Below are 144,179 nucleotides of genomic sequence, written 5' to 3' on the forward strand. Positions count from 1 at the left end.
TTTAATACTGCAGGTACTCTTTATGTTCTAGTCTATGACACAGGTAGGTGGCGGCCCCTCCTCCCGGGCTGTGTTAGGCTCAGTTCCAAATTCCAGGCCAAGGCTCATCTATTAGATAACAAGGTTAATTTAATGTATGTAAAGTTTATTTAGGCTAATCATGCTGCAAGCAACTTTACTAGTCCTTCTGTTTTGGGGATGTAAAGTACAGCGTTGCCCAATGCCCACATCATGGTTGTGTAATTCCTAAACTGGCTATTTTATTTTTAAATTAATTACACTGTGCCATATTTTCTCAAATCCTTTATTTAGGTTTCATTTGTCAAATGATGTTGTGAAAATTCAGTTCTTTTTTTGTTTTGTAAAAGTCTTTCACTCGTTGGTTTTTTCTTTACTTTTCTGAAGCGCTGCAAAAAAGAAGAGATGTTTGAGAAAGTTAAAATAATTCAATACATTTATCTTTAAGCCCTATAACTTACACATTTTTTTTTTATCTGGTATTGGCAACTGCCTTTAGCTGCAGTTCTGGGGTGGTTATATAAGGGCTGTGGAGTTGGTACAAAAATCATCCGACTCCAACTTCAACCCCTCAGTTTATGAAACCACCGGCTCCAGGTACCAAAAATTGCTCCGTCTGCTCGACTCCGACTCCACAGCCTTTGCAGGTTGAACCTCATTACTCCTTAATCCAGAGGCCCTTACAGGGCTATGGAGTGGGTACCAAAATCATCCTACTCCAACTCTTCAGTGTCAGAAAGCGCGGAAGAGCCGCAGCTATGAGTCAGCGGCAGGCGGCTCTTTCCGCGCATAGAGTACCCGCACACGGAGAGGCAGCCGCCTCCTTTCATTATGAGGCGGCTGTCTCCATGCAGGATATTGCGGAGCACGGAGAAACCGCCGCGTTGGACGCGGCGGTTAGCGCGCATGTCCCCGCTGCGGAGACACCGCAGAGCGGGGCTGCTGTGGCTGGGACTCGTAGTCCCTCGAGTCTTAGAGTGACGCGCGCGCGCGCACTCAGGAAGTAATATATGACAGACTAAAGGGAGTCAGCTGACCTGGCTGGTCAGCTGACTCTGGTTCCACTTCTCATTGGTCCAGCACTTGGGGTGGAGCTGGAGAGAGAGTGGTCTGTGTATATATACTGCTGGCTGGTCATTCCTCCGGTGTCTGGCGTTGCGATCACACATGTGGGAGCACCCAGATCCGTAGTCAGATCCTTAAGTGTGCCGGGACCAGCTGGAGCTGTAATCCTACACTTCTAGATTCTGTTGATAGCTAAAGTACTAATTTGATTGTGATTATCTGTTATGACGTTTTGCCTGCCTGACTATCCTCCTGAACTCTGACCTTGTACCTCGATATTTCGGATACTCTGTTGCCGAACCTCGGCTCGTCCTTAGACTCTGTTTCTGCCTCCTGATCTTGTACCTCGATATTTCTGATACCCTGTTGCCGAACCCTGCCTGTACTTTAGACTCCGCCTCCGCCTACTGAAATTGTACCTTATTTGTCCGTGTGTTAACGACTTGGCTTGTCCGACCTCGAGAGCCGACCTCACTGTTGGAGGCGGTTCCCCGTCCTGTTAGTGACACTTCCTCCAGTGTGTCACTTTCAGACAATCCTTCCTACTGTCAGCCTGACTCCTCCCGCCTTGGAGAGTTCAGGTCCGCGGAAGGAATCTGTGCAGTACTCCTTGCTGCACTGAGGCCTAGTCCTCTAAAGTGTTACTGTTACACCAAACACTACACTCTACTCAGGTGAACAGAGGTTAGCTAGCATATCGGATTATCGGTGATACTGCAGATCACTTATAATCTGGTATACATCTGTATTCCCAGTGATACTGCAGATCACGGTAATCAGATCCTCTCTGTGCTTCACCGATCGTTACATTCAGCTTATAAAACCACCAACTCCCACTCCAGGTACCCAAGCATTGCTCCGACTCCTTGACTCCACAGCCCTGAGTTATATACTGTAGTACTGTTCTTGAGCAGTGGGAAAGTGTATTTCCACCTATTAAGCTCAATTCCTATTCGTGACAGGTCCTTCTCAACACATTTGCAGCAGATGCTTTTGCAGGTTGCTATGGAAAACACATCCAGATCTGTTTTTGTTCACAGGTGGAATTGAATCCTATTTTAACAATATGATCCGCTTTCTGTATTACTCAGAGCTGCAGAAAACCTACCAAATGTGAACGCGTGTATTTTCACAGCAAGTGGAACTGAGCCTAACACATTTGACCTGATTCACAAAAGGCCTGTAAAATGAGTTTTACCAGTGTTTATGCAAGCAATCTGGGTTGTGCAAATGGTGACACTTACATTATGTACACAAGTGAGCACGTTGCCTAAATAATGCACATTATATGAATAGCATAACCCACATTATACTAGTAAAGCAGGTTGTGTGTATAAGTATAACGCAAGGTGCGCTATATACAACACACATGTGGCCTCCATAAACGCTGATAACATTTCTGCATCCAGAATCAGGGCTATTGAATGCACTGTAAACAAGTTGGAAAGGCTATAGTGCAAAGGGGTGGACCTACCTTGAAACCACTTGAATCAGGAGATTCAGGCGGCAAAACCTAGGGAGTGGCATTGGATTAACAGTTTTTCTCTCTGCTCTACCGCACGCCTTCCTGGCAGACACACTACCCTCCTCATTCACACATCCCCGAATCCCCATCCTCATTCGACCAGTAGCACCTGCCGCCCTTCCCTATGACATCATAAGCAGGTGAGGTGTCGATATATGCCTCTTATTGAGGCATGCTACAGTAAAACCCAATCACCGATGAGAGATCAACATGGCCAGTCAAATGGGGAAGTTTTGGCACGTGACCAATCAGGCGGGGGTGCTGGCACCAGACAGGCCAATCTCAACCACCTGACTTTCCTTTTGTTGACTGGTGCCAATGGTCTCGTGGGCGGCACCACGGCCCCATTATTGCGACAATCACTGCACTCGATCAGTAGCAGTGACACCTGATAGGTCACTGCTACTGATCAAGTAAAGTGATTGGCCCAATGATGGTGCTGTGGTCCTGCTCACAAGACCATCGGCACCAGTTAGTAAAAGGGGCAGTGGGCATCTGTGATTGGCCAGTCTAGTGCCAACACCCCACCTGACTTGTCATGTGCCAAAGCTTCCCCTCTGACTGGCCATGGTGATCTCTCACCACCAGTGGGGCGGAGCATCCTTTAAAGTTTCTGCTGCTCTAGGCAGCAGCAAGTCTAGAACCAGCCTGTGCTAGAGTGATTAGGACAAGGGTACCTGGAGTTTTGCTCCATAGTGATTGTCATGTCTAGGAGAACTCATGGAGAAGCATGTGATCAGTTTTGTCAGGTGATATGTTAGTCTCTGATTTGCTAGTCAGGATCATGTGCTAAAGCAGGATGTGAGCACAGCAAATCAGAGATTTGCAAATCTATCAGCTGATCAAACAAATCACATTCTTCTCCATGAGTTCTCCTAGACATGGTCATCACTATAACTCCAGTGTTGGACAATTACTTGATGCCTCGTTGACTGAATTAGGCTAGAATCTGTATACAGTGGTTTCATTTGCAATATATTTACTTCAGGTGAGAGGTTAGGAGGGTCAGTAAGGACTCCTTCACATGGAAAATGGTACTGAGCTGTGTACAACTCTTGGTAATACCCTTACACTGCTACTGGCACAATTTGCAGTTAAAATCAATTGTGTCCAATTATAGTTACACCATTATCTAGCTTGAAAAAAGGCATGCATTTATCAAGTTTATTGTTCCTTAATCCAGAGGAAAGAAAACCCAAAAAGGTGTAAACTATCTCCTTGACTGAATCAGGAATAAGCTTCCCTCACCTGGCAATCATAGCTGTAAGTGGTCTTCAAGGTAAGAAACGTATCCAAGCCAAGTATAGAATCTGCCATAACTACTGCATGTGGAAAGTCAGGGGCGTTGCTAGGGACCTAGGAGATCTAGGGCACCCATGGGCACCAGGTGGGGGTAGGCAAAAATGGGCGTGGTCACACTGGGAGTGGGCGTGGTCGTGGGTAGGACCAAATGTTCATGAACTTAGCAGCGGTGTAACCTATAGATAATGGGTCTTCCTAGCAAAATGTTGGATGAAGCCCCCCAAGCCTTTTATTCAGGGCTGTGGAGTCAAGTCGAGGAGTCAGAGCCATTTTGGATGCCTGGAGTCGGTGGTTTCATAAACTGAGGAGACAGAGTCAGATGATTTTTGTACCAAATCCACAGCCCTGGTAAGACTAAGGAGTTGGAGTTGAGGAGCCATTTTGGATACCTGGACCCATAAACTGAGGAGTTGGAGTTGGATGATTTTTGTACCAACTCCACAACCCTGCTTTAACTAGATAGATTACTATCAGTATAGGCATAGAATAAAGATGCATACACACATTCAATTTTGATTGGTCAATCACTGACCATTTTTGCCTCCTTCATGTAGTATGAGGGCCAACAGACTTTGAATACTATGAACAGAGCTGAACTCTCATAATACCTAGTAGTAAACTTGGCTAATCAAAATTATACTGTATTGTATGTGTGTATTAAGCCGCATCTACACGCCTCTTCTGCGTCCCCGCGCGTGCCCCCGCGTCCCCGCTCGTCGCGCGTGCGCCGGATTCGATTCCCCGCTCATCTCCGCCGGCGCCGCTTATCTTCCGCTCGATTCCCTGCCATTGTCCTCTCGCGGGGAGCGAGCAGGGAATCGGCGGTGGGGAGATCCGTCCTGTCGGATCTTATCAATCGAGCGGCATCAACGGCTCGATTGATAAGGAACATCTACGCCGCATCTACGCGTGTAGATGCGGCTTTAGGCTTATAGCTAATACTGTACCTACAATACAGCTGGTTTACAATCAGTAAAGGCACAGAGCAATAAATTATACTGTATTTACTTGAGGTAACAGATCAGCACACACTGCAGCTAGTTTACTATCAGTACAAGCACAGAGCAACAGCTTATACTGTACATACTGAGGGTAGGAATGAATGACACACTGGCGGTAGAAATGAATGGCACACACACACTACAACAAGTTTGCATTCAGTATAGGTACAGAGTAACAGCTAATACTGTACATACTTGAGTTAGCAGGGATCAGCACACACTTCAGTGAGTTTACTATCAGCATAGTCACACAGCAACAGCTTATACTTTACATACTGGAGGTAGCAGAGATCAGCACACACTGCAGCTAGTTTACTATCAATACAGTCATGGAATAACAGCTTACACTGTACATACTGGAGATAGCAGGGATCAGCCCACACTTCAGTTAGTTTACTATCAGTACAGGCAGAGTAACAGCTTATACGGTACATACTGGAGGTAGCAGAGATCAGCCCACACTTAAAGTGTACCAGAGACCAATTAAAAAAAAAAGTTTTATACATACCTAGGACTTCCTCCAGCCCCATGTGGTCACCGTAGAGATACGTAGAGGGTGCACTTCTTTTCCGCAGACAGGCCGTGACTGGCAGAACTAATAGGACCCAATACCAGAGCTGCAGGCAGTGGAGGACGGTGGCGTGGGGGCGATCCGTGCGCATGTGGCTAGAGGAAGCCCCAGGTATGTATACAATGTTTTTTTTAACTGGTCTCTGGTTTCCTTTAAAGTGTACCAGATACGAGGGGGCAAAAGAGATTTATACGTACCTGGGGCTTCCTCCAGCACTCTCTGCGCAGATCGCTCCCTCACTGCAGTCTAAATTCTCCTAGATTGTCCAGTAGAAGCTCCGTTCCTCGCGGCCAGTTGGGCATACTGTGCTTGCGCGGCCTGGCTGTGCACCCGTCCCACTCCCATCACCAAGAGCGTTCTGCGCCTGCGCTGTACTTCTGCACAGGCGCAGAATGCTTTCAAGCTCTGGAGTGAGACATGGAGCGTGCTTAGCTGCTCTGTGCCGACTGGCCCTGACTTACCACAGAGATTAGGGTTGTTATGGAACAATCTAGGAGGATTTATACCATGGTGAGGGAAGGATATGTGTGGAGGGGGCTGGAAGAACCCCCAGGTATGTATAAAGCTTTTATGCCCCCTAGTCTCTGGTACACTTTAAGTGATTTTACTATCAGTACCGGGCTGCAGGCAAAGAGTAAAAGCTTTAGCAGGGGCATTACTTGCTCTATCACTCCTCCTAGTTCGCAGCATGCTCCTGCTCCCCATCAGCACCGGCCATACCGTGCTCCATTTAAGCATTGCTGAGAGGCAGAGCTACAGCGTGGCCGCATGATTATTGAGGTGACAGGACGAAGGGGTGGAGAAGCTTATCACACCCACATCCTGGCCAGTGCACTATGAGGAGGGGGAGCAGAGAGCGGTGGCGTCATAGCAACAGATGCCACCGCTGCTTCGTTTCAGGCTTATGGGCACAAGGGCACTATGTGCCCTGAGGTTCGGGGCACAGTGGGCGGAGATTCAGAGCACGTGCTTCAGATCTTAAGCCCTAATGACGCCGCTGTGGAAAGTTATTCCACATCATATTGGGGTCCAGCACGCAGCACACATAATACCTCCTCCCCAGCAAGCATCCCCACTAGCCAGGCCAGCATCACCACCAGCCAGGCTACAGCATCACCGCCAGCCAAACCAGCAGACCCCAGCATCCCCACTAGCCAGGCCAGCATCACCACCAGCCAGGCCGCAGCATCACCGCCAGCCAACCCAGCAGAGCCTCATAAGTTTGCTTCAGGCAGTAAAAGGTCTAGAACCGGCCCAATTCAAAACAGTGACACTAATACTGAAAATTAGTTCCTTGCTTTGTACTTTATTAATCATTTCTAAAGCAATATGTGCTAAAATAGTAGCTGCCTCTAAATGGCTTTAATATGTCACAGTATAACCATACCACTGTCTAGGAAACAATATTACAATCAATATAACTTATTCCTTCATTTTCCTACCTTCTCTTGTGCCTCTTGACAGATATCACTATTGTAGTAATAACAAATACTAAAAACAGAAATCCCACAACAGCTGTCAATCCAATCGTTGCCTGAAAAATGACATCAGGAACACCATCTTTTGTAGATTCTGAAAAGATATGGGATAAATAAATCAACATATGTATTGCAGTTTGTTTTCTTTGTTGAATACATGTTAGTGTAGGCGTATAGGTTTCCTCAGAGAGGAGACACGTATAAACTCAATACATGAAATCAGGTAAATCCATTGTGGTCATCACAGTTGTATGTGGTCCAGTGTAAGTCATGGAGAGAATCCGAAGACATAGCAACAAACTTTTTTAGGTGATACTTTTAATGACCAACTGTACACGATTTATTTGCAAGCTTTCGGAATTGTAAAGTGTACCAGAGATCTAAAAAGAAGAAAAAAATATACATACCTGGGGCTTCCTCCAGCCCCTTTCAGGCTCATTGGTCCCTCGGCCCTCGCTGCTCAGGACTCTGCATAGAGAAGGAGGGAGGCACTAGGGGAAGGGAGTGAGCCGCCCCTCCATCATCAGGCGCCTGTAGGCGTGTGCCTACAGTGCCTAATGGTAAACCCGGCCCTGGGTTAAGGGCTCTCCCTTTTTCTGTTCAGTAAGCCAGCACCTACTAAGTAAGGAGGGGTACCTATTACCTCAGTGCCGGGCAGTTGGGCGCAGGGTGAGCCAAATGACGACCGCTGCAGCTTAACTCCAAGGCGGTGTTAAATACTATTCCACCTCTGAGTTGTAGCAACTTGGAGTTGTAGCAACTCGAAGGGAGATGTTATTTGTGCAGCTCTGGCACTTTGAGTCCAACAGGAGAAAAGCACATATATAAATGTTATCTGTGTTTTGTCTTGTTTGTCTTATGGGTATTTAACCTATTTTGGTTCCTGGACGTAGAAACTACGTCCAGGAACCATGCGCGCTGCCGCGCGCTCCCGCGGCCGATCGCGCGCGTGCACGCGCTCTCCCGGCCCGCGGTTCATCAGCCAGGCAATCAGTGAATCGGGCTATGGCGCCCGATCACTGATTCCTCTCCCCCGCTGAAAAAGCGACAGCTTCTCTCGGAAGCTGCGCCTTTTCTGGTTGTTACCTCCCCCATGCGTCGCTCTAAGCGTGTGTTACGCTTAGAGTGACGTCATGTAAACAAACTCATGGCCGCCATCTTGTGGCCAAAAAGTAATACTACAACTAAAAGTAAAAAAAAAATGAAAATCAACACACATTTACATTATAAAACTACTGTTTACCTCCCACCCTCCCAAAACTACCCAAATAAAATGTTTAACCCATTCGCGTTCCGTCATTTTCACTTGAGAAATGTTCACCTCCCATTCATTAGCCTATAACTTTATCACTACTTATCACAATGAACTGATCTATATCTTGTTTTTTCCGCCACCAATTAGGCTTTCTTTGGGGGGTACATTTTGCTAAGAGCCACTTTACTGTAAATGCATTTTAACAGGAAGAATAAGAAAAAAACGGAAAAAATCATTATTTCTCAGTTTTCAGCCATTATAGTTTTAAAATAATACATGCCTCCATAATTAAAACTCACGTATTGTATTTGCCCATATGTCCCGGTTATTACACCGTTAAAATTATGTCCCTATCACAATGTATGGCGACAATATTTTATTTGGAAATAAAGGTGCATTTTTTCCGTTTCGCATCTATCACTATTTACAAGTTTAAAATAAAAAAAAATAGAAATATTTCATCTTTACATCGATATTTAAAAAGTTTAGACCCTTGGGTAAATATTTACATTTTTTATATTAAACATTTTATTTGGGTATTTGTGGAAGGGTGGGATGTAAACTATAGTTTTATAATGTAATTGTGTGCTGTTTTAAAAAATTTTTACTTTTAGTTGTAATTTTACTTTTTGGCCACAAGATGGCGGCCATGAGTTTGTTTACATGACGTCACTCTAAGCGTAACACATGCTTAGAGTGATGCAGAGGGGAGGAAACGACCAGAAAAAGCACAGCTTCAGAAAGAAGCTGTCGCTTTTTCGGCGGGGGAGAGGAATCAGTGATCGGGCACCATAGCCCGATACATTGATTCCGTGGCTACCGAATCCGCGGCCGGGAGTGCGCGTGCACGCATGCGATCGGCCGCGGGAGCACGCGGCAGCGCGCATGGTTCCTGGACGTAGTTTCTACGTCCAGGAACCAAAATAGGTTAATATAAAAAAAAAAACATTACAATAAAAAAAAAAACATGTAAATATTTACCTAAGGGTCTAAACTTTTTAAATATCAATGTAAAGATGAAATATTTCTATATTTTTTTTATTTTAAACTTGTAAATAGTGATGGATGCAAAACGGAAAAAATGCACCTTTATTTCCAAATAAAATATTGTCGCCATACATTGTGATAGGGACATAATTTTAATGGTGTAATAACCGGGACATATGGGCAAATACAATACGTGAGTTTTAATTATGGAGGCATGTAATATTTTAAAACTATAATGGCTGAAAACTGAGAAATAATCAATTTTTTCCGTTTTTTTCTTATTCTTCCTGTTAAAATGCATTTACAGTGAAGTGGCTTTTAGCAAAATGTACCACCCAAAGAAAGCCTAATTGGTGGCGGAAAAAACAAGATATAGATCAGTTCATTGTGATAAGTAGTGATAAAGTTATAGGCTAATGAATAAGAGGTGAACATTTCTCAAGTGAAAACGACGGAACGAGAATGGGTTAAAGAAAGACTGAAGTCTCTCAAAATTCAGGTTTTTATTTTAAAAATCTCTTTAATATCAATGCCCTAATTAAAACGCCACATCCCGGCAGCTGCACACTAACTAAATCCCCCCAAACTCCCCAGGGCATATTGCAGGGAGTGCTTCCGTGAAGAGGCCGAGCTTTGGGCTGTAGCTCTGCCTCTACACGCGTCCATCAGTGCGGATCGCCGCCTCTCCCCGCCCCCTTTAGGTACCTTGCCCTTTATAGGTAGCTACAGGTGCCCCCCCCCCCTTAGTATTAGGTATCCAGAGCTATCCTTAGTGTTAAAGGCAACATGAACTGAGTAAAATTAATTAAAATAAGCACATGAGGTAACTTCAAATAAACATTACAAAGTTACCTTGCCATCAGTTCCTCTCAGAAGCGCAGCATTTTCTGCAGACAATGATCCCTTTCAGTTCTGACAACATTTTGTCAGAACTGAAATATATCAGTTGCTGTCAGTTATATATCAGTTGCTGTCAGTTATAGCTGAGAGGACAACTGATGTGCCAGTGAATGTCCATGTTTCCCTATGGCTCAAGTGGGCGATGTTACAGTTTAAAAGTGTGCTGACCAGAAAGCTGTTATGGGGTAATGGCCATTTTCAAAATGGAGGACAGAGAATTCCCTTGATCATAGTGGACAAACAGGACGTGGGACAGGGGAAAGAGATTGAGGAGTAGACTACACAGGAGGTAAGTTTGACTTGTGTATGTTTATTTTGACTTTTCATTTTCAGTTTACCTTTTCTTTAGGTAGCTAGAGGTGCCTCAACTGAAGGGAGATCTTGTCAGTGGAATGCTAAGGGACTCTGCATAGGTAAGGTGGATGGGAGGCATTTTGGAATGGGGAAGGGAGTGAGTTGCCTTCTCATCATCAGGTGCCTGTAGGCATAAGCCTACAGTGCCTTGTGGTAAATCCAGCCCTGCTGTAGAATAACTGATATATTTTGTCTACAGTAATGTGTTAACCTAGTAGTGCATATGCATTCCATGCTTATATCAGAAAGCAAACAAATATTTGCTCCTTGTAGACCATTAATCATAGTAATAAGGCAGTAAAGCCAACTGCTTCCTTTAATTGTACTGTCAATTAAAGCTGTTGTATTTTTTCACTAGCTGCAGAATTGTTTCTGTGGCGTAGTTTGACTATTGGTCTCTTTTGAGGGATGCATGCTAGTGTTGGGCGAACAGTGTTCGCCACTGTTCGGGGTTCTGCAGAACATCACCCTGTTCGGGTGATGTTCGAGTTCGGCCGAACACCTAGTGGTGTTCGGCCGAACTGTTCGCGTTCGGCCGAACACCTAGTGGTGTTCGGCCGAACTGTTCGCGTTCGTCCGAACGGCTCAATTCCTGGCCGAACCTGGCCGAACAGGGCCCCTGTTCGGCCGAACAGGGCCCTGTTCGGCCGAATACGGCCCCCCTATGGGGTCGCAGGCATAAGGGGGGAGCATGCCCCGATCGCGGGGGGGGGGTCGGAAATTCCCCCCACCCCCTCCGCTAGCGCTCCCCCCTCTGCCCGCTTCCCCATACAAAAGTTTAAGCAAAGTACCTGTAATAGTGGATGGCCTGGCAGTGGCACTGTGGAGTGAGGAGGAGGAGTCCGGAGAGTGACGCGTTGAGGGAGGCCGGGCAGCGAGCGTGAGGTCAGAGAAAGGGCGGAAGTACCACAAGGGTACTACCGCTGAACCGCCCGCTGCCCGGCCTCCCTCAACGCGTCACTCTCCGGACTCCTCCTCCTCACTCCACAGTGCCACTGCCTGGCCATCCACTATTACAGGTACTTTGCTTAAACTTTTGTATGGGGAAGCGGGCAGAGGGGGGAGCGCTAGCGGAGGGGGTGGGGGGAATTTCCGACCCCCCCACCCCCGCGATCGGGGCATGCTCCCCCCTTATGCCTGCGACCCCATAGGGCCCCCAAAAGCAGGATGTTCGGGAAGTTCGGGGTTTGGCCCGAACATGCCGAACATCTCGGCCATGTTCGGCGAACTTTCCCGAACCCGAACATCCAGGTGTTCGCCCATCACTAATGCATGCAAGATAAAAAGAGCTTAGAATAGGACGGTTCATATATATATAGATTTGAAAAGCACAGTTTCCTGCCAAAAACCTTCAATATGTCCTTAGCTAAAGATCCTGGATCAATTAGCCTACTAATAGCAAGGCCAACAAGACTGCTGGTAACAGAGAAACCTTGATACAGAACGTCTGGCTTCCAGCAGATCTGCAAAATGTACAACTGATATCTCAACAAAGATAGCTGGAAATAGTGGTAATCGGATACCTCATTATCCTATTCGAGTTTGGTCGAATTCGGATAGTAAACTATCCGAATTCACTCGAAGTTTGATATTCGAGTTAATCGAATATCCAGTTCGACCTCGGACATCCGACGTCACTATCCAAGTCTGTATTTGAGTAAAATATTCGAGCTGGCCTTAAAGTGAACCAGAGACGAAGCACCCTTGTGTATTTTACCATAGAAATCAGTGGGAACATTAGAGAAAACATTTACCATGCTCTCTGTTCCATCCTCACTGCTAAAAGTGTCTGTTATCTAGCTGAGATAAGAATCCCGGACTGAGCATTGATTCTGGCTTTGCTATAATGACTCAGCTATAATGATTCCTGAGCAAAGCCAGCAGGGGGCAGGCTTGGACTTGAAGACAGCAAAGAACACAGTCTCAGCTATAATTATTCTGTAGCAAAGCCAGACCGACTGCTTAGTCGGGATTCTTATCTTAGAGGTGATAACAGGCAAATTAAACAGAGAACAATGAAACAAAGGGCAGATTAGGTGTTTACTGTCATGTTCCCACTGATTTATAAGGTAAAATACATGAGGTTGCTTCATCTCTGGTTCTCTTTAAATAGCTTTTAAAACTTGTATTGGAGGTCAATGATGCATGAAACCACCTTTTTTATGAAGAAAAACATCAAGTGATTATGTGGTGCTGTAGTAGTTATAAAAAAGGTATCAAAAATAGTAAATTAACTTCATGAAAAGTGTTTGCATGAGAAGGTGTGTCCAAAATGGTTGTAATTTGGAAGTCTTCATTTACGTCGTCTTCATCTTCTTCTTCTATATCTTCTTCTTTTTCTTCTTCTTCTATATCTTCTTCTACTCAAATCTTCTTCATCTTCTACTTCTTGTATCTTCTTCAATTATCTTTTTCTTCTTCTATATCTTCTTCTTCTATATCTTCTTCTTCTTCTATATCTTCTTCTTCTTCTTCTTCTGTATCTTCTTCTTCTATATCTTCCTCTTCTTCTTCTTCTTCTTCTTCTGTATCTTCTTCTTCTATATCTTCTTCTTCTTCATCTTCTTCTTCTATATCATCTTCTTCTTCTTCTTCTTCTTCTATATCTTCTTCTTCTTCGTCTTCTTCTTCTATATCATCATCTTCTTCTTCTTCTTCTATATCTTCTTCTTCTTCTTCTATATCTTCTTCTTCTTCGTCTTCTTCTTCTATATCTTCTTCTTCTTCTTCTTCTTCTATGTCTTCTTCTTCTTCTTCTTCTATATCTTCTTCTATATCTTCTTCTATATCTTCTTCTTCTATATCTTCTTCTTCTTCTATATCTTCTTCTTCTATATCTTCTTCTCCTTTCTTCTTCTTCCTCCTCTTCTTCTCTATCATTATATTATGTGTCTTGGTTTTCCTTTCTTTTGTTATATGTTTTTTTTACTTCATTTGTGGAAATATTTTATTTTAATAACACCATAGTTATATTTGTGTTGATGGCATAATAGGTAGGTAGTGGCACATTGCAAGCCACAGCACCTTTTTCTGTGTACCCTGGCGGTGGTAAAACACAGACATCAGCAGGAGGAGGAAGTAGTTGCAGCTATTGTAGTGTGGTAATAGCTGGTAGGAAAGTGGGTGGCAGCAGAAAATAGTTCTTCTTCTGTTCTCCCTGGCAGTGGTAGCAGCACACAGACAGCAGAAGCTCAATGCAGCTACAGGAGGAGGAGTAGTGTGTGTCAGGCAGTGTGATGTGAATGACATAATAGGCCCTGGTTCCTAGCGGTGGTACCAGGGCCGTAAATGAACATCATGAGGTTCCAGACAGCGGTCGTGAAGCCCACATTGTGTCCAATACACAATTCGGACAGCACAGTTTTCAACCCGGACACCTCTAAAATAATTTAATTATTTTTTTTTTCAAAATAATGCAGCTATTTGTGAGCATAAATAGCTGGTGGCACATGGGCAGCAGCACCTTGTAATGTGTTCCCTGACAGTGGAAACATACAGACAGCAGGAGGAAATACAGCATCAGGCAGCGTGAGGAGGTTGAGTGTGTGGCAGACTGGCAGCAGGCAGCAGGCAGGAGGGCAGGCAGCGAGACATAATAGGCCCTGGGTCCTAGCGGAGATTCCAGGGCCGTAAATAAACCGCATGAGGTTCCAGAAAGCATTTGTGAAGCCCACATTGTGTCCAATACACAATTGGGACAGCACAGTTTTCAACCCGGACACCTCTAAATTAATTACAATTTATTTTATTTTTTTCAAATTTATGCAGCTATTTTGGAGCGTAATAGCTGGTGGCGCATGGGCAGCAGCACCTTGTAATGTGTTCCCTGGCAGTGGAGACACAGACAGCAGGAGGAAATACAGCAGCAGGCAGCGTGAGGAGGTTGAGTGTGTGGCAGACTGGCAGCAGGCAGGAGGGCAAGCAGCGAGACATAATAGGCCCTGGGTCCTAGTGGTGGTTCCAGGGCCATAAATAAACACCATGAGGTTCCAGACAGCGGTCGTGAAGCCCACATTGTGTCCAATACACAATTGGGACAGCACAGTTTTCAACCCAGACACCTCTAAATTAATTACAATTTTTTTTTTCAAATTTATGCAGCTATTTTTGAACGTAATAGCTGGTGGTGGCTTGGCGCATGGGCAGCAGCACCTTGTAATGTGTTCCCTGGCAGTGGAGACCCAGACAACAGGAAGAAATACAGCAGCAGCAGGTGTAATGAAATGTGTGTGCGCCACTTCATGTCCCCCTCTCGCCGACAACAGGGGCCAGGAATTCGCCCTCCACCCAAGCCTGGTTCATTTTGAGAAACGTCAGTCTGTCCACAGACTTGTGAGACAGACGAGATCACTTCTCAGTGACGACTCCACCGGCTGCACTTAAGCAACACTCTGACATTACGCCGGAAGGGGGGCAGGAGAGCACTTCCAGGGCGTACTGCGCAAGCTCGCTCCAGATCGGCAGATGCTTGACCCAATACTCCATGGGATGAACAGGGGCAACGCTGTCAAGCCCGCTGAAGGACCCCATGTAGTCAGCCACCATGCGGGTCAAGCGCTGTCTGTGACTGGAGGAGAAGGATGCTGCTGCAGGCACCTCCTCTCTAGTCCCTGGCAGCTCTACACTCATGTAGAGCTCGTTGGTCAGAGACAGCAGGTCTGTAGTGCGCGTGCGCTTGCTGCTGGTGGATGCAGGCACCTGCTGCTGCCTCTGTGCTGGCTGGATAGTGGGGGTGGATGGCTGAGGGAAGGCTTCCTCCAAGCGCTCAACAAGGGACAGCTGCAAATCCCTCATTTGTTGCGCACAGTCTCCTCCTGCAGGCAGGAACTGGCTGAGCTTCCCCTTCAGACGTGGGTCCAGCATCATGCAGATCCAGATGTCCTCCCTCTTCTTCAACTGGATGACCCTTGGGTCCTTGCGCAGGCACCTCAGCATGTGCGCTGCCATTGGGAAGAGTCTGGCCACGTCTGCTGGCACATCATCGGCAGCCCCAGAGCTGACAGTGCTGTCCTCCTCTTCCTCTGCCCCCTCCACCTCATCCTCTCTCCACCCCCGCACCAGTCCAGCTGCGCTCTGCTGCTCCCCCTCATCAGCATCAAGGTCAGGGAACTCCACCAACTCCAAGCCCTCCTCCTCAGAGGTGGCCTGTGAAGCTGCCTTCAGCTCCTGCTGGTCCAAGGCTGCCGCTCCCTCTTCCACCAGTGCATACAGGGCCCTGTCCAGCTCACACACCATGGGGACCCACTCGCACACCATTGCATGGTTCCTGCTCACCATGTTGGTGGCCTGCAGGAACGGTGCACACCTGCTGCATGTGCCCCCAGTCCTCCGTGGAGATGATAGACGGGAGGTTGGTGGCGGCACGCCCAGTTGCAGTGAGGAAGGCAACTGTTGCACGTGCAACGTACTGGCTGACAGCCTGCCTCTGTTCAACCAGACGCTCCAACATTGCCAGGGTGGAGTTCCAGCGAGTTGGAACATCGAGCATGAGCCGGTGCTGTGGCAGGTGCAGCTCCTTCTGCACCTCTTCCAGGCTCGCTACGGCTGCAGGCGAGTGCCGGAAATGACGCACAACCTTCCTTGCCGCCTCAAGGAGTCGGTCCATCCCCTGGTAGGTCCGCAGGAACTTTTGGACTACCAGGTTCAGGACGTGCACCAGGCAGGGGATGTGGGTCAGGTCTCCCCTGCTGATTGCAGCAACCAGGTTTGCCCCATTGTCGGACACCACCTCTCCGACTCTGAGGCCTCTGGGGGTCAGCCAATTCCTCTCCTGCTCTCGAAGTTTGGCCAGGACATGGTTCGCCGTCAGTTTGGTCTTCCCCAGGATGACCAATTCCAGCAGCGCTTGGCAGTGGCGGGGCTTCACGCTGCTGCTGAGGCGGAGGGTTTGGGCTGGTGTACCGGAGGATGGAAGCGGATCAGAGGAACCTGCTGCAATTCCGCTGACCCTGCATGGTGGCACCACCCACTGCGTTGTTGCTGCTGCTGCTCTGACAGTGCCCGATGCTGCTCCCCCCTCCTCACCCCCTTCCACCAAGCTGACCCAATGCGCGGTGAAGGACAGAAAGCGGCCTGTCCCAAACCGGCTGCTCCACGAGTCCATGGTGACGTGGACCCGTTGACCCACCGCGTGATCCAGCCCTCTCCCGACATTGGCCATCACAGAGCAGTGAAGTGCAGGGATGGCCGTGCGTGCAAAACAATGTCGGCTGGGGATTGGCCAATCGGGGGCTGCACACATCAGGAGCGCACGCATGTCGCTCCCCTCCTGCACAAGGGAATAAGGCAGGAGTTGGGAGCACATGGCCCGTGCCAGCAAGCCGTTCATCTGACGCACGCGACGGCTGCTGGGAGGCAGAACCCTGACCACCCCCTGGAAGGTGTCGCTGAGCAGGGTCTGGCGACGCCTTTTGCTGGCACGGGAATCACTGGAGGGAGCAGAGGAGGCCACTGAGGACTGGCTGCCAGAACAGGCCTCAGTGTCGGCGGCAGGAGTTGCAGAGGGAGGAGGAGCAGTGAGTTTCTGATGCACTCCTGCTGGTGCTGCTGGAGGAGGTGGAGGGGGGCGGGTGGCTGCTGCCGACGACTTCGCAGTGGTGGCGGGTCTGCCACTGCCAGCTGCCTTCAACTTCATGAACTCCTCATGCTCATGAAAGTGTTTCCCTGCCAGATGGGTCACCAGAGAGGTGGTGCCGTACGCAGAGGGCTCCTTCCCTCTGCTGAGCTGCTGTCGGCACTGGTTGCAGGTGGCATACTTGCACTCCACATATGGCAGGTTGAAAAAATGCCAAATTGGGGAGGTGAAGTTTCCCCTCCGGCTGGAAGGTGCTGCTGCCGCTGGTCTCCCTGTGGTGGTTGGGGGGGTTCTTGGAGTGGCTGGTGGTGGCACTGGCAGAACTCGTCTCCGGATCAGCACGCTGTGTGGCCTGCATACCACGCCCACTTGTGATCCTGCCCATGCCTGCGATGCTGATCCTTCTAGCAAGGCCCACAGACGCATCCTCCTCCTCCTCCTCGGAGCTGATGACATCCCCACTCCCAGGATCTGGCACCCAGCCTCTGTCCTTCACCTTGTCATCATCATCCTCCCCCTCTGCAAACATGTCCTGCTGGGATCCCACAAACTCCCCTTCTGCATGCATGGGCGGATGGACAGTCACCACTGTCTGACTGTCCAAAGCATCATCCCTCAAAGTGCCCATCAGCATTCCTTCCTCCTCCAATTCTGCCGCAACAGCACTCCATAACCCCGCTGTGCTTGGAAGGTGCTGAGTGACAGGGTGCTGGTGTCGCCCGCTGGGGCTGGAGAACTGCACTCCTCCTCCCTAGGCAGTGCTGGTCGGCTGCTGCTGCACTTGCGAACAGGAGTGGTGGCGGGGGTGGAGGACTCGGTTCCAGAGCTAATGGTGGGCTGCTCATCCACCATCAGTTCCACCACAGAGTCTGCGTCCTTCTCCTCAATAGGACGGCTACGACCTGCTGTCACGGACGATTGCGGGGACGCAGGCGCGCCCTGGAACCGCCCGTGAAGAAAAGAACGATCGCACTCGATTCCTGCATCGATTGCGCTTCAGATCAATAGAACCAAGATTTGATGTGTAGTATTCCTATGCCTAGGAACAGCTGGGGGATCTGTCTTAGCTGAAGTGACAGCCTGGGGGGAAGGTGTTAATTAGCTTGGACATATTCCCTGTGGAAGGCACAATTTCCCTTTTGGTTCTGGGAACCAGGTGACACTTAGCTGATCTCATGGAGATGTTAATTAACCAAAGGATGCCAAGGTGCAGCCAAGCAGGCTACGAATCCACGGGAGGTCTTGACACTTTGCTCCCTAGTAAAGATCAAAGGAAAGTCAGCTGTTAGCAGCTAGAACACACCCTGAATAAACCTGAAGTCTCATGGCATAATCCATAACTTCCCAGATCTGTAATATTTCTGGGGTTCCTGAGATGGCAGCTTCACCAAACGTGGGGGAAGTGTAGCATGAGCCCCGGTGCTGGTTCTGAGGAAGTTTCAGAACATTCTGAGGTAAGGACTGCCAGTTAGGCAGTTTGAAAATGCCCTGATGATACCACAGGGGTCCCACCCCTCATGTCTGGTATCAGGGCGCTGGGTAAATCGAGACAGACCTGAAAATGTTAATAAATCTGCCCTGACCTGTACGGTTCTGTGAGATAGAGCCCATATATGGGTAGATATGATTTCTAGCCCCCAGGATAAGGGGAGGGCTCATCTCATCTTCTAAGGGGGTGTATGGCTCCCCGCCCTCACTCCCTCCTACTGAAGCAGGGGCATAAGAATGGCTGAGGACCCAAACTCAGTGTCCTCCACACTGAACCATCTTGCACTCATCAGATGCCAGCTTGAGGATATGCTGGCATCCACCTGGTCTGAACTCTGAACTCTGAACTCTGGACTTTGAAACCAAGAACTTTATGATTCTTCCCACAATAAGGACATCTTTCCAGGAACTAAGTATTTTTCTCCCTTCTTTTATTTTTCATACTGGCTATTACTGTTTTAATAATTGTTGATTTTAATAATTGTCTGTATATATTAATTATTTATATTGCTGTGAATAAAAGACTTCCTCCAAGTCATTCACTGTTTCGCTACCCTGCTTATCAGCACACACAGAAATGATCCCGGGTCTCTGAAGATACGCTACTGTTTGTTTGTTGTTGGCTAGACAGAATATCGTGTGTTTAACCGTTTTATTCGCAGGATTAGTCAGTCAGTTAGTGGGCCCCACGGTCCCATGATAACCGCGGTGGTGGCAGTTTACTCTGAACCAGTGGGTGAAGTGGTAATCACCCGTGTCTCACAGGCTTCCTTCTGAGTTGTCTGCGGCTAATTCTTAACGGTTCCTGCGCATTGACTGCGACCAGAGTTCGCACGATCTGTGCGCTGGCACCGTTTAGAAGGCTAAGCGCGGTCAGCCACTAGGGCTCTTGTGACACCTGGCGGTGGGAGGAACATCTGCGCCACACGCTGCTGCTGCTGCCGTGTCTCTGCAGCGTGACTCCCAGCTGTTGGCGTCCACGGCCAGTGGCTAATGGCGGAATAGTCACTGGTGCAGACGCAGAACTGCGCATGGTGGTGGCGCGGCTGCCACGCCCACGACCTCCTCTCTTGGCGATGCCCTTGCTGCCCTTGCTGCCCCTGCCCAAACCGCGGCTGCCAGTGCCAGACATCGTATATTTTTATTATTATACAAATGAAAAGAAAAACTTATGTATGTAAAGGCGGGTGGGACAAGAGGGGTACTTTAATGGGGTGGAACTGGTGGTGGTGGGTGTGTGAGGTGACGGACAGGTGTACTCTACAGCAGAGATCGGTGTAGCGCTAACGAGAGAGTGCGCAGTGCGCACACAAAGACCCTAGCTGGCGCTGACTGACGGTGTCCCTATACACAGACTACAGTACAATTCAGAGAATACACAATACAAGTAATATAAACAATAGGACTGGTGTAGCACTAACGAGAGGGTGCGGACATCGCAGACGTGCACTGTGCACACAAAGACCCTAGGTAACGTGGTGACGGACGGTCCCTATACACAGACTAGAGTACACTACAGTAACTAACTACTAAACAATAGAAGAATCTAGCTAAACAATAGAACAGGTGTGATTAGATTACAGAGAGCAGATACAGGACAGGTGTAGCAATAAAGCTGGGCCTTGCTAACTACAAAATAGTACAATAATAATCTATCTAACACAGAAGTACAGTAGAGTAGGACAGGTGAGAGCACAGGTAACTAGAGACTAGAGCACAGAGCAGGGCAGGCTGCCTTGCCTAGGCACAGGGCCTAGCTGCTGGCTGCAGCTGCAGCAGCACCAGTGACAGTCTCCCTCCCTAGTCCCTAATCACACAAACTAAACTGCCTAAAATACAATCTATCTACAATACAAAGCAATACAGTTGAATATCAAGTGTTGGAGTGTAAAAACGCTTGGTTTAGAACAATATAAATGCACTACTTGCACACAGACAAAAAGCACTGTCGCAGTCTCTCAGTACAGTCAGTCAGTAAGTCACAAGCAGGACGAGTGAGGCAACATGGCGTCCGCTATTTATAGAGGGGGGCTTGGCCAGGCTCCCCCTCTGTGATCGGCTGCAGTCAGAGGGCTTGGAGCCCCCTGATTCGCTTGTGAGGACTCGAGGTGACGTGACGTGATGCTATCTGAGCGGATGACGCTATCTGAGCTAGGATAGCTCGGATATCTCCGGATAGCTGATTGCTATCCGAGTGCTCTCAGATAGCACAGCCCGGATAGCTAATACTATTCGAGCTCGGTATTCGAGCTCGAATAGTGAAAAAAGAGCTAGGATAAAAATCCGAGTATCTCGGATATCCTAGCTCGGATGAGCACCACTGGCTGGAATCATAACACATCGGTCTGTTGTTTTATGCAAAAATAAAATGTACAAAATACAATTCCACTCCATTTTAAAGTGGACCTGAACTCAGAACTTCCTCTTTGCTCTAAAAGATATGCAACAGCATAATAACCTTTAAAGAAAATGCTTTCTTTGTTACAGCTGATATAAATTCTGTAATACATCTGCTGTGTTTCTACTTCCTGGTTTCATGGAAGCAGACATATTGTTTATATCCTGTGCTCTCAAATCGGCCCCTCTGCCGTGGCAGTCATCTGTCACAGCTGAGAGATCAAGTAACAACTTGTGATTAGTCACAGATGAGGTGGAATTAGACAGGCTAAACTCTATAAATACATACAGGGTGCATTACTCTATGTTATCCTTCTGTCCTGTGTAAGAGTTCAGCTCCACTTTAAGCACATCAACTGATTTTTTTCAAAGTTTACGTTGATGCTGCTATAAAAGACTATATAGTGCTACAAGTAAAAACACACCTTTATCCTCTTCACTTGTTGTCAGTAGCATATTTCGCATGACTTCCAGTGATCCATCATTTGGCTCTGGTTTGATTCCCAACAGTTCACACATTAATGAATAAACGTGAATACTTTCAAAAGGCTCCACCACTAGGTCCTTTCTGAATGATGGACCCACAGCTCGGAATATGGTTTTCATGTCCATGACCTCATTGTCAAATCCATGTTCACCTTTATTTTGTTGGAACTTGGCATACTATGAGACAACAAGAAAGATTTACTTAGTGTGAGACAGTAGGATACTAAGAGATCCGGGGCACTTTTGGGCACTCCAGCTGGAAAATGGGTGTGGCCGCACACCAGAATGTGTCATGGGTGGGGTCAAATTTACATGAACTTAACAGCGGTCTAAGTAGGCCTGCCCAGTAAAATGTTGGATGAAACCTCCTCTCCATTAATGCAAGGTTATCTGGCAGTTCCCCCATAACATTCCCTGACCATCTAGTGGACCCCCTGCCATGTTCCCACCGGCCTTCCATTAAGGCACCACAACTCCCAGCATGCCCCCATAGAAGAACCACAGCTCCCTACATGCCCCCATAAAGGCACCACAGTGCCCAGCATACCCCTGATTGATGCACCACAGCTCCCAGCATACCCACCACTAAGGCACAATGGGAAAGAGAAGTACAAAGGGTGGCACTAGATGCCCTGATTGGCAGCTCCAAGGGGGTAGCAAGGCTTGAAGGCTGTGCCACCAGATCAATAGAGTTATATTTATGGTGAATGGAAGAGCAAATAGAAATCCGGGCACCAGCCAGCAGGATATGCTGCAAACAACACCTTTTATTCCATCCCCAAGATCCCTGACAGAGTATTGTAGAGGCCTCTACAATACTCTGTCAGGGATCTTGGGGATGGAATAAAAGGTGTTGTTTGCAGCATATCCTGCTGGCTGGTGCCCGGATTTCTATTTGCTCTTCCATTCACCACCACTAAGGCACCACAGCTGACTCTGCCTGGGGAACATCTGGAGCACCTCAGAAAAGATCCGGGGCAGGTGCCACTGATCTTTGGTGCTAGCAACGCCCCTGGTGTGGGACCTACTGTTCTTTCATTTATCTTAAATTAATGATGTTAAACAGCGAGGAGAATGCCAGCGCATACCACTAAGGCTGCATCTGAAATGACCACCAGCTCAGTGTGAAGCACCTAAATAGATTTTCTGCACACTTCACATTCAATTCAGATGCAAATCATATGCAAATCTGCTACTACTTATCATGCAAACAGGAAACTCAGGAGGAGGGGCTGGGAGCAGCTAACCTGACATGTTACATAGTTACAAAGCTAAGGGAAGGTGGGGGGAAAGGCTGCGCATCCCTAAACACATGTTGCATTGAATGGTTAATCGCACAGGCATACACCGCCTCTGCCAGACTGAAAAATGCATGCCCTGCATCCAAGACAAGTGCTAACATTTATTAAGCTAGGAGGAACTTTAGCTTCCAATATGGTTTGCATGCAAAGTATATTATACTAGACACTTGCGCAACGGTGAGGCAAACCTCCGGGCAAGTGACCTAACCTAAATTTAAAATCTTGGGAGCAGCTAAGCAAAAAAATGTGTAACTTATATTTGGTTGAACAGTGAGGAGAACGCCAGCACATACCACTATGGCTGCATCTGAAATGACCACCAGCTCAGTGTGAAGCACTTAAATAGATTTTCTGCACACTTCACAATCAATTCAGATGCAAATCATATGCAAATCTGCTACTACTTATCATGCAAACAGGAAACTCAGGAGGCGGGGCTGGGAGCAGCTAACCTGACATGTTACATAGTTACAAAGTTAAGGGAAGGTGGGGGGAAAGGCTGCGCATCCCTAAACACATGTTGCAATTGAATGGTTAATCGCACAGGTATACACCGCCTCTGCCAGACTGAAAAATGCATGCCCTGCATCCAAGACAAATGCTAACATTTATTAAGCTAGGAGGAACTTTAGCTTCCAATATGGTTTGCATGCAAAGTATATTATACTAGACACTTGCGCCACGGTGAGGCAAACCTCCGGGCAAGTGACCTAACCTAAATTTAAAACCTTGGGAGCAGCTAAGCAAAAAAATGTGTAACTTACATTTGGTTGAACAGCGAGGAGAACGCCAGCGCATACCACTAAGGCTGCATCTGAAATGACCACCAGCTCAGTGTGAAGCACCTAAATAGATTTTCTGCACACTTCGCATTCAATTCAGATGCAAATCATATGCAAATCTGCTACTACTTATCATGCAAACAGGAAACTCAGGAGGAGGGGCTGGGAGCAGCTAACCTGACATGTTACATAGTTACAACTGCAGAAAATCTATTTAGGTGCTTCACACTGAGCTGGTGGTCATTTCAGATGCAGCCTTAGTGGTATGCGCTGGCGTTCTCCTCGCTGTTCAACCAAATGTAAGTTACACATTTTTTTGCTTAGCTGCTCCCAAGGTTTTAAATTTAGGTTAGGTCACTTGCCCGGAGGTTTGCCTCACCGTGGCGCAAGTGTCTAGTATAATATACTTTGCATGCAAACCATATTGGAAGCTAAAGTTCCTCCTAGCTTAATAAATGTTAGCATTTGTCTTGGATTCAGGGCATGCATTTTTCAGTCTGGCAGAGGCGGTGTATGCCTGTGCGATTAACCATTCAATTGCAATATGTGTTTAGGGATGTGCAGCCTTTCCCCCCACCTTCCCTTAATGATTTTAAACATCTGTTTTCAAAAGTGTCACAGTAATGATTACTGAATCTTATAGTCATCTGAAAAAGTTTGAATACCCTATTAATATTATTTTTTTTACATTGTAGGTATAGATATTTAATCTCAATTTTAACATTACTGGGGGATTCAAGTAATATACTTAAACAATTAAAACTAAAGAATAGAATAAAAATCTTCTGCAGAATGCTATTCCACAATAATGTTATTTCTGGAGAGGAGTAAAACAGAACACTTCCACAACTATTCCCACTTAAAATTGTCCAAATGACACACAGTTGTATCATATCAGGTGCACATTTAGATTAGATTAGAGTATTATTACACTGCAATTATAAAGTAAACCTTTAACAGTTATCACAAGGGGTTTCCTCCAGCTCCTTGTAGTTCATTTGTTCCTTCCATGTTTGTTTGGTCCCCTCTGTTTTGCCGCAGTGGAGTCCGCAATACAGCCGGGTTGTGGGCCATTGCTTGTGCACGGTTACGATCCTGCGCCCTCCCCCGGTCATGCTCCCATGGCCGGGAGCGTTCTTCACAAGCATAGTCACAGTGTTGCATGTGCCCGGGACTGTGCTTGCGCAATGGTTCCCAACTGGCTCAGGTAGATTTTTGAACGAAGGTGACAGTGGATGGACTATGGGTGGCTAGAGGAAGCCCCAGTTACATGTAAATCCTTGTAATAGCAATATCTGAGGTAAACTCTGATGAAGTTTCCCTATTTAAACCTCAGATGTTTTACTTGGCATTGTACTCACTGTTGAGGTGAGAGTAAACACCATGGTGAGATCCAAAGAGCTGTCTGAAGCCTTCAAAAAGAAGATTGTAGTTGTTTTGTGTAATGATCGCTGCTGCAGCAGCTATTACTGGAAGTAGTAGTGCTGCAGCTCAGGCAGTTCTGATCTATTTCCATGCAAGTTGCATAGCTTTGTCTGTCTTTCCCTGCTGTCAGCTTGTGACTGATTATCATTCACCTGTGTGGGAATCTGCATGTCTGCTCCCATTGGATGACCTCAGTATAAAGATCTGCTTCCTGCAGGGTTTCCTTGGGTTTTCATAGCTTCAGCTTAAGCCTGCCTTGCTGTCGCTTTAGCCCCCGATCGTGTTTCTTGTTATAAAGATACTTTGCTGGTCTTTGCATCATATATTGGTTCATTGCCAATATATATGCATACCAGCACGTTTATTATTTTCCTTGTATTTGTGTTACGTTAATACATCAGTGTCGCTGATGTATACGTACACTAACTGTTTATATCCTGTGTGCAGTTAGTCAGCTTCCAGCACGTTTTGGTAGGTTGCGCGTACCGTGACCACCCGTGCTGAGGTAGTTACCCTGCTCCTGGTTCTGCTTGTGGATTGCGTTCATCTCTGCGAAGAGATAACGAATCCTTCTGAATCCTGTTCTGTTACCGTTTGTGGATTGCGTTCATCTCTGCGAAGAGATAGCGAATCCTTCTGAGTCCTGTTCCCTGTATTGCTCCAGTCTAAGTCAGTGTTCCAGCTTATGTCATATATCGGTTCATTGCCGATATATACATATGTTAGTCAGACGTTACAAATAGTTTCATTGATAGCTGTAATTGTAATGCGCTAGGAAAACATACTTATTGTATATTTATCTGTGTTACGTTCATCTATCTTAATCCTGCTATTTTCTGACTATCCTGTCCTGTCTTTGTGAGGCACGCCATCGCCGCATCGCATTGGCTGCCTCATTCCAGTCTGTCTGGTTTTGGACGCTTGCTGTCGCTAAGTAGCCGCTAGCTAGCAAGCGTTCATTCTGTCTACCTGTCCTGATCTCCTCAGTTCTGGTTTATGCGCTCAGCGCTACTTTGCGCTGAGACGTTATAACGAAAGCATTGTTTGTGGCTGTCAGATCTGCACCGGCTCTGTGCGCCACAATCTCCTATTGGAGTCAGTCCTCCCCTCCACTATACTAGGGATAGCCTGTTTCCTGGTGCTAGTGTGTGTACCTCCTCCACGCCAGCTCATGCGTTGCATGCTGACTGTGGAGAATACACCACCAAGCCTTACATTTTGTTTGTTTTTTTTTGTTTGTTTTTTAAAGAATTACAAAGCCGCCATGTCACTGTTTGTCTACAAGTGGAGGACTTTCAAAATAACTGCTAGTGTTAACATGCCCAAGTCTGGTCATCCAAATAATTTCATCCCAAGAGTGGAACCAGAAGATGCTAAAACGTAGGATGTTATGGATAGGCCCTTGGGGCTTATGTTGGAATCTGGGAGCCCACTTTAATAAGGGTACCTCAGATTTCCATCCTCTTCCAGCCAGGTAAATTGATATAGAGAGTCACTTTTGACCCCTTGCTTATTTAGTAAAAAAAAAAAAAGGCAAACTTAAAATGTATTAAAAAAAGGAAAAAAATACTTCTGTATTTTAATCTTTTTCGTCTGTCACTTCTTTCTTTATTATAACACATTTAATACTTTGTGAACACTTCTTCTTTATTATAATATTTTATATTATGAATCAAAGTTTTAACTGAGTGACTGTGCATTCCATAACGTTATGATTTTAGGCCCGCTTACCCCTGCTGTTAGTGCCCTTCTGTGCACTCTCCCCATGCCATTCAGTGGCTGTTATGGTAAACATTTTAACAATGCTGGTTGAGCAGACCTCATATTTTATTTGACTTGCACTTGTGCAACCCCTTCCCCCTTTTTACACATGCAGTCAGGGACAGTTCTCTCATGAAGCAGGGTGAAACACTTGCATCAGGCACAGAGATTACAAGGGCAGCATGTTTGCACTGTGTTTACACTAACGGCATGCAGTCAGAGTAGGAGGAGGAGCAAGAGGAGAGCGAGCGAGGTCGAGAGGTCATCATTGGGGAAAAGCAGCTTGCTGTGCTGTGTGAGGAGTCTGACCGTGAGTGAGGAGGTAGGAGGCAGGAAAGCAGCAGTGTTTCATTTGATTTGCCCAGCAGAAGGGAGGAGGTGACACTGCTGCCCTGACTGAGGAGGAATGGGGTGGCTGAGGGTGAACAGTTTGTTTGTCTCAGACTCACAGCCAGCCAGTATGCTATTGTGTTGAGCTGCATCATGTCATGTGAGAACATTAAATGAAGCAGACTAAATTGTTGGGTGCTGTGTGATCATTCCAAATGGGGGGGGGGGGGGGGGGGGTTCCTCAAAAATTTGCCTTAGGCAGCAAAAAGTCTAGAACCGGCCCTGCATGCTACCAGCTGTGTTAATGGCTTTACCTGGGGGCCACATGGTACTATGGCTGCATTTGGGGACTTAAGCCTTTAATGGCACACTTTTCTTAATGTACTTATACTTGAGTCATCCAAAAATGTCACCTAAACAAGATCGAATATTTGGGTTTACATATACACTCATCATCTATCTCATCATGTCACATGTCACCTCGGGTATCCTTTAAGTGCCCCAAGCCTCCCAACCACACTGCAGAGCATATTATGGGGTGCTAGAATGCTGCGGAACTGCCAGCAGGTGACATGTGACATGATGAGATAGCCATGTGTATGTACAGTGCGAAGCATACAAATATCTGCTGTGTTCCTTTTTTTCTTTCTCTGCCTAAAAGAGTTAAACATCAGGTATGTAAGTGGCAGTGCCTGTCAGGACTGGGTCAGACTACAGCGTGACCCTCACTGATATGAAATTACAACTATAAAACATTTTCCTAGCAGAAAATGGTTTCTGAGAGCAGGGAAGACACAAAAAGGGTCAATAGGTCATAGATTTTAGCTCTGGCATGCCTCAATGAATGCGTCATTGAGCAAAAATATTGAAACAGTAAAAACTTAAAAAGTAGATTTCAATATAAAATACAACTGTGGAATATCTTAAAAAGTCATTTTTAGGAGAATTATTACCCCCAAGGGCAGAAACTCACATTTACTGAATCAACAATCATAGCTGTGGATGCCCTTCAAATTAAGGAAAGCAAGTAAGCATCTTTTAAATGCAAATATAGAATTTTGCCATCACTCCTTCCAGTAGTAAAATATTCCACATCCTAATCACTGTTACTGTGAAATAACCTCTTCTAATCCAAACGAAAATTCCCCTTTACACAGTTCATGTCCTCTTGCCCTTTGTACATGCTTAGGAATAAATGAGTAATTTGTTCAACTTTTATAATGCCCTAGTATGTATTTATACATATTAATTTGATTACCTCTCAGTCATTTTTTTCCAAGCTGAATAAGTTCAGTTTGTTTAACTTTTCTTGCTAACTGAAAATGTTCATCCCTTTGATGAATTTACTTGGCATTTACTAAGATATTATTTTGTTCTTGGACATAGTCATACATGTTTATTAGGTCACCTTTAATTTGTCTCTTTTTGAGCTAGATAAACTCAGTTTGTGTAACCTTTCTTGGTGAGTGAGACCTTCTATCCAACTTTATTCCTCTCTCTTATTTTCTTTCTTTTCATTTTCTCTTTTTCCTTCTAAATAGCTACTTATTACAACTGGTTCAAAGCCAATATAACTGGTGTGGTAATGTTGTGGGCCTGTTATTTCTTTTTGAAAATGTAGTTACCCTTTAGGATTTTTCTCATTACACAACCCATGCACTAGCGATTTCCTGCATGTGCGTCACAGTGCTTTGTAGCATGGGCGTCAGCAATTGCAACACAATATAACCCAACAGAGGCGTTACACTGTAAACACGGAGACACAGATGTACTATAAATGGTAACATTAAAATCTATGGACTTTCACCTATGTCTATGGAAAATCTATGGAATTTCACCAATGTCTATGGAACCTTTATGGACTTTCACCTATGTCTATGATAAGTCTATGGACTTTCATGTTACTATGTGGATTGCACACTATGAGCAGGGTGTCATGACTGGCAGTAGCACAGACAGGGCTTGTTTCACTAAACTGTGATAAATCATATCACGGCTGCGCTAGCGTTTTCACGTGCGTTTGCGAATTTCACAAATTTTTGTGGGTGAAAATTTGCGAATGGTGCGTGAAAATTCGCGTTTGTGCGCGAAAACGCTACTGCGCCCATGATATGAGTTATCACGGTTTAGTGAATCAACCCCACTGGCCTCAAAAACACTTTATCAAACGTTTGATAATTTACCACATGGGTAAAATCTCATTTTGAATTCACTAATGTGTTATATATTTGTTGAACGTTTTATCGGTAAAACATTCGATAAATATATAACACCTTAGTGAATTTAAAATGAGATTTTACCCATAAGGTAAATTATCAAACGTTTGATAAAGTGTTTGATAAACGTTTGATAATGCTCCGTGAATTGAGGCCACAGTATGAATGAGCCATTAAAAGAGATTCATAGTCTCCTTTGTTGCCGTATAAAGCAAAATGTAAACGTAGTTCAAATGCAGGTAATACAACTTTATTGAATCCAAGTAGTGTAGCAACACATAACATTCCTGTGCAGAGCCTCAGAAGATGCTCAAGTGAGCGAAACGGTCGTCAGGCCACCCTCCGTTCCCACTTCACTCCACAGCACTACAGGACTGGATAGGATTGATCTGTATCATGGAATATTATGTGTTGCTACACTACTTGGATTCAATAAAGTTGTTTTATACTTGCAAAGCCGCATGTGCCAACCTATTTCTACCTTATGTACCTATACTTGAAGATGTGTTTCTCTATAGGTTTGAGCACGCCCTAATTGCAGTATACTACACAGTCCAACTTCCTTGCAAGCATCAATTGCAAAATCTTCTGAGCAGTGCACTAGCAATTGTAGTGGCTGTTTTCTGTTTCTACTTCATTGCTACAGTTCAAATGCATAAATGCTTATTTTCTAGAATGGAATAACTGGTAGATAATTTTACAAAGTCCTGTGGAATGAGGGCCCTCGTTTAGCCTAGCCTGGCAGCTATGTGTCTCTGAATAGCCAGGTGAAGACTCCGGTGACTGAGATGGAGGTGAGGCTGTTTTGGTAGTGCTAGAAGCGGACATATGATGGACACTCGCGGTCACTGAATGCGACTCCCTGCCCTTGCGTCTGTGTCTACGGTTACTAACAACTCAAGGCATCCTGCACGCTTGCTTGCTTCCTTTAACACTCTTCCACCTGCAAGTTCCTGGGACTTGTGGTTCATCTCTAACAGGTGGAGTTAATGATAAAAGTTACATTTTTACGCCTTCTTGAAAGTTTCCTGACACCTACATCCCCTATGGTAGATAATAAAAAAACACGACATCTTACCCCATGAATTACGTAACCAGGATCTCCGTATAAAACTAAAGGAAGGATTCTGTCATTTTTTGAGTAATGCAGTCTCTCTGGCAATTCCTCCTTTTTGTAGACATTTAGTTTAGGATGTGCACCTTTTAAGATTTGATATGCTTTTTCTAGCCTTCCTTCCTTAGGCAGTAAAAGTCCTGAGGGCCCATAATCCACTAGGTGGAACTGATAATCAGAAAAGGCAAAGTCAGGGAGTGATGTCAGGACAATTTCATCTGTTCCTTTATGTACTGTCGTCATTCCATGATCTGCTGTTATTATAATATTGAGCTTCGACTGGAGGCCATAGTGTTGTACCCGACTTCGAATGTGACCAACCATACGGTCCACTTGACTGACCATGTCCTTGCGCTCCTGTGACTCCGGCCCATACTTGTGTCCCACGCCGTCTGGTTCCCCAAAATAAAGAGACACAAAATCCAAGTCTTCTTCAGTCAACCACTTCATCACTGTTTCTACATTTTCTACCCACTCTGTTTCATTGCCATAATTGTGGCCACTTGTCTCCACTCTCTTCCTGTACACATTTTCCCCTCTGTAAGTCGCGTTGCCTCCCGGAAAAAAAAGGGATCCAGTTTTTAGGCCCTGCCAAAAAAAAAAAAAAAGTATTACATAATCGCTGTGGTACAGTGCTAATGTAGATATGGTTTCAAGGGTATTATGTTGTTATATGTTATATTTACTTTATCGCCCTCCATTTACACTATCCCCATAATAGTGCCTCCAATTATGGTGTTCTTTATTACATTACCCCTTTTTGAAGTACAGGCACAAGCCATCCACCGCCAGAATGCTGTGTCTCTCCCCTCAATACAGTTCCACTCACTCCCATGCACGACTACAGAACTTCAGTAGACCTGCCCCTATCCTGTGGAATTCTCTCTCACTGCCCATCAGGTTTGCCCCCTCCTTCAATACCTTCAAACAAGCTTTCAAAACTCACTTCTTCAAGCAGGCCTACCCCACTTCAAAGCTGCCCTAACTCTCTTTTCCGAGAACCTCTTGATCGTAAGCATTTGGCTTATGTATAATAATTTATTGTGCACTCTACCCAGAATAATGTGAACTTTTATTATTGGGAGTGGGACTACCACTCCAGTGTATGATCTGGCATTGTATTACTACCAGTATTGTGTTGTTTATCTTATTGGTTATTACCTACACTGTGTTGTCTATCACCCCTGTTACCATCGGCTGTAATCTTATATATTGTACAGCACTGCTTAATATGCTGGCGCTATATAAATCCAATTATTAATAATAATACAAAGCGTGACATGTGAAGGATTGTGCTGGGAAAGTCTAGATACCTCACCTCTCCTGAAGTCCTGGGTTGGACGAAAGGTGTCTGTCATGTTGTGTTTAATATAGCAGCCATTTGAATGTGCTTCTCGTGGAAGTCATATTTTTTTCATTTTATGTCTGCTGTGTACTATGTCATATGTGTAGGTCTGTGAGAGACAGCCTGGCTGCTGAGGTTGAAAGAATGGTCACCTGGAAATTAGAAGTTTACACCCCTCAAAAAGTAGTGTAAATCTGATTTGCATAGACCAGCTACGTTGAATAGCCTAAAGAAACCAGGACATTTAATTAGGAAATATCTACCTAGCCTCTAGCAAGGAATCTCTTAATTAGGCAATTATCCAACCAGTTGGGCTGGAGGTATTTGCCTCACTCTGTATATATGTAAACGGCCCTGTTGTACCAAAAGATAATCAGGACTGACTGAGTCTGGCGGAACAGGAAACCTCTGGAATTTGCATATCACAGCCAGCAAGGATATTACAAGAGATCTGTGCAAACCTTCTGAGGAAATTAAATTATATCTGGACTTGTGCTCTTGGGATACACTGCTCGCTATAAAAATTGGCTTGAGAGACTCAGGACTCGTACTTTCTGAGGAGCTAGCAACACGCTAGAAGTGCCCCGGCTACCGTTCGGAACCGCGGGCTTCTCACAAAGAACGCTCTGATATGTATGCTGGTAACGTTTTATTCCCGTTTTTATTTTGTTTATGAGCAAACTGTCTTGTCGTGTGTCTTTGTAATTTTTACTTGTTTTTTGTAAATCTTTTGTATATATTCCTTTCTGCACTGTTCCACTTTTTTGGAATATTAAATATTTATGTAGTAAGCCTGACTTCTGAAGTACTAACGGAACTCATAGTCTTGGAGAGACTGCAGTGTAATTTGTGTTACAAGTTAAGTGCCTGATTGTACTGCTGTGATAGTGCCTTGTTACCGTGTGATTGCATTGTGTGTGTGGCGTTCCCGTATTTTGGCCTAAGCGCGCAGCTGACCCAAATACAAAAATGCTGGACTGAGTGCGGGCCACTCGACAGCAGAGTGGAAATTGTTGAAGTGTCTAGCAGGAACTAGTGGTGGCAGTGAGAAGTGTTCTTGAGGGGTGACAGCCTTGTGTTGGCTTAAATAAGGCTGCTTCCCCTCTCGATGTGGTCAAAACAGTCAACCCCCAGTCGGGAACCGTCTCTGCAGGCTCGCCGGGGGGGGCGGTCCTTGACAGTGTCCATACACCTATTGATTTTTACCATTGATTTATGGCAGATTCGATCAATCTGCTAGAAATCAATGTTCCAAAATGCTGGCCCAGTCAATTATTACACTGATTTTCATCTGAAATTTATTGAATTGATTGATCGTGTAGCAGGAAAAATTGATCATGAGAGGTGGTGGATCAATGGCCAGTAGTTTTGAGCAATGCAATGCTATGGTTCATAGATATTTAATAGTTTTCATGCTGACATCTTATGTGCAGTATGTGGAAGAGTTTGATCAGATGTATGACTGTTGGATCAGATTCTGATCTGAGAGGGATCAATCTTTTAATCACCTTGAGTGGCCATCTATAAGGCTTTGTTTACATCTAAAATCAAAATTTCTTTTTTTATCCTCCCGGCGCTTAGCTGCACGCTGTGATTTTGTATAAAGCGCTTTTCAAAGCACTTTTGCAGAGTAATTTGTTTTTTCACTTCCTGACGCAAGTCAGAAAGTGAACTTTTTGACCCGGAAAAGAATAAATACAATGTATTTATTCTTAAAAGCGCTGGGCAAATCACTATACCAAGCGCTTTTTCAAGCTCTTTGCGATTTCCCTATAACTTCTATTGAGCAAAAACGCTTAGAAAATGGTATAGGCAGAGCTTTGCTGAGCAGATCGGAATCAAACCGCTCAGATGTGAACACTCTCATATGGAATCATTGCACAAGCACTTTTAGGGCGATTTTGAAAATCGCCGGCACTTAAAAAAACGCAAAACGCTCTAGGTGTTAATGAGCCCTTAGTGTATGGATACCCTTAGAGGGATCCATCGTCACAGTATTGATATGCGTTCTTGTCATTTTGTGTCTCTAATGATCACAATTTAATCCCAACCATTGTAGAACGCAGGGGACAGGAGAAGATGTCACTATGTTTTTTTCTCTGGTGACACTGTTTCAGCAATATTCTCTTTCACTTCTGTGGGCTCTCACTGGCATACCTGGCTTCACAATTCACCTTGAGGCTTTAGTCACATGGATTTTTTTCACTTTGGGGATACTCATAACATATGGTCACTAGCTTATAATAAATTATGCTGGTAACTATCAATTAATTATATATTGCTGCACTTTATTTATGTCTTTGGACTGTTGTATATACATTTATACTATGCACAATGTTTGTTTCCATGATGGTTTATCTGTTATGTATTTGCACTCTTGCACTTTTTGATATGGTCTATCTTTCTAATGGACTTATATTCCTGTTTTTTGCATTTTGTACCTTATTTGCATTTATGCCGATACTTTCAACTTACGCTATTGCACTTTTCTATATTAAAGATAAATGTGGTATATGCGCTCCTCTCACAAGCTATACACAGATAAAAACCTAACTATTGCCACGTGGATCGCCGTACAACTGGGTGGGTATGACCACCCTGAATACAAATGATAAAGACAATATGTGCGGCGCTCTACACCTGTCAATTTAAAGTATCAGTACAAAACTAGCAGCTAGAACATAAGTCCCAGTTTGCACGGATGTCCATATATCATTGCTCTGTGACAATCGCTGACATTTCCAAAAGTTCTCTTTTCCGCTTCAACAATGACATGCAGTTAGCACATTGATAAGTATCACTCTCACCAGATCCAAAGGCTGATTAGTTATAGTCAGCAAACTCGCGTTACAAGGTGGATGTGGCCCACGTGCCCAATTTCTTCCTCCTAGTTGCACTCAGATGAAAGAAACAATAGATAGCGTAATACTGTTGGGGCCATACATTAAAAGTCCCCCACCAAAGATAACAGCACCAGCCCGTGCTATAAGTATAGAAACCACCGCCACTCTGTGCATCCGCAAACAGTAAAACTCAAAGCTTACCAGAGGTAATGGCTGACCATGACAGTCCAGCTAAAGCATTTTATCAGACCTCTGAATTCTTAATCCGCAGCCTTCTCCCTTAACCCATTCAGGTTCCGTTGTTTTCACTTGAGAAATGTTCACCTCCCATTCATTAGCCTATAACTTTATCACTACTTATCACAATGAACTGATCTCTATCTTGTTTTTTCCACCACCAATTAGGCTTTCTTTGGGGGGTACATTTTGCTAAGAGCCACTTTACTGTAAATGCATTTTAACAGGAAGAATAAGAAAAAAACGGAAAAAATCATTATTTCTCAGTTTTCAGCCATTATAGTTTTAAAATAATACATGCCTCCATAATTAAAACTCACGTATTGTATTTGCCCATATGTCCCGGGTATTACACCGTTAAAATTATGTCCCTATCACAATGTATGGCGACAATATTTTATTTGGAAATAAAGGTGCATTTTTTCCGTTTTGCATCTATCACTATTTACAAGTTTAAAATAAAAAAAATATAGAAATATTTCATCTTTACATTGATATTTAAAAAGTTTAGACCCTTAGGTAAATATTTACATGTTTTTTTTTTTTTTATTGTAATGTTTTTTTTTTTTTATATTAAACATTTTATTTGGGTATTTTTGGGAGGGTGGGATGTAAAGTATAGTTTTATAATGTAATTGTGTGTTATTTTTAATTTTTTTTAATTTTAGTTGTAGTTTTACTTTTTGGCCACAAGATGGCGGCCATGAGTTTGTTTACATGACGTCACTCTAAGCGTAACACGCGCTTAGAGTGACTCATCGGGGAGGGAACGGCCAGAAAAAGCACAGCTTCCGAGAGAAGCTGTCGCTTTTTCAGCGGTGGAGAGGAATCAGTGATCGGGCACCATAGCCCGATACATTGATTCCTTGGCTACCGAATCCGCGGCCGGGAGTGCGCGTTTACGCGCGCGATCGGCCGCGGGAGCGCGCGGTAGCGCGCATGGTTCCTGGACGTAGTTTCTTCGTCCAGGAACCAAAATAGGTTAATGAAGCTCAGAGGAGAGGTAACATAGCGTAACTCCGTTTATTTAAAACATTAAAAAAGTGGTAAGACACTCACATTTAGTATTAAGATCATGCGCATGTAATTAAAATAGCTTCAGGACGTCCTCACCACCGCCGCTCACGCGTCTCCGCTCTCGCCACGTGGCCTCGTGGCGAGAGCGGAGACACGTGAGCGGCGGTGGTGAGGACGTCCTGAAGCTATTTTATTTACATGCGCATGATCTTAATACTAAATGTGAGTGTCTTACCACTTTTTAATGTTTTAAATAAACGGAGTTACGCTATGTTACCTCTCCTCTGAGCTTCATTAAGGGAGAAGGCTGCGGATTAAGAATTCAGAGGTCTGATGAAATGCTTTAGCTGGACTGTCATGGTCAGCCATTACCTCTGGTAAGCTTTGAGTTTTACTGTTTGCGGATGCACAGAGTGGCGGTGGTTTCTATACTTATAGCACGGGCTGGTGCTGTTATCTTTGGTGGAGGACTTTTAATGTATGGCCCCAACAGTATTACGCTATCTATTGTTTCTTTCATCTGAGTGCAACTAGGAGGAAGAAATTGGGCACGTGGGCCACATCCACCTTGTAACGCGAGTTTGCTGACTATAACTAATCAGCCTTTGGATCTGGTGAGAGTGATACTTATCAATGTGCTAACTGCATGTCATTGTTGAAGCGGAAAAGAGAACTTTTGGAAATGTCAGCGATTGTCACAGAGCAATGATATATGGACATCCATGCAAACTGGGACTTATGTTCTAGCTGCTAGTTTTGTACTGATACTTTAAATTGACAGGTGTAGAGCGCCGCATATATTGTCTTTATCACTTTTCTATATTGCTGCTTTAATTATTGTTAAAATTGTATATGCATTTCTGATTCCGTTCTGGAGCTGGATCAACATCACAACGTTATATCTATATGTTATTAAATACCTTGTGGTTGTGGTGAGACAGTATTGATCCAGCCCGTTTGGAATTTAGTAACAGCAGGTAGCTCCATTTTTGCATTGTTTAGACACTTTACTTGTGGGATCTGAGGACCTAGACGGTCTCTTCCATGGTTTTTATTGTTTTTAATTTGTTGTCTAATAAACTTTGGTATATTGGTATTAGCTGCGTTACTGAATATACATTATATCATATACCTTTAAAGGTCAAGTCCTTTTTTGTTTTTGATTATAATATATGGTTTGGGTCAGCGACTCCAGTCTCCCCTTGTGACCAAGGGTGTAGCAATAGCCATAGCAGCCAAAGCAACTGCTATGGGGCCTTGAGGCAGAGGGGGCCCAAGTGGTAATTGAGGTCCCTGTGTAACTCCCCCCTCTGACTTCATCTCTGTCCCTACAGACTGTTTGCAGTATACAATGCAAAGCAATGTACTGTACATTGCCAGTCACCTCATATACCATAGGGTAGGGGCAGGTGACATTGCTCAACACTACCTAGGTCAGATTACCCCATCAAAAGTCTGCTACGGGGCCCCATAATCTTTAGCTATGCCTCTGCTTGTGACACTATCTTTTTCCCCAATATGGGATAACCTATGGATTATTAATCTATTGGTTTCTTCTTAGCTCACTCAGTAGACTTTGTCACTATGGTAAAGCGTCAATGCAGCCACAAGAAAAGAGGGCTTATTAGTGGCTCCGGATGATGGTTCACTATGACTATTGTGGTGGGCTCTTCACCACTGTTGTTGACCATCTATGGGCATAATTGTAAATTGTAGAGTCCTGTACTGAAGAACCCCTCTGTTCCCATGAAAAGGAAGAAGGTTTTTACTACTATTAACAATGTCAACGGCCACTGTACTTTTAAAATATGGATGAGGCAATTATCTGTTTGTTCCAATAATGGTTTAGGCAGATAGTATATGTCACCCCCCCGCTCCATCCTTGTTACCAATGCCTTCTACAGTCATAGACAAATAAAAAGCCCCTTGCCAACCAGTAATCAGAACCAACAGTTGTATTAAGCCACATATACCTGCTAAACAGTTTTCTGTCAAGACGTACATTCAGTGCTGTTTCTTACAAAAATCTAGAGTCAGGGCCGAGTCTACCACAGAGGCAAAGGGTAAAATTGCCCCAGGGCCCCCCGAGTACTCTTGAGCCCTTCCCCCAGGTCTCCCTGACTCGTGCTCAGCGTAGCCCCTGCAGTTTTGTCAGCATAGAAATTCACCTGTCTGGGTGCACTGCTCTGTCTGTGCTACCCCTCTTCATCCCCTGGAGGGTGAATTTGTAGCAGGTGGGAGGGGTACAAAGCAGGGGGAACCCCAAGGTTAGTTTTGTCCCAGGGCCGCATTGTGGCTTGAACCGGCCCTGTCTAAAGTCTATACAGCTGTCCCTACCTGACATGGTTTAGTGATCTATCCCATTGGCTTCCTAAACAATGAACAAACACACTGTGTAAGAACGGAACAGAGGCGCCAACAGAATAAAAATAGTAACCAATTAAAACCAATTAAAATGTTGGTGGCGAGGGTGGACTCGTCTCCCCAACAAAAAACACAACCGCTGTGTATGTTACCACAATTTTAATCAATTTAGTAGGTACTCCAAAAATAACTGCAACGCGTTTCTCGGGTCTCAAGCCCGCTTCATCAGGCAAAATGTAAACAGGAGTAACAGCGCAGTAGTGTGTGCTCGTGTAGCGTCTCTTTTCTTTCTTTTTCAACAAACACACTGTTCAGCTACTTACCTGACACCGCTAGTGCACCGTCCATTGTCCCTCTATTCCTTTTGCTATGAAAGAGTTATAGATGAGCAGCGTGATTGTGCAGTGCTCATGCTCTGAATGTTCCCCTAAGAATAGGTCTATGACTGTTTAGGGCAGCATTAATGACCATAAGGGTGCATATCTGCCCTATATTTAGCCCTGCAAATTGAAGTTAGGTTACATCATGTGACCTTGTGCTGACAAAATAATCCCTAGAACTTGTTTTTGTATAAAGTTGCTCAAAAATATGTATAAAAAAATTGGAAAAAGAGAGTAAAAACCTGAAAAATAGTTGCCTGTCTTTTATTGCCTTGAAACAATTTGTAAGAAAGAACCCTTTTGCCATTTTTACAACATGAAAAAAAGTTATTTCATGCATATTACCCTCATATGTATCTACTTAGCTGGAGTTTAAGAATATATTGATTAATACAGCGGAACCTCAGTTTGCGAGCATAATTTGTTCTGGAAACAAGCTTGTAATCCGAAGCACTCTTATACTGTATCAATGTGGATTTTTCCATAAGTATTAATGGAAACGCAGATGATTTGTTACATGATCCAGAAACATTTATAGAAAAATATTTAATACAAAGTACTGTGCTGGATAAAGTAAAAATGTAAAAACGTCTTTTACTATAACTAAAAGCCCCAACCACATTCTCCAGGGAAAGGTGTGAAGAATTCTCTGCCTTCTTCACAAACAAGGTGTCTGCCATCCATGCCAGCATTACACCAACAACATCAATTGACCACTGGACTTTGCATCTGCCTACTACTACCGTACCACCATGGCAAGTCTTTGACACTTTGAGTGAATAAGATTTTGGAATTCTCATTCAAACTCTCCGCCCCACTACCTGTGACCTAGATCCTTGCCCAACTGGATCCTTAATGCAGTACCCAGAGCTGATCAGGCCAGCACTTCACAAAATAACTCAGTGCTCCTTGCAAAGTGGACTTTTCCAAGAAGAACTAAAAAAAGCAATCATAAAACCCCTCTTGAAGAAACCACCACTATATCCTAATTCTGTGACCAACTACAGACCTGTGGCAGACTTACCATTCCTATCAAAAGTTATCGAGAAAGCAGTCGCCAACCAGCTAGAAGCCAGGCTTACAGATAACATTTTTTATACTTTTCAGTTCGGATTCAGGAAAATGCACAGCACTGAAACGGCATTAGTCCGAGTAATGAATGATCTACTTACTGCAAGGGACAAATGTGATTGCTCAATTCTGATTCTTCTTGACTTGTCTGCAGCATTTGATACTGTGGATCATGAGATACTAATCCAGCGACTGAAGAATTACTGTGGCCTAAGGGATACTGTTCTTAGCTGGTTTCAGACCTTCCTATCTGGCAGGACACAGCAAGTATGTCTGGGCACACACTTCTCTAATCCAGTGCCACTTGCCTATGGAGTTCCACAGGGTTCTGTACTATCACCATTACTCTTTGCAGTCTACATGCTCCCACTGGGCAAAATAATCCAGAACTATGGCCCAGGATACCATTGTTATGCAGATGACACACAACTGTATCTGTCTTTCAAGCCTGACACCCAAGCCCCATCAGCATCCATAAATGCGTGTCTAGTGGATTTACAAAATTGGATGAACACCAGCTGGTTGAGGCTGAACTCTGACAAAACAGAGGTGTTGGTGGTAGGTGCTCCACACATGATGGACAAAGTTCAAAACGCTCACCACCTCAAACTAGCAATTAGGGGAGATACCATACAGTATAAAGACTCTGTGCAAAACCTTGGGGTGATCCTGGATGGAAATCTAAAACTCAGACAGCAGATATCAGCTGTCGTCAAGTCTTCCTTCTTCCATCTAAGAAATATAGCGAAAATCAAACACCTTATCCCAGCTGAAGACCTACCTGCCCTGGTTCACGCATTTGTACCCTCTCGTCTAGACTACTACAACGCCGTTCACCGGATCTACAGATAAGGTTCTGTGCCCCTTACAACTAGTACAGAATGCTGCAGCCAGACTCCTAGCCAATGCCCCCCCCCCCCCCCCCCCCCCACAGCTCACACATCTCCCCAGTACTGCAAACTCTTCACTGGTTGGTTGCCAGTAAAATTGATAATCCATTTTAAGATCTGCCTGCTGACATTCAAGGCTCTACACCACATGGGACCCAAATACATAGCGGATCTATTGGAACTTTATGCCCCTCCACACACCCTCCACTTTGCCAACAAGATGAAGCTGGTTATTCCCAGGATACACTTAACATTTGGTGCTCGGGCCTTTTCCTATGCAGCCCCTACTCTATGGAACTCACTTCCACAATCAGTCGCTCCTTCTCTAGACAGCTTTAAAAAAAGGCTAAAAACACACCTCTTTTCCCGAGCCTTTGAGACTGCATAATGCAAGGTCACAGCGCTTTGAGTACCCATGGAGAAAAGCGCTATAATAATATTATTTTTATTGTTAACTAGCTCATCCAAACTTTTTTTGTGTGGCTTTAACAAGGGACTTCTACGATAACAGTTGATTTTGCCTCCTTTTGAGGATTTCATGGAAATGTGATATTATACAGCCACTGCACTCGGATTAAGTACAATGAAAGAGTAAAAAAATAATAAGATTTATATCGCACTTTTCTCCACCCGGACTTAAAGCGCCAGAGCTGCTGCCACTAGGAAGCCTCTATAAGCAGTTGCAACGTTAGGGAGTCCTGCCCAAGGTCTCCTAGTCTCCTACTGACTAAGGTGCTGGTTTACTGTACAGGAAGAGCCCTTAACCCATACACTATCCAGCCACAATTAAGTGCAATCCTGTAGCGTCAAAGGGAGAAGAACCATCTGCTCAGTTGTGATGACATGACGCACGTACTGTATATGCAGACTCGTACTGAGCCGGCGGGAGCTCGGGATTTTGCCTTGTAGGACCTTTAAATAGTCGTCCCTGGGGGCCCCGAACACTGTAGGAAGGGTCACAGGCTATTTTCGCCCATCTCCGTGCGAAGAGCCGCAACAGCGGCCCCGCTGGAGCCAGGAAAGGTAAATAAATCAGTGCTTGTCAGGCTTGTCAAGGGAGGATTCCGGGACACTTCGGGGGAGCCAGCTACAGGAGTGGGGGAAGCCTCATTGGGACCCTGAGGCTTCCCCCCTCCCGAGATGAGTACCCCCAGGGGAACTTTTTTTTATTACAGGCTATCTTTAATATTCTTATTTAGCGGCATTTGACTTAATGAATTATTATGAGGCATGTAACTACTTGATTATTTTATCTAAAGTTTATCTGGTCAAACCCACTCTCTGTCAATAGCACCGCTACTTATTTTGTGTATGCTGCGCGCACCGCATGTGTCCGTCTCCCTGTTATGGACTGTCCTCAGAAGTGCTCACAATGTACTCCCTACCATAATCTAATGAATCTTAACAACTGATGTATTTATATAGTGCAAAACTTCTGTAGTACATGCGTGAGTGAGCTCAAAATGGAGGGGGGCCATCCCGCATGTGTGTGTGTGTGTGTGTGTGTGTGTGTGTGTGTGTGTGTGTGTGTGTGTGTGTGTGTGTGTGTGTGTGTGTGTGTGTGTGTGTGTGTGTGTGTGTGTGTGTGTGTGTGTGTGTGTGTGTGTGTGTGTGTGTGTGTGTGTGTGTGTGAGACTGTGTGTGTCCGTAATGTGTGTGTGTAATGTGTGTGTGTGTGTGTGTGTGTGTGTGTGCGTGCGTGTGTGTGTGCGTGTGTGTGTGTGTGTGTGTGTGGAGGGGGGCGGCGGGCCCTAGGATGAAACTTTCCTGGTGGGCCCTTAGTGTCCCAGTCCGACCCTGCTACGTTCTATGCTTGTATATCAAGACGTTGCTTGTTTATCAAGTCAAAAATTTCATAAACATTTTTGCTCATCTTACAACGTGCTCTTAAACCAAGTTACTTGCAAACCAAGGTTTTACTGTATATTCCCTCCAACGATATTTACCTGTCTCTGAGCTGTTATCCAGATGGGGAGGCTCCCATTGTCCCACCATTCAGATATACCCTGAGTTCCAAGATAAGGCACCTTTTGCAAAGAGGTAGTATTGAAAAACATGTTATGGATAACTCCATGATTCTCAATGTATTTTCCTGTAATAAGAAAAATATTAATGGTGTTAAGGGAAGTTCTCCAAAATCCTCTCTCTCTCTCTCTCTCTCTCTCTCTCTCTCTCTCTCTCTCTCTCTCTCTCTCTCTCTCTCTCCATGTATATATCTTTTATTTATTTGTAACTGCTTGAATTTGACAATGTGACAATATCATTGTGGGATATATTACTGTACTTCTGCATGGTCAAAACTTTGACGGAGTCCCACAATGTTCACACCCTTTACTTTGTGACAAGGGTCATAAAACAAGGGTAGACATCTTAAACGTCACACCCTGAGCAAGTGTAGCCACACAAACACCTGATCTGAAGCAGGGCTGGATTTACCATAAGGCACTGTAGCCACATGCCTAATGATGGAAAGACAGCTCAATCCCCTCCCCGACTGCCCTCCTTCCCTATCAGGGCCAGATTTGTACTTTTTACTGCCCAAGGCCACTGTCACCAGCTGCCCCCCTTCAGTATAGGTAGCCAGATGACCCCTCTCCCTTTCCCTCTAGTGTAGGTAGCCTGATGACCCCTCCCCCTCAAGTATAGGTAGCTAGATGACTCCCTTAATCCCTCCCTTTCCCACTCCCACCTTTCAGTATAGGTAGCCAGTGTCACCTCTCCACTCATCTCCAGCGCAGAAGCTTCCTCTTCCCCTCCCCCTCCATCTGCCGCTGCTGTACATCTGTCCCTCCAACCAGCATCTCTCACTTGTGACTTGCTGGCATGTTACTATCGAGTCATATGGCCACCGGCCACAACACCAACGTGCAGAGAGAGCAGGGTGGCCGCTGCACAGGCGGCTGGCAGCAGAGTACCGTGATCAGGCACTTGCCTGGTTTCCCTGCACTGCAGCATTTGCAAGCTTGTAAATGCTGCACCAGTTTAGCCTGTTGCTTTGGTGCCCTTGCTCCTGTGGTGCCCTAGGCCATGGCCTAGACGGCCTTGGCCTAAATACGGCCCTGTTTCCTATTCAGAGTCCTGATGAAAGTATAAATAAGAGTTTACTCACCCGGGTCTCTGCATACCACTGACAAGATCTCCCTTCATTCAGGGGCACCTCAAGTTACTTAAAGAGACACTTAAGCAAAAATACAATTATGATATAATGATTTGTATGTGTAGTGCAGCTCAGAAATAAAACATTAGGAGCAGAGACATACGTCTAATGTTGTTTCCAGTACAGGGAGAGTTAAGAGACTCCAGATGTTATCTATGCAAAAAAGCCATTGAGCTCTACGACTTTCAAGAGAGAGCTCTGAGTTCTGAAGGTTGTAATCTGAGCTTTCAGTCAAGGATTTTCTTTTTCTCTGCCAGAGGACAGGTCAATAGTTCATAGCCTGCTCTGTAAAAAACATTTAGAATGCTGAGTGTTGTGCAAACTGCACATATTAGAGAATGATGCAATGTTAGAAAAAACACTATATAGCTGAAAATAAAAATATGAGAATATTTCTCTGCTACTAATCTTCTAGTAATTATCCGTACTACACAACCAATTCATTATATCATATTTCTTTCACTTCAGTGTCTCTTTAATACTAGGGTTCTTCTAGCTACTTAACGTATATACTCGGGTATAAGTCGCAAAATTTAGGACTGATTCAAAATACAAAAGTGGGGGGGGTCGACTTATAGTCGCATAGTCCTAAATTTTGCGACTTACAGCCTGAGTGGGGTGAGGGTGTGTGTTATGGATGTGGTGTGTGTGTGTGTGTGGAGGGGTTACTCACCATCCATCGCTGGGCGCAGTGTCCTCTCTTTTCCTCTCTTCTCCCTCACTCGCGCGTCTACCCCCTTAAGAAGAGATGGTCCGGCTCCCGATGTCACATGACGTCGGGAGCGGAAGTTGCCGCGCGAGTGGAGGAGAAGCGAGCAGAAGAGAGGAGACTGCGCCCAGCGGTGGATGGTGAGAGGAGACTGCTGCAGCGGCGGGGAGAGCGGGCATGGAGGCAAACATCCCACCTTCCGCAGCCTCTATCCTCCATCTACTTCCTCTCCCACGCATCCCCTTGTGCTGATACCAGCGTCTCCTGTGATGATGTCATCACAGGAAACGCTGGTATCAACGCATGGGATGCCTGGGAGAGGAAGTAGATGGAGGATAGAAGGTGAGATGTTTGCCTCCATGCCCGCTCTCCCCACCGCTGCAGCCTATACATGGGGGCAACTGTACTGGCTACCTACCGATGCTAGGAGCAACTATACTGGCTACCTTCCTATACTGGGGGCAACTATACTGGCTACCTACCTATGCTACTGGCAACTATACTGGCTACCTACCTATGCTACTGGCAACTATACTGGCTACCTACCTATGCTGCTGGCAACTATACTGGCTACCTACCTATGCTACTGGCAACTATACTGGCTACCTACCTATGCTACTGGCAACTATACTGGCTACCTACCTATGCTAATGGCAACTATACTGGCTACCTACCTATGCTACTGGCAACTAAACTGGCTACCTACCTATGCTACTGGCAACTATACTGGCTACCTACCTATGCTACTGGCAACTATACTGGCTACCTACCTATGCTGATGGCAACTATACTGGCTACCTACCTATGCTACTGGCAACTATACTGGCTACCTACCTATGCTAATGGCAACTATACTGGCTACCTACCTATGCTATTGGCAACTATACTGGCTACCTACCTATGCTAATGGCAACTATACTGGCTACCTACCTATGCTACTGGCAACTATACTGCTACCTACCTATGCTACTGGCAACTATACTGGCTACCTACCTATGCTAATGGCAACTATACTGGCTACCTACCTATGCTACTGGCAACTATACTGGCTACCTACCTATGCTACTGGCAACTATACTGGCTACCTTCCTATACTGGGGGCAACTATACCTGGCTGCCTACCTATGCTGGCTACCTATACTGGAGGCAGATACCTATAGACTTATCTATAGACTTATACTTGAATACTTGGAAAAATCCACCTTGTGTGTGAGGGTCAAATTTTGGGGGTCGACTTATACACGGGGTCGACTTGTATCCGAGTATATACGGTAATACTTGGGGGCACCACTAACTACTTAATATTGAGGAAACTCCTGGCTACCAAATGACAGGCAAAAGAAGTAAGGGAGAAGTGACTGTTGCCAGCCAGCACACTTGTGGTGTGGTTTGGCAGGGTTTTATATGTTCATTGAAGTCTAGGGTGCCAGGATGACATCTGTGCCTATAGACTCCTGAGAGGTAAATCAGGGGCTGATGAGGTAAATCAGGGGCTGAAGGATAGACCCCTTTATCAGAGGTAGTGAATAAGTTGTTGCGGCCCTCCACAACTCTGAGCCCACCTGTGGTCACAGGGGCTCCCTGTAGTCCCCTGGCTGTGTATGAATGCATCCTCGGCAGGACATACCTTTGCATGCCCAGTGTAGATACACTCCATGGCTGCACTCCCAGACAGAATAGAAAGAGGGACACAGCACTGGTACAGTGAGCTAGAGAAGGATCCACTACAGAAGTATCTAAATTTTTTTTTGTTGGTGACTTCAAATTACACATGCTAACGTGTGTAGTATGGTGTCCCTTAAAGGGAATCTGAAGTGAAAATGAACTTATGAAATATTGCATTGTATGTGTAGTACAGCTAAGAAATAGAATATTAGTAACAAAGAAATATGTCTCACATCGTTTTTAGTACAGGAAGAGTTAAGAAACTTCAGTTGTTATCTATGCAAAAGAGCTTCTCTGTGACCTCCGACCCAACTTGGGTGAGCTACAGTGCTGTTTTCTTAAAGAGAAATTCCGCCCAAGAATTGAACTTTATCCCAATCAGTAGCTGATATCCCCTTTTACGTGAGAAGTCTATTCCCTTTCACAAACAGACCATCAGGGGGTGCTGTATGACTGATATTGTGGTAAAACCCCTCCCACAAGAAACTCTGATTACAGTGGTACTCCTGGCAGTTTCCTGTCTGTGAACCTTGTTGCATTGTGGGAAATAGCTGTTTACATCTGTATCCAACTGCCGAAAAAGCATGCAGCAGCTACATCACCTGCCAACAGTAAAAATGTCACCATGTAATAAATGTCAGAATGTAAATCAGGGATTTAAAAGATTTTACAATGAGAAAACACCGACTAAACCATTTATACATAATTATTGTAAAAATGAAGCACTTTTTTATTACATTATTTTCACTGGAGTTCCTCCTTAACTATTTGACATTCCTGGACGTGAAACTCACGTCCAGGAAGCCATGTGCGCTCCTGCGCGTTCCCGCGGCCGATCGCGCGCGTGCACGCGCGCTCCCGGCCCGTGGTTCATTAGCCAATGAATCAGTGCATCGGGCCATGGTGCCCGATCACTGATTCCTCTCCCCCGCAGAAAAAGCGACAGCTTCTCTCAGAAGCTGCGCTTTTTCTGCTTCCTACGTCGCTCTAAGCGTACGTGTTACGCTTAGAGTGACGTCACTGTAAACAAACCCATGGCTGCCATCTTGTGGCCAAAAAGTAAACTACATCTAAATGTTAAATGAAAATAAAAATACACATATAGTTACAAAAAAAATACAATTTCAATCCCACCCTCCCAAAAATACCCACATAAAATGTTTAATTAAAAAAAAACAAAAAAAACATTACAATAATAAAAAAAAAAACACACATATTTACCTAAGGGTCTAAACTTCTTAAATATCTATGTAAAGATGAAATATTTCTATTTTTGTTTTTATCATAAGCTTGTAAATAGTGATGAATGCAAAACGGAAAAAATGCACTTTTATTTCCAAATAAAATATTGTCGCCATACATTGTGATAGGGACATAATTTAAACGGTGTAATAACCGGGACAAATGGGCATATACAATACGTGGGTTTTAATTATGGAGGCATGTATTATTTTAAAACTATAATTGCCGAAAAGTGAGAAATAATGGTTTTTTTCCGTTTTTTTCTTATTCTTCCTTTTAAAATGCATTTACAGTAAAGTGGCTCTTAGTAAAATGTACCCCCCAAAGGAAGCCCAATTGGTGGCGGAAAAAACAAGATATAGATCAGTTCATTGTGATAAGTAGTAATAAAGTTATAGGCTAATGAATGGGAGGTGAACATAGCTCGGATGCATAAAGTGAAGAACGGCTGAATGCGAACTGGTTAAGCACTTTTACATCAATGAAACAGTGAGATACAGCTTCAGTTAAGGTTTTACTGCAGGGGAATTTAAAGGGACATTAGCTCTGCTCTGTTTCATAGTTTAAACTACAGAGTGTGGTTTTTAATTGCATATATGACAGAATGAGCTAATGTTATAAAACAAAAAGCTATATAACTGAAAATAAAAATATGAGAGTCTTTTTTTATTGGTACTAATGTTCTATTTATTATCCGTACTACACAACCAATGCATTATACCATACTTTTTTTCACTTCAGTGTCTCTTACTTACAGCTCCCCTTGTTTGGATGCTTTCCTCTCCATTGGATTCCAGATCAAAACGGGGATCTGCAGGTATGTGGACCCCATACTATGCACATACGCATGAATAGATTTAAGTCCAGATGTGCTTTAAAGTATATTTTAAGTTAACTTGTGCAGCAGGAATAAGGCATGCCCCACCATAAATCCCCCTGAATTAAATGATTCAGGCAAAAAAATCTAGAGGGCGGCACTGGCAACCAGCCCAATCTACATGGCAGAGTGCCCAAAGTGGAGCACAATCGTCTAGTCCAGCTCTGGGTCCTCTGCTCCTGTTCACTGCAGTGTATCACCATGCTGCAGCATCTCCTCCAGGCTCCTGATGTCACATGATATGCATTGTGAGTTTATGGAGGGATGCTTCTGCACAGTGATAGGGTGCAGTGAAGAAGAGATGATGACCCAATACTGGAGTAGGTGATTGTGCTCTGCAGCATGATCTGCTATTAAGATGGGGGTGGAGAGAGGCAGATCCACTTAGCTACGGTGACCATACGTCCCGCTTTACCTGGGACAGGTCCCGGATTCGGGGTCCCCTGTCCCAGGCTGCATGAGGTCCCGGGAAACATCCCACTTTTAGCCGTGGGACGTCCTGGCCTCGGGACTCTGGCCACCGTACTCGGACTGCATGAACTGGCAGCAGCGTCTAATAGCTCGCAGCCCCGCTCCAGTCTGCATAGACTCTTCAGGCAGGCAGAGCAGGGCTACGGGAAGATGGCGTCCAAAGCCCTGTACTGGAGACTATTTGTGTCTCCAGTACAGGGCTTTGGGCGCCATCTTCCTGTAGCCGTGCTGTGCCTGTCAATGCGGGAGACTGCAGGAGGATTGTCCGAGGAGCTGCCTGCCGGGAGAGAAGAGTTCTGTCAGGTGAGTAAATTCTTTTTTTTTTTTTAGGTGAAATGTGGCCCAAATTGCGTTTGCTTCCTGCTGAAATGTGGCCTAAATTGTGCTTATTTCCTGCTGAAATGCGGCCCAAATTGAGTTTATTTACTGCTGAAATGTGGCCAAAATTGCATTTATTTCCTGCTGAAATATGGCCCAAATTGCGTTTCTTTTCTACTGAAATGTGGCCCAAATTGCATTTGTTTTCTGCTGAAATGTGGCCCAAATTGCATTTGTTTTCTGCTGAAATGTGGCCCAAATTGCATTTATTTTCTGCTGAAATGTGGCCCAAATTGCATTTATTTTCTGCTGAAATGTGGCCCAAATTGCCTTTGTTTTCTGCTGAAATGTTGCCCAAATTGTGTTTGTTTTCTGCTGAAATGTTGCCCACTTTGCGTTTATTTTCTGGTGTCTGGGGTAACTGTTGCTGCATTTATTATTTAATGGTCATAGTTGGCTATATTTGCTGCTTTGGGGTTATGGTTACGCTCCGCCCATACAATGTCACGACCATGCCCATTTTCTGGCCCCCCGATCCACCCCACGCCCATTTTTCACCCCCCCCCCCCCATCCCGTCCCAGGTTGGACCCAGAAAAATCTGGTCACTGTAACTTAGCCCCAGCCATTTCCTAATAAAACCCCATGCACATGCTCATGCATCGCCAGACGGGGATCAAGATCAGATCCCTTGGGCTACATTGCAAGGCCGAGGCTGTGTAGACGCCTTGCTCACTTGCTAGTGAGTGATGTGTTCTGTTCTACACATAGCCGAGCGGCAAGGAGTGACATTATGCGGTAGGCGGGGTGAGTGGGGAGAACAAAGTTTTTAGCTGCCACTCAGCTACCAGTCTGTCTTGATGGATGACTTTGGCTGAGGGGTTGGGGCTGCCGTACACACACTGGATTCTCAGCAGAGATGGCTGTTATCAAGCTTGATGCGGGGGATGGGGTGCAGATGCTGACCGTATTGCTTACTGGGAATAGGAGGGGTTGCTTTGGAGTGTATAATCTATCCAGATCATGAAAGAAGAGGGTAAGCGTGCAGCCCTGCCAAGTAAAGGAAGGGGAGCATTGGATTAGCATCACTAGTGAAGCTGACAATAAGTCTGCCACTCCCCCTACTTCCACCCCAGACCTCAGTACTGCAGCGGCTGGACAGCAGCATGCAGTGCACAGTGAGTCACACACTGTGCATTCAGACGAGCCCATGCTGTTCTACCTGAGCTGCTGATGCTCCCTCCCCAACAGCTCTCCTGCAACTGCTTACCTTACACAAGTTCAGACTTCTCCTCTCCTCTGAGTGATACTGCCAGTCACCTTCTCCCACAAACCACTCTTCAATGAACTCCCTGCAGCACACACACTGCATTCAAGCAGGCGGTGACAAGAACAGGTAAGCTGCTGTCAGAGTGCACCTGTGGGAGCAGGATTCCGGGGGTAGAGTCATATTGCAGCCAGCCTGTGATGGGATGGGAGAGGTGAGGGGATGCAGGAAGCCCAGGGAGACTATCAGCTGCAGGTTGATAGTAGTCTTACTGATCACAATTCGCTAGCGCTGCAGCAGCACCCTCAAGGCGAAGGCCTGCAATGTCTTTGGTTAAAAATGGTCCTGAAAATAACTGACACAAAGCCATATGCTAATCCAGTTGATAAGTAGATTGCTGCGTGCGAGTTACTATCACCTGTCTTTCCGTCATGTGAGAGTTGAATTGCTGGTTTCACCTCTGGGATGGCTGAGCAAAAAGAGACTTGCTCAGGTGTATAATGATCATTCCCTTGCACATTGATCTTACCTGCCTAGAGTTGCTGGAGTATGGTTTGTGCTGTGGAGCTATTTTTTAGCACCATGGCACTGCTACCTCACTCCTGTGTAATCCTGCAGCAACGGCCACTATATGCAAGGCTCCTTGACTCAGTCTCGACCTCCACCACTTGCTGCTCTCACGGGACTGATAAAACAGAGCAGTGGTGCTGAGACAGCTTCACAGCAGTGCCTGCACAAACCTTGCATCTCCTTGCAGCGCGTACGAGAGGTATTGACACGGGAGACTTAAGCACAGGATACAGCCGGTATATGGCTGGTACTGTTGCTGGAAGCCAAATGATTGTGTTTTAAAAGTAACTTCAACTCCGTCTTCTGACGGCGCCGAAGTTACTCCCTGTGCGCCCAAGTCTCCTGGGCTGGATTCCCTGTGTTCGCTTGCAGCTAGGGGGAACTCTCAGGTAAATGACTGTTATTCGCTTGAGCAAGGCTCCTCTCACTCAGACATCACTCAGGTGATTGGATTTTTAAACCAATGGCGTTATTTAGGGACAAAACCAAGAAGGCTGGCTATATGGACATTAAAGAGTAGAGAATCAAGTTAGTTATGCTGGACTATAAGGCCTCTTGTTCACGGAAGGCTGTACTGTGTGCTTGCTGGGCAGTTCAGCATCATGGCTGCTGGTCACAAGTGTCTTTCAGCTTTAATTACATGCAGCCAAAGTGGCGACATGCCGCAGCGTTACCCAGCCAACAAAACCCGTCTCATGTCACATCCGAGGACACGCTTAGATGCAACTTCATTGGCAGGCCACTTGTCCACTGCCCGTGCCGAGAGCTTACAAGCACCCAGGCTGGTAAATACACCACCTCGAGTTGCTCATGAAAAATAGGAAGAGAGGTAGGAGGCACCTTTATGGTATTCCAGCAATGTATTGTGCGCCAGCGAGAAGCTCTTTTTGATGCACATTATTGGCACGCAATACATTACTCTTCCTGTGAACTTCCCCTGGCCAGAGGTCACCATCAAGCAAGGTGGCTGTTTTCTATGAGCTGGGACCATCTCTTGCTATATAACAAGGCTGAGTGGGGACGGTATTTTCCCACATGCCATTTGGAGTTGTTGTCTCATGTGCAACCTAGCCTTGTGAGTATATTTCTTCACTTTATACATACAACTTACATATGATGATACTGCACCAGATTAGGCTCCCTGTCGCCCCCCCCCCCGCCCCCCCCATCCCTTTTTCTATCCCTCCCACCCTCGCTCATGGAAAATAGGCCTAATTCAACTTTACGGAGAACCCGAGGCAGTGCAGCAGGGGCAGGATTTGTACTCTTTACCGCCCAAGGCCACTGTCAGTAGCCACCCTTCAATATAGATATCCAGATGACCCTTCCCCTAGTATAGGCAGCCATATGACCCTACCCTTTAACCTCCAGTATAGGTAGCCAGATAACCCTCCCCCCTCCTCCAGTTTAGATAGCCTGATGACACCTCCCTTCCTTTCCTCTAGTATGAGAAGCCAGATGACCCGGTATAGCCTGCTGCCCATCCGCCCCTGATCCTGTGGTGCCCTAGGCCATGGCCTTTGTGGCCTTGGCTTGAATCCAGCCCTGGGCAGGGGGGCAGATGGGACACAGAGGCATGTTCCTTGCCTCATGACATGCCTCTGTGTCACCCCAAGCTGCTTTCTGTCCCCCCCCCCCGTCACGTTATAACCCCCCGGAATGAGCGACAATGATTGTTGCTATTCCGGAGGGTAATGGGAGGAGAGGGATTCTCTGCTCAAAATGCCCACTAGGGTCATTCCTGCAGGCTTTCCCCAGCTGCCATTGGGCAGTCGTCTCTCCCTGGCCACATCCTCTGCCACTCCCCCGCCTTTCTGCACATGAAAATTAAGCAATGCAGGCCAACGGAGTGAAGGAGTGCGGTGGGGATGGCAGCGACCTTATCCGCCCAGCCCCCTCGATCAGGTAGCATAGTTTTTTTTTATGCACCCACCTCTGGCACTCTTTAAGTTTGAAGCCAGCAACTGGTCACAAGGAGTTGGCAAGAGAAAGGGTGTGAACATTGGGTGGCCCCATCAAAGTTTCGCTGGGGGCCCAATGATTTACAGTTACACTGCTGTATGTGTGCTCATTTAGAAAAGCCTGGGGTGAAAAGTGGCCATTTTTTTCATTAAAGGACAACCGAGGTAGTGTTGGGCGAACAGTGTTCGCCACTGTTCGGGTTCTGCAGAACATCACCCTGTTCGGGTGATGTTCGAGTTCGGCCGAACACCTGACGGTGCTCGGCCAAACCGTTCGGCCACATGGCCGAACTAAGAGCGCATGGCCGAACGTTCCCCGAACGTTCGGCTAGCGCTGTGATTGGCCGAACGGGTCACGTGGTTCGGGCCCGAACGCGCTCTGATTGGCCGAACGGTCACGTGGTTCGGGTAAATAAATACCCGAACCACGTCATATCTCCGCCATTTGTCTGTGGGTTTAGCTTTGGGTAGGCAGGCAGGGTAGTTCGCTCTCCAGCCACGCTAGCCAGGGTCCCCCCCAGTCATTGTGTGTCGCTGCTGGGAACAGTAGTACACCGCTCGCTCAGCCACACTATATATAGCATTGTTTACTGCCACTGTGTACCTCGCTCAGCCACGCTATATATATAGCATTGTGTTTTCTGACACTCTGTGTACACGGCTTAGCCTGACTAATATAGCATTGTGTGTACTGCCACTGTGCACCTCGCTCAGCCACGCTATATATAGCATTGTGTGTACTGCCACTGTGCACCTCGCTCAGCCACGCTATATATAGCATTGTGTGTACTGCCACTGTGCACCTCGCTCAGCCACGCTATATATATAGCATTGTGTTTTCTGACACTCTGTGTACACGGCTTAGCCTGACTAATATAGCATTGTGTGTACTGCCACTGTGCACCTCGCTCAGCCACGCTATATATAGCATTGTGTGTACTGCCACTGTGCACCTCGCTCAGCCACGCTATATATAGCATTGTGTGTACTGCCACTGTGCACCTCGCTCAGCCACGCTATATATAGCATTGTGTGTACTGCCACTGTGCACCTCGCTCAGCCACGCTATATATATAGCATTGTGTTTTCTGACACTCTGTGTACACGGCTTAGCCTGACTAATATAGCATTGTGTGTACTGCCACTGTGCACCTCGCTCAGCCACGCTATATATAGCATTGTGTGTACTGCCACTGTGCACCTCGCTCAGCCACGCTATATATAGCATTGTGTGTACTGCCACTGTGCACCTCGCTCAGCCACGCTATATATATAGCATTGTGTTTTCTGACACTCTGTGTACACGGCTTAGCCTGACTAATATAGCATTGTGTGTACTGCCACTGTGCACCTCGCTCAGCCACGCTATATATAGCATTGTGTGTACTGCCACTGTGCACCTCGCTCAGCCACGCTATATATAGCATTGTGTGTACTGCCACTGTGCACCTCGCTCAGCCACGCTATATATATAGCATTGTGTTTTCTGACACTCTGTGTACACGGCTTAGCCTGACTAATATAGCATTGTGTGTACTGCCACTGTGCACCTCGCTCAGCCACGCTATATATAGCATTGTGTGTACTGCCACTGTGCACCTCGCTCAGCCACGCTATATATAGCATTGTGTGTACTGCCACTGTGCACCTCGCTCAGCCACGCTATATATAGCATTGTGTGTACTGCCACTGTGCACCTCGCTCAGCCACGCTATATATATAGCATTGTGTTTTCTGACACTCTGTGTACACGGCTTAGCCTGACTAATATAGCATTGTGTGTACTGCCACTGTGCACCTCGCTCAGCCACGCTATATATAGCATTGTGTGTACTGCCACTGTGCACCTCGCTCAGCCACGCTATATATAGCATTGTGTGTACTGCCACTGTGCACCTCGCTCAGCCACGCTATATATATAGCATTGTGTTTTCTGACACTCTGTGTACACGGCTTAGCCTGACTAATATAGCATTGTGTGTACTGCCACTGTGCACCTCGCTCAGCCACGCTATATATAGCATTGTGTGTACTGCCACTGTGCACCTCGCTCAGCCACGCTATATATAGCATTGTGTGTACTGCCACTGTGCACCTCGCTCAGCCACGCTATATATATAGCATTGTGTTTTCTGACACTCTGTGTACACGGCTTAGCCTGACTAATATAGCATTGTGTGTACTGCCACTGTGCACCTCGCTCAGCCACGCTATATATAGCATTGTGTGTACTGCCACTGTGCACCTCGCTCAGCCACGCTATATATAGCATTGTGTGTACTGCCACTGTGCACCTCGCTCAGCCACGCTATATATAGCATTGTGTGTACTGCCACTGTGCACCTCGCTCAGCCACGCTATATATATAGCATTGTGTTTTCTGACACTCTGTGTACACGGCTTAGCCTGACTAATATAGCATTGTGTGTACTGCCACTGTGCACCTCGCTCAGCCACGCTATATATAGCATTGTGTGTACTGCCACTGTGCACCTCGCTCAGCCACGCTATATATAGCATTGTGTGTACTGCCACTGTGCACCTCGCTCAGCCACGCTATATATAGCATTGTGTGTACTGCCACTGTGCACCTCGCTCAGCCACGCTATATATAGCATTGTGTGTACTGCCACTGTGCACCTCGCTCAGCCACGCTATATATAGCATTGTGTTTTCTGACACTCTGTGTACACGGCTTAGCCTGACTAATATAGCATTGTGTGTACTGCCACTGTGCACCTCGCTCAGCCACGCTATATATAGCATTGTGTTTTCTGACACTCTGTGTACACGGCTTAGCCAGACTATATAGCATTGTGTGTACTGCCACTCTGTGTACACCGCTCAGCCAGACTATATAGCATTGTGTTTACTTCCACTCTGTGTCTGCTGGGCCTGGGAACAGTAGTACACCGCTCACCCGCCACTGTATAGCATTGTGCTCTGTGTCGCTGCTGGGAATAGTGGTACTGTATAGCATTTCTGTACTGCCACTGTACTGCTGCCAGTCAGCGTGTACTGTAAGGATAAGTGAAATGAGGAAGAAATCCGGTGAAAGAGGAAGGGGCAAGGGAAGAGGTGTTTCCCCTGACGGTTCACGTACAGGCCACAGCGGAGCACCCAAGAAAACCCACTCAATACCGCCCATGTTGTCCAGGACAACAACCCTCACAAATCCAAAAGAACAGGACCAGATAATTACTTGGATGACCTCTCAAGCGTCCAGCAGTGGGTTAAGCAGCACCAGCACATCACGCACGAGGTCCGAGTCCTCAGCCAGTTACAAGGAGCCAGTGGGCACAAAGCTGACACAACCGGCAGCGACACCACGCACACAACTGCCAGATAACCAGTCCTATGAATTACCTCAGGACACAATGGGGTATTCGCAGGAGCTATTCCCAGCCCAACAAACTTCCACCTATGAAAGGTCAATGGAGGAACAGCCAGAAATGTTGTGCCCGGATTCACAACCATTAACTGTGGGAAATGCACCGCGCACTGAAATACAAGGCGAGTCCGAGGAGGACTCGGAAACCCAAATCCCAGAGCAAGTTGGGCAGGAGGGGTTGCAATTGCAGGAGGTCGGCCGACAAGATCTGGAAGACGACGTTGGAGTGAGCTGCGCAGAGGTTGTTCTGGGGAGCTCTACTCCACGGCGGCGGCCCCCCACAATGACATATGACGAGTTTGAGGAGATGGAAGAGGAGGGTATGGACAATGTGGACAGAGACCCAGATTTTATTTGTGAACGAGAACATCGCCGTCGTAGCAGCAGCACAGATGAGTCTGTTGAAGAACCCACTGCTGCACAAGTTCGCCTTGTGCCACAAGGTAGGCGGCGCGCAATTTCAGGCACCACAAGCGTGGAAGTTAGAGTGAGAGGCAAAAGAGGAGGAAACAGAAATCGCCAGCAAGGAGGCAGGTGCTCCAAAGTCTGGGCTTTCTTTGAAGACTGCACTGAGGATGTTACCATGGCGATTTGCAAGGTGTGCAAGACTCGCCTGAGCAGGGGGAAAAGTATTAACAACCTCTCCACCACCAGCATGAGCCGCCACATGCTATCCAAACATCCCACTCTGTGGGCAAACGCGGCAGGACAGGGTACCAGCAACACTGCCTCCCTTGGGTTCACCAGACTTACCACCAGACCCGCCTCAGCAGCAGCAGTAGCCCAGCCATTGCGTGGTTCACAACATTCACAAACATCAGATGACGCTGACACTGTCACTTTCCGGAGTAGTGCTCTTGAGGTCTCCCAGTGTTCATCAAACACAACAACCAACAGCCCTTCCGTGTGCAGCGCTACGGTTCAGTTGTCTGTGTCGGAGATGTTTGAGCGCAAGAGGAAATTGCCAGCAAATGACCCCCGGGCCGTGGCAGTAACAGCCAGCATAGCCAAGCTTCTGGCCTGCGAAATGCTGCCATATCGAGTGGTGGAGACAAACAGCTTCAAGGGCATGATGTCAGTGGCCATCCCACGTTACGTGGTTCCCAGCCGCTACCACTTTGCGCGCTCTGCAGTGCCTGAGTTGCATGAGCACGTGGTCAGCAAAATAACCCGAAGCTTGAAGAATGCCGTTGCCTGCAAGGTTCACCTCACCACTGACACTTGGACTAGTGCGTTCGGCCAGGGTCGATACATCTCCCTTACCGCGCACTGGGTGAACCTTGTGGAGCCTGGCAGCGATTCCTCACCTGCTACGGCGCGGGTGTTGCCCACGCCGCAAACAGCTGCACCGCCGTCCCTCCCACTGGATAACAACAGCAGCACCTACCTCTCTGACTCCTTCTCCTCCAACGCATCTCAAAGCTGTACCTCATCCGGAAACGCTAACCCAGCAGCAGTAGGATCGTGGAAGCAGTGCAGCACAGCTGTTGGCATGCGTCAGCAAGCGTTGCTGAAGCTGATCTGCCTTGGGGATAAGCAGCACACAGGGGAGGAAATTTGGAAGGGAATAAAGGAACAGACGGATTTGTGGCTGGCACCGCTGGACTTGAAACCGGGCATGGTTGTGTGTGATAATGGGAGTAATCTCATTCGCGCTTTAAGGTTGGCTAAGCTGACACACATCCCTTGCCTGGCGCACGTGATGAACCTAGTAGTTCAGCGGTTCCTGAGGACATACCCAGGCGTGGCCGATCTTCTGTTGAAGGTGCGTCGAGTGGCCAAACATTGTAGAAATTCCAGTACTGCTTCGGGGGCACTCGCCAAGATGCAGGAGCGCTTCAATCTCCCCCACCATCGCTTGCTGTGTGATGTCCCTACGCGCTGGAATTCTACGCTGCACATGCTAGCACGCTTTTGTGAGCAGAAGAGTGCAGTGGTCCAGTACATGACGGCGCAGTACCGAGGCGCATCCGGACAGCTGCCAAGCTTCTGTGGATCCGATTGGGCCAACATGTTGGACCTCTGCCAAGTCCTCCAAAATTTTGAGCAATCCACGTTGCTTGTGAGCAGTGACAACTCTTCAGTCAGCATTACCATACCACTGCTGTGTTTACTGAAGAGGTCAATGTTGAAAATCAAGGAAACAGCTGTCATGATGCAACTGGGGGAATCTGAAGGAGAAAACGATCAGCGTGATGGTACCAACATCAGGCCATCCGCCTCAGGGAACGCTGGCCCCAGCAGCTATGACGAAGAAGAGGAGGAGGAACAGCTGGAGTTGGAGCAGGAATTTCATGCCACCACTGACGAGGGCCAGAGCGGTGCACGTTGGACTTCCACAATTCAGCGCGAATGGTCAGCAGAAGCAGACCAGGAGGAAGGTGACGACTATGATGCATCACAACAACTATCACAACGCTCACAAGAGGATGATGAGGATTCTGGTAGGACTCTTGCACACATGGCTCAATTCATGCTAGACTGCATTGAACGCGACCCACGCATTGTGCGCATTCTGGACAACACCAATTACTGGGTTTATACCCTTCTGGATCCACGGTACAAACACAATGTTCCAAAACTGCTTGAAGAAAGAGTCAGACAGGTCAAAATGGAAGAATACCAGCAGGCCCTTGTGGAGACTTTAGAGAGGAGATTGACATCCTCCCCCTCCTCTAGCCAGTTGTACGCCGACAGACTGACTTCCGCAAACCCAGGACGACCAGGAGGGCAGCAAACAACGCAAGCCGCAGCTAGTGCCCAAAAGGGAACGGTATCGGCAGTGTCCTTGGAGTGGGAAAATTTTCTGACACCCATGCAGCAGCAGCCCACTGAACAGGAAGCGTGCAGATCCACCTCCAACACCGATCGCCTGGAGAAGATGGTCAAGGACTACATGTCAGATGACGTAGCTGTGTCGAACAATCCATCTGCACCCTTCAACTATTGGGTATCGAAGCTAGACACCTGGCACGAACTGGCAATGTACGCAATAGAGGTGCTGGCTTGCCCGGCAGCCAGCGTTATGTCGGAACGCTGTTTCAGTGCTGCCGGAGGCATCGTCACAGATCGGCGTATCCGCCTCTCCACAGAAAATGCAGACCGTCTGACTCAAATTAAAATGAATCAATCCTGGATTGGAAACGACTACGCAACACTCCAGGACCCCAACCAAGTAACATGACCAATGAACATCTGGGATGGTGTAGCGTTACCGGTCCCTGTTTATTGAACCTCTCATCTGTATTACATTTATGACTGCATGGCGGCAAAAAGCATTGCTGCTATATCCGCACGCTTTTTGTCCTCATGCAAGGCCTGGGTTGTTGTGTCTCAAAAAGCATGGCCTTCTCCTCCTGCGCCTGCTCCTGTTCCATCACGTGTGCTGCTGCTGCTGCTGGGTTAGCGTTGCCGGTCCCTGTTTATTGAACCACTTATCTTTATTACATTTATGACTGCATGGCGGTACAAAGCATGCTATCCGCACGCTTCTTGTCCTCATGCAAGGCCTGGGTTGTTGTGTCTCACAAAGCGTGGCCTTCTCCTCCTGCGCCTCCTCCTGTTCCATCACGTCTGCTGCTGCTGGGTTAGCGTTGCCGCGTGGTCCCTGTTTATTGAACCACTTATCTTTATTACATTTATGACTGCATGGCGGTACAAAGCATGCTATCCGCACGCTTCTTGTCCTCATGCAAGGCCTGGGTTGTTGTGTCTCACAAAGCGTGGCCTTCTCCTCCTGCGCCTCCTCCTGTTCCATCACGTCTGCTGCTGCTGGGTTAGCGTTGCCGCGTGGTCCCTGTTTATTGAACCACTTATCTTTATTACATTTATGACTGCATGGCGGTACAAAGCATGCTATCCGCACCCTTCTTGTCCTCATGCAAGGCCTGGGTTGTTGTGTCTCACAAAGCGTGGCCTTCTCCTCCTGCGCCTCCTCCTGTTCCATCACGTCTGCTGCTGCTGGGTTAGCGTTGCCGCGTGGTCCCTGTTTATTGAACCACTTATCTTTATTACATTTATGACTGCATGGCGGTACCTCATGCAAGGCCTGGGTTGTTGTGTCTCACAAAGCGTGGCCTTCTCCTCCTGCGCCTCCTCCTGTTCCATCACGTCTGCTGCTGCTGGGTTAGCGTTGCCGCGTGGTCCCTGTTTATTGAACCACTTATCTTTATTACATTTATGACTGCATGGCGGTACCTCATGCAAGGCCTGGGTTGTTGTGTCTCACAAAGCGTGGCTTTCTCCTCCTGCGCCTCCTCCTGTTCCATCACGTCTGCTGCTGCTGGGTTAGCGTTGCCGCGTGGTCCCTGTTTATTGAACCACTTATCTTTATTACATTTATGACTGCATGGCGGTACCTCATGCAAGGCCTGGGTTGTTGTGTCTCACAAAGCGTGGCCTTCTCCTCCTGCGCCTGCTCCTGTTCCATCACGTGTGCTGCTGCTGCTGCTGGGTTAGCGTTGCCGGTCCCTGTTTATGGAACCTCTTATCTTTATTACATTTATGACTGCATGGCGGTACAAAGCATGCTATCCGCACGCTTCTTGTCCTCATGCAAGGCCTGGGTTGTTGTGTCTCACAAAGCGTGGCCTTCTCCTCCTGCGCCACCCTCCTCCTGTTCCATCACGTGTGCTGCTGCTGGGTTAGCGTTACCGGTCCTTTTTCCTGGAACCTCTTATATGTATTACATTTATGACTGCATGCCGACAAAAAGCATGTTACCTGTGCAAAGAAAACAGACATTTCCCGCATTTAAAAGACAGTTTTCCCTTTGAAACTTTAAAATCGATTTTCTCAAAAACTATAACCTCTTTTTGCTAAAAAAAAATTTCCTCTTGTACCCACTCCCAAGGTGCACATACCCTGTAAATTTGGGGTATGTAGCATGTAAGGAGGCTTTACAAAGCACAAAAGTTCGGGTCCCCATTGACTTCCATTATGTTCGGAGTTCGGGTCGAACACCCGAACATCGCGGCCATGTTCAGACTATAGCATGACTCTCACTGATAAGTAATTACAGCCATAAATCACTTCCCTGTCAGTAAATGGCTTCTGTGAACAGGAAAAAGATAAAAAGGATCAATAGTTCATAGATGTGAGCTCTGGCATACTTCAATGCATGTGTCATTGAGCAGAGGCAATGAAGCAGTAAAAACTTGAAAACTAAATTTAAATATTTTTTTTTTAAATAGATTTTTTTAAAAAGTCATTTTTGGAGAAGGAGGATAGATACTAATGTTTATCTCATCAATTTATTTTCACCTCAGATGTCCTTTAAGAATATATAGTACTGTACAGACAGACACAATGCCGTAGAATTCATTTGACATCAAGTCATAGTGTCTTCAGTTTGCATATGTTGTAAACAAAAATTGTCATATTAATCATAAATCCCACATCAACTGAAATTTATCACACTTATGCATTTGTATCTACTAAAAAGATAAATAATGTACCATTTACTAGCAATATATTAGACAAGATACAGAACATTTTTATCACGCTTTTCTCCTGGCAGACTCATAGCGCTTTAGGGCTGCTGCCACTTAAGGCACACTCAATGGGTGACCAGGAGGATTAGGGAGCCTTGCCCAAATACTACTTACTACTTTAAAGAGACTCCGTAACAAAAATTGCATCCTGTTTTTTATCATCCTACAAGTTCAAAAAGCTATTCTAATGTGTTCTGGCTAACTGCAGCACTTTATACTATCACAGTCTCTGTAATAAATCAACTTATCTCTCTCTTGTCAGACTTGTCGGCCTGTGTCTGGAAGGCTGCCAAGTTCTTCAGTGTTGTGGTTCTGTGATGCATCTCCCCCCTCGAGGCCCCTCTCTGCACACTGTCTGTGTATTATTTAGATTAGGGCAGCTTCTCTCTTATCTTTTACAAGCTGGATAAATCGTCCTCTGAGCTGGCTGGGCTTTCACATACTGAAGAATTATAAACAAGGGCAAAGCTGTTTGCAGGAAGAAACGAGCAGCCTGACACTTCAGTGCATGACAACAGAGTGAAAGAAACACACAAATGATCTCTTGAGATTCAAAAGGAAGGGTGTATACAGCCTGCTTGTGTATGGATGTATTTTCTATGTGTGGACATACTGTACATCAACCCACTTCCTGTTTTGGTGGCCATTTTGTTTGTTTATAAACAAACTTTTTAAAACTGTTTTTAACCACTTTTAATGCGGCGGGGAGCGGCGAAATTGTGTCAGAGGGTAATAGGAGATGTCCCCTAACGCACTGGTATGTTTACTTTTGTGCGATTTTAACAATACAGATTCTCTTTAAGCCAATATTCAAACCTTGGTTATGGGTTTAAATCCTACATCAAAGGCAACAGCCTCACCAGCTTGCCATCCAGGGCCCTTCCTCACTGCATGCGCTTTAATAAGATTTTTGAAGATAATTGGTTTTGTCCCAAGGGCACTGTAATTAACATAGTAAACATGATGCCCTGTACAGAGTGGTGTTAGCCGTTTTTAACTTAATTGCAAACGCAGTGCATGCTGCAGTTTGCCTGCATTTTTCTTATTAGGTTAAATGAATGGGAGCACATGCAAAGAGCGCTATGTGATTTGCTATGCAATCAGTCAATCAAAAGAGGGATCTGTACACAGACTTATCTGGAACAATGTAGCTTTATTGTTCCAATGCACACATAAACGACATCTCATCGTGCAAGCCGACAAGTTTTTTGGGGCCTAACCCCTTTATCAAGGCATAAGCAAACAAAAATGTTCAGACACCAATGTGCAAACCTTATATACTAGCTGATGGCCTGGCGTTTCCCGGGTATGTATTAGGCTGGTTTTGGCTCTGCCCACTTTTTTCTAACCCTAACACACAATTACTCAATGACTACGTGTTTGGGCTTTGCGTTCTTTGGCATCAATCATTTGCATTGAAATAAAACAAATCTGATTGGCTGTTTGTGGCTCCATCCCCTTTTCTGAATTTGAACCCCAGTCACCCAAAGTTTGAGAACCTTACCATTAACAGTGTAAGAATGGCTGCAGTTTACATTTTCCCAGTGAAATTTGTATTTGTCTCCACCCACTTTTTGGTTATGGGGATAAAAAGTATCCTATATGTTACTTCAGGAAATGTACTATGTGTGTGCCAAATTTCATTCAAATACATTCAGGTATTATTGCGTGATTGAGTAGCAAACATCAAAACATCCAAACTTTTGCGAGATGCAAATCAAGTGAGATGCAAATCAAATGGAAATTGCAAATCAAATCAAATGCAAATCAAATCAAACTTAGTGAGATGCAAATCAAATGGACCAACACGATTGTCGGCTTGGGCGATCAAATGTAGTTTATGTGTGCATTGGAAGAATAAAGCTACATTGTTCCAGATAAGTCTGTGTGCGGATCCTTCTTTCAATTTTTACAGGACTTTGTGGCTACGGTATCCTTGCACCAGCCTCACTCCACTGCAGATGTGCAGTTATTTCGACTGAATTGCTTTGCAATCAGACACGTTATCGCTAATATATTGCTTGAAACAAAAATTGCAATCTCTAGACACTGGAAAGAAGTCCCAGTCCCTAAGATTGGAGAAATTGTTCAGATAATTAATACCAATTATGAATACAAACACATGATTGCAAACATGCATAGTAAATTGGATACATTCTTCCAACAGGATCTGTGGGATAAGGATATACTTTAGACATTTGGATATCCTTAACCACTTCCCGACCGCCTAACGCACAGGGGCGGCCGGGAAGTGGAGCCCTTAAGGACCGGCTCACCCACAGAGGCGGCGGTCCATTTAAGGGCATGGGCGGAGCGATCGCGTCATCCGTGACGCGATCCTCCGCCGGCGCCTGTCACCGCTCGCCCGCCGCAACATCCCGCCGGCTATACGGGAGCGCCGGCGGGATGTTAACACCGCGATCGCCGCATACAAAGTGTATAATACACTTTGTAATGTTTACAAAGTGTATTATACAGGCTGCCTCCTGCCCTGGTGGTCCCAGTGTCCGAGGGACCACCAGGGCAGGCTGCAGCCTCCCTAGTCTGCACCCAAGCACACTGATTTCTCCCCCCCTGCCCCAGATCGCCCACAGCACCCCTCAGACCCCCCCCCCCTGCCCACCCCCCAGACCCCTGTTTGCACCCAATCACCCCCCTAATCACCCATCAATCACTCCCTTTCACTATCTGTCAACGCTATTTTTTTTTTTTATCTCCCCCCCTGCCCACTGCCCCCTCCTGATCACCCCCCCACCCCTCAGATTCTCCCCAGACCCCCCCCCCAGACCCCCCCCCCCCCCTGTGTACTGTATGCATCTATCCCCCCTGATCATCTGTCAATCACCTGTCAATCACCCGTCAGTCACCTGTCAATCACCCATCAATCACCCCCTGTCACTGCCGCCCATCAATCAGCCCCTAACCTGCCCCTTGCGGGCAATCTGATCACCCACCCACACCAATAGATCGCCCGCAGATCCGACATCAGATCACCACCCAAACGCAGTGTTTACATCTATTCTCTCCTCTAAACACCCACTAATTACCCATCAATCACCCATCAATCACCCCCTATCACCACCCGTCACTGTTACCCATCAGGTCAGACCCTAATCTGCCCCTTGAAGGCACCCAATCACCCGCCTACACGCTCAGATTGCCCTCAGACCCCCCCTTATCATTTCGCCAGGGCATTATTTACATCTGTCCTTCCCTGTAATAACCCACTGATCACCTGTCAATCACCTGTCAATCACCCATCAATCACCCCCTGTCACTGCCACCCATCAATCACCCCCTGTCACTGCCACCCATCAATCAGCCCCTAACCTGCCCCTTGCGGGCAATCTGATCACCCACCCACACCAATAGATCGCCCGCAAGGTCCGACATCAGATCACCACCCAAACGCAGTGTTTATATCTATTCTCTCCTCTAAACACCCACTAATTACCCATCAATCACCCATCAATCACCCCCTATCACCACCCGTCACTGTTACCCATCAGATCAGACCCTAATCTGCCCCTTGCGGGCACCCAATCACCCGCCTACACGCTCAGATTGCCCTCAGACCCCCCCTTATCAATTCGCCAGGGCATTATTTACATCTGTCCTTCCCTGTAATAACCCACTGATCACCTCTCAATCACCTGTCAATCACCCATCAATCACCCCCTGTCACTGCCACCCATCAATCACCCCCTGGCACTGCCACCCATCAATCACCCCCTGTCACTGCCACTCATCAATCAGCCCCTAACCTGCCCTTGCGGGCAATCTGATCACCCACCCACACCAATAGTTCGCCCGCAGATCCGACATGACATCAGATCACCTCCCAAGGGCAGTGTTTATATCTGTTCTCTACCCTAAACACCCACTAATTACCCATCAATCACCCCCTGTCACTGCCACCTATCAGATTAGACCCCTATCTGCCCCTAGGGCACTCAATCACCCGCCCACACCCTCAGAATGCCCTGAGGCCCCAGCCCTGATCACCTCGCCAGTGCATTGCTTGCATCTATTCCCCCCTCTAATCACACCTTGGGACACCCATCAATCACCTCCTGTCACCCCCTAGCACACCTACCCATCAGATCAGGCCCTAATTTGCCCCGTGTGGGCTCCTGATCACTCGGCCAAACCCTCAGATCCCCCTCAGACCCCCTTCCGATCACCTCCCCAGTGCATTGATTGCATCTATTTTCCCCTCTAACCACCCCCTGAGACACCCATCAATCACCTCCTGTCACCCCCCTAGCACTCCTATCCATCAGATCAGGCCCAATACAACCTGTCATCTAAAAGACCACCCTGCATATGACCGGTTCCACAAAATTCGCCCCCTCATAGACCACCTGTCATCAAAATTTGCAGATGCTTATACCCCTGAACAGTCATTTTGAGACATTTGGTTTCCAGACTACTCACGGTTTTGAATATATCCACTGCTTCACTTGGAGATACTCACGGTTTTGGGCCCGTAAAATGCCAGGGCGGTATAGGAACCCCAGAAACGGACCCCATTTTAGAAAAAAGACACCCCAATGTATTCTGTTAGGTGTATGACGAGTTCATAGAAGATTTTATTTTTTGTCAAAAGTTAGCGGAAATTTATTTATTTTTTTTGTTCACAAAGTGTCATTTTTCACTAACTTGTGACAAAAAATAAAATCTTCTATGATCTCGCCATACACCTAACGGAATACTTCTTTCTAAAATGGGGTCACTTGTGGCGTTCCTATACTGCCCTGGCATTTTAGGGGCCCTAAACCGTGAGGAGTAGTCTAGAAAACAAATGCCTCAAAATGACCTGTGATTAGGACGTTGGGCCCCTTAGCGCACCTAGGCTGCAAAAAAGTGTCACACATGTGGTATCGCCGTACTCAGGAGAAGTAGTATAATGTGTTTTGGGGTGTATTTTTACACATACCCATGCTGGGTGGGAGAAATCTCTCTGTAAATGGACAATTGTGTGTAAAAAAAATCAATCAATTGTCATTTACAGAGGTATTTCTCCCACCCAGCATGGGTATGTGTAAAAATACACCCCAAAACACATTATACTACATCTCCCGAGTACGGCGATACCACATGATTGGCACTTTTTTGCAGCCTAACTGCGCTAAGGGGCCCAAAGTCCAATGAGTACCTTTAGGATTTCACAGGTCATTTTTGTTTCAAGACTACTCCTCACGGTTTAGGGCCCATAAAATGCCAGGGCAGTATAGGAACCCCACAAATGACCCCATTCTAGAAAGAAGACACCCAAATGTATTCCGTTAGGAGTATGGTGAGTTCATAGAAGATTTTATTTTTTGTCACAAGTTAGCGGAAAATGACACTTTGTGAAAAAAAAACAATTAAAATCAATTTCCGCTAACTTGTGACAAAAAAAATAAAAACATCTATGAACTCACCATACTCCTAACGGAATACCTTGGGGTGTCTTCTTTCTAAAATGGGGTCATTAGTGGGGTTCCTATACTGCCCTGGCATTTTAGGGGCCCTAAACCGTGAGGAGTAGTCTTGAAACAAAAATGACCTGTGAAATCCTAAAGGTACTCATTGGACTTTGGGCCCCTTAGCGCAGTTAGGGTGCAAAAAAGTGCCACACATGTGGTATCGCCGTACTCGGGAGAAGTAGTACAATGTGTTTTAGGGTGTATTTTTACACATACCCATGCTGGGTGGGAGAAATACCGCTGTAAATGGACAATTGTGTGTAAAAAAATCAAAAGATTGTCATTTACAGAGGTATTTCTCCCACCCAGCATGGGTATGTGTAAACATACACCCCAAAACACATTGTACTACTTCTCCCGAGTACGGCGATACCACATGTGTGGCACTTTTTTGCACCCTAACTGCGCTAAAGGGCCCAAAGTCCAATGAGTACCTTTAGGATTTCACAGGTCATTTTGAGAAATTTCGTTTCAAGACTACTCCTCACGGTTTAGGGCCCCTAAAATGCCAGGGCAGTATAGAAACCCCACAAATGACCCCATTTTAGAAAGAAGACACCCCAAGGTATTCCGTTAGTAGTATGGCGAGTTCATAGAAGATTTTATTTTTTGTCACAAGTTAGCGGAAATTGATTTTAATTGTGTTTTTTCACAAAGTGTCATTTACCGCTAACTTGTGACAAAAAATAAAATCTTCTATGAACTCACCATACTCCTAACGGAATACCTTGGGGTGTCTTCTTTCTAAAATGGGGTCATTTGTGGGGTTCCTATACTGCCCTGGCATTTTAGGGGCCCTAAATAGTGAGGAGTAGTCTTGAAACGAAATTTCTCAAAATGACCTGTGAAATCCTAAAGGTACTCATTGGACTTTGGGCCCTTTAGCGCAGTTAGGCTGCAAAAAAGTGCCACACATGTGGTATCGCCGTACTCAGGAGAAGTAGTATAATGTGTTTTGGGGTGTATTTTTACACATACCCATGCTTAGTGGGAGAAAGATCTCTGTAAATGGACAATTGTGTGTAAAAAAAATTAACAATTTGTCATTTACAGAGATATTTCTCCCACCCAGCATGGGTATGTGTAAAAATACACCCCAAAACACATTATACTACTTCTCCTGAGTACGGCAATACCACATGTGTGGCACTTTTTTGCAGCCTAACTGCGCTAAGGGGTCCAAAGTCCAATGAGCACCTTTAGGCTTTACAGGGGTGCTTACAATTTAGCACCCCCCAAAATGTCAGGACAGTAAACACACCCTACAAATGACCCCATTTTGGAAAGTAGACCCTTCAAGGTATTCAGAGAGGGGCATGGTGAGTCCGTGGCAGATTTCATTTTTTTTTGTCGCAAGTTAGAAGAAATGGAAACTTTTTTTTTTTTTTTTTTGTGACAAAGTGTCATTTTCCGCTTACTTGTGACAAACAATAATATCTTCTATGAACTCACTATGCCTCTGAGTGAATAATTTGGGATGTCTTCTTTCCAAAATGGGGTCATTTGGGGGGTATTTATACTATCCTGGAATTCTAGCCCCTCATGAAACATGACAGGGGGTCAGAAAAGTCATAGATGCTTGAAAATGGGAAAATTCACTTTTTGCACCATAGTTTGTAAACGCTATAACTTTTACCCAAACCAATAAATATACACTGAATGGTTTTTTTTTTATCAAAAACATGTTTGTCCACATTTTTCGCGCTGCATGTATACAGAAATTTTACTTTATTTGAAAAATGTCAGCACAGAAAGTTAAAAAAATCATTTTTTTGCAAAAATTCATGTCTTTTTTGATGAATATAATAAAAAGTAAAAATCGCAAGAGCAATCAAATAGCACCAAAAGAAAGCTGTATTAGTGACAAGAAAAGGAGCCAAAATTCATTTAGGTGGTAGGTTGTATGAGCGAGCAATAAACCGTGAAAGCTGCAGTGGTCTGAATGGAAAAAAAGTGGCCGGTCCTTAAGGGGTAGAAAGCCCTAGGTCCTCAAGTGGTTAAAGTGGACCCAAACCAAACATTTTTTTTTATTCAAAATATTTTGTTGCACCACTCTGACACTTACAGAGATAAATAAACACTCCTTCAAGCCTATGAGCATTTCAGTGCATGCTTTTCACCCTTCCCTTTTCATAACTAGGGTTATACAGGTGGCAGCCATTAGCAATTCCTCCTTTGCCGGACACCACCTACTCCACCAGTTTGCCGGATTCTGTCCCGGCAATATGAAGTGAAGGAAGGGGTTCCTACAATAAATGTAAAATATTTTATATTTGTCATCATGCAGCTGAAAAAGAACTGCTATTTATTATTATAATTTAGAAAATAGATTTTATTTTCAAAATTTTGTATTTTTAATTTGGGTCCACTTTAAGGAACATGAAAATATAGAAAATACCTATTCTTAACTAGTTACATACAAGTTTATAACAAAAAATTTGTTGATGTAATTTCTTCTTTTTAAATATCCTTTGTGCTGTTGTTAAATAAATGAAATATACAGTATAAGGATGGCAGTAGTAATTGTTAATTATGTATAGAGCCTTATTGTACAAAATTGTACACATTTTCTTTACTTTTTTTTTCTGAAAAACCAGTGGTATGTTCAGCGTATTGTGTCCAATGACTATATGCAAACCAACTTTACCACTCAATGAAATGTTTTCAAAACAAAAATTAAATGGCACCTGTCATTACCTATATACTGGTATTTTACCATGATGTGAAAAGCAATACAAAGGTAGTCACTATACTCATGAGGTCTCACAATTCTGCAATAATACATTAATAGACAGCAATGGAGAGGGCATCCTACAACAGGTCGCATTTGAAATGACTAACAGCTCACATGTGCAGCACCTCTAATAGGCTAACCGCACACACTACATTCAAAACAGCTGCAAGCCATATGCATAATAACTACTAATTGAACCATAAACTTACCATGCAAACTGGAAACACAAGAACACAGGCTAGGAGCAGCTAGCCTAGTAGTTACATAGCATAGCAAAGACAAGAAGGGGGGGCTAAATGTTAAATGCTCACCCTGCATCCAAACAAATGCTGCATGTATTACAATATGAAGATTTTTAGCTTCCATATAGTTTGCATGCAAAGTATCATGTACTAGACTCTTGTACATGGGGAGGTTATCCCCCTGGCTATATGACTAAATATGTTGCTGTTGCTCATATATGGTATTTCAGATGCTATCTGTTGTAGGATGCGCTGGCCCTTTTCATTGATGTCTACCAAATGCAAGTTACACATTAATGCCTGGTTGCTCCCAGGTTTATGCATATATTGTTTTAACTATAGGTTAGGGTCTCTTTCCAGGGGAATAACCTCTTCGTGGTGCAAGAGTCCAGTACATGATATCTTGCATGCAAACTATATGGAAGCTAAAATCTTCCATAGTTTAATAAATGCAGTATTTGTTTGGATGCAGGGTGTGCATTTAGTCTGGTAGAAGGGGTGCACGCCTGAGCGATTAACCAATCAAATGCATCATGTCCAATGATTTTTTGGGATGTGTAGCCCCACCCCCCTCTCTTCTTGCATTCATATTTTGCAGTTGTGTTTCACTGTAAATCTTTCTCCTGTGATGATCAATGTATATAGTCCACATTTTCTCTCGTTTTTCTTCCTTGCTGAAGCTTAAAGATATTGCTCTGATTACTCACCAGTTACCAGGGTGAAATGGCAAGGACTTGTGATGGTCAGAAATGCTGGAGTCATGTACCTGGCTTTAACTCCATCCACACTCATCATATCCAGATTAGGGGTATCTACATCCTGGTCATAATTCCAGCGGAAACCATCAAAAGAAACGAGAAGGAGCTTGTGCCGGGCTTCCTTCTGCATATCAATGGGGACAGATGAACCGAGTAAAAGTAGAGCTGAAAGCACCGTACACAAAGCTAACGTCTTCATGATGGCTGAAGCAATGAAGGTAATGAACGAACAGCTTTCAGCTCTCATGTATTTATTATGTCTGGGAACAAAGTTTGCCCCGATATCTAATCTGTGAGAATATTTACAGTTGAGATGAATCAATAGCTATCTGGAACAAAGATTTCTTCATGCAGGAAATAAGGATGTTACTGCTCTTGTGTATAAAGTGTAACAAATATAACAGGAATAGAGATGGCTCAAAACTCCGATTTTCGGTTCGCGAACCTCAAACTCGAACTTCTGAAAAAGTTCGAGAACCTACAAATTTTTCGAACCGCAATAGACTTCAATAGGCGTGTAAGCTTGAAAAACTACAAACACTGTTTCTCGCCACAAAAGTGATGGAAAAGATGTTTCAAGGGGTCTAACACCTGGAGGGGGGCATGGAGGAGTGGGATACATGCCAAAGGTCCCGGGGAAAAATACGGATTTGACGCACAGTAGGGTTATAATCCCTAAAAGGCAGAAATCACATTGCATTGCTAAACTGGAGGCCTAAAGTGCCTGAAAACATCTTGCATGTGTATACATGGATCAGCAGGTAGTGTAAGTAGTGTACTGCTTCACACTGACAGACCAAACTCACTGCGTAACGCACCGCAAACAGCTGTTTGTGTAGTGATGGCTGTGCTGGACTGGTGCGCACGATGGCGAGAGTGCAGGTGATGGCAGTTTTCAAGCCCAGGCCATATGGTCGGGCTGAGGTAGCTCAATGACAGAACAACAGTGACTGTCCAGCTGATCGAATTTGGTCTGTCCACAATGAAGCAACGACCTTATTATCTTGAGTGTGCCCCCCCTAACACACTCATGTAGGTCAATGCTTCATTGTGATACGCAAGCCCATTCACTGTGGCAAGGTAACGTGCATGAAGGGGAATTGACACATGTACATGCCTTTTGTTTTCACAAAATCACAACACTGCTGTGGGAACACTGTCATAGGGCAACATTAGCCAATCGCTGTTGATTTGAAAAACGCTCAGAAGCCCTCTTTGTGTGCGCCAGCCCTCCCTCATTCACTTTTGTTTCCCTCTTCCCCTAGTGCTGGGTGTCTGTGTCTTCTTGCGTCATACAAGAAAGCTAAATAAAAGTGCAATCCTGGTGAGGCAAATATCTTCTTCCCTCTCTTTCAGCTTTTCTCTCCTCACCATTTCTCTCCTTCTCTGCATAAGGGCTCAGACACACTATATGCACTTTTCTGAGAGATTTTACCGTGATCGCGATTTTACCATGATTTTAATGTAAGTCAATTTGAGCATTTTTTAAAAAGCTATCAGAAAGCGCTGATTGCTAAAAGCACTCAGAAAATCGCTTATAGTGTCTATGCCCTTAGTATTTGTACGCTGCGGGTGAGTTGGGCGCCGGGAGCGCTGAATGACAGCTCTTTTGCTGCCACTAAACTCCCCGGCGGCGTTAAATAAAATATTCTTCCTCCGAGTCATTGCAACTCTGAGGGAGGTGTCATTTGGGGTACAGCGATCACCGGAGCCTCGAATTAACCTTTAAAGCCCCATACAGCATATTATTGCTTCTATGGGGCTCCTGGTTTGGGTAACCGGTGCTGAGCACCGTGCACCAAAACCACCTGCTTTGCCTTCTCTCTCCTCTCTCCAATATTCTTATTAGAAACCATAATCTAAAGCTGGCCATACATGCATCAATTGTTACAGGCAGATTCTTTTACTATGATCCAATCGTAATGGCTTTTCCGCCTGTCACTACTGAGCATGGATGTGGCCTATAGGGTTTCATAATATAGTAAAGTGGGTTGTGTGCAGGCAGTGATGCACAGCCACTGACCACCAAAAAGGCATGGATGTGTGGGGGGGGGGGGTATGAAAACAGTGATGGAAGGAGGGGTACCGAAACTTCAGAAATTAAGCATTAGCAAGGGAGGGATCATAGTGCCACGAGGGAGGTCAGTAAAGATGTGGCACCTGACTGAGGGAGATGGTGGTCTGGTAAAGGGGGAGGGGATATTTAAGATGGTAGAGGGGCCTATTTGAGGGATTAGTCGAGATGGTGGCGAAGGGGGAGAGGACATACGAGGAGGGGGGGAGGAGTAATCCTTGGGGAATTAAAGTGGCCATACATCTGTTGACATCTAGCTACCTATACTGGGGGGTGACAGCTGGCTATATATATACTGGGGGGACATCTGGCTACTACCTATACTGCAGGGACATCCGGCCACCTATACTGTGGGGACATCCTTTCAACAGGGCGGCTGAGGAGGGGGGCCCCAAATATATTGTTCTGCTTGGGGCCCTGTGTGGTCTTAATCCGGCTCTGCTTGGCATCAATCAGGGGCGTAGGAATAGACCCTGCAGCCCCTGCAGTTGCAGGGGGCCCCTAGCAAGTCAGGGGCCCGGAGGAGGAAAGGCTGTCACCACCGGCGTACCTACCGGGGATGCGACTCTCTCAGCCGCAGGGGGGCCCGGCCGCCCGGGGCTGCTCTGGGGCCCGCTCACTGTGCGTGGGGGGAGCGCTGCTCTGGACCACCCAGCAAGGTGCTCAACTGGCCGCAGCGTCTAATAGACGCTGCGCCAGTTCATTCCCCGCAGCCCCGCTCCACCAGCAGCCTGCATAGTCTCCGGCAGGCAGAGCAGGGCTACGGCAAGATGGCCACCGAAGAAGCCCTACACTGGAGACTATTTGTGTCTCTAGTACAGGGCTTCGGCAGCCATCTTGCCGTAGCCCTGCACTCTGCCTGTCAGCGCGGGAGATGTGCTGCAGGAGGACTCGGGGAGCTGCGAGCCAGATGCCGGGAGAGGAGAAGACTTCTGTCAGGTAAGTGAATTGTTTTTTTTTCACAGGTGCATTTTTTTTTCTAGTGTCTGCTGCCTACATTGTGATTTTCAGGTGTCTGCTGCCCACATTACGATTTTCTAGTGTCTGCTGCCTACATTGTGATTTTCTGGTCACTGCTGCCCACATTGTGATTTTTAGGTGTCTGCTGCCCACATTATGATTTTCTGGTCACTGCTGCCCACATTGTGATTTTCAGGTGTCTGCTGCCCACATTGCGATTTTCTGGTGTCTGCTGCCCACATTATGATTTTCTGGTGTCTGCTGCCCACATTATGATTTTCTGGTCACTGCTGCCCACATTGTGATTTTCAGGTGTCTGCTGCCCACATTGCGATTTTCTGGTGTCTGCTGCCCACATTATGATTTTCTGGTGTCTGCTGCCCACATTACGATTTTCTGGTCACTGCTGCCCACATTGCGATTTTCTGGTGTCTGCTGCCCACATTGCGATTTTCTGGTGTCTGCTGCCCACATTACGATTTTCTGGTCACTGCTGCCCACATTGCGATTTTCTGGTCACTGCTGCCCACATTGCGATTTTCTGGTGTCTGCTGCCCACATTGCGATTTTCTGGTGTCTGCTGCCCACATTACGATTTTCTGGTCACTGCTGCCCACATTGCGATTTTCTGGTCACTGCTGCCCACATTGCGATTTTCTGGTGTCTGCTGCCCACATTATGATTTTCTGGTGTCTGCTGCCCACATTACGATTTTCAGGTGTCTGCTGCCCACATTACGATTTTCAGGTGTCTGCTGCCCACATTACGATTTTCAGGTGTCTGCTGCCCACATTAGGATTTTCTGGTGTCTGCTGCCCACATTGCGATTTTCTGGTGTCTGCTGCCCACATTGCGATTTTCTGGTGTCTGCTGCCCACATTACGATTTTCAGGTGTCTGCTGCCCACATTGTGATTTTCAGGTGTCTGCTGCCCACATTACGATTTTCTGGTCACTGCTGCCCACATTGCGATTTTCTGGTCACTGCTGCCCACATTGCGATTTTCAGGTGTCTGCTGCCCTCATTACGATTTTCAGGTGTCTGCTGCCCACATTACGATTTTCAGGTGTCTGCTGCCCACATTACGATTTTCAGGTGTCTGCTGCCCACATTGCGATTTTCAGGTGTCTGCTGCCCACATTGCGATTTTCAGGTGTCTGCTGCCCACATTGCGATTTTCTGGTGTCTGCTGCCCACATTACGATTTTCTGGTGTATGCTGCCCACATTAGGATTTTCTGGTGACTGCTGCCCACATTGCGATTTTCTGGTGACTGCTGCCCACATTGCGATTTTTCTGGTGACTGCTGCCCACATAAGGATTTTCTGGTGACTGCTGCCCACATTAGGATTTTCTGGTGTCTGCTGCCCACATTACGACATTCTGGTGACTGACTGCTGCCCACATTAGGATTTTCTGGTGACTGCTGCCCACATTACGATATTCTGGTGACTGCTGCCCACATTAGGATTTTCTGGTGACTGATGCCCACATTGCAATTTTCTGGTGACTGCTGCCCACATGGCGATTTTCTGGTGACTGCTGCCCACATTGCGATTTTCTGGTGAACTCTGCCCACATTACGATTTTCTGGCCCACATTACGATTTTCTGGTGAACACTGCCCACGTTACGATTGTCTGCTGAATGCTGTCCACGTTACGATTTTCTGGTGAACGCTGCCCACATTACGATTTTCTGGCCCACATTACGATTTTCTGGTGAACACTGCCCAAGTTACGATTGTCTGGTGAATGCTGTCCATGTTACAATTTTCTGGTGAACTCTGCCCACATTACGATTTTCTGTCCCACATTACGATATTCAGGTGAACGCTGCCCACATTACGATTGTCTGGTGAATGCTGCCCACGTTACAATTTTCTGGTGACTGCTGCTCACATTACTATTTTCTGGTGACTGGTGCCCACATTACGATTTTCTGGTGAACTCTGCCCACATTATGATTTTCTAAAGGCCCACATTACGATTTTCTGGTGAACTCTGCCCACATTACGATTTTCTGGCCCACATTACGATTGTCTGGTAAAATGCTGCCCACTTTACAATTAATTTACAGCGAAACGCTGCCCCATTACGATTATTTGGCACCTATGGGGGGGGGGGGGCCCATCCAAATATTCGCAGGGGGGCCCAGTGATTTCTAGTTACGCCCCTGGCATCAATAATTTGTATATTCCCATAGAAGTTAAACAAATCAGATTGGCTGTTTGTGGCTTCACCCCTTCTCCAGCATTTGAACCCCAGTCACCCAATGACCAACTGTAGCAGGTTTGAGGCATCTGCTATTAACAGTGTAAAAATGGCAGCAATTTAAATATTCCCCTTGAAAATCAACAGGTGAATTTTGATAGGCTATTATAGGCTCCAACCACTTCCCTGAATATTAATCTCAGTCACCCAGTGACCATCTGGGCAAAGTTTGGGAACCCTGCCATAAACAGTGTAAGAAAGTGCTGCAGTTTACATTTTCCCAGTGAAATTTGTTTTTGGCTCCGCCCACTTTTTGTAACCTGGACTTACAGTCACTCAATGACCATGAGCTTTGGGGTCCTTGGAATCAATAATTTGTATTTTCCCATGAAATGAAACAAATCTGATTCACTGTTTGTGGCTCTGTCCCCTTTTCTGAATTTGAACCCCAGTGACCCAATTACCAACTGTACCAGGTTTGAGGCTTGTGCCATTAACAGTGCAAGAATGGCAGCAATTTTAATATTCTCCTTGAAAAGTGACATGTGATTTTTTTATTGGAATTTTAGGCTCCACCCACTTTCCTGAATATTAAGCCCAGTCACCCAGTAACCAGCTGTGCAAAGTTTGAGAACCCTGCCATTAACAGTGAAGAAAGGCTGCAGTTTACAATTTCCCAGAAAAATCTGTTTTTAACTCCACCCACTTTTTGTAACCTTGACACACAGTCACTCAAGTTTGTTAGCTTTTGGATTCCTGGCATCAAAATTGTGCTAATGGAAGCAGTTTATCCAGCAAAGAAATATGAGTGTGTTTGGCTCCGCCCCTTTACTGAATTTGAACCCCAGGCACTTAACGACCGACTGTAGCAGGTTTGAGGCCTCTGCCATCAACAGTGTAAGAATGGCTGCAGTTTCAATATTCCCCTTAAAAAACAATAGATGAATTTTGATTGGCTCTTGTAGGCTCCACCTACTTTTCCGATTATTAATCCTAGTCACCCAGTGACCAACTGTGTCACGTTTGAGAACCCTACCATTAACAGTGTAAGAATAGCTGCAGTTTATATTTTCCTATGTAAAAAGTTAGTTGTTTTTGGCTCCGCCCACTATTTCTAACCTTGACATACAGTCACTCAATGGGATAAAAGGAAGCTAAATGAGCTTAAAAACCAAACTCTTGGTAAATAGAGGAGGTAGTGGTGGACTTACCTCCTCCAAGTAGACACACAACGACTGTAGTAAAGACAGTCAATATATTTTATTTATGAACTCCAAATATGCAACGCGTTTCGCAGGATTGATGCCGCTTCATCAGGCAATAACAACGGAACAATAGCATATGTGGTCAGTAGAAGAGCCAGGCACCTCTGTATTAATAAGTATTAATATTAAGTATTAAGTATTAATATTTACTCTATTTAATAACCATTTACCAGTACATATTACACTATTGGGGCTCTTGGTGTTCCTTGTTTTCATACAGTCACTCAATGACCAAGTTTATAAGTTGTGGGGTCTTTGGCATCAATAAGTTGCAATTTACCATTGAAATTAAACAAATCTGATTGGCTGCATTTGGCCTGCCCCCTTCAGAATTTAAACCCCAGTCTCCCAGTGACTGACTGTACCAGATTTAAGGACTCTGCCATTAAGAGTGCATGAATGGCAGCAATGTAAATATTCCCCTTGAATATAAACAGGTGAATTTTGATTGGCTGCTGTAGGCTCCACCCACTTTCCTGAATATTAGTCCCAGTCAGCCAGTGGTCAACTGTGTCACGTTTGAGAACCCTGCCAATAACAGAATGGCTGAAATCAATCTAACCACTTTTTATAACCTTGACATACAGTCACTCAATTATCAAGTTTATCAGCTTTGGGGTCCTTGGTATCAATGCTTTGTATATTCCCATTGAAAAATAAACAAATCTGGCTGTATGTGGCTCCCCCCCTTTCAGAATTTAAACCCTTGTCACCCAGTGACCAACTGTACCAGGATTAAGGCATCTGCTATTAACAGTATAAGAAAATGGTAGCAGCTTAAATATTCCCTTTGAAAATCAAAAGGTGAATTTTATTGGCTGTTGTAGGCTCCACCCACCTACTAAAATCTTAATCTCATTCACTCAGTGACCAACTGTGCAAAGTTTGAGAACTCTGCCATTAACGGTGTAAGAATGGCAGTTTATTTTTTCCCAGTAAAATTTGTTTTTTGCTCCGCCCACTTTTTGTTACCTTGACACACAGTCACTCAATGGCCAAGTGTGTGAGCTTTCAGGTTCCTAGCATCAAAAATATGTGAATGGAAGCAGTTTATCCACCAAGGAAATTTGATTGGCTGTATGTGGCCTCGCCCCTTTAGAGAATTTGGACCCCAGTCACCCAATGGCCAGCTATAGCAAGTTTGAAGCCTCCGCCATTAACTTCCCTGGCGGTATGATTCCCGCGGCTGCGGGAGGGTTTTTTTTAACCTTTTTTTTTAAGCATGTAGCTAGCCTAGCGCCAGCTACATGCTTCCCCCCTCCCTGCGCTGTCCCCCGTATGCGCCGATCGCTGCCGGCGCATATGCCCATCCGGAAATCCCGTTCTGAACGGGATTTCCATGAGGGCTTCCCCCGTCGCCATGGCGACAGGCACAATGACGTCACTGACGTCATCGATGTCGTGACTTCAGAGGGAGTCCCGACCCACCCCTCAGCGCTGCCTGGCACTGATTGGCCAGGCAGCACACGGGTCTCAGGGGGGCACCCTCTGATGCGGCGGGTAGCGGCGAATCGGCGCGGAGCGGCGGCGATCGTGAGTAACACGCAGCTAGCAAAGTGCTAGCTGCATGTATAAAGAAAAACATTATGCAGATCGGCCCAGCGGGGCCTGAGAAATCCTCCTGCGCGGCTTACCCCATGTCCAGCACGGGGTTACCGCTAAGGAGGTTAACAGTGTAAGAAGAACAGCAGTTTAAATATTCCCCTTGAAAATTAATAGGTGAATTTTTATTGGCTGTTGTAGGCTCCACCCACTTTCTTGAATCTTAATCGCATTCACCCAGTGACCAACTGTGTCAAGTTTGAGACCCTTGCGATTAACAGTCTACGAATGGCTGCAGTTTACATTTTCTCATTTAAAATGAATGGCTGAAATTTGATTGGCTGTTTTATGCTCCGGCCACTTTTTTGGGATTTTCAACCTCGGTCACCAAGTGACCAACTGTGCCAAGTGTGGGGACTCTGGCTTGATTACTGTGAGAATGGCAGCCTTTTACAGTTTTTCCATTGATATGAATGGGTGAAATCTGATTTGCTGTTTGTAGCTCCGCCCAGGTGTGCAGGGGGGCCGCGAGACCCCCAGAACCTATCATCCCAGGTAGTAAGGGATCTGCATACCAAGTTTCTTACAAATCGGTCAAGCCACTTGAGTGATCGCTGCACATATACGCACGCACACACACACACATCCGATTTTATATATATATAGATGTAGCCAACCGCATCTATAAGTAATACATTTTGTGTGTGTGGGGGCTGTAAGAAAGCCTCAGGGGGCCACATTAAGCCCACGGGCCTTAGTTTGAGGACCACTGCTCTAGAGCTTAGTTCTCTTAGGCCCAAATTCCAGGCCAAGGCTCATCTATTATATAACTAGGTTAATTTATTGTATGTAAAGTTTATTCAGGCTTAGGCCCCGTTCACACTTGCGTTTTGGCATGCAAATGGATCGGATCTGGATCGGATCAGGACCTGATCCGGATCCGGTCCGTTTGCATTAGGCATGCATCAGGCTGCCATCCGGATCCGTGGGGTAAAAAATAAACAAAATTTCCATAAAATTGTTAGGGTCTGCAGAAGGTGCACCTGGTGTAGGCCTCACCTCCACCTCCGACATACTGCCAAACAGCTCCAGCACGTGTGTCACTGCTGCTCCACTCCAGATATGCTGGGCCCATGTGTCCCCATCCGAAATGGCCGCTATAAATACGCATAGGAAGTGGGGTAGAACGTCCGGTGTTTGTCTCCAGTGTGTTCTGTGCTTTCCGTTCCCCATTGGTTTCTATATCCGGATGGTGCAGTCAGGATCCGGTCCGGGTGTGTGGGTCGGATGATCCGGACCCAAAAAATAGCGCATGTTGGAAAAGCCTCCAGAGTCTGGATCTGATCCGGATCCGATCCGGCTCCATTCTGTACGGAACGTACGCATGTGAACGTCCGCATAGACTTTGCATTGCTATGCGGAACGTACGTTCCGTTTGTACAGTATACGGTCCGGATCCGATCAGGCGGATCCGGACAGGGAACGCTAATGTGAACCAGGCCTAATCATGCTACAAGCAACTTTACTAGTCCTTCTGTTTTGGGGATGTAGAGTACAGTGTTGCCCAATGCCTACATCATGGTTGTGTAATTCCTAAACTGGCTATTTTATTTGTAAATTACACTGTGCCATATTTTCTCAAATCCTTTATTTAGGTTTCATTTGTCAAATGGTGTTGTAAAAGGTCAGTTCTTTTTTGTTTTGTAAAAGTCTTTCATTCATAGCCGTTGTTTTTTTTTCCTTTACTTTTCTGAAGCGCTGCAAAAAAGAAGAGATGTTTGAGAAAGTCAATAATAATTCAATACACTTATTTTTAAGCCCTATAACTTACAAATTTTTTTTAAATCTGGTATTGGCAACTGCCATTAGTTGTACTCATAAATAGTGAACCAAGGGAGCTCTGAGCAAAAATGGGTATAAATGTATTAATACATATAGCAATCAGTACAAAAATGTATTAATACATTTATACCCATTTTTGCTCAGAGCTCCCTTGGTTCACTATTTATGATTTATATAATTTAAGGTGAGACGAGCACTACTTATATTATGTAGGTATACAGGTTGATATCCCGTGTTTGATGGTTTTGGTTTCAGGTGCCTTTAGTTGCAGTTCTGGGGTAGTTATATAAGGGCTGTGGAGTTGGTACAAAAATCATCCGACTCCAACTTCAACCCCTCAGTTTATGAAACCACCGGCTCCAGGTACCCAAAATTGCTCCGACTGCTCGACTCCGACTCCACAGCCTTTGCAGGTTGAACCTCATCACTCCTTAATCCAGAGGCCCTTACAGGGCTATGGAGTGGGTACAAAAATTATCCGACTCCAACTCTTTAGCTTATAAAACCACCAACTCCCACTCCAGGTACCCAAGCATTGCTCCGACTCCTTGACTCCACAGCCCTGAGTTATATACTGTAGTACTGTTCTTGAGCAGTGGGAAAGTGTATTTCCACCTATTAAGCTCAATTCCCACTCGTGACAGGTCCTTTCGGCACAGAGCAAAGCGGACAGATTAGGGTCCCCTCTGTTTTCTCAACACGTTTGCAGCAGATGCTTTTGCAGGTTGCTATGGAAAACACATTCAGATCTGGTTTTGTTCACATCTGGAATTGAATCCTATTTTAACAATATGATCCGCTTTCTGTATTACTCAGAGCTGCAGAAAACCTACCAAATGTGAACGCGTGTTATTTTCACAGCAAGTGGAACTGAGCCTAACACATTTGACCTGATTCACAAAAGGCCTGTAAAATGAGTTTTACCAGTGATTATGCAAGCAATCTGGGTTGTGCAAATGGTGCACAAGTGAGAGCACGTTGCCTAAATAATGCACATTATATGAATAGCATAACCCACATTATACTAGTAAAGCAGGTTGTGTGTATAAGTATAACGCAAAGTGCGCTATATACAACACACATGTGGCCTCCATAAATGCTGATAACCTTTTTGCATCCAGAATCAGGGCTATTGAATGCACTGTAAACAAGTTGGAAAGGCTACAGAAAATCTTCAGCTATAGTGCAGGGGCGGACCTACCTTGAAACCACTTAAATCAGGTGAAACCTAGGGAGTGGCATTGGATTAACAGTTTTTCTCTCTGCTCTACCGCTCGCCTTCCTGGCAGACACACTACCCTCCTCATTCACACATCCCCGAATCCCCATCCTCATTCGACCAGAAGCACCTGCCGCCCTTCCCTATGACATCATAAGCAGGTGAGGTGTCAATATATGCCTCTTATTGAGGCATGCTACAGTAAAACTCCATCACCGATGAGAGATCAACATGGCCAGTCAAATGAGGAAGCATTGGCACGTGACCAATCAGGCGGGGGTGCTGGCACCAGACAGGCCAATCACAGCCAGTCAGCCAACTGATTTTCCTTTTGTTGACTGGTGTCAATGGTCTCGTGGGTGGTACCACGACCCCATTATTAGGCCAATCACTGCACTCGATCAGTAGCAGTGACATCTGATAGGTCACTGCTACTGATCAAGTAAAGTGATTGGCCTAATGATGGTGCTGTGGTCCTGCCCACAAGACCATCGGCACCAGTTAGCAAAAGGGGCAGTGGGGAGCTGTGATTGGCCAGTCTAGTGCCAACACCCCACCTGACTTGTCATGTGCCAAAGCTTCCCCTCTGACTGGCCATGGTGATCTCTCACCACCAGTGGGGTGGAGCATCCTTTACAGTTTCTGCTGCTCTAGGCAGCAGCAAGTCTAGAACCAGCCTGTGCTAGAGTGATTAGGACAAGGGTACCTGGAGTTTTACTCCATAGTGATTGTCATGTCTAGGAGAACTCATGGAGAAGCATGTGATCAGTTTGGTCAGGTGATATGTTAGTCTCTGATTTGCTAGTCAGGATCATGTGCTAAAGCAGGATGTGACCACAGCAAATCAGAGCTTTGCAAATCTATCAGCTGATCAAACAAATCACATTCTTCTCCATGAGTTCTCCTAGACATGGTCATCACTATAACTCCAGTGTTGGACAATTACATCTGCCTTGTTACAAGTCTTGATGCCACGTTAACTGAATTAGGCTGAATCTGTATACAGTGGTTTCATTTGCAATGGCCAGTTGGGCATACTGTTCTTGCACGGCCTGGCCGTGCACCCGTCCCACTCCCGTCACCAAGAGCATTCTGCGCCTGCGCAGTACTTCTGCGCAGGCGCAGAATGCTTCCAAGCTCTGAAGTGAGCGGGGAGCGTGCTTGGCCGCACTGCACTGACTGGCCCTGACTTACCACAGAGATTAGGGTTGTTATGGAACAATCTAGGAGGATTTATACCATGGCGAGGGAAGGATATGTGTGGAGGGGGCTGGAAGAAGCCCCAGGTATGTATGAAGCTTTTATGCCCCCTCGTCTCTGGTACACTTTAAGTGATTTTACTATCAGTACCGGGCTACAGGCAAAAAGTAAAAGCTTTAGCAGGGGCGCTACTTGCTCTATCACTCCTCCTAGTTCGCAGCATGCTCCTGCTCCCCATCAGCACCGGCCATACCGTGCTCCATTTAAACATTGCTGAGAGGTGGAGCTACAGCGTGGCCGCATGATTATTGAGGTGACAGGGCGGAGGGGTGGAGAAGCTTGTCACACCCACATCCTGGCCAGTGCACTATGAGGAGGGGGAGCAGAGAGCGGTGGCGTCATAGCAACAGATGCCACCGCTGCTTCGTTTCAGGCTTATGGGCACAAGGGCACTATGTGCCCTGAGGTTCGGAGCACAGTGGGCGGAGATTCATAGCAAGTTGCTACAGATCTTCAGCCCTAATGACGCCGCTGTAGAAAGTTATTCCACATCATATGGGGGTCTCGCATGCAGCACACATAATACCTCCTCCCCAGCAAGCATCCCCACTAGCCAGGCCAGCATCACCACCAGCCAGGCTACAGCATCACCGCCAGCCAAACCAGCAGTCCCCAGCATTCCCACTAGCCAGGCCAGCATCACCACCAGCCAGGCTACAGCATCACCGCCAGCCAACCCAGCAGAGCCTCATAAGTTTGCCTCAGGCAGTAAAAAGTCTAGAACCGACCCAATTCAAAACAGTGACACTAATACTGAAAATTAGTTCCTTGCTTTGTACTTTATTAATCATTTCTAAAGCAATATGTGCTAAAATAGTAGCTGCCTCTAAATGGCTTTAATATGTCACAGTATAACCATACCACTGTCTAGGAAACAATATTACAATCAATATAACTTATTCCTTCATTTTCCTACCTTCTCTTGTGCCTCTTGACAGATATCACTATTGTAGTAATAACAAATACTAAAAACAGAAATCCCACAACAGCTGTCAATCCAATCGTTGCCTGAAAAATGACATCAGGAACACCATCTTTTGTAGATTCTGAAAAGATATGGGATAAATAAATCAACATATGTATTGCAGTTTGTTTTCTTTGTTGAATACATGTCAGTGTAGGCTTATAGGTTTCCCCAGAGAGGAGACACGTATAAACTCAATACATGAAATCAGGTAAATCCATTGTGGTCATCACAGTTGTATGTGGTCCAGTGTAAGTGATGGAGAGAATCTGAAGACATAGCAACAAACTTTTTTAGGTGATACTTTTAATGACCAACTATACACGAATTCTTTGCAAGCTTTCGGAACTGTAAAGTGTACCAGAGATCTAAAAAGAAGAAAAGAAATATACATACCTAGGGCTTCCTCCAGCCCCTTTCAGGCTCATTGGTCCCCCGCTGCTCAGGACTCTGCATAGAGAAGGAGGGAGGCACTAGGGGAAGGGAGTGAGCCGCCCCTCCATCATCAGGCGCCTGTAGGCGCGTGCCTACAGGGCCTTATGGTAAATCCGTCCCTTGGTTAAGGGCTCTCCCTTTTTCTGTTCAGTGAGCCAGCACCTACTAAGTAAGGAGGGGTACAGATTACCTCAGTGCCGGGCAGTTGGGCGCAGGGTGAGCCAAATGACGACCGCTGCCGCTTAACTCCAAGGCGGTGTTAAATACTATTCCACCTCTGAGTTGTAGCAACTTGGAGTTGTAGCAACTCGAAGGGAGATGTTATTTGTGCAGCTCTGGCACTTTGAGTCCAGCAGGAGAAAAGCGCATATATAAATTCTATGTGTCTTTTGTCTTGTTTGTATTATGGGTATTTAAAGAAAGACTGAAGTCTCTCAAAATTCAGGTTTTTATTTTAAAAATCTCTTTAATATCAATGCCCTAATTAAAACGCCACATTCCCGCAGCTGCACACTAACTAAATTCCCCCAAACTCCCAGGGGCACATTGCGGGGAGCGCTTCTGTGAAGAGGCAGAGCTTTGGGCTGTAGCTCTGCCTCTACACGCGTCCATCAGCGCAGATCGCTGCCTCTCCCCGCCCCACTCAGTCTTCTTTCACTGAGAGGGGCGGGGAGAGGTGGAGATACGCGAGCATTGACGCGCATGGAGGCAGAGCTGCAGCTCAAAGCTCTGCCTCCCGGGGCAGCATAATCCACGACCAAGTAAGGCAAATTTGGGGTAATTTAGTTAGTGTTCAGCTGTGGGGATGCTGCATTTTAGTTAGGGCATTGATATTAAAGAGATTTTTAAAATAAAAACCTGAATTTTATGAGACTTCAGAGTCTCTTTTAGGGTGGCCATACATGGTACAATTTCATTTTTTTTTGGATTAAATAATTTAGTTTGATTATTCCGTTAGATCGAATATAAAGATTTTTCCAGCATGTCCGATCTAATTTTTCTCAAAAAAAAACGGGATAATCATTTGAATTTCTTGATCGGAAAAAAAAAATATTTTCAACTTTCATTCGATTCGATAATTTGGATCGAATAATCGAACGTTTTTTTGTACCATGTATGGCCATCATAAGACAGCTATTTAGCCACACAATGATCAACTGTTTCAACTACCTCCGCTCCACCTACAGTAGCTGCCACCCCTGATATATATCACCCCCATTCTCCCCCTGCTGGCTGTAAAGCAGGCCTGGATTTACATCACAGGAGCCTATAGGCACAGATGTCCTGGCACCCTAAATTCACCCTCCGTGGATCTACAAGCACCTGCTGAACTGCACCGTGTGTGCAAGTGTACTTGCTGGCCCAGCAGTCACTTCTCCTTTAGGTACCTTGCCCATTATAGGTAGCTACAGGTGCCCCTTAATATTAGGTAGCCAGAGCCATCCTCAGTGTTAAAGGCAACCTGAACTGAGTAAAATTATTTAAAATAAGCACATGAGGTAACTTCAAATGAACATTACAAAGTTACCTTGCCATCAGTTCCTCTCAGAAGCTCACCATTTTCTGCAGACAATATTCCCTTCCAGTTCTGACAACATCTTGTCAGAACTGAAATATATCAGTTGCTGTCAGTTATATATCAGTTGCTGTCAGGTATAGCTGAGAGGACAACTGATGTGCCAGTGAATGTCCATGTTTCCCTATGGCTCAAGTGGGCGATGTTACAGTTTAAAAGTGTGCTGACCAGAAAGCTGTTATGGGGTAATGGCCATTTTTCAAAATGGAGCACGGAGAATTCCATTGATCACAGTGGACAAACAGGACATGTTACAGGAGAAATAGATTGAGGAGTAGACTACATGGGAGGTAAGTTTGACTTGTGTATGTTTATTTTGATTTTTAATTTTCAGTTTAGGTTTTCTTTAGGTAGCTAGAGGTGCCTCAACTGAAGGGAGATCTTGTCAGTGGAATGCTGAGACCCGGGTGAGTAACCTCTCATTTACACACCGCTCGGGACTCTGCATAGGTAAGGTGGTTGGGAGGCATTTTGGAATGGGGAAGGGAGTGAGTTGCCTTCTCATCATCAGGTGCCTGTAGGCATAAGCCTACGTTGCCTTGTGGGAAATCCTGCCCTTCTGTAGAATAACTGATATATTTTGTCTACTGTAATGTGTTAACCTAGTAGTGCATATGCATTCCATGCTTATATCAGACAGCAAACAAATATTTGCTCCTTGTAGACCATTAATAATAGTAATAAGGCAGTAAAGCCAACTGCTTCCTCTAATTGTACTGTCTGTTAAAGCTGTTGTATTTTTTCACTAGCTTCAGAATTGTTTCTGTGGTGTAGTTTGACTTTATGGGTCTCTTTTGATGGATGCATGCTTAAAATAGGACGGTCCTTATATACAGATTTAGAAAACACGGTTTCCTATCAGCAACCTTCAATATGTCCTTAGCTAAAGATCCTGGATCAATTAGCCTACTAATAGCAAGGCCAACAAGACTGCTGGTAACAGAGAAACCTTCATACAGAACGTCTGGCTTCCAGCAGATCTGCAAAATGTACAGCTGATATCTCAACAAAGATAGCTGGAAACATAACACATAGGTCTGTTGTTTTATGCAAAAATAAGATGTACAAAATACAATTCCACTCCATTTTAAAGTGGACCTGAACTCAGAACTTCCTCTTTGCTCTAAAAGATATGCAACAGCATAATAACCTTTAAAGAAAATAATTCCTTTGTTACAGCTGATATAAATCCTGCAATACATCTGCTGTGTTTCTACTTCCTGGTTTCATGGAAGCAGACATATTGTTTATATCCTGTGCTCTCAAATCGGCCCCTCTGCCGTGGCAGTCATCTGTCACAGCTGAGAGATCAAAAAACGACTTGTGATTAGTCACAGATGAGGGGGAATTAGACCGGCTAAACTCTCTAATTACATACAGGGTACATTTCTCTATGTTTTCCTTCTGTCCTGTGTAAGAGTTCAGCTCCACTTTAAGCATGATACATTTGCTACTTCAACTGATTTACGTTGATGCTGCTATAAAAGACTATATAGTGCTACAAGTAAAAACACACCTTTATCCTCTTCACTTGTTGTCAGCAGCATATTTCGCATGACTTCCAGTGATCCATCATTTAGCTCTGGTTTGATTCCCAACAGTTCACACATTAATGAATAAACGTGAATACTTTCAAAAGGCTCCACCACTAGGTCCTTTCTGAATGATGGACCCACAGCTCGGAATATGGTTTTCATGTCCATGACCTCATTGTCAAATCCATGTTCACCTTTATTTTGTTGGAACTTGGCATACTATGAGACAACAAGAAAGATTTACTTAGTGTGAGGAGACCTACTGTTATTTCATCCGAGATGAACTTTTACACATTGCATAATTGTGTTCCTTTCCTATAGTTTATAGGGTATTCCTTAAGACAAATACTTTTTTGTTTTTATTTTAATACTCTAATTCCCTATAAACTAATTAAGCCCTACCCAAAGTTTTCAGAGAGCCTTGGCAGTAGGGCAGTAGCAAGGGCTCATGGGAGCTCAGTCTGGGCAGGAGGAGGGGGAGGTATTACTAGCCAGATATTTCAGAGGCAGAGGGGAGGAGGGAGGAGGGTGGGGGGATTAGTTTTTTTTCAGTCTGAGTGCTGATGGTGCAAATAAGCCTGCCTCTGTGGAATGTTTACAAACAACATGGCTGCTGTCATTGTATCACAGGAAGAAATAATCATATTCTATTAAAGCAGTATGCACTATGCAGACAGATTTGCTGTTTAAACCATCTAAACTGTACATAAGATATATAGACAAGTTACTTGTTATAGTTAGTTTTTCATCTCGGATCCGCTTTAAACTAATGATTTTAAAAATCTGTTTTCAAAAGTGTCACAGTAATGATTACTGAATCTTATAGTCATCTGAAAAAGTTTGAATACCCTATTAATATTTTTTTTTTACATTGTAGGTATGGATATTTAATCTCAATTTTAACATTACTGGGGGATTCAAGTAATATACTTAAACAATTAAAACTAAAGAAAATACCTTTCAAAATCTTCTGCAGAATGCTATTCCACAATAATGTTATTTCTGGAGAGGAGTAAAACAGGACACTTCCACAAGTATTCCCACTTAAAATTGTCCAAATGACACACAGTTGTATCATATCAGGTGCACATTTAGATTACAAGCAAGTAAGAAGAGCAGGAAAGCTGGCATGGCTGCAAGTGTTCAATTTATTGTAGCATACATAAAGTGCAGGCGTGCAACATCTTGCAAAATGGCATAAAAAGTCATCGACATACCCTTGTGAGAGGAGGCGTGGGTGGTGGTGGGTGCTGGGCAATGATGCCTGACGGCCGTTTCGCGCTGGGATAGCGCTTCTACGGAGGCTGCAGCAGCTTCCGTGGAAGCGCTATCCCAGCGCGAAACGGCCGTCAGGCATCATTGCCCAGCACCCACCACCACCCACGCCTCCTCTCACAAGGGTATGTCGATGACTTTTTATGCCATTTTGCAAGATGTTGCACGCCTGCACTTTATGTATGCAACAATAAATTGAACACTTGCAGCAGTGCCAACTTTCCTGCTCTTCTTACTTGCTTGGTGTTTGATGTTCTTAGCTTGAGCACGCTGAAGAGGTTCTAGAGAAGGTGTAAAAAAGCCTCCAGTGCACACTGCATGTCCTTTTAACTGAGTAGTCTTTGTCGCAATCGCTGTAGTGCCAACCGCCTGCTTATTTCTGTTTTGGTGCACATTTAGATTAGATTAGAGTATTATTACACTGCAATTATAAAGTAAACCTTTAACAGTTATCACAAGGGGTTTCCTACAGCCCTTTGTAGTTCATTTGTTCCTTCCATGCCTGTTTGGTCCCCTCCGTTTCGCAGCAGTGGAGTCCGCAATACAGCCAGGTTGTAGGCCAGTGCATGTGCACGGTTCCGACTCTGCGCCCTCCCCCGGTCATGCTCCCATGGCCGGGAGCATTCTGAACAAGCATAGTCACAGTATTGCATGTGCCCGGGACTGTGCTTGTGCAGTGGTTCCCAACTGGCTCAGTTAGATTTTTGAACGTAGGTGACAGTGGTGCAACAGGAAGGACCAGGAGGACACCAAGGGAGCAGATGGACTATGGGTGGCTAGAGGAAGCCCCAGTTACGTGTAAATCCTTGTAATAGCAATATCTGAGGTAAACTCTGAGGAAGTTTCCCTAATTTAAACCTCAGATGTTTTACTTGGCATTGTCCTCACTGTTGAGGTGAGAGTAAACACCGTGGTGAGATCCAAAGAGCTGTCTGAAGCCTTTAAAAAGAAGATTGTAGTTGTTTTTTAACTTTTTTTTTTATATAGAATTAGAAAGCTGCCATGCCACTGTTTGTCTACAAGTGGAGGACTTTCAAAATAACTGCTGTTGTTAACATGCTCAGGTCTGGTCATCCAAATAATTTCATCCCAATAGCGGAACCAGAAGATGCTAAAAAGTATGATGTTATGGATAGGTCCTTGGGGCTTATGATGGAATCTGGGAGCCCCCTTTAATAAGGGTACCCCATATTTCCATCCTCTTCCAGGTAAATAGGTATAGAGAGTCACTTTTGACCCCTTGCTTATTTAGTAAAAAGGAAACTTAAAATGTATTAAAAAAATGAAAAAAATACTTCTGTATTATTTTATTTTTTTCGTCTGTCATTTCTTTTTTTATTATAAAACATGTAATACTTTGTGGACACTTCTTCTTTATTATACTACTTTATATTGCGTATATTATACTGTAACTATACCTAACCCTCCCTGTACCTATCCCTAACCCCTAGACCCCCCTGGTAATGCCTAAACCTAACTATCCCCACCGCACAAGCACTCTAAACCCATATAAACAATAATATATTTAATCCTTAAAATACTTCTCTACAAATAACATGAATAAAATAATTTATCTTCGCTACAAATAACTTGAATAAAATAATTTATATATTTGTAATAGAATAAATAGCCTTAAAATAGCCTTAAAATCATGTATACATTATTATTATAGAGAAAAGTATATATAAATATATACAATACAATAGATAGCCTTACAATCATGTACGCATTAGAAATCTTAAAATAACAGTAATATTAAAAGCGATATTTTAGTAACTATAATCAACGCATTATAAGAGTAAAAACAAAGTTAATACCAAAAGCGATGTATTTCTAATACAATAAGGTTGAAAACGGTATTTAAGCATTATACATATGAAAACAAAATTTTAAATGCTCAAAGAAGTGTAAACGAAAATTTAGTTGTTATACTTTTGTAAGCCAAATTTTAAAACTAAAAAATAAGTTAAAACTGATATAAGCGAAATTTAAAAACGAAAAAATAAGAACTTGTAAACGGTATTTGTTATAAACCTTATTTTGTAAACGAAAACTTTTGTTAAAACGATCCCTGTAAACGCTATATCTCGGGCGCCCTTTTTTCCTGTCGGGCGCTGAATAGACGATATTTTGCATTGCAGTCTATGGCGGCGCCCTTTTTGTCCACTATTCCTGTGTGCCCTTTTTTACTAGCCCGGAGATAGACATGGGTATGTACAGTGCCTAGCACACAAATAACTATGCTGTGTTCCCTTTTTTCTTTCTCTGCCTGAAAAACGTATACATCAGGTATGTAAGTGGCAGTGCCTGTCTGAGTCAGGACTAGGTCAGACTACAGTGTGACCCTCACTGATAAGAAATTACAACTATAAAACACTTTCCTAGCAGATAATGGCTTCTGAGAGCAGGGAACACATAAAAAGGGTCAATAGGTCATAGATTTTAGCTCTGGCATGCTTCAATGAATGTGTCATTGAGCAAAAATATTAAAACAGTAAAAACTTAAAAAGTAGATTTAAATATAAAATAAAACTGTGGAATGTCATTTTTAAGAGAAGTATTACCCCCCAGGACAGGAACTCGCAGTCGCATTTACTGTATCAACAATCATAGTTGTGGATGCCCTTCAAATTAAGGAAAGCAAGTAAGCATCTTTTAAATGCAAATATAGAATTTTGCCATCACTACTTCCTGTAGTAAAATATTCCACATCCTAATCACTGTTACTGTGAAATAACCTCTTCTAAACAGATGGAAATTTCCCCTTTACTCCATACACAGTTCATGTCCTCTTGCTCTTTGTACATGCTTAGTTAGGAATAAATTAGTAATTTGTTCAACTTTTATAATGCCCTAGTATGTATTTATACATATTAACCCTCTTAGCGGTAACCCGAGCTGAGCTCGGGGTAAGCCGCCGCAGAGGATATCTCAGCCCCTGGTGGGGCGATTTGCTTCATTTAAAGTACTGTACGCGCAGCTAGCACTTTGCTAGCCGAGCGTCCAGCTTGATCGCCGCCTGCGCTGCCCGGACCAATGACTTCCAGGCTGGATGGGGGGCGTCTGACCTCAGGACCTATGGGCTGGATCGGAGGCGTCTGACGTCAGGACATCGGCTGACGTCCATGACGTCATTCCGATCGTCGCCATGGCGACAAGAAAAGCCAAACAGGGGAACACGTTATATACGCATTCCCCTGTTTGCTATTGATGCTGGCAACGATCGCACTAGAGGGTCACATGCGCCCTCTAGTGGTGTTTCATGTAGCTACCACTCTGGTAGCTTTACATGAAACAAAAAAAAATGTAAAAAAAAATGTATTTCTGCCTATTTGGCAGAATTAAAGAACTGCCAGGAAGGTTAATTTGATTTCCTCTCAGTCATTTTTTTTCCAAAGCTGAATAGTTCAATTTGTTTAACTTTTCTTAGTAAATGAAACCGTCCATCCCTTTGATTAATTTACTTGGCATTTACCAAGATTTTATTTTGTTCTTGGACATAGTCATACATGTTTATTAGGTCAACTTTAAGTTGTCTCGTTCTGAGCTAGATAGATCCAGTTTGTGTAACCTTTCTTAGTGAGTGAGACCTTCTATCCAACTTTATTCCTCTCTTTAATTTAGTTTCTTTTCATTTTCTCCTTTTTCCCTCTAAATAGCTACTTATTACAACTGGGTCAAAGCCAATATAGCTGGTGTGGTAATGTTGTGGGCCTGTTATTTCTTTTTGAGAATGTAGTTACCCTTTAGGATTTTTCACATTACGCAACCCATGCACTAGCGATTTCCTGCATGTGCGTCACAGTGCTTTGTAGCATGGGCGTCAGCAAATTGCAACACAATATAACCCAACAGAGGCGTTACACTGTAAACACGGAGACACACAGCTGTACTGTAAACGGTAACATTAAACTCTATGGACTTTCATCTATGTCTACGGAAACTCTTTGGAATTTCACCAATGTCTATGGAACCTATGCTTATGATAAGTCTATGGACTTTCATGTTATTACCAAGTGGATTGCACACTATGGCCTCAATTCACTAAGCTTTATCAAACACTTTATCAAATGTTTGATAATTTACCTCATGGGTAAAATCTAATTTTGAATTAACTAAGATGTTATATATTTATTGAATGTGTTATCGATAAAACGTTCAATAAATCTATAACATCTTGGTGAATTCAAAATTAGATTTTACCCATGAGGTAAATTATCAAACGTTCGATAAAGTGTTTGATAAAGCTTAGTGAATTGAGGCCTATGTGCAGGGTATCATGACTGACAGTAGCACACAGGGTATGATTCACTAAACCGTGATGACTCATATCACGGCAGTGCTAGTGTCTTTCGCATGCGTTCGCGAATTTCACAAATTTTCGTGGGTGAAAATTTGCGATTGCGCACAAAAAATTCACGATTGTGCACGAAAAAGCATGCAAAAACGCTAATGCGGCCGTGATATGAGTTATCACAGTTTAGTAAATCAAGCCCACAGTGTGAATGAGACATTAACCACTTGCCGACTGCGCACTCATACCGCGCGTCGGCAAAGTGGCAGCTGCAGGACCAGCGACGCAGTATTGCGTCGCCAGCTGCAGGCTGATTAATCAGGAAGCAGCCGCTCGCGCGAGCGGCTGCTTCCTGTCAATTCACGGCAGGGGGCTCCGATCGCGGCTCGCAGGCTAAATGTGAACACAAGCGGAAATAATCCGCTTTGTTTACATTGTACGGCGCTGCTGCGCAGCAGCGCCGTAAGGCAGATCGGCGATCCCCGGGCAATCAGCGGCCGGGGATCGCCGCCATGTGACAGGGGACAGCCTGTCACTGGCTGCACAGGACGGATAGCGTCCTGTGCAGCCCCGATCACCGGGGATGAGCAAATAGGAGAGGGAGGGGGGAATTTCGCCGCGGAGGGGGGCTTTGAGGTGCCCCCCCCCGCAACATGCCAGACAGGAGGAGCGATCAGACCCCCCCTGTACATCATCCCCATAGGGGGGAAAAAAGGGGGGCGATCTGATCGCTCTGTGTGCCAGCTGATCTGTGCTGGGGGCTGCAGAGCCCACCCAGAACAGATCACAAAAAATAACGCTGGTCCTTAAGGGGGGGGTAAAGGGTGGGTCCTCAAGTGGTTAAAAGAGATCCATAGTCTCCTCTGAGCTGTATAAAGCAAAATGCAAACATATTTCAAATGCATTAAGGTTTCTTTTCTTGAATGGAATAATTGGTAGATAATTTTACAAAGTTCTGTGGAATGGGGGCCCTCGTTTAGCCTAGCCTGGCAGCTATGTGTCTCTGAATAGCCAGGTGAAGACTCCGGTGACTGAAATGGAGGTGAGGCTGTTTTGGTAGTGCTACAAGCGGACACATGATGGACAGTCGCGGTCCTTGTGAGTAGTACTCTGTACGTGGGGCGGTCACTGAATGCGACTCCCTGCCCTTGCGTCTGTGTCTACGGTTACTAACATCGCAAGGCATCCTGCACGCTTGCTTGCTTTAACACTCTTCCACCTGAAAGTTCCTGGGACTTGTGGTTCATCTCTAACAGGTGGAGTTAATGATAAAAGTTACATTTTTACGCCTTCTTGAAACTTTCCTGATACTTACATCCCCTATGGTTGATAATAAAAAAAACACAACATCTTACCCCATGAATTACGTAACCAGGATCTCCGTATAAAACTAAAGGAAGGATTCTGTCATTTTTTGAGAAATGCAGTCTCTCTGGCAATTCCTCCTTTTTGTAGACATTTAGTTTAGGATGTGCACCTTTTAAGATTTGATATGCTTTTTCTAGCCTTCCTTCCTTAGGCAGTAAAAGTCCCGAGGGCCCATAATCCACTAGGTGGAACTGATAATCAGAAAAGGCAAAGTCAGGGAGTGATGTCAGGACAATTTCATCTGTTCCTTTATGTACTGTCGTCATTCCATGATCTGCTGTTATTATAATATTGAGCTTCGACTGGAGGCCATAGTGTTGTACCCGACTTCGAATGTGACCAACCATACGGTCCACTTGACTGACCATGTCCTTGCGCTCCTGTGACTCCGGTCCATACTTGTGTCCCACACCATCTGGTTCTCCAAAATAAAGAGACACAAAATCCAAGTCTTCTTCAGTCAACCACTTCATCACTGTTTCTACATTTTCTACCCACTCTGTTTCATTGCCATAATTGTGGCCAAGTGTCTCCACCCTCTTCCTGTACACATTTTCCCCTCTGTAAGTCGCGTTGCCTCCCGGAAAAAAAAGGGATCCAGTTTTTAGGCCCTGACAAAAAAAAGTACTAGTTTAAAATAATATAATTTTTATAATACAATGTCATATAATGTATGTATGTATATATATATATATATAGCCAGTATGTATCGGTAATCACTATTTATATATATATATATATATATATATATATATATATATATATATATATAAATAGTGATTACCGATACATACTGGCTGTGGTACAGTGCTAATGTGTACTAATACTACAGTACTGTACTGTAATGTGTAATGGTTTCGAAGGTATTATGTTGTTATCTATTATATTGCCCCTATCCAAACTTCTACTGCCGCAACCGATTCCAGCCCCCCCCACCAACCACACCTTCTTGCCTCGATATGTATGCAGAATAGCGCAGGGACCAGAGTAATATTAACCTGCTCCAGTGCTATGGGTCTCTTCCGTGCATCTCAGCTGCACACTCTCAGCTGCTATTCGTCAGTTCCAGGATCATGTGACTCACATTGGTTATGTGATTGGGAGCCAGCGAATGGCAGCAGAAAGTGTGTGGCTGCGTGGAGAAGACACACAGTGCTGGAGCAGGTAAACATTACACCACTACCTGTGCTACTCTGTATGTGGGTAAGGAGAGAGGTAAGGAGTGGGCCCCCACAGCCCCTGGGCCCCCAGCAGTTGCAGGAGTTTCAGGGGCTATTGTTACGCCCCTGGCGTCAGTGCAGCCACAAGTAGGGATTACTCATTAGAGGGGTCACTATGATTGCTGTGGCAGGCTTTGCACCACTGTTGTTGACCGTCTATGGACATAATTGTTAACCGTAGAGTCCTGTACTGAAGAACCCCTCTGTTCCCATGAAAAGGAAGAAGGTTTTTACCACTGTTAGCAAAGGTAACTAGAGATGTCCCAAACGGTTCGCCGGCGAACAGTTCCTGGCGAACTTCGGTGGTTTGCGTTCGCCTGCCAAAGGCGAACTTTCCCGGAAGTTCGATTCACCCCATAATGCTCTATTGAGCAAAACTTTGACCCTCTACATCACAGTCAGCAGGCACATTGTTACCAATCAGACTGCACTCACTCTTGGAGCCCCCCCCCCCCCTTATACAAGGCAAGGTCCTTGTGCCATTTAACTCACTTGTCTGCCTACACTAATTAGTTAAGGGACAGCTGCTACACACTCTGCTAGGGAGAGTTTAATCTCCCTCCTACCTCCTACCGGAGGGAGGAGGGTCTCATCTGCCAGGGAATTACAGTATTTCAAAAGCCAGCTTACATACCGTGGCTGGGAATTGAACCCAGGTCTCAGTAGGTAACTAACATATCCATTATACCACCAACACTACTAGCTGAAGCTAGCCTAGCATGTACCATTTATGCTCAATCCAAGAGAAAAATTAGACAAGACAAATAACATTTATATCACACTTTTCTCCTGGCGGACTCACTGCTACGCTCTATAGGCAGTAGCAGTGTTAGGGAGACTTGCCTAAGGTCTCCTACTGAATAGGTGCTGGCTTACTGAACAGACAGAGCCGAGATTCAAACCCTGGTCTCCTGTGTCAGAGGCAGAGCCCTTAACCATTACACCATCCAGCCACTGCTTAAGGATTTGTAGCCAGGCATGGCCTTGCCTTTTGTGTTCAACAGTTGTCCAAAGAGAACCCCAGATAACCAAGTAGATTCATCTCTCTCTCTCTCTCTCTAGTAGGGATGGTCACCGCTTTCCGCGGAATTGTATTTTTGAGCATAAATGGATTGAGCATAAATGGTACATGCTAGGCTGGCTTCAGCATGTAGTGTTGGTGGTAACGGCCTTTGTACTTTTAAAATATGGATTAGGTAATTATCTGTTTGTTCCAATACTGGTTCAGGCAGATAGTATATAAGTCACCTCTGCCCTATCCTTGTTGCCAATGCCTTCTACAGTCATAGACAAGCAAAAAGCCCCTTGCCAACCTATAATCAGAACCAACAGTTGTATTAAGTCTAAATATATATATATATATATATATATATATATATATATATATATATAACTATATACCTGCTAAACAGTCTTCGGCCAAGATGGTCATTCTGTATTTTTTTTACGAGAATCTACAGTCTGGGCCAGCGCTAACATAGAGGCAAAGGGGGCAATTGCCCCAGGGCCCCCGAGTACTGTTAAGCCCCCCCAGGTCTCCCTGAGTTGTTCTCACTGTAGCCCCTGCAAAGTTTTGTCAGCATAGAAACTCAACTGTCTGGGTGTACTGCTCTGCCTGTGCTACCCGTCTTCAGCCCCTGGGGAGTGAATTTGTAGCAGAGGGGGGGGGGGCTCCCAAACATTAGTTTTGCCCTAGGGCCCCATTGTGTCTTGAACAGGCCCTGTCTAGAGTTTATACAGCTGTCACCTGACATGGTTTAATGATCTATCCCATTGCCTTCCTAAACTGTGAAAAAACACATTGTTCAGCTACTTACCTGACCAGACACCACTAGTGCACAGTCCATTGTCCATTGTCCGTCTATTCCTTTCGCAGTGAAAGTGTCATAGATGAGCAGCGTGATTGCGCAGTGCTCATGCTCTGAATGTTCCCCTAAGTATAGGTCCATGCCTGTTTAGGGCAGCATTAATTACCGTAAGTGTGCATATCTACCCTATATTTAACCCTGAAAATTGCAGTTTATGTACATCCTGTGACCTTGTGCTGGCAAAATAATCTCTATAACTTGTTTTTGTATATAGTTGCTCAAAATTATGAATAAAAAAATTGAAAAAAGACTGAAAACATGAAAAACAGTTGCCTGTCTTTTATTGCCTTGAAACAATTTGTAAGCAAGAAGTCAAGTTTAGAAGAAGTCAAGTCAAAATTTTATAAGCATTTTTGCTTGTCTTTCAAAGCGCATTTAAACCAAGTTACTGGCAAACCAACGTTTTACTGTATGTTTCAATGATTTTTACCTGTCTCTGGGCTGTTATCCAGATGGGGAGGGTCCCATTGTCCCACCATTCAGATATACCCTGAGTTCCAAGATATTGCACCTTTTGCAGAGTGGTAGTATTAAAAAACATGTTGTGGATTACTCCATGATTCTCAATGTATTTTCCTGTAATAAGAAAAATATTAATGGTGTTAAAGAAGGAAGGCAAAAATGCTAGTTTTTTTTATCAGCGTTCTAGTGGGAACCATGCCAAAAGCCCAAGGGTCAACTAAATGGGAGAAAGGGAATTAAAAACACCTCACCTACTAGCTACTGACTGAACTATGAGCTCCGCTCATTTATATGCTTAACTGTGCTAGAGGTGGGCGTAGTTATGCAGGAAAAAATTATATATATATATAAATATATATATATATATACACATATTATACATATATATATATATATATATATATATATATATATATATATATATATATATATACACGCATACATATTTATATGTATATATATATATATATATATATATATATATATATACATATATATATATATACATACACATATAAATATATATATATATACACATACTGTAACGATCGGTGTAACACAGAGAGGGTCTGATTACCGGTGAACTGCAGTATCACCGAGAATACAGAATATACCCGATTATTGATGATCTGCAGTATCACCGATAATCAGATATATCTACTAACCTCTGGACACCTGAGATCACAAGTGAGTGTAAGTGTAACAGCAATACTTTGAGTACAGCACAGAAGAATGTTCCTTCCGTTGGCCTAGACTCTCCCGGGGGAGGAGCTGGGCTGAGAGTAGGAAGGACAGAGTGTGAGTGACACCAGTGAGAGGGTGTCACTAACAGGTCTGGGAACTGCCTCTAACAGTAAGGCCAGTTCTCGAGGTCGGGCAAGCCAGGTCGTTAACACACAGACAGATAAGGTACAGATTCAGGAGACAGATACGGAATCCAATGAACAGGCAGGGTTTGGCAACGGAGTATCAGAATAGCAGGGTACAGAATCAGGAGGCAAATACAGAGTCCAGGAACGAGCAGAGTTTGGCAACAGGATATCAGAAATAGCAAGGTACAGAATCAGAGTTCAGAGGAATAGTCAGGCAGGCAGAAGGTCATAACAAATAATACATTTCAATATTCCTAATGCTAAGGTGTGAGGTCCTTGATAGGGCTGAGCTCTCGGATTCCGAATTTCGAGTTTGCCATCGGAATTTGGCAGTTCCGAGTAAGCACTCGAAACTCGAAAATTCTGCAATTCCGAGTACCGAATTCGTGTTTACATTGAAGTCAATTGTGCTAAATTCCGTGGTGAATTGTGAAGCCCCCTTACATGCTATCATCACCAAATTTGGCATGTATATTAAGCAGATGAGTAGGAACATGGTAAAAAAAAAATTGTGAAAAGACCTTATAGTTTTTGAAATAAACGATTTTAAAGTTTCATAGGAAAAATTATTTTTAAACTGTGTAAAATGACACTGCTGCAGTACAGGTTACTGCATTCCGAGTTCTGTATACATATTGTATACATTTCATGAAAACAGACAGCGTGGGGTCCCCCCTCCCAAGCCTCCTTAACCCCTTGTCCCCCATGCAGGCTGGGATAGCCAGAATGCGGAGTCCCGGCCACGTGGGGCTTCGCACCCTGAGCTATACCAGCCCGCATGGTCCATGATATGGGGGGGCTCTGGAGGAGAGGGGCGGCAAACCTCCCCCTCTCCCCCTCTCCTCTCTCTCTCGCATCTGTATAGCAGAGGCTGAGAACACGAAAATGTTGCCTTTAAAACAAGAAATTTTGGCAAACAGTGATGCAATCAAAATGGCCACTGGGAAATCCCCGATCGCTGAAGGCCACACTAGAGTGGTGAAACCAGTGATTTTTCACATAGATGGTGGGTCCAGGTGACCAGAGCAGGAGGTGCCCTAATCCCCTGGACCCACCCATTCATGTGAAATAACACGTATTCTGACACTCTGAGGTGGCCTCTGGGGAACGGGGATTCCCCAGCAGCCATTTTCTTTATGACACTGTTTGCCGAAAATTCTTGTTTTAGCAAACAATTTTCGTGTTTCTAGTTTATGCAATACAGATTGCAGAGGCTGTCTACAGCCATTCATCCCCAGGAGTTCTGCAGGATCGGCAGGTGCGCGGGACCTCCTAAGAGCATAGAGGGGGGCACAGCGCAGGAAGGTGGGAAAGTGGGCACAGAGCGGCGGGGAGGGGGGGAAGCCTCCCCTCCCTCACCTAGGGCCCCCCCTTGCGCACTCCCCCCCACCTCCAGAATTCCAGCCAGCCAACGGAACGGCTTACCGAGAGCGATAGCTCTGTGTGCCGCTGGTCTGGTATTCTGCACTGACACTGTCCAATCACGCTTGCGCAGTACTTCCTGTGAGAGCATAATTGGACAATGCAATGCAGGAGACCAGACCAGCAGCGGCACACAGAGCTCTTCTCTCGGTAAGTGATTCCCGCCCGCTGCCGCTGCTGGCTGCAATTTTGGAGGGGGAGCACGGAAGGGGGACCCTAGGTGAGGGAGGGGAGGCTTCCCCCCCCTCCCCGCCGCTCTGTGCCCACTTTCCCACCTTCCTGCACTGTGCGGTGCCCCCCTCTATCCTCTTAGGAGATCCCGCGCACCTGCCGATCCTGCAGAACTCCTGGGGATGAATGGCTTTAGACAGCCTCTGCAATCTGTATTGCATAAGCTAGAAACATGAAAATTGTTTGCTAAAACAAGAATTTTCGGCAAACAGTGTCATAAACAAAATGGCTGCTGGGGAATCCCCGTTCCCCGGAGGCCACCTCAGAGTGTCAGAATACGCGTTATTTCACGTGAATGGGTGGGTCCAGGGGATTAGGACACCTCCTGCTCTGGTCACCTGGGCCCACCATCTATGTGAAAAATCACTGGTTTCGCCACTCTAGTGTGGCCTCCAGCGATCGGGGATTTCCCAGTGGCCATTTTGATTGCATCACTGTTTGCCAAAATTTCTTGTTTTAAAGACAAAATTTTCGTGTTCTCAGCCTCTGCTATACAGATGCAGAGGCTGACTGTGACCATTCAGTGGTGGGAGTTCGTCAGTGTGGGAGGGAGGTGGGATGTCATAAGAGGATACTGGCGTGGGACCACTCCTGAGGTTACTGGCGTGAGATTATTGCAAGGTAAGTATCCCTGGTTAATTTAGAACAATAAAGGACTTTTTTCGTTGTCGTGTTTTTATTTCTTTTTTTAACTCTGCTGAAATGGGTAAGGGGTACCGTGTACCCCTATACTCATTTCTCCTGGGGAGGGGGCGGCTTCCGGGGTCCGCTTGTTAAAGGGGAACCCCGGATGGCACCATGAACCCCCCAGGACGTCGGCGGCCCCCACCCCCTCCTGGGGCACCGGAGGTGGGGAAGAGCCCCTTGTCCATGGATTGGACAAGGGCTCTGGGGGAGAGGGGGAGGTTTGCCGCCCCTCTCCTCCCGAGTCCCCCCATACCATGGACCATGCGGGCTGGTATAGCTCAGGGTGCGAAGCCCCACGTGGCCGGGACTCTGCATTCTGGCTATCCCAGCCTGCGTGGGGGACAAGGGGTTAAGGAGGCTTGGGAGGGGGGACCCCACGCTGTCTGTTTTCATGAAATGTATACAATATGTATACAGAACTCGGAATGCAGTAACCTGTTCTGCAGCAGTGTCATTTTACACAGTTTAAAAAACATTTTTCTGATGAAAATTTGAAATCGATTTGCTCAAAAACTATAAGCTCTTTTCACAAAAAAAATGTTTTTACCATGTTCCCACTCATCTGCTTAACATACATGCCAAATTTGGTGATAATAGCATGTAAGGGGGCTTTACAATTAACCGCAGAAGTTAACACTATTTAATTCAATAGAAATGCACTCGGAACACGAAAATTCGGAACACGAAACTCGGTTTTCGCATGCGGTACACGAAATTTCGACAAAATTGGAATTCAGCTGTTCCGATCAGCCCTAGTCCTTGATCATCAACACCTTTGGAAACTATGCTAGAACACAGATACAGACAAGGTCTGAGTGCTACCACGTAGTGATCGCAACGCCAGACACCAGAGAAATGACCAGCACCCAGTATATATACTATAGCGCTCTCCAGCACCACCCCTAAGTGCTGGACCAATGAAAGGTGTTGAAAATGTCAGCTGACCAGCTTGGTCAGCTGACTCTTCTCTGGCTGTCATATAAGCTCTGCCTCTCAGCGCGCGCGCACTTCCTTCTGAACCTGTGTGGACTAGCAGTCCCAGCCACACCAGACATGTTTTGCAATGTATCCGCTGTTCCGGGCGCGGGGGGCCGCTGCACTGCTCTCCAAGCAAGCGGCGGCTTCCCCGCGTCCAACCACAATGTCAGTAATATTGCTATGCGCGCCATCCGCCGCATCCAACGCGGACTCCACCGCTCTGCCCATGCGGCATGCGGCGGTTTCTTCGCGTTGTACCGCCATGTTGGACGCGGAAACAGCCGCCCTACTCTGAGCACTTGCGGCGGCTCTTCTGCGTTTCCTCACACATACATATATATATATATATATATATATATATATATATATATATATATATATATATATATACACACACATATATATATATATATATATATATATATATATATATATATATATATATGTATGTGTGAGGAAACGCAGAAGAGCCGCCGCAAGTGCTCAGAGTAGGGCGGCTGTTTCCGCGTCCAACATATATATACACACACACACATATATTTATATATATATATATATATATATATATATATATATATATATATATATATATATATATATATATATATATATATATATATATATATATATATATATATATATATATATATATAGGGATGCGAAAGTTTGGGCAACCTTGTTAATCGTCATGATTTTCCTGTATAAATTGTTGGTTGTTATGATAAAAAATGTCAGTTAAATATATCATATAGGAGACACACACACTGATATTTGAGAAGTGAAATGAAGTTTATTGCATTTACAGAAAATGTGTTTGTGCAATAATTGTTTAAACAAAATTAGGCAGGTGCAAAAATAAGAAATGAAATCAATATTTAGTAGATCCTCCTTTTGCAGAAATTACAGACTCTAAATGCTTCCTGTAGGTTCCAATGAGAGTCTGGGTTCCAGGTGAAGGTAGTTTGGACCATTCCTCTTTACAAAACATCTCTAGTTCATTCAGATTTGATGGCTTCCGAGCATGGACAGCTCTCTTTAACTCACACCACAGATTTTCAATTACATCCAAGTCTGGGGACTGAGATGGCCATTCCAGAACGTTGTACTTGTTCCTCTGCATGAATGCCTTAGTGGATTTTGAGCAGTGTTTAGGGTCGTTGTCTTGTTGAAAGATCCAGCCCCAGCGCAGCTTCAGCTTTGTCACTGATTCCTGGACATGGGTCTCCAGAATCTGCGGATACTGAGTGGAATCCATGCGTCCCTCAACTTTGACAAGATTCCCAGTCCCTGCACTGGCCACACAGCCCCACAGCATGATGGAACCACCACCATATTTTACTGTAGGTAGCAGGTGTTTTTCTTGGAATGCTGTGTTGTTTTTCCTCCATGCACAATGCCCTTTGTTATGCCCAAATAACTCAATTTTAGTTTCATCGGTCCACCTTATTCCAAAATGAAGCTGGCTTGTCCAAATACCTCAAGCAGCTCTGTTTGCGCTGTGGGCAGAGAAAAGGCTTCCTCTGCATCACTCTTGCATACAGCATCTCCTTGTGTAAAGTGCGCCGAATGGTTAAACGATGCACAGTGACGCCATCTGCAGCAAGATGATGTTGTAGATCTTTGGTGCTGGTCTGTGGCTTGACTGTTCTTACTATTCATCGCTTCTGTTTATCCGAGATTTTTCTTGGTCTGCCACTTCGTCAAACCTTAACTTGAACTGAGCCTGTGGTCTTCCATTTCCTCAATATGTTCCTAGCTGTGGAAACAGACAGCTGAAATCTCTGAGACAGCTTTCTGTATCCTTCCCCTAAACCATGATGGTGAAAAATCTTTGTCTTCAGGTCATTTGAGAGTTGTTTTGAGACCCCCATGGTGCTACTCTTCAGAGGAAATTAAAAGAGGAGGGAAACTTACAACTGACGCCTTAAATACTCATTCTTATAATTGGATTCACTTGTGTATGTAGGTCAGGGGTCACTGAGCTTACCAAGCCAATTTGAGTTCCAATAATTAGTTCTAGAGGGTTTGGAATTACTAAAATGACAACAGTGCCCAAATGTATGCACCTGCCTAATTTTATTTAAACACACTTTATGTAAATCCAATAAACTTAATTTCACTTCTGAAATATCTCTGTGTATGTCTCCTATATGATATTTTTAACTGACATTTTTTATTGTAACAACCAACTAGTTATACAGGAAAATCATGACGATTGACAAGGTTGCACAAACTTTCGCATCCCACTGTATATATATATATATATATATATATATATATATATATATATATATATATATATATATACATACATACAGTATCCTTCATTTATTAATTTATTTGTAACTGCTAGAATGTGACACAATGTCATTATGGGATATGGGATATATTCATGTACATCTGCCTGCATAGTCAAAACTTTTACAGGGCCCCTGCAATGTTCAAAACAAGTGTGGGCATCATAGTCTTCACACATTAACCTTAACAATTGTGGCCACAAAAACACCTGATCTGAAGGATGGAGCCCTTTATTAGAGGGAGTGATGAGCAGTTTTGTTTTATTCGGCAGGCCATACTTGGGCATGCCCAGTGGAGATATGCTCAAACATGGCTGCACTTCCAGACAGAACAGAATGAGGGGGGCCAGCACTGGAACAGTGAGGTAGAGAAGCATCCACTACTGAAGTAAGTATCTATTATTTTTTTATTTTTTTTATTTTTTTGGGTGACTTCAAGATTGCACCAAATTACACATGCTAACATGTGTAGTACGTTGTCCAACAGTCAAAGGTGAAATCCGCTCATCCTCTATGACTCAGACCCAAAGGACTACAAGAAGAAAGTGGGCTCCTCGGCAGAGATGGTCATTATCAAGCTTGATATGGGGGATCTGATGCATATGCTAGCCATATTGCTTACTGGGAAGAGCAGGGGATTACTTCGAAATCTATCCAGATCAGCAAAGAAGGGGGTAACCGTGCAACCCTGCCAAGCAAAGGGGGTAGGGGGGGGGATTTGGGTCAGCATCACCAGTGTGGCTGACAATAAGTCTTTTTTAATAAAAAAAAAATGGCAGGGCTACAACATGCCCTGCACAACAATTTACCACTTCCACCCTAGACCTCAGTACTGCAGCAGCAGCTGGACAGCAGCACTTAGTGCACAGTGTGTCACACACTGTGCACTCAGACAAGCCCATACTGTCCCACCTGAGCTGTTGATGCTCCCTCCCCACCAGCTCTCCTGCAACTGCTTACCTTACACAAGTTCAGATATCTCTCCTCTGGGTGATGCAGCCAGTCAACTTCTACCACAAACCAGGCACACTCTTCGATGAACTCCCTGCAGCACACACTGTATTCAGGCAGGCGGTGACAAGAACAGGTGAGCTGCTGTCAGAGTGCACTTGTGGGGGTAGGATGTCAGGGGGCAGAGTCATATTTGCGGCCAGCCTGTGATGGGAAGGGGGGGAAGGGGAAAGGTGAGCAGGGGGATGCAGGAAGCCCAGGGAGACTATCAGCTGCAGGTTGATCACCATCAACAAGTCATGCAGCAGGACCCCTTAGGACCAATGACACTCCAGGCAAAGGCCTGCAATGTCTTTGGTTAAAAATGGCCCTGCAAATAACACAAAGCCATATGCTAATCCAAGTGATACAGTATCTTGCTGCGTGCAAGTTACTTATCACCTGGCTGTCATGTGAGAGTTGAATTGCTGGTTTCACTTCTGCGATTTCTGCGATGGCTGAGCAAAAAGAACCTCACTCAGAGATACTGGATTATGGTTTCTGCTGTGAAGCTATTTTTGAGCACCAAGGCACTGCTGCCTTGCTCCTGTGTAATCTGCAGCACCCGCCACTACATTGCCGGGCCCTCCAAAACAGTCCTGGCCTTCACCACTTGCCGCGCTCACGGGAGCAATATAACAGAGCTGTGGTGCTGAAAGACAGCTCCACAGCAGTGCCAGCACAAACCTTGCTCTCCTTGCAGCTCGGGGGAAACTGATATACGCTTGAGCACGGCTCCTCTCACTCAGGTGATTACATTTTTAAATCAATGGCATTATTTAGGGACAAAAGCAAGAGGGCTGGCTATATGGGCAATGAAGAGTAGGAAACCAGTTAATTATGCCGGACTATAATGGCCCATACTCACAGGCTACAATTGTTGCTGTCGCTAGCACACAAGAGCGTGTGCGCGACAGATAGGCGACAGCTCGTCACCAGGTCCCTCCGCATACACACGGCGGAGGGACCTGGCAACTGATGCGACGGAGCTGTCGCCGATGTTCCTCCCCCCGCCGGAAGCTCAGGGTATTACCTGCTGGTTGCTGTCGCTAGTCTGCATACACACGCGGACTAGCGACAGTTGTGGCGAAGTTGCGCGGCAACTGTCGCCAGGCGATTGACCACGGCAATCACCTGGCGACAGCAGCGACGAGCGATGGTTCAGGGTGTGCGTCCGTGTTGCGCCTCATACTCACGGGCGACCTGTCACCGCAACACGCACGTGCCACGTGGTTGCGGCGACAATTGTAGCCCGTGAGTATGGGCCATTAGGCTTCTTTTCCAGGGAAGGCTGGACTGTGCACTTACCATGCAGTTCAGCATTACAGCCACAAGCACCTTTCAACTGCAATTGCATGAGGCCAAGTGGTAACATTTGGTAACGCCATGCGTGTTGCATGCGGCAGCATTGCCCAGCCACCAAAACCTGTCTTACCTTATGTCGCATCTGAGGGCATGCTTAGATGCAACTTCATAGGGAGCAGGGCCGGCCCGCTCATGAGGCGGGGTGAAACTTTTGCCTCAGGCGGCAAATTTCCAGGGGCGGCATCCGCCCGTCCGTGCGGGGAGCCGGCCGCCGAGCTGGAGGGGTAGCTGGCAGGATGGGGGTATTGGGCCTAGCGGCGGGGAGGGGGGGTCGGACCCCCCCCCTCCCTCGCCTGGGTCCCCCGTCCTCCGCTCCCCTCCAGCCTTACATAGAAGCAGCCACTATTTGTAAGAGGCACGTGCGGGGAGGACACACCTCTTCCTCGATCCAGCGTGCGCTCCACTGACGTCACTCCCTGCAACGCTGCAGGAAGTGATGTCAGTGGAGCGCACGCTGGGAAGAGGTGAGTCCTCCCCGCCCGTGCGTCTTACAAATAGCGGCTGCTTCTTCTATGTAAGGCTGGAGGGGAGCGCAGTTCGGGGGACCCAGGCGAGGGAGGGGGGGGTAATTTTTTTTTGCCTCAGGCGGCAAAAAGTCTAGGGCCGGCCCTGATAGGGAGGCTACCTTTCCACCAGCCATGCCGAGCAAGTGCCTGGCTGGTGAATAGGAACAGCTAATAGGCAGTGAATTCACCGCCTTCAGCTGCTTATATAAAATAGGCCTTATTCTACTTTTATCCAGGAACACATTGCAAATATAGTAGGGGCAGGCATGTGTTTTCATTTTATAAATGTTTGGGAACTGAGGAGACTAATTGCTCTACCTTTATAGCTTTTTAAAGAGACACTGAAGCAAATAATAAATTATGATATAATGAATTGGTTATATAGTACGGATAATTACTAGAACATTAGTAGCAATGTATTTTCAGTTATATAGTTTTTTTTTATAACATTGCATCTTTCTCTAATATTTGCAGTTTACACACTATTCAGCATTCTAAATGTTTTTACAGAGCAGGCTAGTGAACTTTTGAACTGTCCTCTGCAAGAAAAAAAGCAATACAGTGCCAGACACTTGAGATAATAAGCTTCAAAAGACAGAGACTTTGAAAGTCATGGAGCTCAATGGCTTTTTTGCATAGACAACAACTGGAGTTTCTTAACTCTTTCTGTACTGGAAACAATATTAGACTTATGTCTCTGCTCCTAATGTTTTATTTCTTATCTATACTACACATGCAAATCATTATATCATAATTTTTTTTTCGCTTCAATGTCTCTTTAAAGTTGCTCAAATTCTATATCAAAAGCAACAGTCTTACTAGTACACTATCCAGGGCTCTTCTGCACTGCATGCGCTTCAATCCAATTTTTTAAGCACATGTGCTTTGTCCCAAGGGTACTGTGATTAACATAGTAATCTGTTCAGAGTGGTGCATTCATTTTTAACCCAATCGCAAACATTATACATGCTGAAGTTTGCCTGCGTTTTTCTGATTAGGTTAAATGAATAGGAGCACATGCAAAAGACAACATGCAATTTGCTATGGAACATACCATTTAAAAAATATCCCGCTTTCTTTTTTCCAAGTCAGAAAAATCAATCGCTCTCACTATTCACACCGATAATTGCTGTGAAGCGCGAGTGCACAAACATATGAAAGATGCAATTGCCACCATTGTATGGAAGGGACCTTACCTTATTTGTCAATATCACCAGTTATTTAAACTTTTTTTCCTCACCCCCTGCCCAAGCAGACACAACTGTGCTGGTCAAAAATTAAATTGCACATGTCATTTTTGTAACTACGGTATATGTTTTACCATGACGTGAAAAACACTCTGCCGTTAGTCACTATACTCAAGAGGTCTCACAATTCAGCAAAAATACATTCATATCTTTCAGTTTTGTTTCACAGTGAATCTTTCTCCTGTGATTATCATGGCCGGATTTCAGGCAAGGCCACAAGGCCATGGCCTAGGGCACCAGGAAGCAAGGGGCGGCAGCAGGCTGGCACACTCATGCAGTAAAGCTGCGAAACATGTGCACTGCAGCAGTCGGGCAAGTGTCTGGGACTTGGGGGATGAAGGGTCAGCAAATGTAAGCAGCTTATCGCCTGTGACCTGAACTGTAACTCATTATCACTGTTGGCCACTCATCGAGTCTAACTCCGCCCTCCACCCAGCTCCAACCTACAAGAGCAAAAAGTATTGATTTGGCACATAAATGGAATAAAAATGATGACCGTTCTGATCACTTTACATGTAATCGACCCACAAAACAGATTGATAAAACGATTGACAAATTGATCATTTTTAGTCGACTGGCTCCATCAACACTGTCCCATCCAATCAGTCGGAAGGTTGATCGATCAGTAAGATTGTTAATAATCATCTTTACATATATTGATTACTGGAACCAATAAAAGTGCATCTATATGGTATGTGGTTTGCAGTTGTCCAGGGAACGGCTGGTGATAGTGCCCTTGGGCAGTAAAAAGTACGAATCTGGCCCTGGTGATTATCATAGCCCACATTCTCTCTCGTTCTCCTTGTTGAAGCTTAAAGTGGGATAAAACTCTGACATAACATTCAATACAAATGTGTTAATCTACTTTTATTACCCATACAGTTATCAGATTTGTTTTTGTGCACAAAACCTCTTACAACCTCAGATCAGTAGGGTCCATAATCTTGATCACTCCCAGAGTGCACCTCAAAACCTTTGGAGCCAGAGCTTTCTTCCATGCTGCCCCTACCCTTTGGAATTCCCTACCACACTCAGTAAAGACACCCCCATCCCTTGAGTTATTTAAATCCAGACTGAAAAGCCACCTGTTTAGTGTGGCATTTGCGGACTTGTAGAATTCTTCCTCTGTACCAAGATTTACCAATTAACGGTCTGAACCAAGCTTATGCACTTTGGGTCCTACGGGAGAAAATCGCTTTACAAATGTTATTTGTTGTTGTTGTAATATTGTCTGTCTACAAATTACAAATTCCCAAAGTATAGTTTATCTGCTCTGAAAGCTGCCATTGCATTTTATTGCATAGCTGCTGTATTTAATAAAAATCTATATAATAATCAGTTGCACACATACTAGAAGCAGAGATAGCTCAGTTTCTGCAGTTTGCTAATGTTTACTAAAAGTATCTGACAAAAGTAATGTAAACAAAAGATAATGTTATCACCTCTTCAGATGCAGCCAGAAGCTTTCCACTGAAGCAAGGATCTTTCCACTGAAGAACAAAGGGGTTGATTCACTAGACAGCGCTATTTTTTTTTTACGGACGTAACTTTTCTGCACGCGTATTGCATTGCGCTACACACGCGCAGAGAAGTTACGTCTGTAAAAAACAACTCAAAGCGCGCGCAGTAAGAGCATTACACTATACCGCATGTATGTTACTTAGCATGTGGTAATATGGCGTAACTGATGGTTATAGCCCATGATTTTGCGCGTAATTTGTTATACTCCATGTGTAATTAAATTTGATGGTCTTCCAGGGTAAGTACATATATTCGTCAGCACTTAGAAGGAGATATAGATAAAACAATAAATAACTATTTCAACAAAGATCACAGTATACAAATCACGGCACACACATTGCACAACACTAAAAAACAGTAGGGCTCGTTTCCACTAGGGCGAATCCGCATGCGGGCACTGCATGCGGATTCGCATAGTTAATGTTAGTGGATGGGGCTGTTTCCACCTGTGCGGCGTGCGGGAGCGATTTGGCGGCGGGCCAAATCTGCACGGCGGGACCCACAGTTTTCGCCTGCGTCGGGAATCCGTGCGAATCGCCGCTAATGTATTTAATAGTAAAAACGCATGCGTTTGTTAAATGCTTTTTTACCCGCGATTTCGCGTGCGATTTCGCACCCTTCTCAATGTTATTTTGCCCTGGCAGTGTCATGGTTAATTTCGCATGGCACCCTGCCATGCGAAATCGCACGCGAAATCGCGGGTAAAACGCATGCGGAAACGCACCCGCATGCGTTTTTACAAGCGTCGGAATGCCGGCGAAATCGCGTCGCACTAGTGGAAACGGGCCCTAAGATGGTGTTTTGGGCCAACAGCTGTAAAGGGGCCCCAAACACCATTTAACTGCCACACAAACAGAAAGTAAATATACAAATACACACACTTACTTGACCCGTATCAAGCTGTTCTGCTGCTGCTGCTGCAGTGCAATGCTTATATAGGCCAAAAACACCTGAAATATATTACTAACACAATTACGTGTGTAAAAAGTAACAACTGCACACATACTAAGCGCGAGTAAAGTGAATAGCATGCACGCGTAAAGTGTATAGCGCTCACACGCTACACACTAACGCAGTTTAGTGAATCAACCCCAAAGTGCTGTGTTTAACTGTTTGACTGCTGTTCTGTTACATTTTTTTTTTATTTTTGTTTTTTTTGTGGGTGTAAATTTTATGCTTTAAATATTCTATGAGAGCGAAGAGGAAATGCTGAGTTTCATACCACTTTAAAGATAATGCTCTGATTACTCACCAGTTACCAGGGTGAAATGGCAAGGACTTGTGATGGTCAGATATGCTGGCGTCATGTACTTGGCTTTAACTCCATCCACACTCATCATATCCAGATTAGGGGTATCTACATCCTGGTCATAATTCCAGCGGAAGCCATCAAAGGAAATGAGAAGGAGCTTGTGCCGGGCTTCCTTCTGCGTATCAATGGGGACAGATGAACCTAGTAATAGAAGAGTTGAAAGCACCGAACACAAAGCTAACGTCTTCATGATGGCTGAGGCAATGAAGGTAATGAGCGAACAGCTTTCAGCTCTAATGTATTTATTATGTCTGGGAACAAAGTTTCCACCGATATCTAATCTGTGAGAATCTTTACAGTTTAGATGAATCAATAGCTATCTGGAACAAAGATTTCATGAGTCCCCCCCCCCCCCTCCTGTTCCTTTAGATTGTAAGTTTGCAGGGGCAGGGCCCTCTCACCCTTTTGTGTCTTGGATTCTGGTGTTTATTTCATAGCTTGCACTTTGTTATACATTTTATTCATCAAGTTACATCTGTCATTGTAATCACCAGTTCTGTATTTTGTACCAGTGTCCACATTTGATGTATATCATTGTCTGTACCATTTTATACCCCTTATTTGTATTCCTACTTTGTACAGCACCACGGAATATGTTGGCGCTTTATATATCAATAATAATAACAGGAAAAAAATTAACCGCTTCCGGACAGCGGTGATTGAAATCTACGCCCTGTTTTGATCCCCTAATACCTTCCAAGGCATAGATATCACTTCACTGCCGCCGCACGTTGTCACCATTTTCACCACTTCCGACGATCTCGCCACTCTCTTCCTCACTCGCCCTGATGTCTCTATGAGCCGGTCAGGAGGCGATTTCATTGGCTCCTGACCCTGTCATCAATTTAAGCGACTCCCTTGGCTTACATTGATAGACACAGTCAGGAGTCAATGAAAGCGGCTCCTGACCGGCTCTCAGAGCTCTGCCATCATAAGAGACGGCAGAGTGAGTGGCCTGAGTTTCCCAGCATGCGGCGTAGATGGTGGTTGCAGCGGGTATGTGCGGCAATTCGGCGGTATCCGGCGGTTTCTTGTACCAGCTGTCTCTGGCCCTTAAGAGGGCAGAAACTGCTGGTACTTAAATGGAACCTAAACTGAGAAGGATGTGGATTTTTCTTTTTAAAATAATACCAGTTGCCCGACTCTCCTGCTGATCCTGTGTCTCTAATACTTTTAGCCACAGACCCTTAACCCTCTGGGCGATACAATTATATCGCCCAGGAGGGGGCGCAGCACTTTTTTAAAAAAAATTTCTTTTTTAAATCATGTAGCGAGCCCAGGGCTCGCTACATGATAGCCGCTGCGCAGCGGCATCCCCCCACCCACTCCGATCGCCTTCGGCGATCTGAGTAAGCAGCTGGGCTTCCCCGGTCGCCATGGCGACGGGGCGGGATGACGTCACCGACGTCTCGTTGTGACGTCAGAGGGAGTCACGATCCACCCCTCAGCGCTGCCTTGCACTGATTGGCCAGGCTGCGCAAGGGGTCTGGGGGTGGGGGCTGCGCGGCATGGCGGGTAGCGGCGGATCGGCGGCGAGCGGCGGCGATCGGAAGTTACACGCAGCTAGCAAAGTGCTAGCTGCGTGTAACAAAAAAAAAATATGCAAATCGGCCCACCAGGGCCTGAGAACTCCTCCTGCGCGACATACCCCGAGCTCAGCTCGGGATTATCGCTCAGGAGGTTAACAGGCATGCAGATCAGGTGCTCTGACTGAAGTCAGACTGGATTAGCTGCATGCTTGTTTCAGGTGTGTGATTCAATTACTACTGCAGCCAAAGAGATCAGCAGGACTGCCAGGCAAGTGGTATTGTTTAAAAGGAAACATCCATATTCCTCTCAGTTAAGTATCCCTTTAAAGGGGAACTGAAGAGTGAGGTATATGGAGGCTGTCCTGTTTATTTCCTTTTAAGCAATACCAGTTGCCTGGCAGCCCTGCTGATCCTCTGCCTCTAATACGATTAACCATAGCCCCTGAACAAGCATGCAGCAGATCAGGTGTTTCAGTGGTTCAGACTTATAAGTCAGATCTGACAAGACTAGCTGCATGCTTGTTTCTGGTTTTCATCAGATACTACTGCAGATAAATAGACCAGCAGGGCTGCCAGGCAACTGGTATTGATTAAAAGGAAATAAACATGACAGCCTCCATATAGCTCTCTCTTCTGTTCCCCTTTAAAGAGACTCTGAAGCCTCTCTAAAATCATGTTTTTCTTTTAAAAACCTCTTAACCACTTAACCACTTGAGGACCACAGTCTTTTCGCCCCTTAAGGACCAGAGTCTTTTTCTCCATCCAGACCACTGCAGCTTTCACGGTTTATTGCTCAGTCATACAACCTACCACCTAAAGGAATTTTACCTCCTTTTCTTGTCACTAATACAGCTTTCTTTTGCTGCTATTTGATTGCTGCTGCGAGTTTTAGTTTTTATTATATTCATCAAAAAAGACATGAATTTTGGCAAAAAAAATGACTTTTTTAACTTGCTGTGCTGACATTTTTCATATAATGTAAAATTTCCTATATATTTGAGCGCGAAAGTTATTCTGCTACATGTCTTTGATAAAAAAAAAAAAACATTCAGTGTATATTTATTGGATTGGGTAAAAGTTATAGCGTTTACAAACTATGGTGCCAAAAGTGAATTTTCCCATTTTCAAGCATCTCTGACTTTTCTGTGCACCTGTCAGGTTTCATGAGGGGCTAAAATTCCAGGATAGTACAAATACCCCCCAAATGACCCCATTTTGGAAAGAAGACATCCCAAAGTATTCAGTGAGAGGCATGGTGAGTTCATAGAAGATTTTATTTTTTGTCACAAGTTAGTGGAAAATGACACTTTCTGACAAAAAAAAGAAAAAAAAAAGTTTCCATTTCTTCTAACTTGCGACAAAAAAAAATGAAATCTGCCACGGACTCACTATGCTCCTCTCTGAATACCTTGAATGAGGTCATTTGTGGGGTGTGTTCACTGTCCTGGCATGTCATGTTTTTCTTTTAAAAACCTCTTAACCACTTAACCACTTGAGGACCACAGTCTTTTCGCCCCTTAAGGACCAGAGCCTTTTTCTTCATTCAGACCACTGCAGCTTTCACGGTTTATTGCTCGGTCATACAACCTACCACCTAAAGGAATTTTACCTCCTTTTCTTGTCACTAATACAGCTTTCTTTTGCTGCTATTTGATTGCTGCTGCGAGTTTTAGTTTTTATTATATTCATCAAAAAAGACATGAATTTTGGCAAAAAAATGACTTTTTTAACTTGCTGTGCTGACATTTTTCAAATAAAGTAAAATTTCCTATACATTTGAGCGCGAAAGTTATTCTGCTACATGTCTTTGATAAAAAAAAAAAAACATTCAGTGTATATTTATTGGATTGGGTAAAAGTTATAGCGTTTACAAACTATGGTGCCAAAAGTGAATTTTCCCATTTTCAAGCATCTCTGACTTTTCTGTGCATCTGTCAGGTTTCATGAGAGGCTAAAATTCCAGGATAGTACAAATACCCCCCAAATGACCCCATTTTGGAAAGAAGACATCCCAAAGTATTCAGTGAGAGGCATGGTGAGTTCATAGAAGATTTTATTTTTTGTCACAAGTTAGCGGAAAATGACACTTTCTGACAAAAAAAAGAAAAAAAAAAGTTTCCATTTCTTCTAACTTGCAACAAAAAAAAATGAAATCTGCCACGGACTCACTATGCTCCTCTCTGAATACCTTGAATGGGGTCATTTGTGGGGTGTGTTCACTGTCCTGGCATTTTGGGGGGTGCCTGATTGTAAGCACCCCTGTAAAGCCTAAAGATGCTCATTGGACTTTTGGCCCCTTAGCGCAGTTAGGCTGCAAACAAGTGCCACACATGTGGTATTGCCGTACTCAGGAGAAGTAGTATAATGTGTTTTGGGGTGTATTTTTACACATACCCATGCTGGGTGGGAGAAATATCTCCGTAAATGACAATTGTTTTATTTTTTTTACACACAATTGTCTATTTATAGAGATATTTCTCCCACTCAGCATGGGTATGTGGAAAAATACACCCCAAAACACATTATACTACTTCACCTGAGTACGGCGATACCACATGTGTGGCACTTTTTTGCACCCTAACTGCGCTAAGGGGCCCAAAGTTCAATGAGTACCTTTAGGATTTCACAGGTCATTTTGAGAAATTTCGTTTCAAGACTACTCCTCACGGTTTAGGGCCCCTAAAATGCCAGGACAGTATAGGAACCCCACAAATTACCCCATTTTAGAAAGAAGACACCCCAAGGTATTCCGTTAGGAGGATGGTGAGTTCATAGAAGATTTTTTTTTTTTTGTCACAAGTTAGCGGAAATTGATTTTAATTGTTTTTTTTTCACAAAGTGTCATTTTCCGCTAACTTGTGACAAAAAATAAAATCTTCTATGAACTCACCATACTCTTAACGGAATACCTTAGGGTATCTTCTTTCTAAAATGGGGTCATTTGTGGGGTTCCTATACTGCCCTGGCATTTTAGGGGCCCTAAACCGTGAGGAGTAGTCTTGAAACCAAATGTCGCAAAATGACCTGTGAAATCCTAAAGGTACTCATTGGACTTTGGGCCTCTTAGCGCACTTAGGATGCACAAAAGTGCCACACATGTGGTACCGCCGTACTCAGGAGAAGTAGTATAATGTGTTTTGGGGTGTATTTTTACACATACCCATGCTGGGTGGGAGAAATATCTCTGTAAATGACAATTGTTTGATTTTTTTTACACACAATTGTCCATTTACAGAGAGATTTCTCCCACCCAGCATAGGTATGTGTAAAAATACACCCCAAAACACAATATACTACTTCTTCTGAGTACGGCGATACCACATGTGTGACACTTTTTTGCAACCTAGGTGCGCTAAGGGGCCTAACGTCCTATTCACAGGTCATTTTGAGGCATTTGGATTCTAGACTACTGCTCACGGTTTAGGGCCCCTAAAATGCCAGGGCAGTATAGGAACCCCACAAGTGACCCTATTTTAGAAAGAAGACACCCCAAGGTATTCTGTTAGGAGTATGGTGAGTTCATAGAAGATTTTTTTTTGTCACAAGTTAGCGGAAAATGACACTTTGTGAAAAAAAAAACAATACATATCAATTTCTGCTAACTTGTGACAAAAAATAAAATCTTCTATGAACTCATCATACACCTAACAGAATACCTTGGGGTGTCTTCTTTCTAAAATGGGGTCACTTGTGGGGTTCCTATACTGCCCTGGCATTTTAGGGGCCCTAAACCGTGAGGAGTAGTCTTGAACCCAAATGTCTCAAAATGACCTGTGAAATCCTAAAGGTACTCATTGGACTTTGGGCCCCTTAGCACAGTTAGGCTGCAAAAAAGTGTCACACATGTGGTATCGCCGTACTCAGAAGAAGTAGTATAATGTGTTTTGTGGTGTATTTTTACATATAACCATGCTGGGTGGGAGAAATATCTCTGTAAATGACACATTTTTGATTTTTTTTACACACAATTGTCCATTTACAGAGAGATTTCTCCCACCCAGCATGGGTATGTGTAAAAATACACCACAAAACACATTATACTACTTCTCCTGAGTATGGCGATACCACATGTGTGACACTTTTTTGCAGCCTAGGTGCGCTAAGGGGCCCAGCGTCCTATTCACAGGTCATTTTGAGGCATTTGTTTTCTTGACTTCTCCTCACGGTTTAGGGCCCCTAAAATGCCAGGGCAGTATAGGAACCCCACAAGTGACCCCATTTTAGAAAGAAGACACCCCAAGGTATTCCGTTAGGGGTATGGTGAGTTCATAGAAGATTTTATTTTTTGTCACGAGTTAGTGAAAAATGACACTTTGTGAAAAAAACAATAAAAATCCAATTTCCGCTAACTTTTGACAAAAAATAAAATCTTCTATGAACTCATCATACAACTAACAGAATACCTTGGGGTGTCTTCTTTCTAAAATGGGGTCACTTGTGGGGTTCCTATACTGCCCTGGCATTTTACAGGCCCAAAACTGTGAGTAGTCTGGAAACCAAATTTCTCAAAATGACTGTTCAGGGGTATAAGCATCTGCAAATTTTGATGACAGGTGGTCTATGAGGGGGCAAATTTTGTGGAACCGGTCATAAGCAGGGTGGCCTCTTAGATGACAGGATGTTTTGGGCCTGATCTGATGGATAGGAGTGCTAGGGGGGTGACAGGAGGTGATTGATGGGTGTCTCAGGGGGCGGTTAGAGGGGAAAATAGATGCAATCAATGCACTGGGGAGGTGATCGGAAGGGGGTCTGAGGGGGATCTGAGGGTTTGGCCGAGTGATCAGGAGCCCACACAGGGCAAATTAGGGCCTGATCTGATGGGTAGGTGTGCTAGGGGGTGACAGGAGGTGATTGATGGGTGTCTCAAGGTGTGATTAGAGGGGGGAAATAGATGCAAGCAATGCACTAGCGAGGTGATCAGGGCTGGGGTCTGAGGACGTTCTGAGGTGTGGGCGGGTGATTGGGTGCCCGCAAGGGGCAGATTAGGGTCTAATCTGATGGGTAACCGTGACAGGTGGTGATGGGGGGTGATTGATGGGTAATTAGTGGGTGTTTAGAGGAGAGAAGAGATGTAAACACTGCACTTGGGAGGTGATCTGATGTCGGATCTGCGGGCGATCTATTGATGTGGGTGGGTGATCAGATTGCCCGCAAGGGGCAGGTTAGGGGCTGATTGATGGGTGGCAGTGACAGGGGGTGATTGATGGGTGGCAGTGACAGGGGGTGATTGATAGGTGATTGACAGGTGATCAGTGGGTTATTACAGGGAATAACAGATGTAAATATTGCACTGGCGAATTGATAAGGGGGGGTCTGAGGGCAATCTGAGCGTGTGGGCGGGTGATTGGGTGCCCGCAAGGGGCAGAATAGGGTCTAATCTGATAAGTAACAGTGACAGGTGGTGATAGGGGGTGATTGATGGGTAATTAGTGGGTGTTTAGAGGAGAGAAGAGATGTAAACACTGCACTTGGGAGGTGATCTGATGTCGGATCTGCGGGCGATCTATTGGTGTGGGTGGGTGATCAGATTGCCCGCAAGGGGCAGGTTAGGGGCTGATTGATGGGTGGCAGTGACAGGGGGTGATTGATGGGTGGCAGTGACAGGGGGTGATTGATAGGTGATTGACAGGTGATCAGTGGGTTATTACAGGGAATAACAGATGTAAATATTGCACTGGCGAATTGATAAGGGGGGGTCTGAGGGCAATCTGAGCATAAGGGCGGGTGATTGGGTGCCTGCAAGGGGCAGATTAGGGTCTAATCTGATGGGTAACAGTGACAGGTGGTGATAGGGGGTGATTGATGGGTAATTAGTGGGTGTTTAGAGGAGAGAAGAGATGTATACACTGCACTTGGGAGGTGATCTGATGTCGGATCTGCGGGCGATCTATTGGTGTGGGTGGGTGATCAGATTGCCCGCAAGGGGCATGTTAGGGGCTGATTGATTGGTGGCAGTGACAGGGGGTGATTGATGGGTGGCAGTGACAGGGGGTGATTGATAGGTGATTGACAGGTGATCAGTGGGTTATTACAGGGAATAACAGATGTAAATATTGCACTGGCGAATTGATAAGGGGGGGTCTGAGGGCAATCTGAGCGTGTGGGCGGGTGATTGGGTGCCCGCAAGGGGTAGATTAGGGTCTAATCTGATGGGTAACAGTGACAGGTGGTGATAGGGGGTGATTGATGGGTGATTGATGGGTAATTAGTGGGTGTTTAGAGGAGAGAAGAGATGTAAACACTGCACTTGGGAGGTGATCTGATGTCGGATCTGCGGGCGATCTATTGGTGTGGGTGGGTGATCAGATTGCCCGCAAGGGGCAGGTTAGGGGCTGATTGATGGGTAGCAGTGACAGAGGGTGATTGACGGGTGATTGACGGGTGATTGACAGGTGATTGACAGGTGATCAGGGGGGATAGATGCATACAGTACACGGGGGGGGGGGGGGGTCTGGGGGGGGGGGTCTGGGGAGAATCTGAGGGGTGGGGGGGTGATCAGGAGGGGGCAGTGGGCAGGGGGGGATAAAAAAAAAATAGCGTTGACAGATAGTGACAGGGAGTGATTGATGGGTGATTAGGGGGGTGACTGGGTGCAAACAGTGGTCTGGGGGGTGGGCAGGGGGGGGTCTGAGGGGTGCTGTGGGCGATCAGGGGGCAGGGGGGGGGGGGAATCAGTGTGCTTGGGTGCAGACTAGGGTGGCTGCAGCCTGCCCTGGTGGTCCCTCGGACACTGGGACCACCAGGGCAGGAGGCAGCCAGTATAATAGGCTTTGAATACATTACAAAGCCTATTATACATATGTGCAGCGGCGATCCGGGTGCTAGTAACCCGCCGGCGCTTCCGAACGCCCGGCGGGTTACTACGAGCGGTGGGCGGAGCGAGTCCCCGGCGGCTGATCGCGTCACGAATGACGCGATCGCCGCATAGCCACTCCCGCAGCCGCCCCCGCCGATGGGCGTATTGCGGTCGTTTGGGCCCGGACTTTGCCGCCGCCCATTGGCTGGGGGCGGTCCTCAAGTGGTTAAGGACTGCAGTCTTAAAACCCCTTAAGGAGGTCATACAACCTATCACCTAAATGAATTTTACCTCCTTTTCTTAGCACTAATACAGCTATTTTTTGGTGCTATTTGATTGCTGCTGTGATTTTTAGTTTTTATTATACTCATCATAAAAGACATGAATGTTGTAAAAAAAATTATTTTTTTTTTAGTTTCTGTGCTGACATTTTTCAAATAAAGTAAAATTTCAATATACATTTTTGTCTAAATTTACTGTGCTACATGTCTTTGATCAATAAATAGACACTTATTGGATTTTTTTTTTGTTTGGGTAAAAGTTATAGCGTTTACAAACTATGGTACAAAAAGTGAATTTCCCCAGTTTGAAGCATCTCTGACTTTTCTGAGCACCTGTCATGTTTCAGGAGGTGCTAGAATTCCAGGATAGTATAAATACCCCCCAAATGACCCCATTTTGGAAATAAAACATCCCAAAGTATTCACTAAGAGGCATGGTGAGTTCATAGAAGATTATATTTTTTGTCACAAGTTAGCGGAAAATGACACTTTTTTTTTTAAACTTTCAATTTTTGCTAACTTGTGACCAAAAAAAAAATGAAATCTGCCACGGACTCACCATGCCCCTCTCTGAATACTTTGGGGTGTCTACTTTCCAAATTGGAGTCATTTGTGGGGTGTGTTTACTGTCCTGGCATTTTGGGGGGTACTAAATTGTAAGCACTCCTGTAAAGCCTAAAGGTGCTCATAGGACTTTGGGCCCCTTAGCGCACCTAGGCTGCAAAAAAGTGTCACACATATGGTATCGCCGTACTCATGAGAAATAGTATAATGTGTTTTGGGGTGTATTTTTACACATACCCATGCTGGGTGGGAGAAATATCTCTGTAAATGGACAATTGTGTGTAAAAAAAAAAAAATGACATTTACAGAGATATTTCTCCCACCCAGCATGGGTATGTGTAAAAATACACCCCAAAACACATTATACTACTTCTCTTGAGTATGGCGATACCACATGTGTGACACTTTTTTACAGATTAGGTGCGCTAAGGGGCCCAAAGTCCTATGAGTACCTTTAGGATTTCACAGGTCATTTTGAGGCATTTGGTTTCTAGACTACTCCTCACGGTTTAGGGCCCCTAAAATGCCAGGGCAGTTTAGGAACCCCACAAGTGACCCCATTTTAGAAAGACAACACCCCAAGGTATTCCGTTAAGAGTATGGTGAGTTCATAGAAGATTTTAATTTTTGTCACAAGTTAGCAGAAATTGATTTTGATTGTTTTTTGTCACAAAGTGTCATTTTCCACTAACTTGTGACAAAAAATAAAATCTTCTATGAACTCACCATACACCTAACGGAATACCTTGGGGTGTCTTCTTTCTAAAATGGGGTCACTTGTGGGGATCCTATACTGCCCTGGCATTTTAGGGGCCCAAAACTGTGAGGAGCAGTGCTGCTAATCAGGATTCCGGATATCCAGGTAACCCGGATATCCGACCTTTTTTCAGCTATCCGACCGGATTCAGATTCTGGATACCTGGGCCAAATCCGGATAGCTATCTGCGGATATTTGGGCGCATCATGCGGATATCTTCGGATATTGTGGATATCCGGATCTGAAATACTGTAACTAAGGAGATGACGTCCTGGAGCCAATTAGAGGGCTCCCAGCTGAAGCCCTAGCAACCAATCACAGAGGGGAACCCTGGCCAGCCTCACCTGACCTCATCGAGCCAATCAGAGGGCTCCCAGCCTAAACCCTGGCACCCAATCACAGAAAGGAACACTGGCCAGCCCCCCTGTATAATAAGGAGGGCTGCCATGATGAGACATATCGTCCTAGCTTGCTGAATGCTCACTCAGAGACATGCTCAGTGCTGCTGGACTAGCAAGGGCTGTACACAGTTATAAACCTAAAGCTGTTCAGTGATTAAACCCTTCACTATCACTACACTATTGTTAAATCATTAATTAGCTTGATGTCATTGTGTGACAGTCAGAGTGTGTGCTGCAGGCAGCTGCTATGTGTCTGTGTGTGTGCTGTGCACAGACCAGGTCAGCTGCTGCCTGCTGGCCAGCTATTAGCCTTAGCTAGCTAGAGTATAGGTTAGTTAGGTTAGGGATTAGGGGATAGGATTACTGTGTTATTGTGTAGTTAGTACAGTAGTACTGCAGTCAGTGCTAGTAGTTGTTAGAGTAGTAGTACTACTGTGTTAGCTTTCTACAGAACTGCTGTGCTGTGAGCAGTGCCAGTGTGACAGTTAGTGTGCACTAGTGTCTTCTCCTCTGCTGTCTGACTGTCACTCGGCACTTGGCATGTGTCATGTGGCACTTGGCATGTGTCACGTGGCACTTGGCATGTGTCACGTGGCACTTGGCATGTGTCACGTGGCACTTGGCACGTGTCACGTGGCACTTGGCACGTGTCACGTAACACTTGGCACTTAGCAAGTGCCACATGCCAAGTGCCACGTGACACGTGCCAAGTCTGGCATGCTCCTGGCTAGAGTTGGGCCGAACGGTTCGCCTGCGAACGGTTCCATGCGAACTTCAGTGGTTCGCGTTCGCGTCCCGCAGGCGAACCTTTGCGGAAGTTCGGTTCGCCCCATAATGCACATGGAGGGTCAACTTTGACCTTCTACATCACAGTCAGCAGGCCCAGTGTAGCCAATTAGGCTACACTAGCCCCTGGAGCCCCACCCCCCCTTATATAAGGCAGGCAGCGGCGGCCATTACGGTCACTCGTGTGCTGCCTGCGTTAGTGAGAGTAGGGCGAGCTGCTGCAGATGCAGACTGTCTCTCAGGGAAAGATTAATTAGGCTTAACTTGTTCCTGTCTGGCTGCATACCTGTTCTGTGAACCCACCACTGCATACCTGTGCTGTGAACCCACCACTGCATACCTGTGCTGTGAACCCACCACTGCATACCTGTGCTGTGAACCCACCACTGCATACCTGTGCTGTGAACCCACCACTGCATACCTGTGCTGTGAACCCACCACTGCATACCTGTTCAGTGAACCTGCCACTGCATACCTGTTCTGTTCAGTGGACCCGCCACTGTATACCTGTTCAGTGAACCCGCCACTGCATACCTGTTCTGTTCAGTGGACCCGCCACTGTATACCTGTTCAGTGAACCCGCCACTGCATACCTGTTGTGTTCAGTGAACCTGCCACTGCATACCTGTTCTGTGAACCCGCCACTGTATACCTGTTCTGTTTAGTGAACCCGCCACTGTATACCTGTTCTGTTTAGTGAACCCGCCACTGCATACCTGTTCTGTTCAGTGGACCCGCCACTGTATACCTGTTCAGTGAACCCGCCACTGCATACCTGTTGTGTTCAGTGAACCTGCCACTGCATACCTGTTCTGTGAACCCGCCACTGTATACCTGTTCTGTTTAGTAAACCCGCCACTGTATACCTGTTCTGTTTAGTGAACCCGCCACTGCATACCTGTTCTGTTCAGTGGACCCGCCACTGTATACCTGTTCAGTGAACCCGCCACTGCATACCTGTTCTGTTTAGTGAACCCGTCAGTGTGAAGCAGTACCTTAATTACACTACCTGATTGATGTATACACATGCAAGATGTTTGAAAGCACTTTAGGCCTGTCATTTAGCATTCAATGTGATTTCTGCCCTTCAAACGCTGCTTTGCGTCAAATCCAGATTTTTCCCGGGGACTTTTGGCATGTATCCCACTCCGCCATGCCCCCCTCCAGGTGTTAGACCCCTTGAAACATCTTTTCCATCACTTTTGTGGCCAGCATAATTATTTTTTTTTCAAAGTTCGCATCCCCATTGAAGTCTATTGCGGTTCGCGAACTTTAACGCGAACCGAACCTTCCGCGGAAGTTCGCGAACCAGGTTCGCGAACCTAAAATCGGAGGTTCGGCCCAACTCTACTCCTGGCACACGTTACACCTGCTGCTGCTGTATTGCCCTGCTCCTGCTGCCTGTGCTGCTCACACCGCCAGGGTGCCACAGGCCACTGCTGCTGTGCTGATACCACCTACAGGATCTTCTCAAAAAATTAGCATATTGTGTTAAAGTTCATTATTTTCTGTAATGTACTGATAAACATTAGACTTTCATATATTTAAGATTCAAATACACACAACTGAAGTAGTTCAAGCCTTTTATTGCTTTAATATTGATGATTTTGGCATACAGCTCATGAAAACCCACATTTCCTATCTCAAAAAATTAGCATATTTCATCCGACCAATAAAAGAAAAGTGTTTTTAAAACAAAAAAAGTCAACCTTCAAATAATTATGTTCAGTTATGCACTCAATACTTGGTCGGGAATCCTTTTGTAGAAATGACTGCTTCAATGCGGCGTGGCATGGAGGCAATCAGCCTGTGGCACTGCTCAGGTGTTATGGAGGCCCAGGATGCTTTGATAGCGGCCTTAAGCTCATCCAGAGTGTTGGGTCTTGCATCTCTCAACTTTCTCTTCACAATATCGCACAGATTCTCTATGGGGTTCAGGTCAGGAGAGTTGGCAGGCAAATTGAGCACAGTAATGCCATGGTCAGTAAACCATTTACCAGTGGTTTTGGCACTGTGAGCAGGTGCCAGGTCGTGCTGAAAAATGAAATCTTCATCTCCATAAAGCTTTTCAGCAGATGGAAGCATGAACCCACTTTTGAACCAGAAACAGCGGCAGAAGCGCCTGACCTGGGCTACAGAGAAGCAGCACTGGACTGTTGCTCAGTGGTCTAAAGTACTTTTTTCGGGTGAAAGCAACTTTTACATGTCATTCGGAAATCAAGGTGTCAGAGTCTGGAGGAAGACTGGGGAGAGGGAAATGCCAAAATGCCTGAAGTCCAGTGTCAAGTACCCACAGTCAGTGATGGTCTGAGGTGCCATGTCAGCTGCTGGTGTTGGTCCACTGTGTTTTATCAAGCACAGGGTCAATGCAGCTAGCTATCAGGAGATTTTGGAGCACTTCATGCTTCCATCTGCTGAAAAGCTTTATGAAGATGATTTCATTTTTCAGCACGACCTGGCACCTGCTCACAGTGCCAAAACCACTGGTAAATGGTTTACTGACCATGGTATTACTGAGCTCAATTGGCCTGCCAACTCTCCTGACCTGAACACAGGGACGGATCTAGGGGGGGGCAAGCGGGTCTCTTGCCCCAGGCGCAGTTTGTTGGATTCTTAAAAAGGCGGCAAAATGTGCATGGGGAATGGAGAATCTGTGGGATATTGTGAAGAGAAAGTTGAGAGACGCTAGACCCAACACTCTGGATGAGCTTAAGGCCGCTATCAAATCATCCTGGGCCTCCATAACACCTGAGCAGTGCCACAGGCTGATTGCCTCCATGCCACGCCGTATTGAAGCAGTCATTTCTGCAAAAGGATTCCCGACCAAGTATTGAGTGCATAACTAAACATAATTATTTGAAGGTTGACTTTTTTTGTTTTAAAAACACTTTCTTTTATTGGTCGGATGAAATATGCTAATTTTTTGAGATAGGAATTTTGGGTTTTCATGAGCTGTATGCCAAAATCATCAATATTAAAACAATAAAAGCATTGAACTACTTCAGCTGTGTGTATTTGAATCTAAAATATATGAAAGTCTAATGTTTATCAGTACATTACAGAAAATAATGAACTTTATCACAATATGCTAATTTTTTGAGAAGATCCTGTATATTTTACCCAAAACACAATTGCTGCGTAATTTTTTGGAGGTGTCTTGGCTGTCATGTCCCAGTTGTGTGGTTGGACTTTGGACACAATGGGCTTGATTCACAAAGCCGTGCTAACTGTTTAGCACGGGTGTGCTAAACAGTTAGCACATGAAGTGCCGTTCGCAGACTTTTGCGCGCGCAAAGTGCCGCGATCGCGCGAATCGCGGCACCTTGCGCGCGCAAAAGTCCGCGAACTGCACTTCACGTGTTAACTGTTTAGCTCACCCGTGCTAAACTGTTAGCACGGCTTTGTGAATCAAGCCCAATGTGGGCTGCACAACCGCTATCTGGAACCTAGGCCTGATGTTAATTGACAGACATTTTTTTTTGGGGGGGGGGATTTTAAGTCCCCACATCATCAATTAGTGTTCCCCTTTAAAAAATGATGCTACATGCCGATTTTCCATCCGGATATCCGAATCTGCCGGATACTGAGGTCAGATATCCGATCCGGATCGCAAAATTTTGAAATCAGATATCCCACCCGGATCGGATCCGGATTTTGAAAAGGGGTATCCGAGCAGCACTAGTGAGGAGTAGTCTGGAAACAAAATGCCTCAAAATGACTGTTCAGGTGTATAAGCATCTGCAAATTTTGATGACAGGTGGTCTATGAGGGGCCGAATTTTGTGGAACCGGTCATAAGCAGGGTGGCCTTTTAGATGACAGGTTGTATTGGCACTGAAGTGCAGGAAGTGCAGGATGTTCTCAAATCGTGACCTGGGCATGGCAGCAGAGAACATGGGCATGTGATGTATTAGGTGCGTAGACCAATAAGACCACAATACATTGTTTTTGACCAGACCCATGTTAAGGAGAAGGCCCCAAAAAATGTTACGTTCGGAAACTTGGAGTTGTTTCCACCAAAATGCTGGGCATGGTAGCTTCTTGGATTGGCGGTTGCGTATTGTGTGGCATAATGGTTGGTCTCAGCCACAATGAAGTCGTAGAGACCAGCAGTGATCAGAAAAAAAATTTCTGTCACTGCGGTGGGGCGGGTAAGGGTTTGGCTGAGTGATTAGAAGCTGCAGGGGGCAGATTAGGGTCTGATCTGATGGATAGGAGTGCTAGGGGGTGACAGGTGGTGACAGGAGGTGATTGATGGGTGTCTCAGGGGGTGATTAGAGGGGAGAATAGATGCAATCAATGCACTGGGGAGGTGATCAGAAGGGGGTCTGAGGGGGATCTGAAGGTTTGGCCGAGTGATCAGGAGCCCACACGGGGCAAATTAGGGCCTGGTCTGATGGGTAGGTTTGCTAGGGGGGGACAGGTGGTGACAGGAGGTGATTGATGGGTGTCTCAGGGTGTGATTAGAGGGGGGAATAGAAGCAAGCAATGCACTGGGGAGGTGATCAGGGGGGGTCTGAGGGCGTTCCGAAGGTGTGGGTGGGTGTTTGGGTGCCCGAAAGGGGCAGATTAGGGTCTGATCTGATGGGTAGCAGTGCCAGGTGGTGATGGGGTGACAGGGTGATTGATAGGTGATCAGGGTGTGATTAGAGGGGAGAATAGATGCAAGCAATGCACTGGCGAGGTGATCAAGGGGGGGGGGGGGCTGAAGGCGATCTGAGGGTATGGGCGGGTAATTGGGTGCCCGCAAGGGGCAGATTAGGGTCTGATCTGATGGGTAGCAATGACAGGTGGTGACAGGGGGTGATTGAAGGGTGATCAGTGGGTGATTAGAGGGGAGAACAGATGTAAATAATGCACTGGGGAGGTGATCAGGGGGGTCTGAGGGTGATCTGAGGGTGCGGGCGGGTGATCAGGTGCCCACAAGTAGTGTTGGGCGAACATCTAGATGTTCGGGTTCGGGCCGAACAGGCCGAACATGGCCGCGATGTTCGGGTGTTCGACCCGAACTCCGAACATAATGGAAGTCAATGGGGACCCGAACTTTTGTGCTTTGTAAAGCCTCCTTACATGCTACATACCCCAAATTTACAGGGTATGTGTACCTTGGGAGTGGGTACAAGAGGAAAAAAAAATTTAGCAAAAAGAGGTTATAGTTTTTGAGAAAATCGATTTTAAAGTTTCAAAGGGAAAACTGTCTTTTAAATGCGGGAAATGTCTGTTGTCTTTGCACAGGTAACATGCTTTTTGTCGGCAAGCAGTCATAAATGTAATACATATAAGAGGTTCCAGGAAAAGGGACCGGTAACGCTAACCCAGCAGCAGCACACGTGATGGAACAGGAGGAGGGTGGCGCAGGAGGAGAAGGCCACGCTTTGTGAGACACAACAACCCAGGCCTTGCATGAGGACAAGAAGCGTGCGGATAGCATGCTTTGTACCGCCATGCAGTCATAAATGTAATAAAGATAAGTGGTTCAATAAACAGGGACCACGCGGCAACGCTAACCCAGCAGCAGCAGACGTGATGGAACAGGAGGAGGTGCAGGAGGAGAAGGCCACGCTTTGTGAGACACAACAACCCAGGCCTAGCATGAGGACAAGAAGCGTGCGGATAGCATGCTTTGTACCGCCATGCAGTCATAAATGTAATAAAGATAAGTGGTTCAATAAACAGGGACCACGCGGCAACGCCAACCCAGCAGCAGCAGACGTGATGGAACAGGAGGAGGCGCAGGAGGAGAAGGCCACGCTTTGTGAGACACAACAACCCAGGCCTTGCATGAGGGCAAGAAGCGTGCGGATAGCATGCTTTGTACCGCCATGCAGTCATAAATGTAATAAAGATAAGTGGTTCAATAAACAGGGACCACGCGGCAACGCTAACCCAGCAGCAGCAGACGTGATGGAACAGGAGCAGGCGCAGGAGGAGAAGGCCACGCTTTGTGAGACACAACAACCCAGGCCTTGCATGAGGGCAAGAAGCGTGCGGATAGCATGCTTTGTACCGCCATGCAGTCATAAATGTAATAAAGATAAGTGGTTCAATAAACAGGGACCACGCGGCAACGCTAACCCAGCAGCAGCAGACGTGATGGAACAGGAGCAGGCGCAGGAGGAGAAGGCCACGGTTTTTGAGACACAACAACCTAGGCCTTGCATGAGGACAAAAAGCGTGCGGATATAGCAGCAATGCTTTTTGCCGCCATGCAGTCATAAATGTAATACAGATGAGAGGTTCAATAAACAGGGACCGGAAATGCTACACCATCCCAGATGTTCATTGGTCATGTTACTTGGTTGGGGTCCTGGAGTGTTGCGTAGTCCTTTCCAATCCAGGATTGATTCATTTTAATTTGAGTCAGACGGTCTGCATTTTCTGTGGAGAGGCGGATACGCCGATCTGTGATGATGCCTCCGGCAGCACTGAAACAACGTTCCGACATAACGCTGGCTGCCGGGCAAGCCAGCACCTCTATTGCGTACATTGCCAGTTCGTGCCAGGTGTCTAGCTTCGATACCCAATAGTTGAAGGGTGCAGATGGATTGTTCGACACAGCTACGTCATCTGACATGTAGTCCTTGACCATCTTCTCCAGGCGATCGGTGTTGGAGGTGGATCTGCACGCTTGCTGTTCAGTGGGCTGCTGCTGCATGGGTGTCAGAAAATTTTCCCACTCCAAGGACACTGCCGATACCGTTCCCTTTTGGGCACTAGCTGCGGCTTGCGTTGTTTGCTGCCCTCCTGGTCGTCCTGGGTTTGCGGAAGTCAGTCTGTCTGCGTACAACTGGCTAGAGGAGGGGGAGGATGTCAATCTCCTCTCTAAAGTCTCCACAAGGGCCTGCTGGTATTCTTCCATTTTGACCTGTCTGACTCTTTCTTCAAGCAGTTTTGGAACATTGTGTTTGTACCGTGGATCCAGAAGGGTATAAACCCAGTAATTGGTGTTGTCCAGAATGCGCACAATGCGTGGGTCACGTTCAATGCAGTCTAGCATGAATTGAGCCATGTGTGCCAGAGTCCTACCAGAATCCTCATCATCCTCTTGTGAGCGTTGTGATAGTTGTTGTGATGCATCATAGTCGTCACCTTCCTCCTGGTCTGCTTCAGCTGACCATTCGCGTTGAATTGTGGAAGTCCAACGTGCACCGCTCTGGCCCTCGTCAGTGGTGGCATGAAATTCCTGCTCCAACTCCAGCTGTTCCTCCTCCTCTTCTTCGTCATAGCTGCTGGGGCCAGCGTTCCCTGAGGCGGATGGCCTGATGTTGGTACCATCACGCTGATCGTTTTCTCCTTCAGATTCCCCCAGTTGCATCATGACAGCTGTTTCCTTGATTTTCAACATTGACCTCTTCAGTAAACACAGCAGTGGTATGGTAATGCTGACTGAAGAGTTGTCACTGCTCACAAGCAACGTGGATTGCTCAAAATTTTGGAGGACTTGGCAGAGGTCCAACATGTTGGCCCAATCGGATCCACAGAAGCTTGGCAGCTGTCCGGATGCGCCTCGGTACTGCGCCGTCATGTACTGGACCACTGCACTCTTCTGCTCACAAAAGCGTGCTAGCATGTGCAGCGTAGAATTCCAGCGCGTAGGGACATCACACAGCAAGCGATGGTGGGGGAGATTGAAGCACTCCTGCATCTTGGCGAGTGCCCCCGAAGCAGTACTGGAATTTCTACAATGTTTGGCCACTCGACGCACCTTCAACAGAAGATCGGCCACGCCTGGGTATGTCCTCAGGAACCGCTGAACTACTAGGTTCATCACGTGCGCCAGGCAAGGGATGTGTGTCAGCTTAGCCAACCTTAAAGCGCGAATGAGATTACTCCCATTATCACACACAACCATGCCCGGTTTCAAGTCCAGCGGTGCCAGCCACAAATCCGTCTGTTCCTTTATTCCCTTCCAAATTTCCTCCCCTGTGTGCTGCTTATCCCCAAGGCAGATCAGCTTCAGCAACGCTTGCTGACGCATGCCAACAGCTGTGCTGCACTGCTTCCACGATCCTACTGCTGCTGGGTTAGCGTTTCCGGATGAGGTACAGCTTTGAGATGCGTTGGAGGAGAAGGAGTCAGAGAGGTAGGTGCTGCTGTTGTTATCCAGTGGGAGGGACGGCGGTGCAGCTGTTTGCGGCGTGGGCAACACCCGCGCCGTAGCAGGTGAGGAATCGCTGCCAGGCTCCACAAGGTTCACCCAGTGCGCGGTAAGGGAGATGTATCGACCCTGGCCGAACGCACTCGTCCAAGTGTCAGTGGTGAGGTGAACCTTGCAGGCAACGGCATTCTTCAAGCTTCGGGTTATTTTGCTGACCACGTGCTCATGCAACTCAGGCACTGCAGAGCGCGCAAAGTGGTAGCGGCTGGGAACCACGTAACGTGGGATGGCCACTGACATCATGCCCTTGAAGCTGTTTGTCTCCACCACTCGATATGGCAGCATTTCGCAGGCCAGAAGCTTGGCTATGCTGGCTGTTACTGCCACGGCCCGGGGGTCATTTGCTGGCAATTTCCTCTTGCGCTCAAACATCTCCGACACAGACAACTGAACCGTAGCGCTGCACACGGAAGGGCTGTTGGTTGTTGTGTTTGATGAACACTGGGAGACCTCAAGAGCACTACTCCGGAAAGTGACAGTGTCAGCGTCGTCTGATGTTTGTGAATGTTGTGAACCACGCAATGGCTGGGCTACTGCTGCTGCTGAGGCGGGTCTGGTGGTGAGTCTGGTGAACCCAAGGGAGGCAGTGTTGCTGGTACCCTGTCCTGCCGCGTTTGCCCACAGAGTGGGATGTTTGGATAGCATGTGGCGGCTCATGCTGGTGGTGGAGAGGTTGTTAATACTTTTCCCCCTGCTCAGGCGAGTCTTGCACACCTTGCAAATCGCCATGGTAACATCCTCAGTGCAGTCTTCAAAGAAAGCCCAGACTTTGGAGCACCTGCCTCCTTGCTGGCGATTTCTGTTTCCTCCTCTTTTGCCTCTCACTCTAACTTCCACGCTTGTGGTGCCTGAAATTGCGCGCCGCCTACCTTGTGGCACAAGGTGAACTCGTGCAGCAGTGGGTTCTTCAACAGACTCATCTGTGCTGCTGCTATGACGGCGATGTTCTCATTCACAAATAAAATCTGGGTCTCTGTCCACATTGTCCATACCCTCCTCTTCCATCTCCTCAAACTCGTCATATGTCATTGTGGGGGGCCGCCGCCGTGGAGTAGAGCTCCCCAGAACAACCTCTGCGCAGCTCACTCCAACGTCGTCTTCCAGATCTTGTCGGCCGACCTCCTGCAATTGCAACCCCTCCTGCCCAACTTGCTCTGGGATTTGGGTTTCCGAGTCCTCCTCGGACTCGCCTTGTATTTCAGTGCGCGGTGCATTTCCCACAGTTAATGGTTGTGAATCCGGGCACAACATTTCTGGCTGTTCCTCCATTGACCTTTCATAGGTGGAAGTTTGTTGGGCTGGGAATAGCTCCTGCGAATACCCCATTGTGTCCTGAGGTAATTCATAGGACTGGTTATCTGGCAGTTGTGTGCGTGGTGTCGCTGCCGGTTGTGTCAGCTTTGTGCCCACTGGCTCCTTGTAACTGGCTGAGGACTCGGACCTCGTGCGTGATGTGCTGGTGCTGCTTAACCCACTGCTGGACGCTTGAGAGGTCATCCAAGTAATTATCTGGTCCTGTTCTTTTGGATTTGTGAGGGTTGTTGTCCTGGACAACATGGGCGGTATTGAGTGGGTTTTCTTGGGTGCTCCCCTGTGGCCTGTACGTGAACCGTCAGGGGAAACACCTCTTCCCTTGCCCCTTCCTTTTTCACCGGATTTCTTCCTCATTTCACTTATCCTTACAGTACACGCTGACTGGCAGCAGTACAGTGGCAGTACAGAAATGCTATACAGTACCACTATTCCCAGCAGCGACACAGAGCACAATGCTATACAGTGGCGGGTGAGCGGTGTACTACTGTTCCCAGGCCCAGCAGACACAGAGTGGAAGTAAACACAATGCTATATAGTCTGGCTGAGCGGTGTACACAGAGTGGCAGTACACACAATGCTATATAGTCTGGCTAAGCCGTGTACACAGAGTGTCAGAAAACACAATGCTATATATAGCGTGGCTGAGCGAGGTGCACAGTGGCAGTACACACAATGCTATAGTAGTCAGGCTAAGCCGTGTACACAGAGTGTCAGTAAACAATGGTATATAGTCTGGCTGAGCGGTGTACACAGAGTGTCAGTAAACAACGGTATATAGTCTGGCTGAGCGGTGTACACAGAGTGGCAGTAAACACAATGCTATATATAGCGTGGCTGAGCGAGGTGCACAGTGGCAGTACACACAATGCTATATATAGCGTGGCTGAGCGAGGTGCACAGTGGCAGTACACACAATGCTATATTAGTCAGGCTAAGCCGTGTACACAGAGTGTCAGAAAACACAATGCTATATATATAGCGTGGCTGAGCGAGGTGCACAGTGGCAGTACACACAATGCTATATATAGCGTGGCTGAGCGAGGTGCAGAGTGGCAGTACACACAATGCTATATATAGCGTGGCTGAGCGAGGGGCACAGTGGCAGTACACACAATGCTATATTAGTCAGGCTAAGCCGTGTACACAGAGTGTCAGAAAACACAATGCTATATATATAGCGTGGCTGAGCGAGGTACACAGTGGCAGTAAACAATGCTATATATAGTGTGGCTGAGCGAGCGGTGTACTACTGTTCCCAGCAGCGACACACAATGACTGGGGGGGACCCTGGCTAGCGTGGCTGGAGAGCGAACTACCCTGCCTGCCTACCCAAAGCTAAACCCACAGACAAATGGCGGAGATATGACGTGGTTCGGGTATTTATTTACCCGAACCACGTGACCGTTCGGCCAATCAGAGCGCGTTCGGGCCCAAACCACGTGACCCGTTCGGCCAATCACAGCGCTAGCCGAACGTTCGGGGAACGTTCGGCCATGCGCTCTTAGTTCGGCCATGTGGCCGAACGGTTTGGCCGAGCACCGTCAGGTGTTCGGCCGAACTCGAACATCACCCGAACAGGGTGATGTTCTGCAGAACCCGAACAGTGGCGAACACTGTTCGCCCAACACTACCCACAAGGGGAAGATTAGGGTCTGATCTGATGGGTAGCAGTGACAGGGTGTGACAGGGGGTGACGGGGTGATTGATAGGTGATAAGGGTGTAATTAGAGGGTAGAATAGATGCAAGCAATGCACTGGCGAGATGATCGGGAGGGTCTGAGGGCGATCTGAGGGTGTGGGCGGGTAATTGGGTGCCCGCAGATTAGGGTCTGATCTGATGGGTAGCAGTGACAGGTGGTGACAGGGGCTGATTGATGGGTAATCAGTGGGTGATTAGAGGGGAGAACAGATGGAAATAATGCACTGGGGAGGTGATCAGAGGGGGGTCTGAGGGCGATCTGAGAGTGTGGGTGGGTGTTTGGGTGCCCGCATGGGGCAGATTAGGGTCTGATCTGATGGGTAGCAGTAACAGGTGGTGACTGGGGTGATTGATGGGTGATCAGTGGGTGATTAGGTGGGAGAACAGATGTAAACAATGCACTTGGGAGGTGATCTGAGGGCGGTCTGCGGGCGATCTGAGGGTGTGGGCGGGTAATTGAGTGCCCGCAAGGGGCAGATTAGGGTCTGATCTGATGGGTAGCAGTGACAGGTGGTGAATGGGGGTGATTGATAGGTGATTGATGGGTGATCAGTGGGTGATTAGAGGGGAGAACAGATGTAAACAATGCACTGGCGAGGTGATCGGAGGGGGGGGGGGGTCTGAGGGCGATCTGAGGGTGTGGGCGGGTGATCAGGTGCCCGCAAGGGGCAGGTTAGGGTCTGATCTGATGGGGGGCAGTGACAGGTGGTGACAGGGGGTGATTGATGGGTGATTGACATGTGATCAGTGGGTGATTACAGGGGAGAATAGATGTAGACAGTACACAGGGGATCTTGGGGGGGGGTTCCGGGGAGGATCTGAGGGTGTGGGGGGGTGATCAGTAGCCCCCAGGGGGCAGTTTAGGTTCTAATCTAACATATAGCGTTGACAGATAGTTACAGGGAGTGATTGATCGGTGATAAGGGGGGTGATTGGGTACAAACAGTGGTCTGAGAGGGTGATCAGGGGGGTCTGAGGGGTGCTGTGGGTGATCAGGGGGCAGGATCAATGTGCTTTTGTGCTTACTAGAAGGGCTGCCACCTCCCCTGGTGGTCCCTTGATCACTGGTACCACCAGGGGAGGAGGCAGCCTGTATAACACACTTTGTATACATTACAAAGTGTATTATACACTTTGTATGCAGCGGATCGGGGGTTAACAACCCACCGGCACTGCTAATTGGCTGGCGGGATGATGTCGCGCGTGGGCGGAGCCTAATGCCGGCGGATGCGATCCCTGGCTGTTCGGTACCCCAGGTGCCGCCGATCGGCCTTATGCGGTCCTGGAGGTGCCACTTTGCTGCCGCCTATTGGTAGTGGGCGGTCGGCAAGTGGTTAAGCATGATTGCAGCACCTAAAACGCTGCATCCCCGTGGCTGAAAACTCACTTAATCACCTCAAACTCCCTGGGGCACATTGCGGGGAGCGCTTCCGTGAAGAGGCAGAGCTTTGGGCTGTAGCTCGGCCTCTACACGCGTCCATCTGCGCTGATCGCCGGCTCTCCCTGCCCCTTTCAGTCTTCTTTCACTGAGAGGGGTGGGGGAGAGGTGTAGATCAGCACTGATTGACACACATAGAGGCAGAGCTACAGCCCAAAGCTCTGCCTCCCAGAGCAGCAAAATCCACAACCAGGAATGTTGTGGATTTTTGCCCCGGGAGTTAGGGGTGATTAAGTGAGTTTTCAGCCGAGGGTATACAGATGTGTGATGTATGATGTGGCCACAGTCTAGGGATGAGCTTGCAGAATCGGAAGTTTTGCATGGGAATTTTTGTGCTCCACGTTAAAATGTAAAATCTGGAATTCACTTAATTCTGAAAGTGTACCTGAGGCCACGTGTGCCATGATGGGATAAACATATCTATGTACAGTGCAAAACATATCAATAACCAGGCTATTTTTACTTGTTTTATTTTGCTGCCTGAAAGAGTTAATTTTTAGGCATGGAAGTGACAGCTTCTGTCTTGTCGGTACCTTGTCTGGAATAAAGTAATCCTCACTGATAAGCAGATTGCAGCCATAAAAGTTTTCCTGGCAGAATACAACTTCTGAGAGCAGGTGATAAAAAAGGTCAATAGTTCATGTTTTTTAACTCTGGGGCACTTAATAGGCTGCCACTGTGCAGAGGGAACAAAACATTCAATTTACTTTATAAATGTTTATAGAAAACCTGGGCGATTTTTGCTGTCTGGTTCGGTTGTGGTGTCTCCCACTGGATAGCATATGATGGGCCTTTTTCCGCTGTTCAATATGCATGCCCCTGACGCTATGTAGCTCTGGACATGTATATCTCTGTTTGATCTCATCATACTGATAGGTTAATATGAGGCTTATAGACGGTGCCCATTTAAACCTTATATTGTAATTCATACCTTTTTTCATTGTTGGATGTAGTTATTGATGATACACTAGTTGCTTTGGGTGACTGGGTTGTGGTGAATACGACTGGCATGTTTGAACTTTTTGGACCGCCGTAGCACTTCTGCCCATGATGCGTTGGCCGCAATCCCCGATTTGAATGAACGCACAGCATGGCAAGGCATGCCTTCTGATGACGCCGTGAGAATGGCGAAACATGTAAAGGACGTGCTGTCTCCAGCAGCTAAGCCACCATCTCGCGCAGTTTGAAATCTCCTGCATAGTAAGTAAACGGATCACTTGGACATTGCACTCTAGCCTCGACCGGCTCTCTCAAGATTTGGACACCACAAAAAAGAAATGAAATCAATATTTAGTAGATCCTCCTTTTGCAGAAATTACAGCCTCTAAACGCTTCCTGTAGGTTCCAATAAGAGTCTGGATTCTGGTTGAAGGTATTCCTCTTTACAAAACATCTCTAGTTCATTCAGATTTGATGGCTTCCGAACATGGACAGCTCTCTTTAACTCACACCACAAATTTTCAATTACTGGTATATTCAGGTACAGGGACTGAGATGGCCTTTCCAGAACATTGTACTTGTTCCTCTGCATGAATGCCTTAGTGGATTTTGAGCAGTGTTTAGGGTCGTTGTCTTGTTGAAAGATCCAGCCCCGCCACAGCTTTGTCACTGATTCCTGGACATTGGTCTCCAGAATCTGCTGATACTGAGTGGAATGCAGCATGGGTTCTTCAACATTGACAAGATTCCCAGTCCCTGCACTGGCCACACAGTCTCACAGCATGATGGAACCACCACCATATTTTACTGTAGGTAGCAGATGTTTTTCTTGAAATTCTGTGTTGTTTTTCCTCCATGCATAACCCCCCTTGTTATGCCCAAAGAGCTCAATTTTAGTTTCATCCGTCCACAGTACCTTATTCCAAAATGAAGCTGGCTTGTCCAAATGTGCTTTAGCATACCTCAAGCAGCTCTGTTTGTGTTGTGGGCAGAGAAAAGTTTCCGCTGCATATCCTTGTGTAAAGTGTGCCCAATTTTTGAATGATGCACAGTGACTCCATCTGCAGCAAGATGGTGTTGTAGGTCTTTAGTGCTGGTCTGAGGGTTGACTCTGACTGTTCTCATCATTTGTCGCTTCTCTTTATCTGGGATTTTTCTTGGTCTGCCACTTCGAGCCTTAACTTGAACTGAGCCTGGGGTCTTCCATTTCCTCAATATGTTCCTAACTGTGGAAACAGAAAGCTGAAATCTCTGAGACTGCTTTCTGTATCCTTCCCCTAAACCATGATGGTGAACAATCTTTGACTTCGGTCATTTGAGAGTTGTTTTGAGGCCCCCACTCTTCAGAGAAAATTAAAAGAGGAGGCAAACTTACAATTGACTTGGATTGATCTGTGTATGTAGGTCAGCGGTCACTGAGATTACCAAGCCGATTTGAGTTCCAATAATTAGTTCTAACGGTTTTGGAATCAATAAAATGAAAACAGTGCCCAAATGTATGCACATTCCTAATTTTTGTTTAAACAATTATTGTGCACTTTCTGTTAATCCAATAAACTTCATTTCACTTCTAAAATATAACTGTCTGTGTCTCCTATATGATATATTTAACTGACTTTTTTTATCGTAGCAACCAACGATTTATACAGGAAAATCATGACAATTAACAAAGGTTTCCCAAACTTTCGCATCCCATTGTATGTGTTAGGTGGGGATAGGCCCTTTAGGGTGGCTCATAGTGGAATCTGGGGGTCCTCTTTAACAAGGGACCCTTATCCTTGAGCATAGAGCGTCCACCTATCCAGCTCTCTGTGCTCCCTTGGCAGTAACATGTGCATGTATGTAGTATAGAGAGTTGCAAGTCCAAATTATGTTAGCACACCAGTTATATTAAATAGTTGCTTTTATTCCATATGTCAGTCAACAATGCTAGCTGACAATTGTTGCAGGGCCTTAAAGGTGTCTCCTTTCTCAAAGCTCAAATGCAGACAATTACAGTGACAAGAGTGGTAGTGCAAGCTTAAAGGAAACCAGAGACGAACGATTTGGTACAAAATAAACATGCCCCCCAATAGATTTTACAAAATAAATGCTATACCTGGTATTTTCACCGCTCTGGTGTGCCATTTTTGTTTTGTTTTTGTTTACTAAAACTCCATGCAAAACACAGTTCATCAGAAAAGCATGTTATTCAGAGGTCTGTGTGCAAATTGAAATCACCATTTCTAAAAAAAAAAAAACCTCTTATGACTAACAAATATAGATTAAAAAAAAGTTTTTCAATATACCCTTACACTAGCAGCTCCGCCCATCTCATCACAACTCTTTCTGATGATGCAAATATACAGAACAGGAAAGCAGAGCCAGAAGGGGCCAGACTTGGGCTTGAAAAGACATCAGAGAAGACAGACTCAGCTATAATGATTCCTGAGCAAAGCCAGACTGAATGCTCGGTCTGGGATTTTATCAGGGCTAATAACAAGCAGCCTGAGCAGTGAAGGATGAAACAGAGAGCAGGGTAGGTGTTTTCTCTAATGTTCCCACTGATATATATGGTAAAATACATAAGGGTGCTTCGTCTCTGGTTTACTTTAAATACAAACGTGAAATCAAAAACTCTCACAGGTAGTTGACAAACACACCTGTCCTGATAATGCATAAACATATCAGACACGTATTTCATAATCAACAATATTGGTTTCTGCACTGTACTCACCGTGCAGTCCATATGGTGCACTTGGGTGCCCACATATGTGCCACTTTCTCAACTCCCTCATACCAGCTGTCTGCAAGCATCAACTGTATCCACTATATATAAATTGCAAGCAACTGGCCTACTGTAGCTGGCATACCTATAAAAATGGTGCCCGATACAATTAGCGCTGGAGACTGCCGTTAGTAGAACATTGGTAAAATTACTGGTATTCTACTACTCTGCTTAATTCCAGTAGTAAAATATCAGTAATCTTTAACCATCGGACCTAACCTAACCCTACTCTTACACACAACCCTCTCTCTACCTATGCCTAACCCTTAAAGAGAAACTCCAACCTAGAATTGAACTTTATTCCAATCAGTAGCTGATACCCCCTTTTACATGAGAAATATAATGCTTTTCACAAACAGATCATCAGGGGGCGCTGTATGACTGATTTTGTGCTGAAACCCTTCCCACAAGAAGCTCTGGGACCGCGGTACACTGGGCAAACTGCCACAATGTAACAATGTTCACAGACAGGAAATAGCTGTTTACAGCTGTCTCTAACAGCCAAAACAGCTAGGAGCAGCTACATAACCTGCCCACCATGTAATAAATGTCAGAACGGGGAGAGGACAGATTTTACAATGAGCAAACACTGACTAAATCATTTATACATAATTATCGTAAAAAAATGAAGCACTTTTTTTTCTACATTATTTTCACTGGAGTTCCTCTTTAAGTGCTGCCTAACCTTAACCACTCTCCCTGCTGCCTACCCCAATGCCTTAACTACACCTGTGCCTAACCTTTATCCACCCTTGTACCTATCCTTAACCTCCTAAATTACCCTGCTGCCCGCATAGGCGGTAATAGTAAAAGCTGTGATTAGCGGCAATGAGTGGTAATTATGATGCATGATAAATAGCTGGCTCAGGGCCATCTTTGGCGGCGCTCCTCCTGCGCTATTTTTACCTGATGCACTGTTGCCGATGCTGCTACATGAGTTGCCCACCTCCCCTAAATTAAATTTACTATCATGTTCAGGGCCGACATGCGACCTATGCTCTTCAAACAAATATAAATTGAAGAGTTTGTTTTTCTTTTTATTAACACTTAAAATAAAATCCTATTGGTGGTACCTAATGCATGGGTTTGTTACCTGGCCTCGCAGGTTCAACCTATTGTAGGGTGGAATCAGGAAGAATTGATAGACTCCTCCAGATTGCTTCTTAACAGGGTTCTGGGTTTTAGCTCTATTTATGCAGCACTCGAAGCTGGATCAGTGAAAGAACTGGGAGTCAAAGCAAATACCATTATGCAGTTGCAGAAGGTTTGGCAAAGGTTTAGGAATATGCATAATGTTGTTGGCTATACGAGTTACTCCCCGTTATATAATAACTAGGTTGTTTGAATTGAAAGAACTGACCTTTTTGAGGTCTTGGGCTGGGGGATTGACTAATTTCTTTGAAGTATTGGAGCATGGTAAATGATGTCATATTGATGTTATTACAGCAAAATTGGGAAGGGTAAAGGCTGCTCTTTAATTGCTACAATATAACCAGTTAGCTCATGCACTGAACCAACACAAATCCTCTCTGGATTTACAGCAGTCTGCTTCCCCTATATTTAATATGATCAGTCAAACTACATCTATCGATGGTAAGAGTGGTTTTATTTCTTCCTGTTACACCTTCTGACTTTATTTTGAAAAAGTTCCCTTTAAAATGTTTGGCGGGTTGGAGATATGATTTAGGGGAATTGAGTGAGGAGGAATGGGAGGGTGCTCTTCAAGTAGTTCCTTTAGTATCTACTAACACAACACAAAAAGCTATCCCAGCTAAATATATTGCACAGGAACTGTCTAACCCCAAAAAGATTATATGAGATGGGTTGGAAGGAGGAGGATCCCATTTGCGCAAGATGCTGTAGAGACCATGGTGATCTCTTGCACATGTTGTGGAAATGCCCCAAACTCCCTAGGTATTGGACGGAGGTCTTCGATATGCTGGATACTGTTACTGGTTCTGCCATTGCAAGATGGGCTTAGACATGGGTTCTGGGTCTACTGTCCAATTTGTATATGGTGGAACATATGCAACTCCTGGTACAACGTGCATTGTTTTAAGCTAGGAAACCTATCTTATTGTTATAGAAGCAGCCACTTCCTCCCAAAACTAATGACTGGTTATTGCATATATGAATAATTGTTTGAAAATTGAGAAATTAATTTATGATCATAGGGGAGCTCCTCATATATTGGAAAAGATCTTGGCTCCTTGGTTGGACACCCTGGGGCTTGCAGACTTTGAATTGGGCAGAGATAGACTTTTTGTGAACCTACCCTAATTTTGAGGTCTGAGATTGTCCCGAGGTATATGCAACTTGGTCTGCTGGTTACTATCCTGGTTCTTATACCATTTGGGCTGTACAATACTATGTTATGTTTTATATTCTCTCTGTGAACTTTTTCTCTGACTTTTTTTTTTCTTTTTGATGTTCTGTTTTTAACCTGTAGCCGACCGCGTCAAGCCGATGGGCGTGGACGCGGCGGCAGCCCTAGGACCGCCTAACGCCGATTGGCATAAGGTCCTGCGGGCCTGTTTTGCAGGAAATTGCACGCTAATGCACGTGCATCTCTGCTTGGTAGGTGGAGCTCCGCCCCGCCTTCATTCTCCCGGCGGCGATCGCCGCTAGGAGACTGTTAGACGGCAAAACTGCCATCTTTTCACTTCCCACAGTGCTGCGATCTAAGGCAGCGCTGTACTGGGGACAGCCGTGTGACACAGCTGTCCATTCCAGGAGCGCAGAGGTGATCGGCTGTCATAGGCTGAAGCCTATAACAGCAGATCACAGTGATTGGCTGGCGAGGTGAGGGAGGAAGGGGGGAACAGAAAAAGAATAAAAAATAAAATACGGAAATTTATTAAAAAATAATGACCTAAATTTTTATTAAAAAATAAACAAACACCTGGATCAGACCCCACCAACAGAAATCTCTGTTGGTGGGGAGAAAGGGGGGGGGGAATCACTTGTGTGCTGAGTTGTGCAGCCCTGCAGCAAGGCCTTAAAGCTGCAGTGGCCAATTTAATGAAAAATGGCCTGGTCTTTAGGGGGGTTTAACACTGCGGTCCTCAAGTGGTTAATAAAGGCTGATTTAAAAAAAATAAATACATAAAATCCTATAACAGTTACCGTTACATCATTGCACGCAGGCGTATAGTTCTATTGAGGAAAGATGTTTTTTGAAAACCTCTAAAATCTATAATATTGTAGTGGAAAGTCATCTTTTTTTGTGGCAGAACAGATTGCTTTGTTAAATAGCATAGCAGTCATTTTAAAGTATGATCACATCTTGTAATAACCTGTGACTGTAAGTGTGACACAGTGTTTAGATACGGTTACTCATTTACTTGACGTTCTTTAGAAAGGGAACATTGTGCAAAGGCTATAAACCACGATAAGAGATAAAATAAATCTCAATCGCCTTAAGACTATCATTTGTGGAATCTCTGTAAACTAGCCAACAAGGAAACCTCAAGCGCCCTCTGTGGACGATTTTTTTTTTCATGTTGTCTCTCTCCCAGGTAAAACAGCCCAGCCAATGCGCGAGAGAAGTAATTCTCCCAAGTAATAAGTTGTCACATAATGCTGCAGGGTTCCTTAGTCAGGTCTGAGGTCCTCTTTCTCATTGCTTATTTTGCTCATAGAGATGGTTGAAATAATCAGATCTGTACATGAGCTTCTTTTGTCCTCCTCTAGAATTACCTCTTCTCATGTATACAAGACTTCTCATGTGCTTCACCCCTCCTTTGGAATGCCCTTCCACAAGACATCCGTCACTCTCCAAACTTTGAAATCTTTAAATGCTCCCTCAAAAGTCAAAACTCACTTTTTTCGACAAGCATATGCTCTAACTTAGGCCATTCCCCTTTAACCTCTCAAGTTTTACTCTTTACTAGATAACCTAAACACGCACTGTGCCTGTATGTATACCGCATACTTCCCCACCTCTTGTTCCCTCCCCCCTCACCCAAGCAAGGGCAGGGCTCTCTCACCTTTTTGTGTCTTGGATTTTGATTTTGTAGCTTGTACTCTGCTATCTGCTGTCATTGTAATCACCAGTTCTGTATTTTGTACCAGTGTCCATATTTGATGTATATAATTGTCTGTATTATTATGTAATCCCTTATTTGTTTTCCTACTTTGTACAGCGCCACGGAATATGCTGGTGCTTTATAAATAATATTAATAAACAATCTTGGTAATTTAGTATTAAGCTGGCCACTAACAGTACAATTTGCAGAACAATCGTTTACAATTATCCATATGAACAATAAGAAATGATCATTTGGGAACACTAAAGGTGGCCACTAGTGATACAACTTGCCGAAAGATTGTTTATGAACAATTCTTCGTATGACTGGACACTTGAAGTATATTGAAAGAAAGTTTTATTAGAGTAGTGCACTACATACACATGAAAAGCACAGCATGAAATAGCCAACACCACAAAAGTCAACCTCAAAATGCGAACCTGACTAACTAGAAATCAAACAGTATTGATGGAGCACAGGAGGTTTCGTGTATTAATAGGCATCCAGTTGTCCGCACACCCTCTGGATGACAGTATGCACTGTAAGTCATATATTGCTAGTACACATGTCCAGGTAGATAGTTAGGAAAGTGGGTACAGCGCGCATGCATGCAAATATTTTTATGCAAACCATCCCAAAACAACAAAAAGTCTGAGGGTAAGAACACACTAGACAGAAACACTAGCGATGCAGAAAACGCTGCGTTAACGCGCATAATGCAAGTCAATGGGCCACATGAAAAAATGCATATGTTTGCATTCTGCAATGTGCAATTTTAAAAATGCAGGACTTGCTGCATATTTTTCCAAAGAGCATCTAAAAAGCACATAATGAATGTCAATGGTGACGCAGAGGTGTTGCATCACAGTGGATTTTTAGTGCGTTTTTTAATGTGTGTGTGTTTTTTTAAAGTTTGATGATGCCTTTCCACTTCCTGTTGACTTACTAATGATTAACATAAAACGCATATCAAAACGCATGCAAAACGAACAAAAAATGCATATGCGATTTTAAGTACGAAACGCAAACGCATTAAAACACAAGCAAAATGCAAGAAAAACACATGTGCGAATTGCAAAACGCAAATGGAAATTCACTTAAAACACACTTGTAACGCACAAAAG

At 45.5% G+C, this 144,179-nt stretch overlaps 2 protein-coding genes across 2 annotated transcripts; both read right to left on the reverse strand.

Annotated features, from left to right (window-relative positions):
- Positions 1 to 377: 377 nt before the first annotated feature.
- LOC137541204 (ectonucleotide pyrophosphatase/phosphodiesterase family member 7-like) lies at positions 378 to 70,999 on the reverse strand. The gene is made up of 6 exons (XM_068262385.1): positions 70,750 to 70,999; positions 42,424 to 42,569; positions 30,295 to 30,918; positions 21,341 to 21,578; positions 6,925 to 7,054; positions 378 to 407 (listed from the first exon to the last, which is right to left on the reverse strand). Exons 1-6 carry the CDS (start codon positions 70,997 to 70,999, stop codon positions 392 to 394), a joined length of 1,404 nt encoding a protein of 467 aa, XP_068118486.1. The 3' UTR covers positions 378 to 391.
- Positions 71,000 to 80,585: 9,586 nt separating this feature from the next.
- On the reverse strand, positions 80,586 to 111,789 carry LOC137541292 (ectonucleotide pyrophosphatase/phosphodiesterase family member 7-like). The gene is made up of 6 exons (XM_068262533.1): positions 111,540 to 111,789; positions 98,140 to 98,285; positions 94,609 to 95,232; positions 87,666 to 87,903; positions 84,091 to 84,220; positions 80,586 to 80,611 (listed from the first exon to the last, which is right to left on the reverse strand). Exons 1-6 carry the CDS (start codon positions 111,787 to 111,789, stop codon positions 80,596 to 80,598), a joined length of 1,404 nt encoding a protein of 467 aa, XP_068118634.1. The 3' UTR covers positions 80,586 to 80,595.
- Between the last annotated feature and the right edge of the window lie 32,390 nt (positions 111,790 to 144,179).

Source organism: Hyperolius riggenbachi, chromosome 12, assembly GCF_040937935.1.
Source record: "Hyperolius riggenbachi isolate aHypRig1 chromosome 12, aHypRig1.pri, whole genome shotgun sequence".
Taxonomy (NCBI): Eukaryota; Metazoa; Chordata; class Amphibia; order Anura; family Hyperoliidae; genus Hyperolius; species Hyperolius riggenbachi.

Bases quoted from the DNA above. Each gene is read 5' to 3' on its own strand.
- LOC137541204 (XM_068262385.1), bottom strand. From the start codon at position 70,999: ATGAAGACGTTAGCTTTGTGTACGGTGCTTTCAGCTCTACTTTTACTC. The intron at 42,570-70,749 runs GTGAGTAATCAG...TTCTTATTACAG, and splicing joins CCATTTCACCCTGGTAACTG to GAAAATACATTGAGAATCAT. The intron at 7,055-21,340 runs GTGTGTTTTTAC...ATATCTTTTCAG, and splicing joins AACAAGTGAAGAGGATAAAG to AATCTACAAAAGATGGTGTT.
- LOC137541292 (XM_068262533.1), bottom strand. From the start codon at position 111,789: ATGAAGACGTTAGCTTTGTGTTCGGTGCTTTCAACTCTTCTATTACTA. The intron at 98,286-111,539 runs GTGAGTAATCAG...TTCTTATTACAG, and splicing joins CCATTTCACCCTGGTAACTG to GAAAATACATTGAGAATCAT. The intron at 87,904-94,608 runs GTAAGATGTTGT...GTTGTCTCATAG, and splicing joins CTGGTTACGTAATTCATGGG to TATGCCAAGTTCCAACAAAA.